This window comes from Telopea speciosissima, chromosome 3 (assembly GCF_018873765.1).
Source record: "Telopea speciosissima isolate NSW1024214 ecotype Mountain lineage chromosome 3, Tspe_v1, whole genome shotgun sequence".
NCBI lineage: Eukaryota > Viridiplantae > Streptophyta > Magnoliopsida > Proteales > Proteaceae > Telopea > Telopea speciosissima.
Window position 1 is genome coordinate 64,898,355 of NC_057918.1, and position 144,179 is coordinate 65,042,533.

General features: G+C 38.2%; 4 protein-coding genes and 1 long non-coding RNA gene across 6 annotated transcripts; 1 reads left to right on the top strand and 4 right to left on the bottom strand.

Moving 5' to 3' along the window:
* Nucleotides 1-16,225: 16,225 nt before the first annotated feature.
* LOC122656950 (glutathione gamma-glutamylcysteinyltransferase 1-like) lies at nt 16,226-25,897 on the top strand. Of its 2 annotated transcripts, none has more exons than XM_043851655.1 (8): nt 16,226-16,388; nt 17,574-17,730; nt 20,007-20,245; nt 21,988-22,151; nt 23,492-23,543; nt 24,359-24,586; nt 24,719-25,219; nt 25,782-25,897. In XM_043851655.1, exons 1-8 carry the CDS (start codon nt 16,314-16,316, stop codon nt 25,863-25,865), a joined length of 1,500 nt encoding a protein of 499 aa, XP_043707590.1. In that variant the 5' UTR covers nt 16,226-16,313; the 3' UTR covers nt 25,866-25,897. The 2 variants fall into 2 exon arrangements, with proteins under 2 accessions (XP_043707590.1, XP_043707591.1); XM_043851656.1 differs by lacking the exons at nt 16,226-16,388; nt 17,574-17,730 and adding exons at nt 17,212-17,223; nt 19,830-19,831.
* A 2,705-nt stretch (nt 25,898-28,602) lies between these two features.
* On the bottom strand, nt 28,603-112,887 carry LOC122654634 (homogentisate geranylgeranyltransferase-like). Its single transcript, XM_043848820.1, has 11 exons — nt 112,611-112,887; nt 74,916-74,999; nt 74,704-74,778; nt 74,497-74,580; nt 73,550-73,639; nt 65,460-65,561; nt 65,262-65,357; nt 63,561-63,632; nt 62,772-62,870; nt 28,952-29,056; nt 28,603-28,650 (listed from the first exon to the last, which is right to left on the bottom strand). The coding sequence occupies exons 3-11, from the start codon at nt 74,761-74,763 to the stop codon at nt 28,609-28,611; spliced, it is 750 nt and encodes a 249-aa protein (XP_043704755.1). The 5' UTR covers nt 74,764-74,778; nt 74,916-74,999; nt 112,611-112,887; the 3' UTR covers nt 28,603-28,608.
* LOC122654636 lies at nt 75,157-81,427 on the bottom strand. The gene is made up of 2 exons (XR_006331942.1): nt 81,272-81,427; nt 75,157-75,376 (listed from the first exon to the last, which is right to left on the bottom strand). It is a non-coding gene; the product is annotated as an uncharacterized LOC122654636 (long non-coding RNA).
* Nucleotides 106,183-108,618, bottom strand: LOC122654635 (homogentisate geranylgeranyltransferase-like). The gene is made up of 6 exons (XM_043848821.1): nt 108,523-108,618; nt 108,330-108,425; nt 106,970-107,041; nt 106,618-106,716; nt 106,390-106,494; nt 106,183-106,239 (listed from the first exon to the last, which is right to left on the bottom strand). The coding sequence occupies exons 1-6, from the start codon at nt 108,571-108,573 to the stop codon at nt 106,198-106,200; spliced, it is 465 nt and encodes a 154-aa protein (XP_043704756.1). The 5' UTR covers nt 108,574-108,618; the 3' UTR covers nt 106,183-106,197.
* Nucleotides 112,888-135,288: 22,401 nt separating the features above from the next.
* On the bottom strand, nt 135,289-137,231 carry LOC122655416 (coumarin 8-geranyltransferase 1b, chloroplastic-like). The gene is made up of 5 exons (XM_043849610.1): nt 137,127-137,231; nt 136,172-136,243; nt 135,770-135,868; nt 135,535-135,639; nt 135,289-135,402 (listed from the first exon to the last, which is right to left on the bottom strand). The coding sequence occupies exons 1-5, from the start codon at nt 137,229-137,231 to the stop codon at nt 135,361-135,363; spliced, it is 423 nt and encodes a 140-aa protein (XP_043705545.1). The 3' UTR covers nt 135,289-135,360.
* Between the last annotated feature and the right edge of the window lie 6,948 nt (nt 137,232-144,179).

Sequence of the window (144,179 nt, forward strand, 5' to 3'; positions counted from 1 at the left end):
TCAGTCCTAAAAATCTTAAACTTGTCAAGAGATTCAGACTTTTCTTTAATTAAGTACAGATATCCATATCGGGAATAGTCGTCTGTAAAAGTGATGAAATAAAATTTTTTACACAATGTGGCTGAATAGGGACCACTGATGTTAGTGTGAATGACCTCTAACAGGTCAGAACTACGGACTGCAGTTTTCTTCTTTATTTTGGTCATCTTTCCCTTACAACAGTCTACACAAGTTTCTAGATCACTTTCGAGAGTAGGCAGGATGTCAGACTTTATCAGCCTTTCCACTCTTACCTTAGAAATATGACCTAGCCTCTTATGTCACAATGCGAAAGACCGTTCTTTAGGTAAGGGTCTTTTAGAAACAACACTTTCAACATTACAGGAGACGTAGATATCAGTGGGAGACAAACACAATCTGTACAATCCGTTGGACATAAAGCAGGAACCAACTTTAGTTGAATTAAAAAATAAATTAACCATAGTATTCTTTATTTCAAAATAGAAACCACTAATGTCCAAAACTGAAACCGAAATTAAATTCCGCCTAAAGGACGGTACATAAAAAGTGTTCTTTAAAGTCAATTTAAAACCAGAATCTAATAATAAAATGACATCTCCCACGAACTCTACGTCAGAATGTCCATCATTTCCTACGACCAGCCTTGATTCATCCTTGTTTGGCCTCCTCCGGTTTATGAACCCCTGTATGGTAAAAGCAACATGGTTAGTTACACCGCTATCTAGCCACCAAGAACTGGATGGGGCTTCTGATAGATTGGATTCACAAACAAAAGCCAAAGAATCATTACCTGATGGCTGCTTGGGCTTGATAACCAAGCCTTGTATTTGTCGCAGTCCTTCTCCATGTGACCCTTCTTCTTGCAAAAGAAGCAGCAATCACTCTCTTTCTTCAAAGAGTCTTTCTTGGGTCCCAAATTGTTAGTCTGATCGGACTGTTTATTGGCAGACTTATGAGTATGGTTTTTAGACTTTTTACTCTTACGGGCTTTGGAAGTAAACAGGTTAGTAGGCTTTTTCTCTTTCTTCAGTTTCTCTTCCTCAGACACAACCCTAGAAATTAGGTCATTAATGCTCCAGACTCCATCTTGGGAAATGTAGTTGGTTTTTATGATGCCAAATTCAGAAGGTAGGGTATTTAAGGCTTGATGGACAATTAGGGCATCTGGAAGAGGAATGTCTAAGGCTTTGAGTTTAGTTTGGTAATCAACCATCCTAATAATGTAATCCCTAACACCCCCAGAACCATCATACTCCATATTAAATAACCCTTGCAGAAGTGTCCCAATCTCAGCATTCGATGAAACTTTGTATCTCTTGAAAATTGCATCTAGCAATTCCCTGGCAGTACATTTCTCAGGCAGACCACTTTTTAGGTGTTCCGGTATCGACCTCTTTATGGGCAGTATACTGAGTCGATTACTCTTTTGCCATGCAGCATGCACAGACTTTTCATCCTCAGTACTATCAGCAGTTAGTTCCATTGGTGTATCCATAACAAGAGACGTGTGCACATCTGCCATTTCCATAGCAAACATAATGTCCTCTTTCCACTTCTTAAAGTTTGACCCAGTGAGGAGCTCAATAGTAATCATGTTATTATTGACAGAGAAGATGACTGAAAATTTAAACAATGAACAGTATAATAATTAAAATGATGCAAGTACAACTTGAAAACTTTATAAGCTAATGAGAATTTTACACACATCATTGTGAAAACACCTTTGGGCTGAATTCTCAATATGCAATTGTAAAAATCCCTATATACCAGTGGCCATGGGAATACAGCTCAACTTTCAAAATCCACCACCTTTGGGTGTGCAGAATTCTAGGGTCAACCTATTCACATGCATACTGTATATGTACCCCTTCAAGTACCAATACATGACCACCACCTTTGGGTGTATGACCACACATTAGAGTTGAAGGACACCCCACAACTGTATGAGACCGGTGTTTCACAAATCCAACAAGGAAGGTCGCTTTGGCGGCTGCATCCTGTCGAACCCATGGAACCCTCTCTTGGGATATTCCAAAATTACTTACATCCTTAAACAAATTGTGTTATTTTATACTTTATGACAAGGGGCTTTAAATGTCTTAAAATTAACACAAAAATAATAATAATACTGTTCATCAAGGTAGGTATTCCAGCAATTCAGAAATTGGTTCGGTTCCCAATAGAACGAACCGATAAATTACATAAAGGGCATGCATCAAAAGAATACCAAAAATATTTAAAATATTCATATCTGATCAAAACAGAGGGCACCACTGTGTAAAGCACAGAAAAACAGAGCCAACGCAAAAAACGGGATCCCAAATAGAGTCCCGTAGCCCGGTCAAAGTTCAGGCCCAAATTCGGTTGACTGTACTGGTCAAACCGGTCCGAAAAGTCAAACCAAATCAATTTGGTTCAGCCCCGGTTCGAGTGAACCGGTTCAGACCCGGTCCAACCGTGTTCGGGTCAACCCAAAACGGGACAGTAACCGGGTTAGCGGGTCGGGTTTCCTGATCAGAACCCGGGTCGACCCGACCCGAGAGGCGCACGTTAGCATCGCCTATAAATAGCATCAGGCGCACGATAGCAAAACCCAGATTCTTTTTTTTTTTTTTTTTTTTTTCACGACGAGTGAAGATCACCGCGGTGTCGCGTGGACTCGTCGCCGCGGTGATCCACCCACCGAAAATCGATTTTTCGAGTTCTACGCCCCATGTGATCGATTCTGTTTCGCCGGCTAAAAAAAATCGACAGAATGCCAGTGTCCGTACGGATTTTTGGAAAACTGGAAAAAACCCTAAAAACCTTGATTCGAATCGAAAAATTTTCGATTCCCTTATTATGTTCTATTATTTTGAATCCATATAGGTTCAAGAACGGATCTATGGAGGCTCTGATACCACATGTTAGATTAAATTGATCCGAATAGGGACAAAACCCAAAAGCCAGGATCTCCATAGGGCGTTCAAGAACACAATCAAATAAATAATAGAAAATAGGGATAGAACCACTGACCTTGTTTCGCATCCATAGTGATGATGATTGAACCGAAAAATAAAGAACAAAGATCTAGGTGCTTCCCCTCTATTCCCAAAGTAACTGGCCTGATGAGAATACCGAATGCGCAGGGACGACGAACACTGAATATCTCCCTCTCTTTCAAGAATGCACTCCTCAATAGTAATTGAGAATAATAAGTTGTAATGGGTAGAGGGGGGACCTAGCTCTCCTTATATAGTAATCCCTATAAGGTCTGACTCATCACAGTCCCAATAGGAATCTATCTGGCCCACACTAAGCCAGTCCACATTAGACTTCTAATATAACTTAATGACCCCACTTTATTAGACCAAAACCCTAATTAGCCTGATTTAGGGATTTAATTATGTCCATATAGAGTTTTATTAGAACTAAAATTCTAACAACTACATCATCGACGATATAGAAGTGTGACACATTATCCAAAATTAGAAGCTTTATGTGGAGGGTTTGTGCAGACGGGATAGCTTCAACTTCGACTTTACATCAGAGGCAAATCCCAGTGGACAAGGCGTGCCAACGGGTGTAGACTGTGTACAGAGACGAGTGCCTATATCTTGTTAACTTGTCCTTTTGCAAGGAGAGTATGGTTCGGTTGTTGTCTATTACATAGAATACCTGCAAGTGATTGCCGGAGGAGGTCATAACATCTGCTGAGAAGGCATGTGCGGAGTATCTTGATGCTTGTAGAACCTGGTCACTTCCACCTACTGGTTACTCTAAGCTTAACTATGATGCTTCTTACCATAAAGATGAGAACCGTAGTGGGGTTGGTTTTCTATTGCGAGATCATCTTGGCCAGTGCCAATTAGCAATCTCTGGTAAACAGCATTTTACTAATGTTATGGTGGGAGAGGCACTAGCAATTCGACAAGGCTAGTTTGAGGCTATATCAAAAGGAGCACTTAAACTTAAGAGGGGAGAGTGACAGCCAAGAAGTGATCACTGTCATACAGAATCCAGCAAAGAACTCAGCCCTTTTTGTTCGTCCAATCATTTTTACATCTTATTTCATACTTTGATGGTTGCCAATTTCAATACATTTTAAGGGTTGCAAATGTAGTTGCAGATACCTTTACCAGAGGGCTCAATCCATTACAAATAGAATTGTGTGGCCCAATTCCGATCCTTGTCTAGCTGCTCCTCTTGTGACAGAGCAATCTGTATTTCTCGATAGATGTTATTTCTACCAAAAAAAAAGATATTTTGAGTTTTTTTTTTTTACCTTCCTGGAATTGAATTTATAGGGTTTTGATTTTGGGGTTGGGGTTCACGATGCTATTACCAACCCTTTCCTTTTGTTTGAAGAACCTTTAAAGACGATGAAGACCTGCAACAGGACCTGCAAACACCATCTTCTCCTCCACCGGCGGCCTGAGTGAGTAATGGTACTGTACAAATATTAAAGAATTACAGACGGGGTCCGTCATTGATAGCGATAGAATTCAATCCAGGAACTGTATAACTCTCAGCACAAATGCGCAAAAACCGCAGCCTTGATAGCTTCCTTCTTGACCCTCAAGCGCTGCAACTCCATATCCTTAACAGTTTGTTGCAACCGATGATACAAAGATGAAAAACCCTGACGCATAAAAGAATCCAAAACAGCAGGCTTATCGAGTAAGGGAACACTGGAGATGTCACGGAAGGAGGCGAGAGCGAGACGACGATTGTAAGGAGACATTGCAATCGTAATTTCATCCAAGAGCTTGTTTAAGTTCTCTTCTTCTCGGATCTGGAAGCCAAATCAAACTCAATAATCACTCTTCGGTGTACACACGATCAGATTGCAACAGGGGAGCCGCAGGTATTTAGAGCAGTGAACTATGAACCTTATAATCTATGAAATTGATCCCAATAATATACCCCAAATCTGAGAATGAAATCTAAAAAGATTCATAATATAAAACTATGGACAGAAAACTAATCGATGGTTATTAAACAATACCTTGATGGCTGGAAAAACCAGAACAATGCTCTGTTCTGGCAGCAATGTAACCTTCGCCTCATCGCACCCCTATTGAATCAAGAGAACCCTGCCATCTTGAAATCACTTTTAGGGCTACCAGAGTAGGGAATTCAACTAGAATTTCAGCCTTATCTGAGTCTTGGTTTTTGAGTTATTGAAATTGAGGAGCAGGGGGGAATAAAAGTGAGATTGGTGAGGCGTAGAAAGAGAGCGAAACGAGCAAATGCAGATTCCAGTGACCGGTTACTTAAGATTACAAGGGAAAAGGGGGTTTTGAATCCCAACAGAGAACGCAATGTTATTGTTACTGGTTACGTAGGAGAGGGGTTTGACAAGCTCCGCGCAGCAGATCAACAATTGCCGCATGTTCTGGGTCGTTGGCCGAGAGGTGAAGTAGCCGCGTGGTGACACTAGAGGATGATGATGTTTTATTTGATAAAGGGTAAAACAATAAATTTATCCTCCTCTCAAGGTATGTAGGCATTTAGAAAAAATAACCTAATGACCACTTTTTTATTTTTTGGGTTTTCTCCTATTTCCAGCCCATTTTTATTGCAGCTGAAAAACTCCAAAGAGAACTGCATAATTAAAGAGTAAGTGATCAAACCTAAATTTTTTTCAAATCGATTTTCAATTTCAAACCCTAAATAATTTGGGGAAGATGAGGGTAATTTGATCACTTTATTCTTTAATTTTGGTGGGTTTTTATCATAAGGGCATTTTGATCATTAGATTCTTTGAAACTAACGTCTAACATCCCAAACTAACGTATTAGACTAAAGTGTTACAATATATGGAAAGTAGGGATGAGTTTGGAAATAATAAAGTTTCAGGGATGCATTTGTATAAATTGGTAATTTGAGGGGGCATTTGAAAAAAAAAAACCCTATTTCTGTTACTGATGAGCATTGGCTCTTATGTATTAGAATGTAAATTTACTATTTTAACCTCATTTATAAGCACATGCTCATTAATGTTGAGACCGGGTGTGCTTAGAGCTTGATTTCTAAGGTAGTGTTTGTAAATCAACCTCTAGTCGGGATGACGCAGTCAATGGAATGTGAGATCGGATCAATTTCCACTCTTTGATTTTGGATATCATATATCCATACTTTGTGTTTATCATGCTATCTATCATCATTATGTCTATTGTTCTTCTTTGTTTGGCGTTGGGCATGCATGAATGAATAGATTTTTCTCTATAAAAAAAAAAAAAAATTGAGCTCACTAAAAGTGTTTTTGCTCATAATTCATAATAGATTCTTGAGTCTATTATGATTTTTGAGGTTTTTCTATTTATTTTAAATAAAAATAAATTTAAAAAATGATATCAAACACATGAAAAAAAGAAAAATTATGAAGAAAATAAAAAATGATAAAAAAAAGAATAATTTAAAAATTATTAAAAATATATATGCTTTATTTAAAGAACTTATGCAATAAGCATTGGGTATAACAAAGTGCACTCTTATTTCTACTAAGAAAAGGATGGAAGTGGGATAAAAGAGAGAGGCAATTTGGGAACTCCGTTCTTTGTAATCTATCGATTGAAATTTGAAAGGGGTTTTTTTTTATTTTGGTAAAGATTTGAAAGGAATAATGGTGTGGAAAATGGCAGGCAAAATGACCAGAGGATTATATGCCGGGATGATCCCAGAAAGAGACAAGCAGGGTTAAAGGTCGAGCATATCGGGAATCACGTCAGGAAATAAATGAACGGTTGGATTTCACTTTTCTCAGTATATACGGATGGAAGCGGTAGCGTGTGCCATGTGGGTTAGGAAGAACTTAAGACTGGCTTACCCCACTACTACTTTTGGAATGAGACGGTGACAGTGGAAGAGATTATAGTCTGGGCATACCGGGTAACCGGTCAGACCGGGAAAGAGAGAGAGAGTAGGGTTGAAGGCCAAAAGGGTTGGCAGGCTTGAAGCCGGCGGAGCAGACCCGCGTTATGTGCTGCAAAGCGGCAGCCCAGAGATACGGCACTGACTGGGCTAGAGGCTAAGAAAAAGTACTGTCAGGCGGTTAGGGTCAGGACTGATTAGTGCGGGACCAGTGGACCCCAACCACCACCACCACCATAACCCACTACCAAATAACCAACCCACCCACCCAAAACTACAAGGAAGTACGATTAGGGTCCCACCCTACGTCGTCAGTACTTACTGTTATGCTGCTGCTCTGTGTGTGTTTCACCCTGTGGAACTCTGCGGAACCTGTCTTTGTTTTGTTGTTGTCTGTTGGGTTTCTCCACTGTTTTTTCTCTAATCTGCACATACTAGGAGGGAATTCTTGACCGTCAGATCTCGATTAGAGATGATTATGTTTGTTGGTAAAGGCGGAGGAGAAGGAGATCCATTTGGCCAGTGACACACTGGATAAATCGACCTGGCTTGTAATGATGACAAACTTGTCTGCATCGAGAAATTTTTTTTTTTGGGTAGAATCGAGATGGTATTAGTTAGAAATTATGAGTTATTTAACAAAAGAAATTACGAGTTATGAGTTACGACTCATCCCTAATAAATTTAGGGCAGTCTTTCCGTTTTCCTTCCCCAGATACGAGGGTAGGGTAGGGTCAAGTGATAACGATGAACTTAAGGATGGGTCATATCGCATAGACGTGGTGGGGATAGATAGATAGTCTTGTTCATGATTAATGATGATGGGGCTAGCAGATGGGACTGTTCAAGCCTTCAATTAAGGGGAGGAGTACCGTAGCCACGATTAGGGATGTAAACGGATCGGATTCGGATCGGATACGGATCGGATGTGATCGGGCCGGATATTCCCTGGTCGAATACGGATACCTCTAAACGGATTCGGATGCGGATCGGATTCGGATTTTCGACCATCCGTTTACATATCCGCCTTGTGTAACCGGACCTTCCTCCCGTAGCGGATACAATTCTCTCTCAATCCATATCTCTTAGATCATGATTCTCTTTTCATCATATTCTAGAACTTGTTTAATCTTCAAAAACCCTAAAAATCATTATTTACTTAATTTTTTATTATTAAGTATTCGGATTATTTTTCGGATATCTCTAAACGAATACGGATGCCCCTAAACGAATACGGATGCGAATTCGGATTCGGATTTCGATTATCCATTTACATCCCTAGCCACGATACGAAATGGGAGAGAAACTATAGAGAGAGAGAGAGAGAGATGAATTATGGTTTGGCTTGGGAATATGGAAGATACAAGTCTCAGGAAGGCCCAGCCCAAGCCTGGATTGAATCTGACCGCGGCCTTGATACCCAACAGATTTAAATAGGAGTATCAATTTGGCCCGGTGATCCCGAACCTGCTCTAACCCGCCATGAGCACAAACCGTGTCTCGGTCCAGCTTGCAAGGCGGGATTGGGTTTAATATTTTCCTAGTCCTAGTAGGGCCAGGCTTGGGTTGAGCCGGCCCTGGCCAGTCCTTTATTAATTACAATGCATATAATTACAATTACAATTAGAATTTATATATAATTATATCTTTTAACAATTACAATCAATCAGGGCCACCACGGTCAGGCCCTACCTAATCAGGGTCAATCAGGGCTAGGCTGTGCTGGGCTTGGGCAGATTTTAATGGGCAGACTTTAAGACCTCTAGGGTTGGGCTGGGGTTTTAACATGGTCGACCCAGCCCAGTCTGTTGATATCCCTACCCAACTCTAGTCCAGTTCAAATACTGAAATTTTTATGGGCTTTTTGTAATCTTGGGCTTGCTGTGCCAAACCTGCAGTCCCTAAAATATTTGGAACATGGCCATGGGGATCCAATGCACATGTGTAGATAGTTTGGCTAATATGGTCATTAAGGCTGTATGGCAATGCTAAAAAAATACTTTTGTTATTTTTGTGTTTTTTTTTTTTTTGGAATAGATTTGGAGCAGATTGAGAAGTAATTTGAAGAAGCTTAAAAAAATAAAAAAAAAATAAAAAAAACGAAACACAAAACTAGTAACAAAAATGCATGATATTACCAACTCTAGACCTTGCACCTCCACCGTCACCACCATCACAAAAATAGTGTTCTCAAACATATGAGTAATGAAAATATGACTAGGATGATATTTTATGTAATTTGGTATAATAGAAAAAAATACTTATGTAATATGCATTTCATATGTGTTTTCGTGTTTTTTTAGTAACAGAAATATTTTTTCCAATTTCACCATACAATATTTTTTGTATAGAAATATTCGAAATTAATAGAAACACAAAAAAATACTTCTAACTCATAAATACAAATTTGAAATAAAAACATTGTCATACAATCCATTATTTTTAATTTGGAATAGAAACTTATCTAAGTATTCAAATTTCAAAACTATGAACATCCATGACATTACTATTCAATAATATACATCGATAAAGGTTAGTCGCATCCACTATTATTTTTCACAATCTTTAGGCAAATATTTGATCAATATAGCATGACAAGTTTTGTGTTAAAATAAATGAGATAGATATAAGGTCCTCCATGCATAGACCCACTCATGTTTTCTATATATAGTGACATCCTTGATAATGATGGCAATTCATGCCTTTGTTCTTGGGGATCAAATATATGATAATATCATTATTTTCCAGGAAATATTTCATTATCTTCGCCATAAGAAAGGGAAGTGTGGTTATGTCGCCATCAAACTTGATATGGCCAAAGCCTACAATAGGCTGCAATGGGAATTTGTTAAGGCCATACTTAATTTTTTTGGTTTTGGCTTGAGTGGCTTAATCTTTTGAGTACGGTTATATCATTTGTTTCCTACTCTGTTAAGATTGTTGGAAGTTCTTTTGAGCTTATTGAACCATCACGTGGAATTCGACAAGGGTTCCCTTTGAGTCCCTATATTTTCATAGCAGCGATGGAGGTCCTCTCTCGTCTTTTATTTACATGTAGGGATTTGGGTCTTTTCAGGGGTGTTAAAGTAGCTTGGCATGCTCCCGAAATCTCTCATTTATTATTTTTTGTTGGCTACTACTGAGACCTGTTAACTTTTCGATCTATTATAGATTTTTTTTTGACTTATCTAGTTAGTTTTTATATTTTGGGAAAAATGGTCTTTATTTTATTAAAAATGTTCCCCCTCTTAAGAAACAACAACTTTGTGCCCTATTTGGGAAGAAAGTTTTTCTATCCTCATTCTCAGATTGTTGGACTTAAGCACATTGTCTCGAGAGTATAATCTCGTTTATTTGTGGGGAAAGTTGATTTACTTTCTTAGTTAGGTAGCCAAGTATTGATCTAATTTGTTATTGCGTCTATTCCAGTCTATTTGAGGTCTTGTTTTGTTTTTCCTAAAAAAGTTTGTAGTAAATTGGATTCTATTTGTTTGAATTTTTGGATGGGTGAAAGGGAGTAGGCTAGATCTCTTCATTTGATTTATTGGTCCAAATTATGTTCTCCTAAAATGTTTGTGGGTTTGGGGTTTCGAGATGTTGCTACTCAAAATAAATCATTACTGCTAAAGTTAGGATGTTGCTTACTTTCAAAAAGTTTGACCTTGTGGGCCTAAACTCTGAGAGCCAAGTACTTTTATAATAAATCTCGTTTCGATACAAAGGTGTTGTCTAAAAGGGGGTCTTGGTCTGGAATTGTATTGCTAGTATTTTACCTATTCTTAAAGATATGGTGATTAGAACTTGGAAGAGTGGGAAATGGTAGGTCTATTTATTTCTGGTTTGATCCTTGGATTCCATCATTACCTTGTTCTTGTCTTCCTTCTAAATTGTGTGTTGTGAACCTTTTCGACAGGCAAGCGATTTTGGGCTTGTTATCTTCGTGTCTTCCTTCTGATTTAGTGGGGAAAGTTCTTTTGCTCCCATTATCTTCAGAAGAGGATTGGAGGTGTTTTAAATTGAGTCGAACTGGAGGGTTTAAAACTAAACTAGCTGCTTAGTCAATATGCTTATCTCGGGGTGTTATTTCTAATCCTAACATTTTTAAATGGTGGTGTTTCTTTTGGAAACTCAAATTGCATCCTAAATTCAAAAGTGTTTTTTGGGGAGTTTTAAATAATGGTGTTCCTATTTGATATATTTTAGGTATATGGGTCCCTATTGAGACATCTTGTCGTCTTTGTAATTTACTAATCAATGGATTACTAATCTTCATCTTTATTAGTTTGTCTTGTCTAATTGTAATAATATTTCTATCTATCCCTGATGAAGTTCTCCACGATACCAGGTCTTTACTTTATTTTCCCACTTAGAGTTATCCAATCTTGATTTGCGCAGGAATTGATAGTCATCTCTTGAATGCTTCAGGATGAGCTTATAGTCTTTTGTTTCAAGGTCATTGTATTTTGATTGGTTGTGATTATTTGAGGACAAATTAGCACTTGGCAACAAAAGTTTAGGGTATCTTTCAAGGATTGAAAGAGGCTATGGGATTGGGACTTCATGTTTCAGAAAATTGGATAGAGATGGAGGATTTGTTGAGGCTTCTTCCTGAACCTACTAAGAGTTCCTGGCCATGGAATCTAATTCAGGGATGTCAATGGGCTGGCTGGGCCGGGCTTGGCCTTAACCCTAACCCAACCCTAGGAGCCTTAACCTAAATCCAAGCCCAAACCGACCCTGCCAGGGCCAAAGTATACCCTCAATCCAGCCCAACCTTGGCAGGGTTTTCCCAAGCCTGGCCCGACCCTAATTGGCCCATTGAATAGTGAAATTAACAAAGTTCATCATGGTATCATAGCCCACTTAACAAGGCCCTAGCCCACTTTTTATGTACTATGTAATATATTATGTATTATATTAATATATATATAATATATTATATATTATATTATTCATTACTACTGGGTCGGGCTGGCCTTGCCAGGGCGGAGGCCTCAACTCAGGCCCTGCCAGAGCCTAGCAATTGTGAAACCTAGCCCGATCCTTTCTTAACCAAATGGCTGGCCCAGCCTTGTCCGGGCTCAGGGCGGGTTATGGTCGGGTTTTTTTGACACCCTTAATCTAATTTTTAATCTTTCATATTTTACCCAAATTCTATATTTTTTGTGTTAAGAACAATGATAGGATATTTCAAATTTTGAAGTATGGCTTGTAGGCTATGATCTGTAAACTATTTTTTATATAACAGGAGGACAATGTAAATATTACTTCTCTGTTTCAATGCTATTTATTCTCTTTGGTTATCCCAAAAAGAATATGATGACAATTCACAAACCATGGTGAACTTTAAACCCTCAAATTAAAAATGTCGTTCTTCCATTCACAACGTTAGCACTTAGTTTTTTTTTTTTTTTTTTGGTCAAAAGAACAAAATTTCATTAGATAAAAGCTTCTTGGGAGAAACTCCTGGAAGAGACAAGGGAAGTATTTACAAGGAAAGGTGATGATTGTGACCACCAAACTTTTGACAGCTTGAGCCTAGAAGAGCCAGAAGTTAGGAAATCTGCAAAGACATTTTGGATCCTGCGAATGAAACGAAAGTGGATCAATGTGAATTGATCCACCAGTCTGAGGATCTCTAAAATAATCTCCCTTGCTGCCCAATCGATTGAGGAGGGAAGACCATTTAAAGTTGCTATAACTAGGGAGCAATCAGAAGATGATTATTCGGTGGATGTTGAGGGAGAGGCCCAGAAGAAGCCCATCTCTGATCGTTTCCACTTCCGTCAAAGTGGCTGAGTATCCAAAACCTGTCGCACATTTTGCAGCAACGAACAATTCACCAGGGTCCCAGATAATTATGCTTTTTCCCCCATAGTGAGACGAATCGCACTAGGCTCTGTCGGTAAAGATGGAAAAGTGGTGATGTTGTTGAGGAATTTGGCATGAAATGGGAGGGAAGGCATCCATCTATTCAAGAGGATTTGCTCGGATAGTAAGGTGCTTCTCAGCTATGCTGTCACGGAAGCTGACATTGTAGAATCTATGCTAGTTGAAATCATGTCAAAATATGCCTTGTTCTTCTTTTTCCAAAGTAGCCATAGAAGAGATGTCCATATGGAGTCTATGTCCCTTTGGCTTCCTGCTGATTTAAAGCGTGAATGGATGAAGGTCATCTAGTCTTTAATGTCTAGGCCTTGGAATTCCGAGACATCAAGGCGGAATGGGAATGCCTTTTAGCACGCGGAAGCATGATGACATTTTAAAAGTACATGATAAATTGATTCATCTTCCTCGTGCAAACAGGGCAAAGGGGAGATGAGCTGATCTGCATCTCAAAAGATTCTTATTCACCGCCAGAGCAGTTTGTCCACATCACCAAAGGAAGATTTATATTTCTAGGGCTACTTCCAATTTTCAGATGGAGCTCTAGAACGAGTTTCCAATTGAAGAGGAGGGAATGGATGACCAAGTGCAGTCTGAATTGAGACTGGTGAAGTATGCCGATCGGACATCAAATTATCCCATTTTGGAGGGGCCCCAAAGCCATTTGTCTTCTGTATCAAGAGAGAGGATGGGCAATATGAGAATTGCATTGACCTCAGTTGGGGCCTTGGGGGTAAGAAGATCTATTTTCCAAAAAGTCGAACCTCCAGTCGATCAGTTGATTGATTTGAAGGATAGGTGGTTGGGAAGGTATTGTAGTAATTCGACTGTGGGGCAATATAGTTACCCATGGATCATGAAAGAAGTTGGTTGATAGTCCATTACCCACTCTATGCCGCAGCCCTTGAAGCAAAAGATCTCGTCCTGATAATATGCTTTTCCAACCCCACGAGGCTCAATTGGAAGTAGGGGCCTCAATAAAGCATGAGTTCAGGAAGTGCTTGGATTTGAGAACCTAAGCACATAAACTTTGAGGATGGTTTAATAATCTCCAGCTTTGTCTGGAGAGTAGAGCTTGGTTAAAATGGGTGAAGTCCCTGAAGCTCAGTCCTCCATCTTTCTTCTTTGTGCAAACCTTTGACCATTTTACTCATGTGACTCCCTGAATGGAGTTATTCTTCCACTAGAAGTGGCGGATGAGGCTGTTCAGCTTTTTGCATAGGCTTCTAAGCAACAAGAAGAATTTTCATGCCATGATCAATATTTCTTCACCTGCACTGGACAGAAGTTTTTCACGCCATACAGTCAACTTGGATTGAACTCTCTCAAGGATGTATGAGAAGACTTGCCGCTTTAGTCGTCCAAAAGAAGAGGGCAGACCCAAATAGACTCCATGGGAAGTAACTTCTTTGAGGTGTGAGATGGCTGATATGGTATTACAGACATGAGCTAGAGTCCCAGAGCTGAATAGGATGTTGGTCTTCTCCATGTTCAGTTCTTGGCCTGACATTGTTCCATATTCATTGAGGATGTTGAGATTTGAGAATGGTCAAAAATTCATTTTAGCTTGCTCTTGAGAAGATCATACAATCATCGACAAACATGAGATGATGAATGAGAGGACCTCCTCTATTGATTGTGATGCCCGATAATAATCTGGAATTGATTGCATGGCTGAGGCGGCAGGAGAGGACTTCTTTGCAAAAGATAAATAAATATGGGCTCAATGGGAAGCCTTGGCAGAGACCCCTTTGGGGGGGGTTAATTTTGCCGTTAATGGATCCGTTGACTTTGATATGATATTCCACTGTTGAGCTGCATTACATTATCCATCACACCCATTGACCTGCAAAACCCAACTTTAGTAGTATCTTTTCAAGAAAGTACCATTCAATTCTGTCATATGCTTTGCTAAGGTCAAGTTTTATTGCCAAATGCCCCTTCTTACCCTTGGATTTCTACATATGATTGAGAATTGGTTAGCACTTATTTAGAACCATGGAATGTTACAGTAGATCCTTATATAATTTATAATCTATAATATCTCTTAATTTTTTTTAAAGTCTTCAAATTATTTAAAAGAAGGCCTATATTTTGAATTAGAGTTTTGTTTATCTCACACGATATGAGAGGTAAATCATTCTGAAGCCAATTGGAACATGCCACATGGAATCAATTATCTTTTTGTTTTTGAGTAAAGTTACAATTTTTTCATATAAATAGAGGGATACAAAATTATGGAAAATGTTGTCTATGCCATAGTTCAATTCCTTCTCATGTCTCTCTCCTCCATTCTTTGTATCCCTATTATAAAAATTGTGCTCCTGTCCCATATTCGTGTGCTTGAGAAGCATAGATTACATAATTTTTCTAACAACTGATTAGGTTGTGATGTTTATGCTTTTCTTTTTTGGGTAAATCATGCATGAGCTTTAGAGTTAGTGTTTGTTAAGGCATGGATTGTAAAAAAAAAAGAAAAAAGAAAGGCAAAAGTTTTCATGCAAATGTGTGCACAATTAGCATTATATGTAGTTAAATTAACATCAACGCTCATCTGAAATGATAAAAACACCCCTCGCTCTCTATTTGACGAAATTGATGCGAGAATTAAAAAAAAATAAGAAGAAAAGAAAAGTTGTTCTTTGTTTTAGTTGTCAGAAGAAAAAGTTTTTTTTTTTTTCTTTCATTTTTAAGTTTGATTGAGAAAGGAGGAAAAGATTAATAATTGGAACATTAGATTTTCTGACTTGACTCAATCTTTTAGAAAAACCTGGTGACTCGGTCTTGTCAAACCCGATCAAGACAAGTAATGTTTTTTAATTTTTAATACAATAAATATGTATAAATTAAAATAAAGTCAAAAAAATATGGAAAAAACAGGTAAAAAAAATAAAAATCAAGGAATCACATATCAATGCATTTTGAGTTTATAACATTGAACAAGAGAAGGAGGTCGAGGAGTTCAGGGTTTCTTGCTGTTTTAGAATACAAATTTAATATTTTGCTCAACTCAGTTAAGTGAACTGGTTTAATGGTTTTTTAAAAAATGACTAAACTCGTTGAGTTTGTCATGACTCGAGTAAAACTGTTGAGTCTTCTTTGACTCGGACGATTTATGACCTAATCTCCTCATTTTTTATTTTACCTAATCTACAGACCTTTGATCAGATTTTTCAAAATTTTGACTTAATGTGACTTTGGGCCATACGTTACAGTCAAAACCTGATTTTTCAACTATGGTACTTGGGAAGGATAAAGCAATCGCTGTTGTTTTTCTCCAATGTGGGACCAATATCCTAGGTTATGTTGGAAACTAAGACAAAAAGGGGAAACAATTCAAAAAAAAATTTGAAATTATGAAGAGAAAAACTTTTGAGAAAAGCCAATTCCCCGATTATATTCTCTTTTGCTTTGAAAAAGTGGAAACTTCACGGTATAAATCACGAATCGATTGAAAACTTTACTAATTTCCTTGCGATTTCGACTGACGGACTGTGGATTGCTGAGGAGGACGAACTTGAAGAACACGGGAGAGAGGTAAAAAATTCAAAATGGCGGTGGCAGGTTTGTACAGGCGACTTCTTCCCTCTCCTCCTGCTATCGAATTCGCTTCATCCGAAGGAAAGGTTTGTTTTCTTTGCTTCAATATTCTCTGTATTTCAATTTCCAACCCATACGTTGCTAATGCAACTTTCTATTAGTTGTTGGCTTCTTTTTTTTTTGTTCTCCATAACAAGAATGAGAGTTCTATGAAATTTTGATCGTAGGGAAACTGCAGTGGACCTCTTGCTATGATTATTGTTTTGTTGTTTGGACAATTGTTTTTCTTTCACAAAATTTTAATCCGTAACTTTATTGTATTTACCCTTTTCTGGGTTTGGGGGGTGGGGGATTGTTTCAGTTTGACATTGTACTTACCTCCTGTTGAGAAGGTTTTTTTGTCTGGAAACCACTAGATCAATCTCAAACAAGTTGGTGCTGTGATTGAGGCTTTCACCTTCGTATTGCTTGCCCAGAACTGTTTTAACTCTATGCACTTCGACATCCCTAACTGTTTAAATTTACGCACTTGAGCAGTTTCTGTGGTGCTTTCTGACATTGTGAATGGAATTTATGCAAGACCCAAGAAGATCGTTTTCCATATTTTCATGTTTGGGAGTTGGGACCCCTTTGCAAATGGTCCTGGTCATTAAAACATGCATGTGACATGTGTTAAGTGATCTTGCTTGCCCCATCTGCAGCTTTTTTGTGACTAACAACACATATTTACAAAGTTTTGTATGTATTGTGAGAGGGAAGGGGAGGGGAAATGTTCACTAAAAACATTAAATGATTTTACAAGTGACAAGTGTAGGGAAGATATTTATCAAGTTAAAGAAAAAGAAAAAAAAAATACCCAATTGCTTTCTTTTGCTTCAGTCACAGAATATCAAATGAATCTGACATGTAAAACTGAGGGAAGTGAGTGAATCAATCATGTAAGAATCTCGATTTCCTTTCTAATGAAGTTTGTTATCTAAAAAAATAAATAGATCATTAGATTTAAGATTTAAACCTCGGGGCTTAGTTCTTGTGCATTTGGTGGTCTTAATGCATTGCCCTTCATAAAACATATTACAATTGTGCAGCAAAGATGCACCCCTTTGTATAAAAGATAATTCTTTCCCCCATAAATCTGGGAATTTTTATGCAATTTCAGGATGGTACATTCATATGGACTTCTGTAGATATTTTTGTTTTAGGGTACCTTGGGATCCCTTGTTTTGATTTCTTTTATCCACACTCCTCTTGTCATGTCTCCAAAATTGCAGCAACTCTTCATTGAAGCCCTTCAAGGTGGACACATGGAAGGATTCTACAAGTTGATTTCATACTTCCAAACACAATCAGAACCTGCATATTGTGGACTGGCCAGCCTCTCCATGGTATTGAATGCTCTTGCCATTGATCCTGGAAGAAAATGGAAAGGTAACACTCCAAAACTATTACGTCTTTTGAATTTGGTGGTTGTATGAATTTGTTTTAAGAGGCCCTGTCTATGAAGAATGAGAATTTGAAAGATCTCTATTGTAAGCGTGTAACTTCTTTGCATGACCGTCAAATGAATATTCAGTTCACCATGTTCTTTAATTTCTTATTCACTCCATTTCATTATTTCCGTGGTTGTAGCCTTTTTCCAATTATTTTTATTGTACTTCTCTAACTGTATTATTTTATTGCCACAAAGACGAATGATTATTTTCACATTCCCTTGCATTTTCCTTATGTTAGTGATTATATATTAAAAGAGCTGATTGGAGGGCAACGATCCATGTAGCCGACTTCATTTAGGTGGGATATTCCTGAGTTTCTGTCGATGTTGTTGTGCTATTGTCTTTTTACTATTATTTTTAATTTATCATCTTTGCAAGGGTCCATATAGCTGACCTCATTTATTGGGATAAGGCTGAGTTGTTGTTGTAGTAGTAGTAGTGACTATATATTAATGTATGAAAAGTTTGAAAAACTTGAAACCTTGCAGACCTGCTCCCCAGGAAGGTAAACCCTAAATAATGTGGGTGGTGGAGTGATGCTAGGGGAGAGGGGAAATCTGAGAAGAACTCAGAGTTGTAGGGGAGAGAGGAACGCATAAAAAGGGGGGGGGGGAAGCTCGCACACGTCACACAGGCTACAGCCACACAAATTCAACTTCAATTCATTCTCAATCTAACCTTGCTAGTTACAACCATGTATTTAAAGACTCAAACAACCCATAATCCTAATCGAAATCTAGAACATATAAATCCAAATAATAAATAAAACCAAAAAAGACTCGTACGGAAACTTCTACAAGACACCCAAGGTAAATAAACTATGAATATCCTACTAGATCCAAAAACTCAAAGTGGGCCCGGTTCATCTCCACTTGGATACCGGGTTGGTCCAACAAAAAAAAGAGAGGTGGGATTCATCTTTGGTCTCCTATCAACAGCTGGATGACTTACCACCAAGCCAAGGGTGGGACCCAACTATAATCTAATTAAAAGTCATTACTACTGATAATAATTGATATGAAGAGTTGGACCAAATTCAAGTTGAAAGAATCTGATTCAAAAAACACTATTCTAATAGGAGTAGCCGCAGATTGAAAGTTCATTGATGCGTGAAATTGATTGAAGAATCAATGAGTAATTGAACTAAACATCAACGAACTCATCAGTTCAGTGAAGCAGTTGACAACTTATGAAAGAACTAAGCTGAGATTTGGTTAGAATTCATAGACAGCAGGAGCAGCGACCAGTAATAAATTTAGCAGATGAAGATAACAATAATAACCCAGAAAAGCCTAGCCACAGTCTAGGAATACCAATATACTTGCAGGGTCTCAAGAATAAATTTCATAAATCCTAAAAAACCTGTTTAACCCTATCTTTCCTAATTGACCTGTTTGCCATGGAATGGGTGCATGTGGTGGATATATTGTCTGGTGACTGTTTCAGCTGAGTTTTTTCTTTTCTGCTGGCATGGGTGCTGGGAGGAAGCTGATTAGTGATTACATTGAAGGGCAGACCATTGAACTAAAGGAAGTTTTGTGTAAGGCCTGTCTTGCCTTTTGTATGATTGTGAGCAGATGAAGATTCCAGTAATAGGGTGGATCCCAGATGCCTTTGCTGAGGCTGATTGGAGAAATAAATTTGAAAGACTGTTCTTAATGACTTACAAAAGAATCGATAGAATGGTTTTTGACAGAAAGGGAGAGGGATTTTTGCTTCTGCTGTTGTCAAATCTAGGACAGGTAGAAGCTGTTTGTTCTGATCCCTTGGAAGTGACCAAACTGGTCCTTCTTGTCCTGTTTCTAATGATTTAGGTTTCTTATGACCGTTTACTGATTCAAGGGACTATATGACCCAACCTCATCCTACAGGTGTCCCTGGTTACCTAGGAAAATTTGTTAGGTGTCTTCCATGCTTAATGGGTTGGGGCCAAATTGGGTGTACCAATATCTAATACGTTTTGAGTGTGGTATATGCTTCAAATTTGACTCATTTCAATTCTAAATTCTTGGAGGAATTGGGAAATGATCAAAGTGGTCGGTTGGGTTATTTATTTATTTATTTTTTGTAGGGGGGGGGGTGTGTAGGGTGCAATTCCTTAAACGGTCTTCTACTTACAACTCAGCATGCTGGTTCTTCTCCAGAATTACTGTGTTATTGTTTTCATTCATGGGCAGTATTTACATTTTATTTTAATGATTTATCTAACAGGACCTTGGAGATGGTTTGATGAATCTATGCTAGACTGTTGTGAGCCCTTAGAAAAGATTAAATCTGAAGGCATCACATTTGGGAAGGTTGCATGTTTGGCCCAATGTGCTGGCGCTAAAGTTGAAGCTTTTCGCACAAACCATACCACCATCGGTGATTTTCGTAAATATGTAATGTCATGTACTTCTTCTGAAGATTGTCATGTGATCACTTCATACCATCGAGCACCTTTCAAACAGGTATGGAGCACAATTTATTCAGCAGTGAATCCAGTTGTATTTTTATTTAGCATAAACTTTTCATAGTTTCTGGGAAGGAGTTATTTGTGGCAATAACTTAAATTGATTATCCAAGGGAAGGATGACGGACTAGGGCTATGAGGATCACCAATGTTTTCTTGATCCTGTGTTTTGTTGCTACTGTACCTTTGTCTGTTACATATTGGTTTAGTGGTTGGAAAAATCTAATTGTGTTCATCCACTGGTATCTTAGCTGAAGGAAATATACTTCATTAAAATTCATCTACAACCCTTTTGTTCACTAAAATCTATGACTGGTTTATGTGGCGACTTTAAGAAATGTCATAGCCGTTGCTCATTCCTTTAGAATTGTGAGTATTAAAGTTCAATGTATTGTGTAATTTGGTTGTTATAAGCAACTATTAGCTTTGGTAATACGTGAATGCAGCTAGCTTTGTAAAAATAAAGGTTTTATCTTTATTAACATGTTAATCTTGGATACATTTGGTCTTTTGGTGCGTCTGCTTCTGGTTTACCAAGTTTTCAAACTCATCAGTTTCTGATATTTCTTTTCTTTTCATCTGATAATGATTAAATCTTTTATGTTTAGCAGCTATAAAGTTTTTGATAGGTTAAATTCAACATGACCAGTTGGCCATCAAATTGATTTCTCCGTGATTACTCTTTTTGAGAACCTTGATAAAGTTTACATTTACTGCAGAGATCTAGATAATCAGTATCGTCATCCATCTCCATTCCCTCCCCCTTTTATTTTCTCCAAAGGACACCTTCATTCCTAATGTCCCTTTTAAATTAATGTTAAATAACAAATCCGTGTCCTAGAAATGATTGCCAATCGTGCGCTTAAAGCTCAGCAGGAAAGGGATGATCACTAGACTGATTTACCCTTTCATATGTCTCCCATCCAGTTAAAATATGTATATGTTGATGTATACATTGATGCTGCCCCTTCCATAATAGTTCGAGCTTTTAGGTGAAACGGTAGCGAACATGGTATCAGAGCAGGAAGGTCAAGTGTTAGACTCCTAGGAAGTGCATCGGGAGAGTTACACCACGTGAGCTCCATGTGCAACGACCATGGGATCTTGGCCTGCATGTGCGGGGGACTGTTGATGTAGACATTGACACTGCCCTTCCCTAATAGTTTGAGCTTTTAGGTGAAATGGTAGCGAACAGTATATAGTTCTGTGGTTAGACGAGTGTAAAAATGATTTCCCAACCTTTGAGCTTATTGACATGAACATCACTTGTGGACGTGGGTCTTTACATTAGTGATGGTAATTTCCCTGGCTTGCTCTGGTTTGTTAAAAGAAGTCATAACTATCCTTTTCCTTTTCTTTTAACTTCCTGTATTTTGTTTGAGTACTGTGGAACCATTTAATGTTATTCACTAGAAAGGGTACACTATTCTGGATGATATTGTCATCTCAGGTCCGATATTCAATTTAAGCTCCCATTTATGAATTGAAAGGCTACATTTGAATTATATCTTTCATTTTGATGTCTTGGCTTTTGTAGATATGGTCAGTGACTAAGTGTTAACTGTGGAGGTTTATTATGAGTTGTTGCATCATATGATTTGGGTAATTGTGATTTTTAGGAGACTATCCTTTGATCTATGAATTAAACTTTTGTCTTTGGTATATTTCTAGACTCTCATATATGGTTCTCATCTTCTCTTCATACCTTTTCGCAAGTTTAATTGTAAGAGAGTTCTCTAGACAGGGACTGGTCATTTTTCACCTATTGGTGGTTATCATGCTGGAACGGACATGGCACTGATTTTGGATGTGGCACGCTTTAAGTATCCTCCTCACTGGGTTCCACTTACACTTCTTTGGGAAGCCATGGATATTGTTGATGAAGCAACGGGACAGCGTAGAGGGTATGAGTTTCTTTTTGTTTCTAAATTTAATATTTTTCCCAAATAGATTGATGGGGCTTTGGTCCATTGTGATATACTTTCCAGATGAATAGTATATATAATACAGCTAGTTCAGAGATGCTTTTTTCCTGCCTTCCTATCTCCTTTTTCCCTCTTTGTCAATGGTGAATTATAATATTTTTGATGAAAAACCCCTACATGACAATACGAATTAGGAGAAGTTGGTCTATCAGTAGTAGATCTTCAAAATTAGTACCTTGAGAAGTCCATATAAGATGTTCTAAATCACCAATTGAACCGGAAAATTGTATCATATTTTGCCAGGAATTATTTTTTCTTCACAAGTCGAGGTCAGAAATAAATAAAGGCCCACTATACTATACAAGCCCAAAGACCACTATACAAGAGAATGGAAAAATTATATTATACAAAAGATGTCCTCCATTTACAACTAATGTCGCATCCTTTTTTGTCCACAATTCCTGTGTAATTGAAACCCAAAATAGCAATCGTCTCCTTTCCTTGCTAACCACCAATATACAGGTTCTTCTGTTCAGTTATTATTTATTTTAACCAAATTGTTCAGGCTACCACAAACTGGGATAAACTTCTATTGTTTCTTCCTTGTTTACCAAAATAAGAGTTTCTTAAGTTCCAGAATAAAGTGGACAGATCAGCTGGAAATATTGTAGAAGTAAAAAAAAATAGGAAGCGGGGGATTGCACACCCTCACCCAGTAGTAGAACAGAATGCTCTCCAATCACTGCCATGTGGCAGTTCAAGTGAGGCTGAAATTCTGTGTAAAGGTGCACTCCAAGGTCCTCTATTCACATGTCAAGTTTCAGCCCAATCTGAGTTTGCCATGTGTCAAAACAAGGTAATGAAAAAATCAGAGACTGCCTCAGGGTGCATGACATACCTGGGAGGGTATGCCTACATATGAGAGGTTATATTGAATCTCGGCCTGAACTTTGATATGTGGCCAATCCACATAATTTCCTACCATTTAACAGTCAGAATTGCGATATGACTCTTCCATGTGGCAAAAAACAGACGTTGTGCTGATATACTTCTGGGTGAGGGCATGCTGGAATATTTTCTCATCCAAAAAAAAATAAAAATCCATATAGTAAAAAGAGTCGCAAACTATGGAATATTTTTGTTTGTTTGCTGCTATTTCTCTGTGTCTATTTCTACAGGATTGTATTGTAATAGTTGTATATATTTGGTCCAGGGCAGCTTTGCATGGAAATGACCCTCGTTTTTATTCTAGTTTGTGGTCTTGTCTTGTTGCTTGAAATCAGTCTCATTACGTTCGATTTCCATTTTTTTTTTTTCAGGTTTATGCTAATTTCAAGGGTTCACAGAGCATCATCATTGCTTTATACCCTGGTAAGGTCTCCCCAGGTAGTTTGCAATGTTGGAATGAGATGCAATTAATGCAGATATGATCAACTATGTGGTTTTGTGTTTTGTTTCGCTAATTGTGTTGTAATCAAGTTGCATTTCTTTTATTTTCTTATTTCTTGTACACCAATTTAGAAAGAACTTATAGCTATGTAAGGTGATTGAATACACAGAAATGTTGTAGAAGAAGAGCAGCATTCTTTTTTATCTTCTATTTTGTGGCAGGTTTTCTTCCTTTGTTTTAATCCACTTGGTCCCGTTATTGGAAAAATGAGAATTTTTTTATTATTCCCTGTAGTACATTTATTTCAGCTATTATACGCCCAACCACAATAGTGTCATATTAAAAATTACAGTTGTTGGTAAACAGAGAAGTTTTACATATGTTTTTTCTTAATTGCAATTTTGTCTATGGTCCCAAAATCCAAACAGGGGAAAGGCTATTTTGCCTGGATCCTTGACACTTATGCTCTTGGTAACTCTTGGTTAGGAATCAAAGTAAAATGCACCAAATTGTGGTGGACAGTTTCTGGAAGAAATGAGCAAAGAGGGATGAAAATCAAAATATTATAAATGGAAATTATTTGCCCATATCATCTTTCTCTTGGAAGCACCATAGTATGCATCCATATGTGCATACATGATACATGCTTTATGCTTACCATCACGCTTTGTAATAAACATATGACAATATCTGCAGTAAAATACTATCCTTACTTTTATGAGTGGATGCTTTAAATTGTCTTGAATGTTGCACTGTGGTGTTGTAACAATTAATCCTAACCATGAAACATTGGCAGAGCTGTAAACATGATAGTTGGATTGGCATGTCGAAGTACCTAATTGATGATGTATCTGTCCTCCTGAAGTCGAAAGATATAAAAGATGTTCAGAAGCTTCTTTCTGTTGTATTCACATCACTTCCTGCCAATTTTGGAGAGTTCATCAAGTGGGTTGCAGAGGTTCGGAGACAAGAGGATGGGGGTTCGAGTTTAAGCACAGAGGAGAAAGAAAGGCTTGCTGTAAAGGTCGTGTATAGCTTTTAAAGTTAATTCACTTAATAAATGAGGGAATTTCTTCATTTTTCGTTTCTTGTTTCAAACAATCTATTTCTCAATCATTTTCAGATCCAGTATTGATGAAAACATTTTGGGTTTCAGGAAGAAATACTGAAACAAGTACATGAAACTGAACTCTTCAAACATGTGACAGAATGGCTGTCTTCTGCAAACTTGTGTTGCCAAAACCTGCAAGCTTTTATAAAAAATGACACGTTGCCTGAAATTGCGGCAAATGTCTGTTGCCAAGGGGCAGAGCTTTTGACAGGGAAGTCTGGCTCAGACAGATTCTGCTGTCGAGCCACATGTGTGAAATGGTTGAAGGCTGAGGGTGACATGCCCGTTACGGTGGTTTGTGGTACAGTGGAGACAGGTAGTGGAGAACAAAGTGTGGATGTGCTGGTTCCTTCATCACCAGAAAAGCAGAGGATTTGCTGCGGTTCTAGTCCTGGCAGTCACATTCCAACAAACAATGATCTTCTAACAGTATTGTTACTGGCCTTGCCTCCACAGACATGGTCTAATATCAAAGAAGAGAAGTTGTTGCAGGAAATTAATGGCCTTGTTTCAACGGACAATCTCCCCCTTTTGCTGCAAGAAGAGGTAGTTTATTTCCATGTTTTTATCTTTTAAGTGCAATTTGAACATTGAGAATCCAGATGGTCGCGTACCATTTTAGTTTTTACATTGAATCAGTTGAATGGATAAATATCATCGTAGTTTCAGGTTTATCTCAGCTTGGCTTGTGTCAATCTCTTTGGTTCTAATTAGTAACTGCATGACGTTCTCGTACCATGATATGCATGTGGGGATTCTCTGTTCACTGTTGACATTATACTCAAAGAGCTGATTCACTTTACATGGTGTGATTGACTTTACTTAGTGCTAGGAATAATTCCTGTGAAGTTGAGGGCTCCTGGAGCACCCATCCAGTGGCTTGTGCTGAGCTTGCTGTAGTCCTGGCTCAAGCCCATAGTACTTTTAGTGGGTTCGGAAGGTTTCTTCTCTTTCAGCCCTCTCGAGTGCATTTTCTAGGTGTTAAGAATTTCTGCAAGCAAATCATGATCTCATTGATTCTTGGAGCCTGATGAATTCAGCTGCGGGATTTTTATTGGAGAAATTGATACAGATAGCTGTGATCTCATTGTTTCCGATGCCATTGCAGGTGCTGCATCTGAGAAGACAACTCTATTTCCTCAAGAGATGTCAAGATAAAAGGGTAGATGAAGATCTTGGAACACTCTCCTAATATCCTTCTTATTGCTTCCACAACCCTCTCCCCGGGGGGGGGGGGGGGAGCTCTCTTTTCTCATCACCATTTCTTTTCTCAATATGGAGCATGACAAATGTGTAATAGTTTAAGGAATTTTTGCTAGAAGCAATGCCAGGATTTCTCCAAAATAGATATCATCATTAATTTTGGACTACTGGTATTTGTGTTTCCACTGTCTTTAACCTAAAATTCTGTGAAATGTACTGATGATTATGCCTTCTCTGAATGGTCTGCCATGTATTGAACCTTCTTACTAAATCTTGCCCAAAGTTAACCTGTTGAATGCATGGTTTAAAAAATCGGAATTGAATCAGTCGAAACAGCCGAATAGTATCAGAGTCCGACTGATTCCTGTCAGTTCCCGGCCGATTCTGACTGATTCGAACTGGAATTGATTACCGAGTTTTGAAACCCTGGTTGAGTGTGACATATAGTTTAATTGCTTTGGGCTAAAACTTAAAACACAATTTAAGGACTACATTTTGAGATTAAGCTGGATTTGGATCCTTTCCAGCACGGGGTGGGTGGGGATCTTTCAATGAGGTCTCTCAATTTGACACGTGTGCTGGAGAGATCCAAGGGCTGCTGTATCTCGTGCTTTCCAGTCTCTCTCTCCAATCCCTCCCAAATTTTTATTCGAAAGCTATTAATATTGTTCTGTTTTTATTAATTCTTAATTTGTTTTTGGGTATCGGCAAAAAACCAATCGGAAGGGCAGCCCTCTCATGTGCTCTCCCAATTAATCTCTCCCCAGTTTCTCTTATTTTTAATTCTAAAGCTATCAATTTTGTTGTCTTTTTTATTATTTAATAATTATTATTATTATTATTAGAGTAACTATCATCCCCCTTCCCTCTAAGTATCCATAACATCAAACCCTTCTCTCGGGTTTTGACTAATGATAATGCCCTCCCCTACTTTTGAAAGATTCTATCACACGTACCTTAACCGTTAAAAAACACCATTAAGTGATGATGTGGCATTTACAAATTTTCTAAAATCCCATAATACCCTTAAACCCCTTTTGACACTACTCATCCATAATTATTATTTTTTTTTCAAAATATAAAACCTAGTAGGACCCACATCATCGTCCCTTCCTCTTCTTCTTCTTCTTCCTCTGCAACCCCACCGGCCTCTAGCGCTCCCCGCCCCACTTGCAACCCAACCCCATGGCCACACCCGAATGACCTTCTCTGAGATATTCACAGCCCCTGGAATAAACGCTAAGAACTGCATAGTTTTACTCCCACAAAAAGGCATAGAAAACCAGTACAAGAGTTTCTCTTAAGATGGATGGCATTGGGCACACAGCACTGACATATTGGAATCACATAGGTAACCATGAATTGACTCCCTCTAGGGTGTTCTCTAAGAGGTCATACCTAAATGATATGTTGTCTTAGAAAACTTAAACAAGCATTGTTATAGTTGGTATATAATAGAGGGACCTGGCTCTCCTCCAGTCGTGGCGAGAGCTAGAGGATCCAACCCAGCAAAAACAGGGCGGAGGGGGGGGGGGTTGGTCATTTCATAGGGGACCCACATGTGAAATGACCCAAACACTCTTTGTTTTGTTGGGCTGGATACTCCAGCTCCCACCACGGCTGAGGGCCGAATTGATAATAGAGCAGTGCCTAGTAAGATCTCTTATTTTCTTTGTATAGGTGTTAATTTTGGTTGCTAGTTATAGGGACTCCTATGATTTGTACCAAGCTTACTGATGAATGTCCTTAACACCTGTTTGGTGCCAATAAGGGTTTTGTCTAAATATGGAGTTTCTTTGGTCATGTCTTTGAATTAAGTCCCAAATCTTGGGTAATCAACTGGTTGGAGCTAGATAGAGCCTTTGGTTTAATCTTGTAGGTAAAACTATGCAAGTTGCTTGCTGTGTAAGGTTATTCTTCTTTCTTTTATTACTTGGAGAATTTGACAAGAATGGAACTATTGAAGATTGGAGGGTAACATTAATTCACAAGAATTTTGCATCTTTCATGGTAACAAAATGGAAAAAGAAATTTGTTTCTTGAAGCCAAGTAGGATCCATATTCCTATAAAATTACAAAATTTGAACACTCTAGGTCTTTCCCCTATAATTGTTCAGAAGAGTTTTAATAACACTTGTTGGCTCAAACCAGAGATGCTGTTTTTCAAAGTCAATGCACATAACATGCTAGAGGGGAAAGGGGGGATGAGACAAATAGTTCTAGCATACTCAATATAGATATTAGCTCCATTTTCCGTTTTAATATTTTTAAGGGTGAAGCAATCATTTTTCTTTTATTAGTGTGGGATGATGAATTATCTTTTATGAATGATTTGAGATAAAGTTAAATAATGCCAAATATGTAGTTTGTATTCCTTTTTTTAAGTTCTTCATAGACCCCAAGAGTACATCAAATTTTTCCAAAGGAAAATACGAAAATAAAAAGAAAATATGAACTACTTCTTTATATACTCGATTACTTCTTTATTGCGCTTCTCTACTTCTTTTGTTTCGATTTCGTTTCAATGTATTCCATAGGCTCTAAATGTAGTAGCTGATGCTCTGGCTCGAAAGGCCTTGTCTATCATGTGTATGATAGATTGGCCATGTTCCATTCCGTGTCTTCTTTATTTGTTTGTCTAAAGCTATAGGTTGTTCACATGGCTCTTTTATTCTATAAATTCCTATCTTACCAAAAAAAAAAAAAAAAAAAAAAAATATACAAAATTCTTCTCAACGATAAAATAGTAAGAGGACATTCCCAGCATAGTATAACTGCAAAAGAAAAAGCCTCAGTGATCAGCTAAACATAATTGAATTGTCTTACATTTATCATTAAATATAGTAACCATTACATAAATGATTATGTTGGCAAAAAAATTTATTTAGCCATTGTTTATCATTTGTTTATAAGTTATTCATGCATAATACTATCATTAGAAATCTTGTTAGTTGTTCTTATAAATGATAATTTACATTGCATAAAAGATTCAATGCATAGTTCCATGAGGCGACACAAGTTTTACCATGTTAGAAAAAGTAATTAAGATGGTTTCATTAGATCGATGTAACCTACCTGCCAAATGAACATGTAAAAGGAAAATGCTGATGAATTGTTCATAACATCAACAGATCTAGAACGAACCCATAGAGCTAAAGCAAGCAAACCATGTCCTGCTACCTACATGCAATGAAACACCACATTGCATCAATTACAAATAATTAGCTTGGATGCAATATTTTTTAACATGTGTATAGACATGAGTAGAGAAGCGATCCATTAATTAAAGTGGTAGGGGTAAGTTACATACAGAGACAGACTTGCTGAATAAAGTAGATGCAGAAGAAGCTCCTACTATGGTAGCAATTCCATATTCTATTAAAAGGACATTGATGCCAAGAAAAAATGCCTGTTCAAATGAGTAGCAAACTTGTTAGGTCGATTTTATTTTTTATTTCATATTCATTACATAGGAAAAATTTACTTTTACAAAACATAGATGAGCAAAGAAATAAACCAATGAATAAGAGCAGATGATAGAACATTTTATTTTGATTGATATGGTTAGATAAACTAATTAGAAACTTACATTGGTTTAAATTTATTTTGGTAAAGTACACCTCCCCAAATTTAACATAAGCAAGCAAGAGTTGGGTTACAACCAATTTCTCATGTGTTAGACATTAAGCACGAATCTATGCTCGGACACAGATTTACCAACTGCATTTGTGCTCTCAAATAAAATATATTGATACTATTTAAAAAAAGGGAGAGAGAATGCTACTTGGTCGCGTGGCCCCTGGGCAATGGGAGCGCACACCCAAACATTGAATATGGGGGGAGGGGTGGTCATTTCACCATCCATGTGTCTGGGCGTAGGGGGCATGACCAAGCAGTCTTGTTTTTCCCTTAAAAAAAAAATCCAATAACCAATAATAATAATAATAATACGATCTCAAAATACCTATACTAGAGGTTATTGTTTAAGGACATGGGAACTTGTTCAAATAATCTATTTTTCAGTTTTCTTCCCTATCTGTCCTTCTTCCACAACTTATTTGAAATCTCTTAAATGATTGGTGGTAATTTTATTCTCTACTTTAATTAAAAAAATGTACATATATTTCATCATAGTCTTATGGTCATTAATTTTGCAAGAGGTTATTTCATACTTATATATACTTGGAATAGAAGCAAGAGTTTCCACTTACTTTTTTTCTTCCGAGTTCAGTGCTGAAAGTTTGTATGCCATTCACTTTGTCTCCTTCTGTATCTGGTATGTCCTGTTTAATGCAAAAAAATGGTATCATATAAAAAAATGATTTTCAAAATTTAATATCCTAATGATTGAATAATAATATTCTATTGAATATTGTAAGGCATTTTATATATGTAAACATATAAAAGAGATGCATAGGAATAAGACTCTTCTTGCTATTTGCAACACCTAACATGAAAACTTGTTATCTTTTTTTCTAATAATCAAAATTTTTTCATTAATTATTGATCGGCTTCATTTTAAGGTTTTCCTTTTAGTTTGGTTTTAGATATCTTAATCGGGAGGAACTTATATATGAGAGTTTTAAAGGAAGGGAGAAGATTTAAAGTTAAATAAGTCATATTTTCTTTTCATTTATCAATAAAATTGCTTCAAATATATCCTAAGCTTTAAGCTATTCTTGTTGAAAAATTAAAATGAAATAGCACAATATAATCACTAACTAAAGCTCTTAATAAATTTTCAACATATTCATAGTATAATAGGGATTTACCTTTAATATTGTGATAGCAATAGAATGTACACACATTACAATTGTTGTAAGTATCACTGACTTCGGAATCACAATTGACCTTCCAAGTAAGTATCTCTGCAAATTTGTAGGTTAGTATCATTATAGTCCCTCTCCCCCCGACAAGAATCTAAAAATTGTAATGTGATGGCAAGTAAACTTGATACCTGAGCATTTATGAAATTAGGGATATAAACAGAGACACTGTGTATAAAAATAAGGCTGATCGCTGCAAGTATGGGATTGCTTTTCCATCTAAGAAGAGGAAGCTAATTAAAGGAAAAAAAAAAAGAAAAAAAAAGTTAACAATAATATTTTTGGTCACAAAAACATAAACATGCGATTCTTTAAAAAAAAACATAAAGAGAAACTCTAATTTGGAGAAAGGTATGCTTAACAACATTCATGGTTATTAGAAAGAAAACATAGATTTTAAGTGTTATAATCTTAATTTCAAATATAAAATTTATCAAAGATAAAATAATGAAGATTTACTTAATCTTAGTGGAAGTATTGTTTCCTTTAGATGTTTATTTTAAAATTTCATTTGGGAAGGCCTATTTTCGAATATACCAAATTAGGCAGGTCTTGGTAATCTTTAAATCTGTCCAAATCAACTCAAATAAACTTGTAGAAGCCTTATTTTGACTAAATGGATTGACTACAGGGATCCTGTTTCACCATTCAACTTTGTTCAAAGTCATATTGTGGAACTAATGCTTTGACAAATTAGCACCCTCACATCCTCGTTCACGTTGCTAACGACAACTCGTCCTTTGGTGCTAACGAGCATGGTGGTAATGCTATCTTTGGTGAGTAATGGAGAATCAAAAGAATTGAACTCATTCTTAATTTGGTATCCATGTGTGGTGGATTCCTCATCCAGATATTCGTCGAACATCGAGGCTATGCTCTAATTGATGAATGTGGTGAAACGATCGGATGGAATCTTGTCCATCATTTCCTCCAAAGCTCTAATATCAAATGATGCAAGCTTCAAGATAGGTTTTTGAAACCAACGGATCGGGAGAGTGAATTACACAAGTTCAAACACAAGCACAAGATGTGCATTAATTTTAGTTTTGCGAGACCTTAGAAAAATAAGCATATTTTGATCAATATAGGTCAGAATGACTTGCTTCCAAAGTGATGCAGGTCCAATCCACATCATGAAGGACCCATTTCAAAATCATGCCCAAGTGCAAACTCAAATCCTAGCATCACCTCTTTGTCTAAAAGGAACTAAAGCCCAAGGCCAACAAAGTGGCAGCCTAAAGTTGTCACCAGAATTTTACTTGTGCACATATATTGAATTCAAAGACATTTTCAAGTTATCTGAAATATGATTTGGAGAAAATCCAAAGAATGAAAGATGTGTCCCTTTGAGTCTGCTTTCAATTGACTTTTGAATCACGTTAAATAGAGCTATATTAAAGGAGATATGTATTTTTATAGAGCATGTATAGTCCAGTCCGCCTAGTCTTGTGTCAAGTCCACTTCATGGATTGTCTCTTCATTTCTTAGTCTTTGATGGTGTGCAAGTCTCTACTGTCCACTATGAATTCTTTTTGGGTCTTCTCATTGAAACAAGCATCAAGGTATTAAATCAAGAATCAAAACATTTAAACAATAATCAAGAACTTGAAGCTTGCATTAAGGCATTGGAACACGATACAAGACCTTGGAACAAGTATCAATTACCAATAATTTATTAATTGGTTTAGCCCACTATGTAGTGGATTTTCTCTATTATTTTCTTTCTTCTTAAGCTATGTGATGAATTAATCTCAGCCATATGATCAAAAGTTTGAGAATCAACGGTTAAAATGTTGTAGAAAATTTTGGGGTTTGAATTGCCTATAAAAGCCACCCGTGTTTGTGAACTTATATGGCTCAGGGTGTTATTTTGTGATCTAGGGGTGACTGTTGAAGACCCTATGAGACTTTATTATGATAAAAAGATAGCAATCAATATAGCTCATAACCCGGTTCAGCATGATAGGACCAATTACATTGAGATTGATAGACACTTCATCAAAGAGAAGCTCAAGCAAGGCTCAATTTGCATACATTTTGTCATCTTCAAAAATTAGTTAGCTAATGTATTTACAAAGGGTTTGAATTGAAAATGTTTCATCCTATAGTATGCAAGTTGGGCATGAGAGATATATATGCACCAACTTGAGGGGAAGTGTTAATATCTAAATACATTGTGTTTAGGTTCGTTGTATGATTGTTAGGATAAAGACTATGACTCATCATTACCTAACATATCTTATTTGTATTTCCCTCCCCTCATTATAAATAAAATTAGCCTCTGTTCTCATAGACAAGTCCAATCATTCTCCCATATTCTGATTCTCACGGTATTAAGTTTTATTCTTGTAAGAACATACGTCAAATTCACTAGATAAAGTTTGAAATATTTATAAGGTTTAACTGAAAACAATGATAAGAAATAATATTCTATCAAAGAGATATGTGAAATATTTATTAGATAAATGAGTATTTCCACTAATAATCCTAGATCTATGTGTCATATTTTGGGTTGTTGTCACTAATTGATTTTATCCTAAATTAATATTATTCATCGTTGCTAGTCCAAAATAGTAACCAATAAGTTTCTAAGATGGATATCACATCATTGGTTCATTGAAACTCAATTAAAAAGTTTCTACCAAAAAAAATAACTCAAGTACTTATTTTCTCAGTGTATTACTCCCTTAATTGAAATATTTTTATCTCAATTAAACATTTCAATTCATTTTTGTCTTTTTCTAGTATAATATAATAATGAAAAAAGGGGAATGGATTTGGAGAACATACATCAATGGAATATACACTTCCAATTACAAAATGTATCAGTAGGCCACACAAAAGTGCTGTTGAGTGAGACATAAATCCGATACCAAAGCTCTGTAAAATAAACAAAACAACCAAATAAAACATCAATGACAGAGCCTTCAATGGTAAATAGAAAACTTTGCAATATGTAAATGAAATTAACCAAAAGTAATTGCAAATATAAATTAGGAAACATGCCTATCTCTTAATTAAAAAGAATAATTAACTTAACCTCCATACTTTCAAGATAATTAATTTGGCCTTGGCATAGTCCTAAAGCGAGAATAATGGAAAACTTATAGGAATATGAATTAGAATGGCTAATTTGTAATTTCTTTTGTGGAACTAATTTACGAATCGAATAAGCAAATAACAATTTAAACTCACAAATTGTATAATATTGAGGGGATAAAAGATGTAGTCAACTTCTTTTTTAATAGAATCAATAAAAGAGTTTAGAAGTATAGTACAAAACATGACTCATTAGGGTTATAAATCTACTCTCTTCAAGGCACCAATAATTCAACCTAAAAAATGCTAAATACTCTTACTAGTAGCTAGTAAACAGGGTAGAACAATAATTTAAAATATATCTAAAATTGACCTAAAAGAAAAATAAGAAACAAGTTTTACAACAACAAACTGACTAGCAACACCAGCAAGAATCTCTCTCCTCCAATTCAACTTTTGTCTTCTACTATAAAAAATTATTCAAACTTGGCTAATTGGAGCAACCAATTTGGCTAATGTAGTCTTCTTCTTCTATTTCTGTCTTCATGTGCATTGTTTTACTAAAAATAAAATACAGTTCTGATATAAAATCTTCTCTAAAGAGAATCACAAAATTAAAAGGAAAAGTAGTATGTTAATATATATATATTTCTATTTAAAAACACCACTAATCATCTTTTAGTATGGAGATTTAGTCAATTACCTTGAGAGTATTTTTACATCTCAAGGTTCATTGGAAGCTTTACTTGTATGTAAATGAGAAAAACAAATGAAATTAACATTTATACCAGCAAGGCAACTGCACAAGTAATGACCCAAGCAGTTCCAGTTGAATAATCTCCAGAAGCCAATGGAAAATGTTGTTTGTTAATCTGAGCACAGAGGGAATAACAAAGAAGCAAATAGATAAAAATAGAGATTAAATGAGATTTATGTAAATCAAATTGTAGAATATCCTTAAACATAACAAGTCTGATCAGATTTACCTTGTCAATTTCAACATCATACAAGTGGTTTATTCCACTAACATAAGTTTGCATCAACATTGCTGCAACCACAGCCTGAAACAGGAATTATTTTTTTAAAATTTTTTTTTTTTTTTTTGAAAAAACTTAGAGGAATTTATCGATTATAGGAAACTTTAATGCTCACCTGGAGTACTCCCAAAAAAAACTTGGGGGAAAGATCACCAATAGCTTGTATGGGAAAAAGAGAAGCTGTTACTATCCCAACAATCTGATCATTCATGAAAAAAAAAAAAACACAAAGTAAAACATATAAGTTGCATGCATTGAGAATAATTACGCTTTATATAATTTCAACATAAGTCATATTTAGAGTGTAACCAAAACTTACACTGCCAATTGAAGCATAAGGGCGAGTAAACAGTAAAAATGTGTCTATTGCTTTGGAAAGGGCAGTTTGGCTAGTGTTACCATCCTGACTTATCGATGAATTCTCGTACTCTGACTTTTCTGGCTCGTATAGTATCTTTTCTCCACTCTTTTGATCATCAACTATGACTGAAAGTCTTGGTGAATAATGTTGAAAGCTTTGCTTGACAAACCAGTTATTTTTAATTTTATGCGAATAAGGTTTTCTAACTTGAAATGGTACAAAAATACCTACACATATAAAATTTGATACATTAGCTCAAATTATACATAATTTAAGGGAAGAGTTTTTTTTAAGCAGACGGCAACCCAAGAGGAGGTGAATTGAGAAGTGCAGAATAAAATCCCAACTTCAAATTTCTTTTGAACCCTTTTCAATCTGCTATCTCAAATCTCTTATCGATATTAGTTAAACATAATAAAATGAAGAATAGAGATAAAGGGAAAAAATAGAGATAGCACATGCAACATTTATATTGGTTCTACACGACCTATAAAAATCGTCTTACTTCCATGCCCAAAGCTCTCGCCGGCTTGAAATTCCACTAAACTAATTTTCTTTAAACGGTAGGAATAGGGATGGATGTTGAAAGCTTGGCTTACATTCTTGTGAGGTTGACATACCAGGTTTTGAAAAAACAGATCCAATCAGTTGATTTGACCGATCTAGATTGGAATCAGTCCATTCCACTTGATTCGGATCAGACCGATCCAACGTAAAATGTTTAAAACTACCCTTTAGAGGGGCTTTTTTGAGGGGCTCATTTCCATCAATTTTGGGCGATTCTTATTTCAATTGGATCCACGTTGGATTAGGCTAGATCAATCTAGATCCCGATTTTCAAACCCTGAGACAGACTGATCGGGCTCCTTTCCAGCAAGTGCCCAACCTAGGGAATGCCCAATGAGCATCCAACGGCTGGTTTGGCATGATTCGAGCCCAGACACCCATCCTGGCGCGGATCATGCCAACCTAGACCTAGCCACTGGATGCAAGTGCAGAGAGTGGAGCACTGGAGAGGGGCCCAATGCGAGACAGACTATTATTAATCAATTCTGGTCAATTGGGTTGTACTCGGCGAGAGGAAGAAAAACACCCTTGTCCTATATTCATCGCCTTGTGTACTCATGGTTTTAGTGTCAGATCGGGTATCGGCCATCTCAGAAATCAATACGGTATCAGATATCTCAAAAAGGTTTTCCAAGAAAATCATTTTTTATTTATTTATTGATTTACCCTTGATCGTTACCATTTCATCAATATGGTATCGATACAATATTGGATCAGTGGCTAGCGATACTGATATGTATCATTGATATTGGGTGACACCGATACCTCAAACCATGTGTGTACAAGAGCATGGTTTTAGTGCACGGTATGATACTGATACGGTATTGACCTAGATCGGCTATATTGGACAAAATTACCCCTGAATCTCCTTAAAAAGAGTTTTTTGACCATTTTACTCCAAGTCTGTACCGTGCTACTGATATGGTATCAGCACGATATCAATATCAGAAACAGCAAAATCGGTACATATCGCCTGATACGAGTCGATACGATTTTTTATACTTAGAACCATGTACAAGAGAGAGTCGCACAAATTTGAAAAAATTGGCCCCCCATTAAAATTAAGCAATTTCAATGGTGAGTCGAAAAATTAGTAATTAACAAAGAGGAGGGAGTGAGTCACCGTTTTCTTGTCCTCGGCGGCAATGCAACGTCTCCAAACCTGCAGTCGGTATAGGCAGCGAAGAGCCATTAATGCTTGACTGCAACCTTCTCTTTTCCAAAGGAACCACCAAAATAGATGGTGAAAATGATATCTTCTTGTTCTGTTTCAGCTGGTTGAAACCTCCTAATGAAGCAGGAAAGAAAGATGATCGATCCACCAAAGAAGAGCTCAACAATTCTTTGGCCACCGCCATGAATCTCACCGACCTTGAAATCTGAGATTCTTGGTAGAGTAGTAGTGTAGCAAAGAGGAGTAACGTGTGAGGAAAAAAACACAGGGGATGGTTTTTGATGGTGTGCTTGAGTTGGGTATTTATAAGGAAAGTGTGAATCAACTTTTAAAAAGAAAGGAAATCGATCAGGTATTCAGGTGCCACTTATTACCCAGGTGAAGATTCACCTCAATAACCCCCCCCCCCCCAAAATAAGAATTTATTTTCAGCAAATGGGTGTTGCCGCCGTTTTTGAAGAGGTGCCTTTACAAGAATTAAATAATCATAAGAAGAACTCGGAACTGGGTCACCTCCAGCCGTGGCAGGACCTAAAATGTCCAATGCTTAAAAATCACTCAAAAACGAATTTAGCTCATCTCCAGGAAGTCAGGTGCTGTCAATCGTTGGATTGTACCGCATACATCTCTAAGCATGCATTGAAAATATATGCAACACAGTTCAATTGCTAGATGCCCCCTGACAGCATCTTGGAGGCATGCCTCCCTAGAGACAATCCTGATCCCCAAAAACAACGGTTGATCATGAAGCCCCACCTGTAAAATGATCAGCCCATCCCTGTTTCTGCTGTGTGAGGCTGGACTCTCCAGCACTCTCCACGACTGAAGAAAATCCATTTTCAGTCAATTCAAGATAAAAAACAAGATTACGTACGTACTCCATTAGTTGTCTGAAACAACCTACAAGACAAAGTCGTTATGTAATAATTTGCTGTCCAATGATCCAATCATTTCTTTTACTTTATAATATATATATGCTTAGATAAGACAAAAAAAAAAAAAATATTTATTAAAATAAATTTTTGTTTGATTGTATTTGGTGGGTTTGAATTTAAGTTTTGGAGTTATGTTTATAACTATCGATGATTCATTAATTGTATTAAAATTTAGGGAAAGTTTTGGCAGCATATGTCAACCTCTCAACAACCCCTTTGATAAAGACATTTTTGTCTAGCCCATTGATAAAGATCTCTTGTCCTTATTTGTCCAGCCCTGGTGTATGCCGTTAATTTATCGAAAGTTTTTTTTTTTTGCAATTCAAGGGCGCACCAGCCATCAACCTCATATTAACTTAATACATGACATAACATATTTTCTTTCTCCCCAAAACATATTTTGTAAAAGAGAACGTGGCCTTTGCTCGAAGGTAAATGGTAGCACACGAAAGCATCAATAATGCAGGCATTTCGCCTCCTATTTGAATGCGCCAAGCTCCTTCCCACTGAAACCATTCTCCCTCGTAGTAAAATATCTCTGTATGTCTATATAAGCTTCATCTTCTCTCTCTCTCTCTCTCTCTCTCTCTCTCTATTTCAAGAGCCTGGATGGATCGATCAATCCTAATTCGAGTTGATCTAGCAATGGATTTGGCCCATGGTTTTTCATAAAAATCTTTTTTTTTATTATTTAAAATACTATTAAACTATCATTATCCAAATCTAACTATTAAAAGATTAAAATATTATGATTGTATTTTACCCTTCCAATTGAAATATTTTTTTAAGCTATTAAGATTGTGATGGTAAGTCAGATTGCAACACAATACTTGTCATGATTTAAAATATTATTTGAATAGCCATGATCTAAATCAAATGTTGAAATTTGTGAAAATGTAATGTTTAGCCATATATTTCTAAGGAGAAAATTTTCATACACGGCTGTATAAGCCGTATATGTGAGAGGGTGGGAAGGAGGGGGGGGGGGGGTGAGTTTCAAGGCATTAATTAATGGGTGGGGGTTTATGACTTTTCCAACTATTTGTGAGAAGGGACATGACTGTGCGTGCTTACACGACCGTGTATGAAAACTTTTTCCCTGTTTCTAATTAGAATCTTTTTGACAAATATAGAAACTTGGGTCATTTTGGTATTTTCACCATTATCAGATAACATGTACTTAACACCATATGTGTCTAAGGTATCCCATCTTGATCAAACATGATATGGATCATTGATCATGGATCTCAGTTGAATCAACATAATTTAGACCCTTAATAAGAAAGCTTTATAATAAATCAAGATCATAACCTTTGATTAGGATCGATTTTCTTCAAACATTATATGGGACATGGATAATGGATCCCTAGTTTGATCAAAATGATGAGAGATTCTTTCTTGATTTTTTAACTTATCTTCTTCCTCATCTTGTTCGGCTGCTGCATCTCGCAGCCTTGTTCGACCTTGACTTTCCTCCCCTACCTCCTTCATCGTGTAGTACAAATGCCGCGTGCCGATATCGGAGCATACTTTTTGATGGGATGCCACAGGGCTTACCGGTGAGTTAGTATCTCTTGTTTGGTGACTCAATTGAATTCAATGTTGTCCTCCTACTAACCAATGATGGAAAAATAAGAAGGGAGTCACTACCTAGGTTGTGAAGTGCTTAAAACCCTGAAGGTGTAGTCTGAATATCGGTTAAAAGATAGGGTTACGATTAATTCCATATGATTTTGCCAGAGAATGTGTAAGAGGTTAGGTTACAGAAATGAGAAGGTTTTACACACCCCACTCCATTCGGAGGAACCGGTCTTTCGTGTTAGATGCTTGGCTTCTCTCAAAATATAATCTCCTATGACAAAATGCAAGGTTAGCCTATGATTGAATTATCATTGCATCATGATAAATTAAATATGCAAACTAGCATAAAATGATAAAATTGCACAAATACTCCTTGGAGGGTATAAATACAGAAAATGCATATAAAATCACATTTAAATATCACCATTGATAATAATATAACTAAATACATTAATATCATAAATGTAAGGCATTCTAAATGCTTAAATGCAAAAAGTCATGAATGATTATAATTACACAAACACCCCTGGTGGGTATAATTGACATTTCATGTAGTGAAGAAAACCATATTTAATCATCACCATTGACATTAAATAGGACTAACCATATTAACAACATGTATATAAGGTATTCCAAATACCAAAAATACAGACAAACATAAGATGCGGATTATTACACAGACACCCCCTGGTGGGCATAAATGCATAAAATACATTAAAAATCATATTTAATCATCATCATCGACAAAAATATGATTAAATGCATTAATATAATACATGTGAGACATTCCTAATGTCTAAAATGCAATTTAACATAAAATAACTATATTTACCAAAATACCCCTAGAAGGCAAAGTTGATATTTTATATGAATAAAATCATATTTAATTATTACCATTGATTAAAATATGATTTGGTAATAATTAAATATGATTAAAACTATTAATGCATGTATGTAATTTCATTTTGGCCTTGACAAAAAAACAGGTGAACGTATTTTTAAGAAAATGGGTGCCATGACGATACATGGATCAACAGATTTTCTTTTGGGAAAACGTAACGGCATAGGGGCCGAAAAGCTATAATCCCAAAAAGCAATTAATGACCGATGATGGATAGAGCCTCATTTCTTTCGGTCCGGTCGTTAGTGAAATAAGACACGCACACATCACTAAAAACTGCGAAAAGCAATTAATGACTGAGGGTAGGCTTAGCCATATGTCTGGCAGTCAGATCGTTAGTGAAATAACACACGCACACATCACTAAAAACTTCAAAAAATAATACTGGCTGAGGGTAGGCTTAGCCATACGTCCGTTAGTCAAATCGTCAGTAGAAATAATGCACGCACACATCACTTAAAACTTCGAAAAACAATAAAGACTGAGGGTAGGCATAGCCATATGTCCGTCAATAAGATCGTTAGTAAAATTAACGCACACACACATCACTAAAAACTTTGCAAAACAATAAATGACTGAGGGTAGGCATAGCCATACGTCTGTCAGTTAGATCGTTATTTTATGTACAGTTACGAACTTACGATGCATAATGGACATGTATTATGTATGAAACCATATAAAACATCTTAACTAATATTGATACGTACACTAAAACATGTTACTTTAATGGATTACATTATGCCAAATGTATAGTTGGTGAAAATACCTGGATCTGACCTTCGCAAAAGAATTTTGACGGCGCTTCCGCTCTTAACCATCACGATTTGTAATAAACATATGACAATATCTGCAGTAGAAACACTATCCCTGCTCGTGGTGTTGTAACAATTAATCCTAACCATGAAACATTGGGCAGAGCTGTAAACTTGATAGTTGGATTGGCATGTCGAAGTACCTAATTGATGATGTATCTGTCCTTGTGAGGCCATGGCCCACTTAGACAACCCCCCCTCCCTAAACACCATCTTCCAGGGGTGTCAATTCCAGGCCCGGTAGAACTGACTGAGCCCGCCCGACTAAGGCCCGGTCTGGCCCATTTACTGGGCTCAAACCCGACACGTTTACTAACTGGGCGGTCCCGGTGTAGGGTCCTAGCCCGTCGGACATCGACCAGACCGATTGATTCTAGGCCCAACCTAGCTCGACCGGTTACAACCCGACCTAGCCCGACCCTTTAACTTGTAAATTTTGCCATGGGCTTGGGCCCTGTTTGATTTATTGACTCAAATTTGTTTATGACATTAACTTTCTGTTGGGCTGGGCTGATGTAATAGGTATATTTTTATAATATTTTTTAGCTTAAATTTATATCATGGGACATGGGCTAGCACGAGTTGCACTATTTCAGCCTATTTCTAATGAATCGGTCATGTTCGAACAGTTGGAATATTCAATTTAATGGGAAAAAACAGAAAAGAGGTGGCAAGATGGTACACCTCTTTGTAAAATTAAAATAATCAGTTTTAATGGGTTGCACCGTTTAAAGCATGTTTATATTTAAACAGGCCATAGCCCGATTTTATACCGTTTAACGCCCGATTAAAATACCTGATTATAGTCCAAAGCCCAACCGAACTCGACCAGGCCCGGCCCAAATACTTAAACGGGTGATCACGATACAGTCTTTAAGCACCGTGAGACCCAACCAAACCCGACCAAACGTGACGGATTGACACCCCTAATCTTCGTACCCTCGCCGACCGAATGGGCCTTCACAAGTCATAGACAAGGCTAAATATGAATAGTTATGAAGCTTTTTGCAAACCTTTAAACCATTTAAAGGTTAACCTTGAAGGGGTTAACCTCCTCATTGGTTCCGATATTTGATTTGAAGAAAAGTGTGGACTTCCCATTTTGTCGCCACGGAGTTATACACAATAACTGATGAATGGATATGCCCAAAAACGAGAATCTTGAAATCAATTGAATTTTCAAAATGGCAAATTGTAAATCCGTTCAAAACTTCAAATATCATTCTTGATATTATACTCATTGAATGCAAACACTGATTGCCAAAATTAGTTTCTAAGTGATTATTAATGTTGGTTTGCTATTTTTCTTTGTCAGACGGGGTCCTATCATTTTAGTAATGGAAAATCACTTAACTGTTCTAATCTAACGGTAGGGGTACGGTTGTAAAAATATTCTAAAATACAGGAGAGGTTTGGGTGATAGACGTAATTGTTTGAAACCACAGGGGTGGTAAACATAAATTTCCCTTTAATATTTGTTGTAGAATCGAAAAACCTAAAATGATGTAGAAAGAAATTGAACTCATAAACAAACAATCACACCACACAAGGATTTACATGGTTCATCAAGATTGTTTACGTCCACAGTGTGATGAGATCTGCTTCCCTATCATTGGAGAATAAGGTTAGAGTTGCTCCTCCTCACACCTCTCTTAGATTTCAAAGAATGAACCCTTGCTACAAATTTGTAGTGGAACATATATAAGTACATTTTGCCAAAAATGTTAGCCACTCATCTTTTTAATGGCCCTTCGGAATCAGCTTACAAATGCAAGCGACAAAATACAAAATATTGTACCCCCAACGTTTATAACTATTGTTGATTTAAATGAAACCATTTGCTCACTACTGCTTTGTGAATTACTTACTAGATTGTTGAGATCACCTTTTTTTCCTCGTGTTTTATTAGGTGAGGATGAAGGGGATAAGTGAAGGCAAGATTCAATCCTATAGCCGGCTACAAGTTGCTGAGACCCTTTTTGCTTAGAGTGATGGGGGGGCTTATAACAGGATTTGAGGAAGATATAATAGAAGTGAAGACCCCCAAAAAAAAAAAAACAGTGATTGCTTAGTGTTTTGGACAGCAGTTTAAAGTTTTCATTTGAAATTAAGGGTACGTAGGTGTAACTTGAATGCATATGTCTTTTTGAATTTGGATTGTTATATAAGATTTAAATCTGTATTATTATATTTCTCCCCCTCCATGCGGGAGTTACCGAGATTTTTCCACGTCCTGGCTTTTCCCAAGTTTGGCCCTGCTACAACCTTGGCTCTGATACCACTTGTTAGGGACTTGGGTGTAAGTACCGTGGTCCTCGCCTTGACGAGGTTTTCGCAGCCTCGTTAGCGACAAACGATAGTATGGATAATATTGTCAATGTAGGAGAATGACATCGGGGGATTGGGATCATGTATTAAAACATATTAAGAAAAAATGTGAAGTCGCCACCTAGGATTAGGGCCTAGGACCCGTTAAGTGTAGCCCTATCCGTTGTGAATAGAGTCGGGTTAAGTGACTCCATATGATCTGACCGGAGACTTGGGTAAGGGGTTAGGTTACAAGGATGGGAAGGTGTTAGACACCCATCTTGCCCGGCCAAAGCCGGTCTCTCTATTATAGATGCTATTAAATAACGAATATTCTCTCTCCTTTTTATTGCGATGGGACCACACTATATATGCTACATTATATTCACAATATGTACACTAAAACAGTGAAACACTAAATGACTACATTGTAACGACAAAAATGCAGTAATTGTGCCTGTATGAGAGTATTCCCTTGGCTCAGGGGAGGCGGATGAACGGACCGACACCGATTTATTTTGACAGAATAACGATTTTTGAAAGTAGCTTGGCAGCAATCAAATGGACAGAATAACGTCTGTAATGGGGGTTTTCACTTGTTCTCCGTGTACTGACGGGATAACAGACTCTAAGAATGGGGATCGCTCTATTATCGGATGGGTAATCGAAGGATTTACCCACACTTGAAGACCCCACTTACCCGAGCGTTCACGAGAGGGGAAATCAGAGGAAAGAGGGGAAATGGGGTGAAATCTGCAACTAGAGGGTCTCCCTACCCGAAAAAACTTGTTTTAAGGGGAGGGGGACCCTCCTATTTATAGGGGGGGGGTGCCCCCCAGCCTGGGCCAGGGAACACCTCCATGGCACCTCCATGGCGCCGTGGAGGAGTCCTCCACGGCCCCGACGTCATCGTGCTGACGTCGAAAGTGGTCCCGACAGCGTGGTTTTGTACCTTGTTGCCGTGGGAGGCCTCCATAGTGCCGTGGGGCACTGTCCACGGTGCCGTGGTCAGTGTGGTCCCCCTTTTTTTTTCACTTTTTGGGCTAAAAATAGGCTTTTTAGAGTTCAAGGTGTGTCTAGGCCCATGGGCTTGGTGTTTTAGGGTCTGGGAAAGGGAAAAATGCGTCGCCCATCGTCCGTGTCCCTTTGTCATCCTCGGCAAGGGTGGTGACAAAAATCAGTGTCTACAGTTTGCCCCTCTTTGGTCGAGGCCTGTGCCAACAGCCAAAGGCCAAAGATAAAAGACCAACTAATTTTGTCACCAAGAGCATGTACTGCTGACGCTTTGCTCAAAGGCGGCAAAGTTGTCCAAAACCGGCGGTTAATCGCGATGAAACCTTCAAAAGAAAAGCTCGAGAAAAACCAAATATGGTACCATTCAACCAGAGTTGCCAAACAGACGGTTAATCATGATGAAATCTTTTTAAAAGGAAAGGAGAAAACTTGGAACACCTGGGTTACAGGAATCTTTCCCCTTTTACCTCCAGGGTGTCTTTCGGTGTTTCTCCCTATTTCGGGGGTCTTGGGGTTTTTCCCCTTTTGAATTCTAGGGTTTTTCTAGATTTTCGGATGTTTTGGGACCTGTCCCCTCAACTTTTAGGGTTTTATCAGATTTTCAGATGTTTTGGGGTTTGTCTCCTTGACTTTTATGGTTCTTCCAATTTTAGGGTTCTTCCAATTTTCAGGGTGTCTCGGGGTTTGTCCCCTTGACTTTTACAGTTCTTCCAATTTTAGGGTTCTTCATTTTCAGGGTGTCTCGGGGTTTGTGCCCTTGACTTTTACGGTTCTTCCAATTTTCAGGGTGTCTCGGGGTTTGTCCCCTTGACTTTTATGGTTCTTCCAATTTTCAGGGTTTCTCGGGGTTTGTCCCCTTGACTTTTAGGGTTCTTCTAATTTTAGGGTTCTTCCAATTTTAGGGTGTTTTGGGGTTCTTCCCCTCGACTTTTTGGATTATTTCAATTTTCAGGTGTCTTGGGGTTCTTCCCCTCGACTTTTAGGGTTCTTCCAATTTTCAGGTGTCTTGGGGTTCCTCCCCTCGACTTTTAGGGTTCTTCCGATTTTCAGGTGTCTTAGGATTCTTCCCCTCGGCTTTTTAGAGTTTTTCCTGTTTTCAGGATCTTTTCTTGAAAATTTTTCTTTTTTCTGGGGTCTCTTTTTGAAAGCTTTTCCTTTTTCAGGGTCTTTTTTTTTTTTTTTTTTTTAAACTTTTCCCTTTTTCAGGGTCTTTTTTTAGAATTTCCCCTTTTTCAGGGGAAAATTTTCCCTTTTTAGGGTATTTTTTGAATTTTTTTTTTGATGTATATTTATAAAAGATTCTGCATTATTGTATATACATATATTTCTTGTACGCATTATTTTATACATGTAATGCCAAAATGACTCTTTTCTTTCTTCTCTTATCATAGAAGCACAAACTTTATTGATGATAGATTTGATTACAGAAGGAAAATGGGTCAATCGGGTATCACTTGTTTACAACATTTCCTTATCTAGTTTTTCTGAAAGTACAATCACCACTTCTTGGGTCAGAACCTCTGGTGCTTGAATATCCCTTAGCTTAGGTAATTCTTGCCTTGGGGTTGCTAATGAAGGGATGTAGAAGCTAGTGTGGGTCAGACCCATGAGTCTCACATAGTCGTCTCCTGCCATTTTTGCCTTAATCTTCATCCAAGGACAATCCCACTATATTTCTTGAATAGTCCTCTTATCTAGGTATCCCTTCCAATCTTGAACCTTGCAGAATTCTTGCATCTCTCTCCTTAGCTGATAATGCATTGGCCGGAGTTGAGGGCACGGGACCGGGTTTACTAATCTTAACTTCTCCATTAACCACATTTGGAAGATTGCCGGGGATCCGTAGAAGAAATCTATTCCAAACTTCTGGGATTGGCTCATGAGGTCTAACCCCTTGAAAGTTTCTGCCAGAACTGTGGGGACAATATCACATCCTTCTTCTATCTAATTGAAAACTTGTGCAATTATCGGAGGCATCCCTTTCCCTGGAGTTGTTAGAAGGTACCTTCCAATTATACAAAACAGATACGCTCGCTTTCTGCATCAGACTCGTGCTTCTTCTTCGGCTCGGTCGGTACCAAAGATTCTCACTACCTTCAATGCATTGACTTTGTCATAGTTAAGGATATGCTTCAGCCCCTTTTTGTCCATGGTGAAGAAATCTTCCAATGTTCGAAAAAGTTGTTCTTTCTGCATGATCGGGAGGAACAACCTTCCTTGGTGAGGCATTATCATACAAGCTCGGAATTCCTCAATGGTTGGGGTTATCTTGACCTCTCCAAAATGGAAGGTGTGCAACCGAGGATCCCAGCACCTTGAAACTTCCCTGAGTAAATCATGATGAATCTTGAGACATCTGATCCTTCCTAGCACTGTTAGGCGAAGATCGTCCAGAAGCGTAGGACCATCCATATGCATACAAAGAGTCCATTGGCGCAACTGTTCGTCTAACCCTTCTTTCTTTGGTCCTTGCATGCTACCTGCATCAAGGATCCTATTAGTACTTTGGACATGGAATGAATAAGTCTTCCATTAATAGCCAGTTCTGAGCAACCCTATTCCTAGTATTAGTCCAAAAATCGAAGGCCAAATGGCAAGATTTACCCATATTTACGGGGGATGCCGGGTGGCAGGATCACAAAAGGGAACTAACAGGATGCCCTTTTCTTTTTTTTATATTATTTTTTTAAGACTGTACCCGAATATATCGAGTTGCCTACGTATCCCTCGGGAGGAATCAGGTCGAACGTAGTTCAAGTTACTTCAAGAGACTCAGATGAAATATTTCTTTAATTGGTCCATATTGACTAATCCCCAAAGATCTTCTCCGTCAAGATCAACGAGTTGAACCGCCTTGCCCGGCAATATGGTTTTGACTCTGTAAGGACTGCTCTAATTGGGCCGAAACTTTCCTCTTGGATCATGAATTGGGGCCCTTTGCTCTCTCAAGACCAGATCCCCTTCTTCAATGTTTCGAGGGCGTATGCCTTTATTGAATGCCCTAGCCATTCTTTGTTGGTATTTATTGAGATTGTCCATGGCTTTCATTCTTCTCTCATCCAAGAGGTTGAGCTCTTCATATCTAGCCCTCATCCATTCTCCTTCTGGTAAGTGACTATCGAGTAAGACTCGCAGAGAGGGGACTTGAATTTCCACGGGCAGTACAGCCTCTACTCTGTACACAAGAGAGTATGGGGTTGCCCCAGTAGAGGTTCGGATTGATGTTCGATATGCCCCCAAGGCCAATGGGAGCTTCTCCGCCCAATCATTATGTGCATTAGCCATTTTCTGCAGTATGACCTTTACATTCTTATTGGCTACTTCAACCGCCCCATTAGTTTGTGGTTGGTAGGTAGTGGACTTATGCCTTTTAGTGCCAAATTTGGCACAGAGCTCTTCCACCTTTCCCTGGAAATGCGAGCCTTGGTCCGAAATCAATTGTCGAGGCACACCATATCTGCAAATGATGTTTTCTTTTATGAACTTTGCCACCTTGGCAGCAGTCAAAACTGCGTAGGATTGAGCCTCCACCCACTTCGTGAAATAGTCAATGATAACCAGAACAAATTCATACCCGTTGGAGGCTTTGGGAGTTATTTTCCCGATCACATCAATACCCCAAGTAGAGAATGGCCAAGGGGCATTTAGCGAATGCAACTCTATCAGAGGAATATGGATAATATTAGCAAATATCTGACATTGATGACATCGTCTTACAAAGTCGGCACACTCGGCCTCCATTGTTGCCCAGTAATACCCCATTCTGAGGATCTTCTTGGCAAGCATCTTTGCATTCATATGTGGTCCATATATTCCTTGGTGGATTTCTTTCATAATGATTTGAGCTTGCTCCTCATCCACGCATAACAGCTAGATGCCATCATAAGATCTTTTATACATCAGGCTCCCTTGGAGGATGAATTGAGTGGCGTACTTTCGTAGATGCCTTTTCTCTCTTTCCGAAAAGTGCTCGGGGTATCTCCTTTCCCTGATGTAATCAACTACTGGAGTGTACCAAGGTCTTCCATCTTCAGTGAGCGCATTAACTGGCTCTCCATAAGCTGGACTAGTCCTTCTTTCTATCAGAAAAGGTTGGATCCTATCCCGAGAATCGCATTCTACCATGGATGCTAAAGTGGTCAAGGCATCGGCAAACCGATTGCTATCTCTGGGCAGATATTCAAAGGAGACTTCCTTAAAGCATCGGGCCAACTGCTCCAAGTAAACTTGGTAGGGCTTCAACTTTTCGTCCTTAATCCTCCACTTCCCCTGAGTTTGACAGATCACAACGGAAGAATCTCCGTAAACTTTGATTTTTTCCACTCCCACAAACAGGGCCATTTCCTAATGACACAAGCTTCATACTTGGCTATGTTGTTGGTGCAACTGAACTCTAACCATAATGCCATGGGTAGGTAAAAATCCTCTGGAGTTACGAGTAGTACTCCTGCCCCAAACCCTTTTTAATTTGCAGATCCATCAAAATATAACTGCCACTCTCCCTTTTGACTGCTTTCCATAAAATGCAAATCTTCATCCGGGAAGGAATCCTCGGTGGGTTGTGAATCAACCTTTGCGGGAAACATCGCCAAATGGTCCAAGATGGCTCGCCCTTTCACCGACTTTTGATTGACATAAGTTATGTCAAACTCTGATAGTAACAATAACCACCTGGCCATTCTTCCAGTCAATGCAAGCTTCTCGAAGAGATATTTGATCGGATCCATCCTTGAAACCAACTTAACTGAATGTGATACCATGTAATGCCTCAGCCTTTTAGTTACCTAAACCAAGGAAGTGCATGTCTTCTCCACCGGAGTATAGCGAGTTTTGTACTCTAGCAATTTTCTGCTTAAGTAATAAATTGCATGCTCTTCTCCATCCCTTTTGTCAATTTGTGCCATCATCGATCCAATCGATTCTTTCCCCACTAACAGGTATAGGAGTAAAGGCTCACCCAACACGGGAGGGACCAATATAGGGGGACAAAGCAAGTACTCTTTGATTTTCATGAAGGCGTCCTGGCATTCACCATTCCATTCTTTTGGCTCCTTCTTCCTTAGAAGTATGAAGATGGGTTCACACGTTGCGGTTAAATGGGATATGAACCTGCTGATATATTGGATGCGACCTAAGAATCCTCGCACTTCTTTCTCCGTCTTTGGCGGTGGCATTTCTGTGATAGCCTTTATCTTGTCAGGGTCCACCTCTATCCCTCTTTCACTAATAAGGAAACCCAGCAATTTTCCTACTCTTGCCCCAAATACACACTTCTGAGGGTTTAACCTTTGCTTGTATTCTTTCAAAAAACCTTCTTAGAGCTACAAAATGACCTTGTCGATCGATGGATTTGACTATCATATCACCGGCATACACTTCCATTTCTTTGTGTATTATGTCGTGAAATATAGCCGTGGCCGTTCTTTGGTATGTTGCCACAGCATTCTTCAATCCAAAGGGCATCACCTTGTAGCAAAAGGTCCCCCATGGTGTGGTGAATGTCGTCTTTTCTCTATCCTTCGGACACATGCTAATATGATTGTAGGCTGAGAAACCATCCATGAAGGATAGTAGGGTATGGCCTGCAGTATTGTCGACTAGGATGTTGATGTGGGGTAATGGGAAATCACCCTTAAGGCTGACCTTGTTTAGGTTGCGAAAGTCGACACACATTCTGATTTTCCCGTCCTTCTTGGGAACGAGGACAATATTGGACAACCACTGAGGGTATTGAGTCACTTGAAGAAATCATGCATTCCACTGTTTGATGACCTCCTCTCTGATTTTTTCACTCCATTCTGGTCGCATCTTTCTTGGTTTTTGCTTAACCGGGCGGGCATCTGGATATGTAGGTAGCCTGTGTTATACGATCTTTGGGTCAATACCAAGCATGTCCTTATAGGACCAGGCAAAAACTTCCTCGAATTCCCTGAGGAGAGAGACCATTTGAGACATTTCGTTATTATTGAGAGAAGAACCAATTTTGACCATTCGAGGGCATTGGTCAGTTCTCAGATTTATGAGATTTGTGTCCTCTTGGATGGGCTGAGCTCTTCTTTGCTCCAATTGTTCTAACAAGTTACGATTTTCGAGAATGTTATCATCTTTAGAGGAATAAGAAGAAGAAGAAGACGAATCATACTCAGAATCAGCAATTTCATTCATGATAAAAGGAGGAGTACAGACAGACTCAACAACTCAGAAGTTTCCAATTTCTTTTGGGGGCACAGTTACAGACTCAAGAACATACTCAGACAGGACTAAGCTAGAACTGGCTACAACTTCAGACTCATCGATATGGAAATTCTCCATCATCCTTGCCCAATTTGCTATGGATCGTTGAAGAGGTTGTATGAGGAGTTGTGGTGCTGACCCTTCTTCTTCCTCCTTGATGATGACTGCCACTTCAAATAGTCTGTCAATCCCTTGGTCTCCTTGGTTACCATCCTTGCTTGCTTGATCCAGTTCCATGGCTATCCAGTCTACTTTTTCTGCAAAGAATATCTCAAACCCTGACTAAAGCTGGCCTTTCTCTTGATCGAACCATGGCTCATGGTTCCCACAATACGGAAAGTTTTCTCCTTCCTTCACAAAATATCCGTTCAGAGTCTTGAAGTAAGGAACACTCTCTGCTGCATTATTTCTCTATCCCCTGGCTTCCTTCTTTATGTTCCCTCTCGGATTGAAACCCAAATCGTGACGGTTGGCATTGGCTTGTATTTTTGGAAATGTCGGGACTCCTTGCTGATTCTTTCCCAACCCTAGCCCTGGGAAATACTTCATGTTCTTCATGATTTTCAGAGAGGCCTTGTCCCAAGTTATCTGAAGCTTTGTTAGGAATAAATCTTCTTTGCTTGCAAAAGTAATGCAGATGTTGCCAATTTTAAATCCTCCCAATTGCACCTCTGGTAAGGGCGAGCGTCCCACCTCTATGTTAGCCAAAGTATGCACAATTTCTGGGTCTCCAAAAATAGTGATCACTTTCTGGTCATAAATGAACTTTAGCTTCTGATGGAGACTTGATGCTAGGGATCCCATTGAATGCAACCATGGGCTTCCAAGTAGCATATTGAAAGATGCTTGGATGTCGATGACCTAAAAATCTATGGCAAAACAGGCAGACCCTACCTTAATATTGGTGGTGAGAATCCCTATCATTTTCCTCCTGGAATTATCATATGCCTTGATGGTCTGGCTGGATGGCTTCATTTTGTCAAGGGACAAACCCATGCATCTTGTAGCCCTTAGAGGCATCACATTAAGAGCGGATCCATTGTCGATCAGAACTTGAGGGACTTGATTTTTGTTACACTCTACAGTGATGTAAAGTGCCCTATTATGATTCCTCTCTCCTGGGGGTAAATCTTCTTCTGAGAAAAAGAGTGACTAGATGACATAAGTGGCTCCCACTATGTGAGATAATTCCTCTGGCCCCATCTCTATAGGTACTTGCACCTTAGTGAGAGCCATCAAAATAGCTTCTCGGTGAGTTGGTGAGGCCATCAACAATCCCCAGATTGAGATGTTGGCTTGAGCCTTCTTCAATTGGTCCAACACTCGATTTTTTGGTTCAATACTTAGCCTTGGCTGGATAGACTGGTATTTTTCCACCGTTAAATCCTTATTCTTGAAATTCTTGCCACTTCTGATTTCTGCAACTTCAGAGACCCTTCCCTTGATGATTACTTCAACTGGGCACAAATCGTCATCTTCCATATCACTGTCGGTGATGATAATAGGAGCTTTGAGATGATTTTACCTTTTTGATCCTTGGCTATCTCCTTCCTTATTTGTTAAGGCTACTATAGATTTCTGAGCTTAGCCTAGGATCCCTGACAAAGTTTCTTGCTTTTTAGTAACCTATTAGATTATACGGCGCTGATCAGGACTCATTGAATCATCAGGGACTAGCTGGCTTATGGCCTGGAAAGCTTCTAAGGCAGCTCGGTACATTTTCTTTGCTTCTGCCAAGGATTTGTAGAAACGACGGTTCTTCTCTTCCTCTTGTGAATCAGAACTTTTCGAGCTCTCTTCGTGACTTGAAATGACCGGGTGGATGTTCCTTGTCTGATCATGGGCCGCCTTTTCTTCATTGACGTGGCAGAGAAGGAACTCATCGTGTGCCTTTATCCATGCATAATGCTCCCTGCTTCCACGGTTGGGAGAAGGTGGAGGAGTTCCACACAAATCCTGTGTCAAGGCTAGGGTCAATTTTACAGAGTTCTCCAAGTGATGAATTACTTGAGGGAGTGACCACTGTTCCTTGACGGGTTCCAACTGTTGGAGTTCCTCTTGGTATTTGTCATCTATGACTACTATTCTTGCAAGCATATCTTGAATTTTGTCAACATCCCTGTGGATCTTGTTCACTTGAAATGGTAAAGCCCATGGCGCCGGCCCACAAATATTCTCATACTTTTTCGAGATGCGTCCTTGGTTGCCAAGGTTCTTCGTCTTCGGTTTCCTCTTCCCGCTTAGGTTCTTCATCATCTGACTCTCTTGGCCCAAATTTTTGCTTGCTCTCATCTTCTTCAGATGACTCTTCTCCTTCTGAATCCTCCCCATCGTCGACGTTCATAGGATGGATATTATCGGTTGGGTCGATGTGGGATTCTTCGAGGTTGATGTTATTGACCCATGCTTCCCAGGTTTCACTTCTCCTGGGTGGTTCAGGGTAAGAAAAGGTATCTGAATATAGGAGAAGATCTTCTGGAGGGGCTCCGAACAGATCATGGGCCAAAGCATTGGCCAGCTAGGTCATATTTTTCAACTCATAGAGGGTCCGTGCGAGCACATCATTCTCATTAGGCATCACCATCCCTTCACAACGTGCTGCGAAACTGCTACACACCAGATCTGGAAATAGAGAAGTAGCCTTGTAGAGGAGTTCCTGAGTATTAGTGGAGATGTCTAGTATGTCTGCTGCCTGATAGAAGACACTCATGGTCCAACGCTCGAAATCTTCTCTAGACATAGTCCAATCCTCCCTTGGGGCTTTCGGAGATGATATCTCCTCATCATCCCTGCTTTTGCCATCACTTAATCTAATGGGCTGGATGAGATTGGTCGGATCATCATTAACATCATTCCCGATGTTGTTTACCTAATCCATCATACAAAATCCTTCTTCGACTATCGCAAGGTCTTGCTTTTCTTCAATGTATTCCATCCATTCTTCATTGACTTCTAGATCATCCACCTCGTCCGTACTACCATCAGTGTCTCCCCCTATATGGATAAGAGAGATTTCTTTTGATAGAACTTGACCTATGGCTAATGCCGACACTGCTTTGAGAAGCTGGGGCGTGACTCTGGTGAACTCATTTACCTCTTCTTCTTCAAAGATTAGGTGATAGATTTCAACTAGTGAGAAGCCATACTTGCACAGAGGTGCCCTTGTATCGAGGCCTCCCAGCCCAAATTCTAGAAAATCCAACTTTCGAAGTCGATTATTAGAAGCTATGCCCCGGCCACGGTCACATAATTGTCTACCCTTTTAGATGTTTCCATTGCAGTTCGTCCTTGCACAATAGACGCAAACTTGCATCTTTTCAGCCCTTTCTTGGTGCGCCTGCTCATCTTTCCCTAAATAACATAGGATAGGCTGGATTAGTGTTGTCGGATCTATAACCAGAGTTTCATCCTGCAACATGTTTATCGATCTAGTGGAGGATTCTGGAGAATAAGTTCCTTTCAAGAGTGGCTATGGTGCTTTCCATGTCGGTATTGGATATTCTACCCAAGTAGCGTCAAGTGACCTTGGATGATAGAAAGGGGAATCTGGACGTTCCACCTCTTGAGAAACTTCCTTCTGAACTGGATGCCTTTGCTCTCCTTTGTGCTTTTTTGCCAAGATTGCCCTATAAACATGTACCTTCATCAACTTCTTCCTTTTTTCAATTGGTTGGATCATCAATGTGGGATCTACATGCTTAGCATCTTCCTAGAGCATGTTTACCCCGTGAGCAGGCAGGGGATTTGCAGTGACATTTGGTTGCTGCTTCACCTGAAGTTCTAGTTTACCCTCATCGATCAGATCTTGGATCGCATGTTTGAGAAATATGCACCTATCCGTGGGGTGGCCCTTCTGGTCATGATAATGACAGTAGACATTGGACTTATACCACGCAGGTGGGTTATTGAGGTCCACAGGCCTTGGGGGGACCACCTTGATCATCCCTTCCTTCTTGAGCTTTGTGAACAACAAGGTGGGCGTCATCCCTCCGAAGGTGAAGGTCCTCCTAGGAAGTTCGAATTCAGTTTGGATCACGAGAAGTGTGGTTCCTGCAGCCACCACCTGTACCTTGGCTGCCTGGTGACTAGCTCCTGTCGTGTTTCCTCCCTTTGTCCTTGGATTCTTCCTTGGAGAATAACTTCCTGTAGTCTCCCGAGCTACACCTTGAGATTACTTTTCTTTGAAAATCTTGTCCTCGATCTTCTTTCCAATAGTCATGAGGGCATCAAATGTCTTGATATGCTGGTAATATATCTTTTTGCGATATTCTCCATACAGGTTCTCCAGCAGTATCTCGACTTGTTCCTCCTTTATAGGGCGATTCCACATTTTTACGGCCTTTTCCCTAAACCTCATAATGAAGTTTGAAAATTCTTCATTTGGTTCTTGTCTTAAAGTCTCCAACTCTCTTTGGGTGATATCCATCTCAGTATTGTATGAATACTGCTTTGTGAATGCCTTTACCACAAATGCCCAAGATTAGGTTTGAGTATGGTCCAACTGGGTCAACCATCTTAGGGAAGATCCAGCCAAGGAATATAGGAATGCTTATCCCATTTGGTTCTCAGAGAGCCCCCATGATTAGCGATGATGGAAAAAATCTTGTGGTGAGCTCTAGGGTCTCCTGATCCATCAAACTTGTCCAGTTTCCACTTGAAGTCTTCAGGAATTTTTCCCTCAGGAAAGAACACCAAATCCTCTTCATCCTTTTCTTTGACCTTGCCTTTGACTGCTACCTCCAGCTTGGCTACCTTTTCTCTCATTTTCCCTTTCAGTTTTAGGAGCATCCAAAGGACGACTACCATCCCCCTCTTCTACCAATATGGTGATTGGAGTTTTGGGGGTTGCAGGGATGGTCCTCCTGACTTCTTGCTCAGCTGGCCCAGATGTGGATCCTCCCTTAGAAATCTCATTGACTGACTGCACCAATTGTGCCACAAGCTGTTGCATTTCGGCCATGTCTATCTGCAACCTATCGACTTGGTGCTCGATGTGACTTTCAGATAAGTGGTCATCTGTCGGATCCATGTTGTTCTCAAGTGATACCTCAGTTGAAGAATCGAAAGAATGAGAAGAAGACAGGGATCTTGGGAAGGGTGAAGAACTGGCTCAAATCAATCTACCTTCTTGTCGGATCCAGATGGATAGGAATGATCTTTTTGGGTGTGGAATTGTGCTTCTACGAAAAAAAGAAGAAGACCTAGTTTAGATCCTAAGAATGAAGAAAGCTTATTCAAATAACTTTTTTTTGTGTATTTTTTTATTATTATATATTTTTATTTTATCACTTTTTTTTTATTTTTTTGTATTTTCTTTTTATCATTTCTTTTTATTTTTTGTTTGCATTTTATTTATGTCATTTTTTTGTTTCATTATTATTGTTATTTTTTTGTTCATTTTGTTTGGCTCAAGTAATCGAAGCTGTTATCGGAGTTTTCAATAGAAGTTCTCTGAGGCCAAATGGGATATCCGTCATCGCCAAAACATGTTTAAAAAGAAAAAGAAACAAACAAAGAAGAAAACCTAGTTTCCGGTTCTTGATGATTATATCTTGAATCAATACAAGATGCTTTTCTTTTCGAGGGACATATAGGATTCCATCATACGGGAGTGGGCTCCCATCTTTCTTCGAGGGAGTGTCACGGGACTATGGAATTTTCTATTTCGGGCAGCATCTTGTATTAAAGCCAGATTAGTTATCAAGTGACCTTAAACTCGGTCCTTCTTACAGCTAACAAAAGGTTAGTTTGTGTCGTACCCTAATCGTATATGGTCTATTTTCCTATATGATGCATGCAATGGGTAGGCTTGATAGGACAGAAAAAGGTCACCCTTGACAGAACCGATATACCTATCGCTCGTGGTCACGAATCGCGAGTACATGGTTCTTTTAATATACCTAGAGAGTAGGTCACACAATCTCAGAGTAATCGGGCTAGTGCCTTTTTTGAGTGGCTATAGCACCCCACAACGCACTAGTGATTACCCTCGCTGGTGATTCTAAACTCGTATGATAAATATCAAGGGCTGTAGCTTTGCCGTGAATTATCCATGACTACTCATGGGGTCCAACGACTAACTCCGGGGGTAAATGTGTTCCCATATAGTGAGTGTGTGCAAAAAAGTGGTACAAGAAGCGGCTATCATCCGATCTCAGAGTACTTAGTATGACGTGCCTCACCTCCCCGGGGGTAAAGGCATGACAGGGAGTACCCTCGCAGTTTGATTTCGCTTCGAGCACAATGCATGATGCGGTTAGTACACACAAGGGTTAGCCACACAGTTTTTTTTTTTATTTTTTTTTTATACAAAATTCAGAGAGAATATTCTTGCATTTATTGGTAGCATCTATTTTAGAAAGCTTGACCTTGAGTGGACGTTCAGTCACTCATCCCCAATGAAGTCGCCACTGTCAGTACCGTGGTCTTGCCGTGACAAGGTTTCCACAGCCTTGTTGGCTACAAATGATAGTATGGATAATATTGTCAATGTAGGAGAATGACATCGGGGGATTGGGATCATGTATTAAAACATATTAAGAAAAAATGTGAAGTCGCCACCTAGGGTTAGGGCCTAGGACCCGTTAAGTGTAGCCCTGTCAGTTGTGAACAGAGTTGGGCTATGTGACTCTATATGGTCTGACCGGAGACTTGGGTAAGGGGTCAAGTTACAAGGATGGGAAAGTGTTAGGCACCCATCTTGCCCGGCTGAAGCCGGTCTCTCTATTATAGATGCTATTAAATAACGAATATTCTCTCTCCTTTTTATTGCGATGGGACCACACTATATATGCTACATTATATTCACAATATGTACACTAAAACGGTGAAATACTAAATGACTGCATTGTAACGACAAAAATGCAATAATTATACCTGTATGAGAGTATTCCCTTGGCTCAGGGGAGGCGGACGAACGGACCGACGCCGATTTCTTTTGACAGAATAATGGTTTTTTAAAGTAGCTTGGCAGTAATCAAATGGATAGAATAACGTCTGTAATGGGGGTTTTCGCCTGTTATCTGTGTACTGACGGGATAACAGACTCTAAGAACGGGGATCACTCTATTATCGGATGGGTAATCGAAGGATCTACCCACACTTGAATATCCCACTTACTCGAGCATTCATAAGAGGGGAAATCAGAGGAAAGAGGGGAAATGGGTTGAAATATGCACGTAGAGGGTCTCCCTGCCCGAAAAAACTTGTTTTGAGGGGAGGGGGTGCCCCCTAGCCTGGTCCAGGGAACACCTCCACGGCGCCATGGACGACGTCATCAAGCTGACGTCGAAAGTGGTCCCGGCGGCATGGTTTTGTACCTTGTTGCCGTGAGAGGCCTCTATGGTGCCGTAGGGCACTGTCCACGGTGCCGTGGTCAGTGTGGTCCCCCTTTTTCCACTTTTTGGGCTAAAAATGGGATTTTTAGAGTTCAAGGTGTGTCTAGGCCCATGGGCTTTGTGTTTTAGGGTATGGGAAAGGGAAAAATACGTTGCCCATCGTCCGTGTCCCGTTGTCATCCTCGCCAAGAGTGGTGACAAAAATCAATGTCTACACTAGGTAAAACTTATCCTCAAAAGCTAGGCATTAAGGAGAAGGTGCCCAAATACCTATTAACACACCCACATCTCAATTCATATATGATGTGAGACTATTTTTTTCTGCTTACCATGTGGAACTCCAACACATGGGTCATGGACTGATTTTTATTTGTAAAGGGGAAGGTGATATGTAACAAGATGCGATAGTTAAAGAATTTGGGTAATTCCAAATTTGATGAAATTAGATGTAATTGAAGCATCGTGATATTAATTAATCTTTTGACATTGGTGTTTATCAATTTTCGTCATATCTTGAAATTCAAAGAGTTTAGATCTCAAGGCTTGACAAGCCATGTTGCAGAAAATTCCTTAAGCATTTGAAAAGTTGTTTTTGGGGTTTCATGTTGGTGGAGATTAATGGTGCTAAGAAAAGGAAGTGAGTGAATTGGTAGCAAATTACCCTTTCTTTGGAAGAGAGAGAATTAGGAATATATACTATATATTTGTTGATGATCTCTCTAGCTTAGGAACGAAATGAGTGAGAACCTTTTTGCAACCCCTCACCTAGCTTAAGGCAAGGTATTGAGTCGGATTCCAAAAACTTTGATTTCTTATTTGTTTGATTTGCAGGGTTGTTTTGCTATCATTCTCATGATCAAATCAATAATATTATTATTCTGTCTCATGATTAAGGATGTCCTCTCTTAGGATGGAATTGGGCACACAGTACTGACATATTGGAATCACATAGATAACCATGTTTTGACTCCCTCTATGGTGTTCTCTAAGAGGTAATAGCTAAATGATATATTGTCTTAGGAAACTTAAACAAGCATTGCTATAGTTGGTATATAATAGAGCGGTATCTAGTAAGATCTCTTATTTTCTTTGTAAAAAAAAGGGCATATGCAGTGCACGAGGCTCCCGCCACTGTGGGGTCTGGGGAGGGTCATGTGTACACAGCCTTACCCCTGCTTTCACAGAGAGGCTGTTTCTAGTTCTTATTTTCTTTGTATAGGTGTTAATTTGGTTGATTCTAATAGGGATTCCTACAGTTTGTATATTTGTTTGTTGTACCAAGCTTGTTGAATGTCTAAAATACTTGTTTGTTGTCGATAAGGTTGTTGTCTAAATATGGAGTTTCTTTGGTCATGTCTTTGAATTAAGACCCTATCTTGGGCAATCAGCTGGTTGGAGAAAGATTAAGGTTATTCTTCTTTCTTCTATTACATGGGGAATTTGACAAGAATGGAACCATTGAAGATTTGAGGGTAACATTAATTCACAAGAATTTTGCATCTTTCATAGTAACAAAATGGAAAACAAAATTTGTTTCAAGACAAGTAGGATCCATATTCCTCTAAGATTACAAATTTTGAACACTCTAGGTCTTTCTCCTATAATTGGTGAGAGGAATCATATAAAAACTCCCCCCCCCTTCGGCTATTCTTAAAATTGATCTCCACAAGGCGTATGATAGTGTGAGTTGGAGATAAGTGATGGAGACTATGGGCTTTCCAGAGAGATTTATTTTGTAGGTTAAGCAATGTGTGACGACCTCTATGTTTTCTGTTCTTGTGAATGGGAGTCCTGCGGCCTTTTTTTGCAGGAAAGAGGGGAGTTAGACAAGGAGAATTTTTTATCTCCTTATCTCTTTACTCTTGCCATGGAAGGTTTATCTATGATGCTGAATCAAATGGTTGTGGAAAGGAAGATGCAACTTATGCCTAAATGTAAACCCCTTCAACTTTCTCACTTAGTTTTTGTAGATGATCTGATGGTGTTTGTCAAGATTGATTGTGAATCTATTTCAGCTGTGTTTGAGACTCTTAGCTATTTCTTCATGGTCTTAGGTCTTAAAATTAACAACTCTAAGTCCTCTTTTATCATTAGGGGTGTGGATGATCTTATTCGAAACTCTCTGATCCAGATCTCTAGATTCACTGAAGCTCATCTCCCTATCAAGTACCTAGGTGTTCCTTTGATTTCAGGGAAATTAAAATCGAGTGATTGTGCACCCCTTTTTGACTTGGTTAGAAAGAGATTGGAAGGGTGGAAATCTCGTTTCCTCTCATTTGCTAGTCGTCTTCAACTTATTATCTCAGTGCTCTAAGGAAGATATATTTATTGGTCGGGATTATTTGAGTTGCCTGGTCATGTCATCAAGAAGTTGGAGTCAATGTCCGTTAAATTTTTTTGATCGGGGCCTTTGATGGAAAGAAAAACTCATTTCATTTCTTGGTGTAATATTTGTAAGCCTAAAAATGAAGGGGGGCTAGGAGTGAAAAGAATTAAGGATATGAATATTACCGGCATTCTGAAACAAATTTGGTGGGTTGCCTAAAAAAAAGACTCGCTCTGGGTGAAATGGATTCAACATAGATATTTGCGAGTGGATTCCTTATGGACTGTCCAACCAGTCTTTAATTCCTCTTGGGTGTGGCGAAAGATGTTGAAATATAGGGTATTTGTGGAACCTTTTATACACCACAAAATTGGGAATGGCTCAGATACACTTCTTTGGTTGGATCCTTGGCACCCTGAAGGAGTTCTTCTCAATAGATTTGGGGATCACATCAGCTATGACGTTGGTTCAGACAGGATGGCTTTGGTGAAGTCTATTATGATGGATGGAATGTGGAACCATGGTCCTCCTACTTCCTCAAAGCTTTCCTTGGTTTGGGGACGGCTTGCAGAAATCAGTAGACACAGTCATCTACAGGATGATTCTATCTTATGGACGGTCTCCCCGTCAAGGGTCTTTTCTACAAATTTCGCTTGGAGCATAGTGAGAGTTCCTCCCCGAAGGTCAATTGGGCAGGTTCAATATGGTTTGACAATTGTATTCCTAGGCAATCAGTAATAACTTGGAAATGCTTGGTTGATGGGGTACCAACCAAAGACTGAATCCGAAAATGTAAGGTGTTGATTTCACCAAACTGTACTTTTTGTTGGGCGGGAGTAGAGAATAGAGACCACTTGTTTTTTGAGTGCTCTTTTACGAAAAAGATTTGTGGAGATATATTGAGCCTTTGTTCTCCATCCAGAAGGCTTAGAAATGGTATTCTTGTGGAAGCAGAATAGATTGCCAAGACCTTCAAGGGAGATTCAATTGGGTGTATGGTTAAGTTGGCATTCTGTGCAACAGTTTCTCACATTTGGAAGGAGAGAAACTTTCGAATCTTTAAAGATAAAACGAAGACTATGCATTGCCTCATCAGAGACATTAAAGCAGACATCGAGGATAGGTGTAGAGCTAATACCCCCAAGGGAATGAAATCTTCAAGGAATATGTTTTTAGTCTATAACTAGGGAGTGCATCCTATGTGGGTTGAGAGGATTAATGTCTTGGGGAGATGACTGGTGTGGGGGGTCTTTTGGTCTTTGTGTTTCATTTGTGTACATAGGATCCTAAAGGAATTGTTTGGGTGGGCAGTAGGCCTTGGTTATGGCCTCAGTCTGGGAGCCTCTTCAGTCTTGGGGAGCCTAGGCCCAAGGAATATTTTTGTTTTCTTTCCTCGTTTAGCAATAAGATGATCAACTTATCAAAAAAAAATAAAAAACAACACTTGTTGGCTCGAACCAAAGATGTTGTTTTTCAAAGTCAACACATAGCATTCTAGAGGGGCAAGGGGGGGGGGGGGAATGACATAAATAGTTCTAGCATACTCAATATGGATATTAGCTCCATTTTCTGTTTTGATTAATATTATTAAGGGTGAAACAATTATTTTTTTTTTTTTTAGTGTGGGATGATGAATTATCTTTTATGAATGATGATTTGATAATTAAATAACGCCAAACATGTAGTTTGTATTCCTTGCTTTTAGTTCTTCATAGACCCCAATAGTACATCAAATTTGCCCAAAGGAAATAAAAAAAAAATCCAAGGAAAAAATGAACTACAAATATTAAATCCAATGGTAGACTCAGTCACTTCTTTTACCTATCTATTTATGCAATATTTTTCTCAACGATAAAATAGCATAAGGACATTCCCAGCATAGAATAACTGCAAAAGAAAGAGTCTCAGTGGTCAGCTAAATATAAATGAATCGTCTTACATTTATCATTAAATATAATAAACATTACATGAATGATTATGTTGGCAATAAATTTATTCATCCATTAATTTTCTTGCAATTTATTTTGGATTCAATTTTGTAATGTAAAATTACTAAGTTTCTCACATATTGCAAACTCAAAAATCTAAGTCCTTAGCATAATTCTAATTTTCATTGCATAGTTCCATGAGGCGGCACAAGTTTTACTACGTTAGAACAAATAATTAAGATGATTTCATTAGATCGATGTAACATAACCTACCTCCCAAATGAACATGCAAAAGGAAAATGCTGATGAATTGTCCATAACATCAACAGATCTAGAACGAAACCATAGAGCTAATGCAAGCAAACCATGTCCTGCCACCTACATACATACAATGAAACACCAAATTGCATCAATTACAACAAATAATTAGCTTGGATGCAAGTTTTTTTTTACATGTATATAGACATGAGTAGAGAAGTGATCTATTAATTAAAGTGGTAGGAGTGAGTTACATACAGAGACAAACTTGAGGAATAAAGTCGACGCAGAAGAAGCTCCTACTATAATAGCAATTCCATATTCTATTAAAAGAACATTGATGCCAAGAAAGAATGCCTGATCAAATGAGTAGCAAACTTATTAGGTCAATTTTTTTTTTAAACCTCATATTCATTACATAGGAAAATTTGCTTTAACAAAACACAAATGAGCAAAAACAAATATACAATGAATAATACCAGATGATAGAACATTTGGCCCTAGATTTATAGTCCACAATGGATTTTACATTCTTTTTATATTTTTTACAATCTAGAATCTCTAAAAGATTAGTGTTGTTTAACCACTTTTGATCCAAGCAAAAGTATATCTCCCCAAATTTAATGTAAGTAAGGAAGAGTTGAGCCACCTCTAAGTGAAATTTGGGGTCTCAACCAACTTCTCATGTTTTAGCCATTAAGCACCAATCTATGCTCGAGACACAGATTTACAATCTGCATATGACCTCTCAAATAAAACATATTGATGCTATTTAAAAAAAGGGAGAGAGAACACTACTTGGTCGCATAGCTCCTATGAAATGGGAGCCAGCGCCCAAGCATCTAGTATGAGGGGCAGGGTGGTCATTTTGCCACCCATGTGTCTGGGTGTAGGGAGCATGACCAAGCAGCCTTCTTTTACCCTTAAAAAAAATATCAAATATATTTGAAATAACCTCTTGCATCGTAGTCTTATGGTCATTAATTTTGCAAAGAGGTTATTTCATACTTATATATATTTGTAATAGAAGCAAGAATTTCCACTTACTGTTTCTCTTCCAAGTTCAGTGCTGAAAGTTTGTATGCCATTCTGTCTGTCTCCTTCTGTATCTGATATGTCCTGTTTAATGCCAAAAAATGCTATCATTTAAAAAAATAATCTTCTAAATTTAATATCCTAACAATTGAATAATAATATTCTAGTGAATATTTTAAGACATTTTGTGTATGCAAACATATAAAAGAGATGCATAGGAATAAAACTCTTCTTGCTACTTGCAACAACTAACAAGAAAATTTGTTATCTTCTTTTATAATTATTGATAATGTTCTAAGATTAAAATAGTTGGTCTTAAAAGTTGGTTAACCTTTTCAGTATTGGCAAGTGATTTGTGTGTTTACCAATATAAAAAAAAGGATTAAAAATAGTATAATCGGCACAACACATTCACATCTTCAATTGGATTTTCAGTTTTACCTTCTACATTCTTCTTAAATTGTCATATCATTTATTCATAAGAGACCATAAGAAAAGTTTTCTTTTCTAATTTTCATTTTAGTTTTATCACCAAAGAGAAATGAAAATTATAGGCCAATGTACTATTTCAATCAATACCTTAAAAATGATTTAAATGTCACTTTTCCCATAAAACAATTAAATTTTAGGTGTTTCATCAATTCCAACAAAAGAAATTTCTCTTCGTTAGTTTAAATAAATTTCTAAGTAGTAAAAAAAATCTAATCAATTAAAAGTTTCTTTTAAAATTATAAAATGTAATTAGATTTGGTGAATCTTTTTTAAACTATAATAGTTTAAGACCCTATGCTATAGATGCTCAGAAAGTTGATTATATTAAAAAAAAAAATTTAAGCATTTTACTAGCAAAAAATGCCAGTAAAGTTTTAGGATGCATTGCCACTTCACAAGTTCAATATGAAGTGGCAATGCCTCCTAAATCTCCCTGAAGCAATTGTGTTTATGTTTACTTTATTTAGTTATCCATTTTATTGTTGATAGTATAAAGTTTTGACTAAATTTTAAAAAATGGAGGAATAATCAAATTTTTTTTCATTAATTATTAATGCCGGCTTCATTTTAAGGTTTTTCTTTTAATTTTGGATTATTTTGTCGTGGTCTCTTATAATAGATCTCAAATATATGTATCAAATTAATGCAAAGATCATAATAGTTGGCTTATTTTGACAGTGGTGCTTGACCATCTAATTAAGTTATTGGAAGCAACTTCTATGGTGCCTATATCATGAGGGAAAATGTTGTTAATTTCTCTTTTCTTGTTTTGCTAGCTCTGTAATGCATGTATATATAGATTTATTTTCTAATAAATATATTCATTTGTTTTAAAAAAAAGGTCGATGCACAGAGTCTAAATTGATTAGATATTTTAATAATTATTCCCATTAGGTGATTTTGATGACAAAATATGTATGTGAATTGTTTACATTAAGTTTTAAGGTGATCAATAGTGGTGGGAGAAAAAGCATAGATAACTAAGTCAGAAAAGGCTTTAATGTCATCAATTCAATGGAACAAAAGGATTTTTGCAAACAATAGGGAATGGAATGAAAAATAGGTCATATTTTCTTTTTATTTATCACTAAAATTGCTTCAAATATATCCTAAGCTTTAAACTATTCTTGTTTGAAAAACTAAAATGAAATATCACAATATAATCACTAACTAAAGCTCTTAATAAATTTGCAACATATTCATAGTATAACAGGGATTTACCTTGAATATTGTGATAGCAATAGAATGTACACACATTAGAACTGTTGTAAGTATCACTGACTTTGAAATCACAATTGACCTTCCAAGTAAGTATCTCTGCAAATTTGTAGGTTAGTATCATTATAGTCCCCTGTCCTGCCCCCCCCTGTGCGACAAGAATCTAAAAATTGTAATGATGGCAAGTAAACCTGAAGATACCTGGGCATTTATGAAATAAGGGATATAAACACAGACACTGTGTATAAACATAAGACTGACCGCTGCAAGTATGGGATTTCTTTTCCATCTAAGAAAAGGAAGCTAATTAAAGAAAAAAGAAAAAGAAACAAAGTTAATAATAATTTCTATTGTCACAAAAGCATAAACATGTGATTCTTTTAAAACAACATAAGGATAAACTTTAATTTAGGGAAAGGTATGCTTAACAACATTCATGGTTATAAGAAAGAAAACATAGATTTGTAAGTGTTATAATCTTAATTTCAAATATAAAATTTATAAAAAATAAAATAATGAAGATTTACTTAAACTTGGTGGAAGTATTGTTTCCTTTAGATATTTATTTTAAAATTTAATTTGGGAAGGTCTATTTTCGAATATACCAAATTATGCAAGACTTGGTAATCTTCAAATCCCTCTAAATCAACTCAAATCAACTTATAGAAGCCTTATTCTTAATAAATGGATAAGCTACATGGATCCTGTTTCACCATTAACTATGTTCAAAGTCATATTGTGGAATTAATACTTTGAAGAATTAGCATCCTCACATCCTCGTTCACGTTGCTAATGGTAACCTGTCCTTTGGTGCTAAAGAGCAAGGTGGTCATGCCATCTTTGGTTAGTAATGGTGCATAAAAAGAATTGAACTCATTCTTAACTTGGTATCCATGTGTATTGGGTTCATCATCCATTTATTCATTGAACATCGGGGGTGTGCTCCAGTCGACGAATGAGGTGAAATGATCGGATGAAATCTTGTCCATCCTCTGCTCCAAAAGCTCTGATACCAGATGATGCAAACTTCAAGATAGGCTATTGAAACCAACAAATCGGGAGAGTGAATTACACAAGTTCAAGCACAAGCACAAGATGTGCAATAATTTCAGTTCTACACGACCTCAGAAAAATGAGCATATTTTGCTCAATATAGGTCAGAATGACTTGCTTCCAAAGTGATGCATGCCCAATTTGTATAATGAAGGCCCCATTTCAAAATCATGCCCAAGAGCCAACTCAAGTCCCAACATCAAATTTATGTCTGAAAGGAACTAAAGACCAAGGCCAACAAACTGGTAGCCCGAAGTCGTCACTAGAATTTTACCTTTGCATATATATCAAATTCACAGGTATTTTCGGGTTATATAAAATGCGATTTAGAGAAAATCAAAAGAATGAAAGATGTAGCCCTTTGAGTCTATTTTCAAATGGATTTTGAATCACGTTAAACAAAGCTATATTGAAGGAGATATGTTTTTTATAGAGCATGCACAGTCTAGTCCAATCTTGTTTCAAGTCCATTTCTTAGAGTGTATCTTCATTTCTTAGTCTTTGATGATGTGACAAGTCTCTACAAAGTCCAATATGGATTCTTCTTGGGCCATCTCATTGAAACAAACATTAAGATCTTAAATCAAGAATCAAATCATTGAAACAAGAATCAAGAACTTGGAGCTTGCATCAAAGCATTGGAACAAGATACAAGACCTTGGAACAAGTATCAATGACCAAGAATTTATTAATTGGTTTAGCCCACTATGTAGTTGATTTTCTCTACAATTTTCTTTCTTCTTAAGCTATGTAATGGATTAAGCTCAGGCATAGGATTAAAGACTTGAGAATCAACAATTAAAATGTTGTAGAGAATTTTGGGGTTTGAATTGCCTATAAAAGGCCACTTATCTTGTTTGTAAAAAAAAAAAATAAAATTTTGGTGAATGAAAGTTACTATAACCATTCTCTTGAACCTTGGAGAGTTCATTTCCTAAAAGTAGCCTAGAAGAGTTTTTCCATCAATCTAGAAGAATTGATGTTTTTCCTTTTGAAAACCTAAAAGAGTTTTCACTCCATCCTAGAAGAGTTACTGAGTTAGAGTTTTCTTCATTGCATGCTTGAAGAGATTACAATCCCTTAGTGTTACTACACATCCTTGAAGAGAAGTATTTTAGCCCATATTTATCTTTTTTATTTTTTTTTTTATTTTGTTCTTCATTTTATCGTTTTGTCTACATTTGCAAACTTTGTGTTTGTGCAATTCACTCTCCCGGTCCGACCTTTCCACTGCCTGCATCACAAAGCCTATTGGACAAGGACTCATGGCCCTACAACTGTGTTGACAAATATTTTCTTAGAATAATATTGTACAGTACTCGAAAGGGATCATGAAGTTGGTGAACGAGCAAGGATAGAGTTCTGAAAAATAAAAAGAAATGAATGGAGATAGAATATATATGGTCTAAAAATCAACTCTTTTAGGATATGTTTGTAGCAGTAATGGTTTTACAACTCTTCTAGGATGCAAGGATAATGGAAAGATATTCTAGGTTTCATGGATGAACTCTTCAAGGTTAAAAAGAAATGCACTAAACAATTTTCATTCAAAATTCAACTCACTAATACATAGAAATTGGTTAGCCTGTACAGGCTTACAAAAATACCTAAAATCTACTACAACAGCTTAACCATCCATTTACAATGAGCATCAAGGGTTTAGATCAAATTACTACATAGCTCAATAATAAAAATTCAAAACTAAACACATGGGGTCTTCAACAAATTAAGATTCTCATAGTCTCCAAAGTACTCTTGTAGTCTTCAAGGAAGACTTTTAGAAATGGAGTTGAAGTTGTGTAGACAAAGAGAATCTTTCAAGTATGAGCTGCTACTATGCTATACTTAATGCAATCTAGCAGTAGTTGGATTTCTATTACCCTGTTCCCTAGGCTTGTACTACTAATGCTAATACTTTTTAGAATGAGCATGAGATGGAATGGGTCTATGATTTTCTTACTAGATTGAATCGAGAGTATGATCAGATTCAAGTTCAGATTCTTGGCAGACATGAGTTCCCTAAACTTCGTCGGTCAGTCATGATGCCTACTCACTTGACTCTGGTTTCTACTCCTATAAGCATGGACTCTTCTGGTGCTTAACCTGCTTCCACCACAAGAGAGCCGGTCAAATGCGACTATTGTAGTAAACCTCGACACACCTGTGAGACATGCAAGAAACTTCATGGGCATCCTAAAGGCGATTGTGGTAGGAAACACGGTTATACTCTCTACCACGTACATCTCTCTGAGACTATAAATATCTCTCAGCTTGGACTTGCACTTCCTGTGCCTGCCTCTGCATCTATAACACCTTCCTCTTTGGATCAGCTATCAGCTCTTCAGCGCATGATGTATCAACTTGGGACCACTCCTTCTGTGCCCAACCTACCCTTGCTTCTCATCTTACCCAATCAGGTATTTTTTATGTTTCTTTTGGTTCTAGTCCTTCCTAGCTCGTTGATTCTAGAGCTTCAGATCATATGACTAGGGGTGTCACCCGCTCGGGCTCGGTCGGGCCTCACCGTGCTTCATCAATCTCAAGCCTTGCATTATGACCGCCCATTTAGCTAATCGGGCTGGGCCTAGAGGGCTCAGTCGGTCTCTGATTATAATTGGGCTACTAGAATCAAGCCTTAACTGGGCTATGGGTCTGTTTAATTTTAAATGGTCTTTAAACGGGCTCTTAACGTGAAACCCTTACGATGATCAGATAATTTTCCTTGTAATCGATGGTTATCTAAAGATAATAATAGAAAATGGGAGATTTGATAAAAGAACATAAGATCTAAAGAAAGAGAAAAATTACTAAACAAGCTCACCTAATTGAAAAAAAAATCATTAAGACTCGAGACTATGTCTTTTCCTATTTGCTTCTTTGACTTCGTTAAGAGTTGCCGATGGAAGAGAAATGTATGGAAATATGAGAATTTGACAACGAAATTGGATCAGCAGAAAAGGTAAATGTCGATTGGATTCAAACCCATATATAGAGACTTTTTCCAGAATCTAATCCGATTCTGGTTATGATTTACCGCGATTATCTTCCCTCCTTCACTCTCTACAGTTCAACAGCTTCAGCCCAAAACCCACCAAATTACTGAAAAAAACATACCCCCAAGATTTAAATATTTTCCTTATAATTACTAAAGTACGTATAGTCGATAGGATTGTAATTGGGCGGGCTAGGTTGGGCGCTCGATAGGCTAGGACCCCACACTAGGACCGTCCAATTATTAAACGTGTCGGATTGAAGCCCGACATGTTTGAAGCTCGACACATTTAATAATTGGTCCAAGCTGAGCTTTAACTGGGTGGGCTCAGTTGGGCCTGCTGGGCCATGCCTAGAATTGACACCCCTACATATGACTAGTTCCTCAAACTTATTTTTTCATACCTTCTTTGTTTGGGTAAGGACAAAGTTCGAGTAGCTGATGGATCCTTATCAAAAATTTCTGGTAAAGGTTTAGTTAAATGTTCTCCTACTGTATCATTGTCCTTAATATAACAAGGACTGTAGTGCAGAAAAATTTCACTGTGACACTTGTGAGTTGGCTAAACATACCAGTAATTCTTATTTCCAAAATTTGAACAAAAGTGAAACTCTTTTTTTTTTTTTTTTTCCCTGTTATTCACTCAGTTGTGTGGGGACCTTCTCACATTGTAGCTAGGGATGTCTTCAAATGGTTTGTTTTTTTATTGGTAATTGTACTCGCCTAACCTGGATTTATCTTATTCGAAATAAATCCTAGGCTTTTCCTTATTTTTATTCCTTTCACATCATGATCCGGACATAGTTTGATGCCCAAGTTCAGATCCTTCGAACCGATAAAGGTATCAAATATATAGATACTAGCTTTTGTCTATCTTGATGAACATGGTATCATTTACCAAACTTCTTGTGTTCGCAACCTGGAACAAAATGGAATTCCTGAGCGGGAGAACCACCATCTTGATGTTACCTGTTCTCTTTTATTCATCATGAATATTCCCAAATTTTATTGGGGCATGCTGTACTCACTTCAGCCTATCTCATAAATAGGGTTCCATCCAGTGTTTTGGACTTTCAAATCCTAGTTTGCCATCTTCCAAATCCCTCCCTTGCTTCCTATCTTCCTTCTAGGCTGTTTAGGTGTGTCTATTATGCTCTCAACTCCTCTCTCCCATCATCTCTTTATACCATGGACATTACCTTCAATGAATCTGAGCCCTTCTACAACGCTACCAGTCATCTCTTGAGGGGGAGAATGTTATGCCAGAGATTCCTTCAAGCCCTTTTGTTATTGACAATGTTCGTATTGAGGGAGAGAAGCCTATGAAGATAACAGTGGGGGCAGAGTTTTCCAATATCGGAACTACCCAAACCAGACTTGCTCACAAATACTCACAACAGAAGGATCAAACGAAGCAGCCTATGACCGACCTACCATATCAATTAATATTTCTTGATCCACCTCTTCCATCAGGTCATATAGATCCTCCCATTGATACTGATGACACTGATATTCCTATTGTTATTAGAAAAGTGGTTAGAGCATGTACTAAACATCCCATTTCTAACTTTGTTTCTTATGAAACCTTATCTCCATCCTATCGGGCCTTCACTTCCTCTCTTTCCTCTGTTTCTATTCCACAAGGCTGGAAAGATGCTATATCTGATCCTAAGTGGAAGGATGCTATGATAGAGGAAATGCAGGTTCAAAAGAAGAATGATATTTGGGAGCTTGTTCCTGTCCAGAAGGGAAAAAACTAGTGGGATTTAAATGGGTATTCACTATAAAGCATACGATAGATGGAACCATTGAGAGGTATAGAGCAAGATTGGTTGCCTAGGGCTTCACTCAAAACTATGGCATTGACTACCAGGATACCTTCTATCATGTCGCGAAGATGAATTTAGTTCATGCTCTACTATCATGTGCTGTTAATCTTGGATGAAATCTCTAACAGTTAGCTGTAAAAAACGTCTTCTTAAATGGTGACCTAGAAGAAGAAATGTACATTGATATTCCTCCAGGTTTTGCATCATCTATAACTAGGTAGATGTGACGGTTACAAAAGCCTTTTATGGTTTGAAACAATCTCCACGGGCTTGGTTTGGTAGGTTCCCAAAGATTATGCAGAAATTTAGTTACAAACAAGCTACAATGATCACACATTGTTTTTCAAACATGAGGAGAATAAATTTACTGCTCTCATCTTGTATCTTGATGATAATAGTGGCAGGCAGTGATGATGTAGAAATCTCCAAGGTAAAAGCCTAGCTAGCCAAAGAGTTTGAGATTTGTGGCCTCTCAAATACTTCCTAGGAATAAAAGTTGTCCGATCCAGTAGGGGTATCTTTATTTCCCAGAGGAAGTATGTTCTAGACCTTCTTAGTGAGATAGGTATGCACAGATGTAAGCAAGCGGATTCTCCTATTAAGGTTATCACCATCTCAACAGCAAGGGTGGCAATCCGGTAGATAGAGAAAGCTATCAGAGATTTGTTGGAAGACTGATATATCTCTTTTATACTTGACCCAATATTGCATATGCTATGGAGATTGTTAATAGGTTCTTCCATTATCCACAGACGACAGATCTCAAAGCTATATAAAGGAATATGGGATACTAGAAATCAGCCTTGGAAAAGGTATCTTGTTCTCTAACAATGGGAATCTAAAATTGGAAGCCTTTTTTTTTCGGTAGAAAATTGGAAGCCTTTAATGATGCTGATTGGGTTGGTTCTATTGATGATTGGTGTTCTACTTCAGGATAGTGCATATTTCTTGGAGAAAACCTAGTCACCTAAAGGAGCAAAAAACAAAATCTGGAATCTAGATCCAGTGCAAAAGCATAATATCTAGCAATGACACAAGGTGTTGTGAACTTATATGGCTCAGGGTATTATTTTTTGATCTAGGGGTGACTGTTGAAGATCTTATGAGACTTTACTATGACAACAAGGCAACAATCAGTATAGCTCATAACCCGGTTCAGTATGACATGACCAATCACATTGAGATTGATAGACACTTCATCAAGGAGAAGCTCGAGCAAGGCTCAATTTGCATTCCTTTTGTCACCTCCGAAAATTAGTTAGCTGATGTATTCTCAAAGGGTTTGAATTGTAAAATGTTTCATCCTATTGTATGCAAGTTGAGCATGAGAGACATATATGCACCAACTTGAGGGGGAATGTTAATATCTAGATACATTGTGTTTAGTTTCGTTGTATTAGAATAAGGAATATGACTCATCCTTGCCTAACATATTTTATTTGTAATTCCCTTCTCTAGCTATAAATAAAGTTGGCTTTTGTTCTTATAGACAAGCCAAATCATTCTCCCATATTCTGATTCTCAAATATATCTCACAACATTTTCATTGTGTATACGACACATGAAGTGAGAAAGCAATTTCTTGTATCTTTCCAAGCCAACCTAAAAAGCAAAAAGAATCTCTTTTGCATTTAGACTTTGTATTTCTTAATATCGCTATTGCGCGCTACTCGTGTATCCTAGAAAAGATCATTAAAGAACTTCTAAGCATGGTTTTACTGGGTAGAATTGACAATGGTATCGACCTCCATCAATTCCAATTAGCTGATTCAGATAAGCTGGAAGCAGAATACAATTTCCAATTCTAATTTGATCGGGATCAGCGATCTAATTCCAATTCTTTGAACCATGCTTCTATGCACCTCTTATTGAACGCTTTATCACTTCATGAAGCAAGAAAGCAATTATTTTATTCTTGTAAGAACATACATCTTATCCATTTTAGTTTCATCAAATTCACTAGATAAAGATTGGAATATTTAAAAGGTTCAATTGAAAATAGTGATAAGAAATAATATTCTATCAAAGAGATACTTGAAATATTTATGAGATAAATTAGTACTTCCACTAATAATTCTAGATCTATGTCTTGTTTTAATCATATTTTGGTTGTGGTCCCTAATTAATTTTGTTCTAGATTAATATTATTCATAGTTGCCAGTCCAAAATAGTAGCCAATAAATTTCTAAGATGGATATCACATCATTGGTTCATTTAAACTGAATTAAAAAGTGCTTATTTTCTCAGTGTATTACTTCCTTAATTGAAATCTTTTTATCTCAATTAAACATTTCAACTCGTTTCTTTTCTTTCTTTTTTTTTTTTTCAATTTTGTACTGTACTTTTTTTTTTTCAAATGTTATCTTTTTCTAGTATAATATAGTAATCAAAAAAGGGAATGGATGTGGAGAACATACATCAATGGAATATATACTTCCAGTTATAAAATGTATGAGCAGGCCACACAAAAGTGCTTTTGATTGAGACATAAATCCGATACCAAAGCTCTGTAAAATAAACAAAAAAACAAAAAAACAGATATCAGAGACAAAGCCTTCATTGGTAAATGGATACCTTTGCAATATTTTGATAAAGTTAACGAAAAGTAATTACGAGTAACAATTAGGGTAACATGCTTGATCTCTTAATTAAAACTTATACTTAACCTCCATACTTTCAAAATAATTAATTTGGCCTTGGCATAGTCCCAAAGCGAGAACAATGGATAACTAATAGGAATATGGATTAGAACTGCTAATTTGTAATTTTTCTGTCGAACTAATTTACGAATCGAATGAAGCAAATAGCAACTTAAATTCACAAATTGTACAATATCGAGGGGAGAAAAGATGCAAACAACTTTTTTTTTAGTAGATTCAATAAAAGAATATAGACATAGTACAAAGCATGACTTATTAGGGTTGTAGTTCTCTCTTAAAAGCACCAATAATTCAACCTAAAAATTGTTAAATACTCTTACTAGTAGCTATTAAATAGGGCAGAACAATAATTTAAAATGACTAAAACTGACCTAAAAGAAAAATAAGAAACAAGTTTCACAACAACAAACTGACTAGCAATACCAACCAAAATCTCCCTCCTCCAATTCAACTTGTGTCTTCTACTATAAGAAATTATTCAAACTTGTCTAATTAGAGCTACCAATTTGGCTAAGTAACCTATAGAAGGAAAAGTAGTTTGTTAATATTTATTTCCCTTTACAATCTCCATTAATCATCTTTTAGGAGGGAGATTTAGTCAATTACCTTTTTAATCCCACATCAGAGTATTTTTACATCTCAAGGTTCAGTGGAAGCTTTACTTGTATGAAAATGAGAAAAACAAATGAAATTAACATTTATACCAGCAAGGTTACTGCACAATTAATGGCCCAAGCAGTTTCAGTTGAGTAATCTCCAGAAGCCAAAGGGAAATGATCTTTGTTAATCTGAGCACAAAGGAAATAACCAAGAAGCAAATAGATGAAAATAGAGATTAATGAGATTATGCTAATCAAATTGTAGAATATCCTTAAACTACATGAAAAGACTGTAACATGTCTCAGATGTACCTTGTCAATTTCAACATCATACAAGTGGTTTATTCCACTAACATAAGTTTGCATCAACATTGCTGCAACCACAGCCTGAAACAAAAATAATATGAGTAATATATCAGTCTAGAAGATTTTTAAAAAAAAAAATCTTTTAGTAGTCTCAAAAAAACTTTTTTTTTGAAAAAGCTTAGAGGAATTTATTGACCATTGGCAACCTTAATGCTCACCTGGAGTACTCCCAACAAAAATTTGGGGGAAATATCACTAATAGTTTCTATCGGAAAAAGAGAAGCTAATATTATCCCAACAATCTGATCATTGGAAAAAAAAAAAAAGTTAAACATATATGTTGCATTGAGAATAATGTCACTTTATATAATTTCAACATAAGTCATATTTAGAGTGTAATCAAAACTTACAATGCCATTTGCAGCATAAGGGCGAGCAAATAGTAAAAATGTATCTACCGCCTTCGAAAGGCCAGTTTGGCTAGTGTTACCATCCTGACATCTTGATGAACTCTCGTACTCTAACCTTTCTTGCTCGTACAACAACTTTTCCCCACTCTTTTGATCATCAGGTAAGGCTGAAAGTCTTGGTGAATAATGTTGAAAGCTTTGCTTGACAAACCATTTATTTTTAATTTTATGTGAATAAGTTTTTCTAGCTTGAAATGGTACGAAAATACCTACACACGTAAAATTTGATATATCAGCTCAAATTATACTTAATTTAAGGGAAGAGTTTCTTTGAATGGTTGGCAACTCAAGAGGGGGTGAATTGGGAAGTGTGGAATAAAATCCCAACTTCAAAATTTCTTTTGAACCCTCTGGAATTTGCCATATCAAATCTCCAATCGATGTTAGTTAAACATAATAAAATCAACAATGAAGATAAAGGAAAAAAATAGAGATATTAAACACAAGATTCATAGTGGTTTGGCACGGTCTCAAAATCATCCTACGTCCACTCTCAAATCTCTTGCTGGCTTGGAATTCCACTAAATCAATTTTCTTTAGATGGTTGGAATAATACACACTCTCCTTTATATTGTAGGAGAAACAACCACTCTCCTTTACACGACAGGAGAAACATACACTCTCCTTTATTACATGGTAGGAGAAACACCCAACCACAGTCTCCTTACAAGGTAGGAGAAACACCTCATCAAGGTTTAGGGCCTCAAAACCCTTTACTATACAATCATTAAAAAGTGATTCACAATGGTTCATAGGCTAAAACATAAGTTACCTCTTTTACAAGAAGATATGCAAGTTTTAGCACATGTTGAGCCCCTTTTCTCAATGGCTCATGCTAAATGGTTAATTAGATTTGCAAGTTGTAGCTTTTTTTCCTTCTTAGCCTCTTTGTTGAATAACTCATCATATTTTCAAGTTGAAGCACTTTTTAACCCAACAAAGTTTCCATGTATTTGCCCAAAAGTCTCTTTTTGAACTCAAGCTACTCCACTATTAATAGATCATATTCTAATAGTAAAAAACTAGTTGTTATGATTTCAAATGGATATATTTTTTTTAACTTCAGTCGACTGCTATCCAAAGTCAGTCGACCGCCACCATGTAGATTGTGAAGAACACCTCTTAGACATCCTCCGATAGATTGCCAGTCTATCAACCAAACGTATATCTGCATAAGGTGCTAACGGTAACCAGTGGATCATGTACCGGTCGTCCGCTTCACTAAGAGCTGATCAACCATTTGATCAACTGCCAGTGCTATCAATGGTCTTTTTTATAATTTGAAGCACATCATTTGCACATATTTTCTAGTAGATTCTCATGCTATGCCAAGTGAACCAAAATAAGGTCCATTTAGGTTACCAGAGGGCTAAGTCAAGGTTCATGATGGATGTTACTATTTAGGTCCAGTTTGACTAGGTCAGTCTATACTTTGAACCACCTATCTTAGATTTTCCGGATTAAGCCTATAAGTGATTACCTGAGCTTAAGTAGATGGGATCATTACATCCTGGGATTATTTAGATATTACAAGATAAACAAACTAAAATAAATCTTCCAATCTTGGCTCAAATTGCTTGAATTCTCATGGATGGTTTGACTTGATTTTTCAATTTGAGCTCGACCAATCCATATATGACAAAGTCTTTTGAGCAGTTTAATACTTGGGCTCAAGGACACACTTATCAATGCATGAAACTTGTATACTTATTTAAGCACTAGGAAGAGCATAATAGCTTTTTTCATATACAAATTGAATGTTATTATCAAAACATAAAAACCATTAATATCCACATATTATACTTAAGTATCCAAGCATAGAAGAAACAGTGTATGCCAGCAAATATTCAAAAATACATTCCAAAAGCAATTTTCTCACCCATTGAACTTGACAATACACACATATGAGACATTTTCAAAACAAATACTTCCCCTGAGAATATGCATATCAAATGGTTTGGAATCACATTTAAGCAAACAAACTTGACTCTTTCAATAGCCACAAATATATGGCAAATAAATATTTTTTATCTATACATATTCTCACATGCTGTATCTGCTTTTTCAACCACATATTTTTTTCTTCCCCTTTGTCATCGACAAAAAGAAGGGAATCAAGAAGGATATATCATTAAGAACAGAATATGCTCATATGCATGGTCTTATAATGAGTACACATAATAAACCAATTAAAAATTATGAACTCAAAGGCCATAATTGGTCTTAAATAGCAAGTTAATAAAATAAATCTCATATCAAGAACAAGACTGCTAAGGCCAAAATGAACTTATGTACGGAAGAATGCCAACTAAGCACATGATACCATATTGTATCACAAGTAAATATATTCCTACGCAAACCATGGACTTATATAGATATTACATTAATTCCAATCCAAAACAAGATGTCTAAGGCCACAAACATGAACTCAATACAAGAGTTCAAATCAGAATTGATCTTATATGGTAATCAAAGACATAACCATTTAAGCATAAGATTAGTAAAGCCTAAGGTGAACTTATATAAAGAGGCAACATTCCACTCTAATTCCAAAACTAAACTTACATAGGCATCCAAATTTATATATCAATCAAGTTCAATGATACCTATTGCCAAAACAATGGTCTTATATAGACATCACAATAATTTCGATTCAAAATATAAGATGTCTAAAGCCACACATGGACATATAGTAGCACAAGATGATAATTCGATCATATATCAAGCTAATGAGACCAATGGTGTCATGCATAATATCAACTTAATGATGCAACAATCATTCAAAATGATATTCATTCAAGCTTATCAGTAGACACCAATTAAATAGTATATATAATACGATAAATACAAATTGGGAGAAAGAATGCTACCTGGTCGCGTGCGGTGTGGGGTCCCTGCACCTAGACACAAGGCTGTATGCACATAATGACCGCCGTGCCCCCAGGAATTTCCCCCTTTCCATGGGAGAGCGATGGTCATTTCATGCGGCCTTGTGTTTGGGAACTGGGGCTGCGCTCCGCATTCGACCATGTAGTATTCTCTTTCTCATACAAATTATACCAATCAAGCACAGGTAATTCACATAGCATAGCACATGGTCTTACATAGGCCCCAACAAAATATTTTTCAAATTTTTGTAAAGGTGGTTAATGACAAAAGACATGGACTTATGTAAGGAGCAACATTAAATCCATTCACAATATATGCTATTCTAAAGCCACATGGTTGTCCATACAAAGGAAACAAAATCCTCTTAAGGATTGAGTACTCTAACGCCAAAATGGTCTTATTTAGACATAACCAATAATCCTCGTAAGTCTATTAATGTTGTAAGGCTGGTCTTACGAAGGAATAAAATAATCCTCAAATTCAAGGTTACATATATAAGAGACGACATATATAGATATACCAAGTAAGCATGCATAGTCATCTTAATGCCACAAAGGCCACAACTGGATTTACTTTTGAATATCAAGATAAATATGATTCGGTCTTATCTGTGCGTGCCGTGATAGATGATATTAAGCATCTTGCTTCTTATTTTGAAGTTTGCGAATTTGCATGTATTCCAAGGGCTTCTAATGTTTAATGATTAGTTTGCCCAACACTTCATCTAATGCATCTCTCTTCTCAATAATCTTAATTTTCAAAACGAGTCCCTAATATTATCATACTCTTTGTCTTGAAGGTTTGAGTTGAAGGGAGAACTTGAGAGATTTGAGTGGTTAAAAATGGGAATGTGAAGAGGTTCTCAGGGAACCATCATCTTGGAAAGTGAATAGTCACAATAGACTTATATCATAAAGATCAATCCTTAGACCTGACTAACCTGTCCTGGAACCACTTTGATTTCCCATTCACTTCCCATATATGGGGAACCATCCTGAGGTTATGCTCGCCATCCAGGAGACTTGAGAGGAGTGTAGAGCTTGAAGCTCAGTGGGTAGGGACATCATTCAGAGAGATCGAATAGGTTGCATTGCCAAGCTAGCATTCTATTGCACTATTACTATCATTTGGAAGGAAAGGAATTTTCGTCTCTTTTGGATCAAGACTCGCCCCAGTTCAGTCATCATCAAGGACATTCACTTTGATGTGGAGGAAGGGAGTCGTGCTATTGTTCACAAGGGGGTCCAGATCCCATAGGAATCAATATCTTGTGGAGAGTTGGGGAATTTACCCCATTTCGTCTTCTGGTTAGTTCATTGGTTTTGGTGGGGCTTTGAGCCATGGGGTTTTCCTTGAAGTTGTCTAAGGTTTTTATATGATTTGGTGATTCTTTTGTTTCTCATTATAACTTCATTGTTCTCCTTTGATTCAGGGCCCCCCTTGTTCTTATAGTCTTTGATTTGCTGTGGTGGGAAGGCTACCTTATAGTCGTTTGTATAGTCTTTCTTTTTTGGTAATAAATTTGATATTACCTTAGAAAAAAACAAAACCAAAACCTATCCCGGAACCAAATTTTCATTAAGGAAACCTAACCCCTTACATGGCTTATTATTTGATTCAAGTTCTTAAAACCAAAATCAATTATTAATAAGACCCTACACAAAAGGACACTGCTCAACATCTGTCCCACTCATGGTTTGAAGAATCGGTATCAGATCCAGCGATTCATATCAGTAAACAACAATACCGATTCTAGGGTGATCCTATATCAGTGGATCGATATGACTTATGGATAAAAATATAAAAATTCAAACTTTTTTTATTTAAAAAAAAAAAACCAAGGGTAAATTCCTCTAATCCAGCCTGATTTAGGATGAGCTGGATCAATATCGGGTAGAAACGTTCCCATTCCTGATACCGATTACTAGAACAACTCATGGTCTCACTCACTATCATTTAGGCATCCAACTCCTTTTCTTGGAGGCATCCACCCAATGAGTGTCCAATGAGGCATCCAATTACTGGGTTGCTTGGCACACATCTCGGCAACACTTAAGGGACATTTCTGCAAAAAGGGAAGGGTGTTGAAAGCTTGGCGTACATGCTTGCGAGGTTGTCAAACCAGGTTTTGAAAAATCAGATCCAATCAGCTGATTTGGACCGATCTAGACCCACTCATGTTTAATTAGGCCAGACTGATCCAATCCCGATTCTTATTTTCCAAACTCTGAGCCTCTGAGGGTATTAATAATAGATTCCGGACAATCGGGTTGTACTCTCTGAGAGGGAATACCAAAAATACACTTTGTCATATATCATGGTTTGAGGTATCGGTATTGTAGCGCCTGATATAACCCTGACACAGAGTATTATTAATCGAAACACTTGTCTTATATCATGGTTTGAGGTATCGGTATTGTATCAGGCGGTACATAATGGTTTTGTGAGTCACCAATCCCAATGACACAGTACAGGTAAGGGGTAAAACAGTCAAAAATCATATTTTTTAAAAGAGATTAGGGGCAAATTTGTTCGATATGAGATATGACTGATCCATGTAAATACCGTATCGGTATCATATAAGTTAATATGATGTTATGCACTAAAACTAGGGATGTAAACGGATCGGATCCGGCTCGGATAGTGCTATATCCACATCCACATCCGCATCCAATTAGCTTTCGGACTGATTCGGATAGTGCTAAATGGATACAGACATGGATACGGATCGGATATTTTATCTGTTTACATGCAAATATAGCTTGCCGGATAGCTATAGCCTATCTGTATCAGCATCCGTTTAACTTTCAGATGAATTCGGATAGTGCTAAATGGATACGGAAACGGATTTCAACTATTCATTTACTCGCCTAACTAAAACCATATCCTATATTCATCGCCTCATATATCCATGGTTTTAGTGCAGGATTGGGTATCGACTATCCCAGAAACCGATATGATATCACATCTCTCAAACAGGTTTACCCATCCGTACCGTTTCACTGATACAATATCAGCACAGTATATGTGATCAGTGGCAAGAAATACCAATGGGAATCACCAGTATCAGTATCGGGCAATACCGATACCTCAAACAAATCATGTACTACTAGAGTCGCACAAATTTGAAAAAAACTGGCCCCGAACTAAAATTAAGTAAATTTCAATGGTGAATTGAAAAATTAGTAATTAACAGAGAGAAGGGAGTGAGTCACCGTTTTCTTGTCCTTGGCGGCGATGAAACGTCTCCAAACTTGCAGTCGGTAGAGGCAGCGAAGAGCCATTAATGCTTGACTGCAACCTTCTCTTCTCCAAAGGAACCACCAAAAAAGGTTGTGAAAATGATATCTTCTTCTTCTGTTTCAGCTGGTTGAAACCTCCTAATGAAGCAGGAACGAAAGATGATCTCTCTATCAAAGACGAGCTCAACAATTCTTTGGCCACCGCCATGAATCTTAAATTAGCTAGCAGGATCAGTTTCTAAAGCTTTTCCCTGTTTGGTGGTGTGCTTGTGAGCCTTCATGAGTTTGGACCTTTTTATAGGGAAATTAAGTGAGAATGGACTTTTAGGAAGAAGGAATTCTATCAGAGAGCCATTTGTGGACCCAGATGAAGATTCACCTCAATAACCAATACAAAGAAGTTGGAGAATTTATTTTGTGCAAAAAAAATTTTGAATAAGACAGTTTGAGTAAATATAATGCAAGTATAGGAGATGATATAAGGGGCAATTACTACCACTACCCTACATTTAGCCTATATTTATTAAAATTATCCTACCTTAAACTTCTTTTCTGAAACTACCCTGCTTTTAAACTTTTACATCTCCTTCTACCCTCATGTTTTTAAATATCCAGATTGTCCTTTCTTTTTGCCTAGTAACCCTACCATTCTTCTTCTATTTTTTACTATTTTTGTCATTAAAGTAGCAAAAAATGATTCTTTTTTTTTTTTTTTTTGTTTTTTCTTCAATCTCCTAGTTATTTAATTTTTTATTTAACATTTCATCCTCATCGTTCTTCTTCGAACAAACGTATTGCCCGTATCTAGTGATACATACCAATTTTTCTAATCACCGATACCGTATCAATAGCACGATATGGACAAGGGGTAAAATGGTCAGAAAACTCATTTTTAAGGAGATTCAGGGGTAATTTTGTCCGATACAGTCGATCCAAGCCAATACCATATCGCTATCGTATCGATTTTACAGGTTACTGATACCCGTTCTGATACTGTGTACTAAAGCCATGGAACATATCGACTCTCTTCAAAGCACCCCACTTCTTCTCTCTCTTCTTCTTTTTATTCAATTTACCTTTCTATGTTTTTTATTTTTTATTAACCTACATCACGATTCTCGAGTCGTCACTCGTCTTCTCCCTCTTCATATTCGTAGAAGCAGAAGTTAACCCTCCCTCTCCATTACAATTGATCTCTACACGACCATCTTCATCTCTCCTCAACCTCGCAGCCATGGGATAGAATGACACAAGATCAATCATCGGATTGTCTCTACCTTCTTGACGATTTCAGTTGAGAATCCATGAAAGATGGATCGGTTTCAGAGAAGGGAAAGCACTTATAACAAAGACGAAGGAGAAGAATTGGATCATGGTGAGAATCAGGTCAATCTATTCGAAGAACGGTGAGGATGAAATGTTGAATAAAAAATTAATTAAATAAAAAAATTGAAAAAAAAAACCGAATGGAGTAAAAACGGGAGAGATAAGAAGCGGGTGGGTGCTTTTATTTTTTACTATTTTAATGATAAAAATAGTAAAAAATAGAAGAAGAATGGTAAGTTAAATAGATTTGCAGGTTACTAGGTGAAAAAAAGGGTAATCTGGCTATTAAAAAACATGAGGGTAGAAGGAGACGCAAAAGTTTAAAAACAGGGTAGTTTCATAAAAGAAGTTTAAGATATGATAGTTTTAGTAAATATAGGCTAAATATAGGATAATGATAGTAATTGATAAAGTTTTCCATTAAATAATCATAAGAAGAGGCACCCAAGAAAAGAAAGATCGATTTTTTTTTTTGAAAAAAGAAAAACAAACAAAAATGATAGAAGAGTTCAAAAAAAGGTTATCGCTATGTAATAATTTAATAAGTCTTGTTCAGCACGACAACACCTCGTACTGAAAATTATCCTCTCAAATTCCTAAAAGCTCGACAGTATGGCAGTGTTAGGTGGGGTGATACGTGGTAGTTCGAACATCTAACAGTTGATTATGTTGAGTTCGAACCATTGGATATCTGAACTAACACATGTTAGTATTTATGGCCACACTACCGAGCTTTGGAGAGGATAATAATCCATTCCCAATGGGTCCATTCATGACAAAACTCAACTCTTCAAAAGACCAACTCCTCAAAAAGAGGCTATTCTATCCCAATTCCCCTTACAAGCTCTTAATCTAAAAATAATAATAATAATAACCCCACATGGAATCGAGAGGATCTATTCTCATACGAAGAGTTGACCAAGATAAAAATAATAATTTTTTTGTTTCATCGTGCCAGGAAGGTTTGAATTTAAGTTTAGACGCTATGTAATTATTGATCGATGACGTCATTTTTGGTTTTTTAGGATAAAGCTCGTTAATGTCATTGATTGACGAGCTATGGGTGTCAGCAAGTGGGTGTGACTAGGGTTGCAATAGAGTCGGGCTGGGCCGGGCTTTATAAAACCCTAGCCCAACCCTAAGTTCCTTTAGTTTGGTTCAGATTCGACCCGATCTTGACTCAGGGTCTGCAAAATCCAATCTTGATCCGCACTCAGATCGGACTGGGTTGACCCTGATAGGCTCTGATCATGAGGAGGGGGAAGGAAATGCATGGACTGGAATGGATCAGGGAGAAAATAATCAATTTTATAGACAATAACACTATAATCAAATGTATTATATCACATACTATCTTCATATATAATATATTTTATAATAAAATATGGGTGACATTTAAAGTTTATGATATATATATTATATCAATATATATTTCATAATATAACTTAAAACATGGTCGAATTGGGACGGGCCGAGCCAGACTTATCCTGAGACTTCAACCCTGGCCCGACTTGACCCTTACTCAAAGCCAGAAATTTCCAACCCTGACCCACCCTCAGGGCCAAATATCTCAGCCCAAGCCCTATTTGGGCTCAAGGCGGGCCAGGGCAGGTTCAAGCTAACAGGGCCAAACTTGCATCCCTAGGTGTGACCTTAGTAAGTTTGTGTATTATACGCGTTTAATATGCGTATTCAAATGTGTAATTAAAAAATATATTTTATCGTATATTTCTATATATAGCAAAAACTCATTTTTTTAAATATACCTATATTATACACGTATTAAACAGTAATTAAACGTGTTTAATACCTTTTAACTTAAGTTTAGTTTTGTTAAAAAAAAAAAACTCAAAACTCAAAGAAGAAAAAACGCAAAACAAAAGCCTTGTATACTACGATTTTGATCTTCTTCTCTTCGAACCCTAACTGTCGACTATTTCCATTCCATTCATCTTTTTCATCTCTGTTCTCTCTCAGAGACAATGGAAGAAGGCAGCTATGTCAATCCTCCTCCCACTTCGGTTCAGTCAATAAATTGTTTTTGGAGAAAAAAAGGAATATATATATATATATATATATATATATATATATATTTGATAGAAAAAGAAATTTTTATATTAAAAGAATAAAGAATAAGAGAAATTTACATTGTGTAGAAGATTTTCCCATTGGTCTCATCCCTTAGTCAGTAAATTGACTTAATTGCAGACTAAATCAATTAATGAGAAATGCATTGTGTTATTCAAAATAAAAGTAAAATTTGAATATTTAAGTATCAGGAGAAAAAGAGAGATAGAAGTTTGTTTTTTCAAAGAATCAGAAGAAAAAAAAATTTTGAATAAGAGAGTTTGAATAAATATAATGCAAATATAGGAGATGATATAAAGTTTTCCATTAAATAGTCAAAAGAAGAGACACCCAAGGAAAGGAGAGATAGAATTTTTTTTCTTGAAACAAAAAACCAAAAAAGATAGAAGGATTAAAAAAAAACGTATGATTTAATAAATCCTGCACAGCACGACAGCACCTCGTACGAGGACGGTTCCTTGGGAGCCCCCTCCCCCACATGGAATCCAGAGGATTCTTCTCCAACGAGGAGTTCACTAAGATTAAAAAAAAAATTTAATTTTTGTTGTTTGATCGTGCGAGGAAGGTTTGAATTTAAGTTTGCACGTTATATAATTATTGATCGATGATGTCATTTTTGTTTTCTTTTTTATAAAGATCTATGGGTGTAGGGAAGGGGTCATTATCCTTTTAGGTTCGTGTCTGGTACAGTTGTCCGGTTCTCTTGTACGGTTCCTCTCATAAAAGCAAAAATAATGATTTAACTAGCTGCTTGAACACATTGCCTGAGTGTGGTTAAGTTGTTATTTCTACCCTTGTGAGAAGAATCGGACAACGGAACGGTGTAGGAAATCTAACCGAAAAAAAATCGTCAGCAAATAGATGTGACTATGTGAGCATGTGTCAACCTCTCTTCTATCTCTTTGAAAAACAACTCTTATCCTCATGTGTCCAGCCTTTTGATTCATGGTTTTAGTGCACGGTATTGAAATGGGTATCGATCAACCCAAAACCATGGTTCTAGTGCACGGTATCGGATCGGATATCGATCACTTGAAAAATCTATATGCTACAAATACGGTATTGGAACGGATTAGTTGTATCAGACAAAATTATCCCTGAATCTCTTTAAAAAATAAATTTTTTGACCATTTTACCCCAAGTCTGTATCGTGTCACTGATACGGTATCGACATAATATCGGGATCGGCTACATGTAAAATCAGTACGTTCGCCCACGGACAATACGATACTAATACTTAGAACCATGCCCAAAACTGACATGGTATCGGACACCTAGCAATGTTGAATGATTTTTGTTGCTAATTGAATTTTTTATTCAAAGGAAACTGTAGCTACTAGTGGTTATATATTCATTTTGGGTGGTCATGCGATTTCATGGAAATCGGTCAAACAGTCATGTGGAATAAGTTCCACCATAGAAATTGAAATTGTGGCCTTAGAAAAAGCCAGATCAGATGCCGAATGACTAAGAAACTTAGTAGCTAATGCCTAAGCCAGTGCATCCTATCGGTTTATATTATGATAACTTGATAACAATTGCAAATGCTAAGAACAAAGTATATAATGGTAAGAGAAGACATATACATCTAAGACATAACCTGGTGAGGATATATATGGAAAATTGAACCATTGTAGTTGATTTTGTTAAATAGGAGGAAAATGTAGCAGATATGCTAACAAAGTCGCAATCCACCAATGTTATTTATGGTAATCTAAAGGAATAAGCTTACGGCCCTTGATTCATGAGTCAAGATGATAGACACCCAACCTATATATGATAGGAGATCCCTGAAATTAGATTCAAAGAATAAAAATGAAGTCACTGGATGACGTAATTAGTACTATCATTTCAGTGCCTATTTCGGTTATAGATGAAAGATAGTACTCACCATGAGCCCATGAATTGTGTGTATGTTAACCGTGGTTAATACTATGGGCTAATGTAAGTGGATGTAGAGGATGAGGCTGTCTCTGATGAGAATTTTATGGTTGAATTTTCTAAACATTCATGACCCAAGATGGGGACAAGACCAGAATGTCCACTCACAAAAGGATATATAAAGGGTAGAGCAATAGGACATGGTTGGTAGGTCAATCGGCTACTTCAATGAGGAAAGGTTTAAGAAGTTTGACTTCACCTGTACTCTATAGCATGATTTATTAGACCTAGTGCAAATTCAAGTCTGAAAGACATCTGTATCGATGTGTTATATCATTCTAATGTGCTTAGGCTATTATGTGTTTTATTGATTTTTTGAAACTTGTGAAGGATTGTTGTATTTAATACGTTTTAATTGAAGAGTTCCAAAATATCTTTCTTTTGAAAATTTGATTTCCCTCCCATAAGCTTGCTCTTTTGTCTTCTTTTGTTTTTTACTATTTGGGAATGCACTTTAGTGTGAAATGTTTAATCCCACATTGGAAGTGGATAAGAAGTGATAAATAAAAAATAAATAAAATATATATATATATATATATATATATATAAAATATCTGTCTGTGTGTGTGTGTGTGTGTACAACGTGTGCGCGGTGAACACGTTTGCGGGGTGTCAAGGGTGCTTTCAAAAGGGAAGGTAAAAAAGGAGTCGACACCTAGGTTGTTATGGGCCTAGACCCTATGTGGGTAGCCCAAATCCTAGTTAAAGGATAGGGCTACGATTGAGGGGAGGACATACTTGAGTAAGGCCCTCGGTGAGGATTGGAAAGAGAAGATTCCCTTGCTTTTTTAGCGAACTTTTTGTAGAACTTTGACTAATTCAGACGAACTTTGCTAATGAACTTTCGGCAGAACCCCGACTTATTCGGATGAACTTTATTCACAAAATTTCAGTAGAACCCCAACTTATTTGGACGAACTTTGTTGACAAAATTTTGGCATAACCCTGGCTCATGTGGAGGGGGATTGACTATCTCTCTCTCTCTCTCTCTCTCTCTCTCTCTCTCTCTATCTCTCAAGACTATATACCTCATAAAAATGGTTAGACTTTGAAGTGGATCAAACACGTACTTCTAGGCCATATCGAATAGATTCCCTTTCTCATGGATTCAGGACATCAAGGGGCTTATCGAGGGATTATCCACATGGGAAGGGGCCTTTGGGGTGTCGAACTGACTCCGAAAAGGGAGGAAAACCTCAGAAAGGGCTCTGGATCAGAGAAATTAGGTTCTAGAATGAATAAGAGGGGTCCCCTACAAGGGTAGATATTTAGGATCCATGGACCACCATTTAGGTCCCACGGATCTGTGGATCCATAAATGGATACACAGATCAGTTTATGATCCCACAAATGCTCTTGGGGCGGTTTTGGATTTGCATCTGAATATCGGATTTTTCATGCAATATACCATTGGATTCTTCTTTCTGAGCACTATCCAATGGTTCAGGTGGTGGTCCATGTTTTGGTCCAAAAATATTTTAAAATTCAAGACATGTATTGACACCATTTCGGTGTCAGGGGATTTTCGACAGTCTTTTTAATGCTGCTTCTGCACCACTGGGTAACATCAAGTATTTTGCACTCAAAGTCGTTTATCCGAACCTTATCAAGGTCACGAAGGAGTAAGATAGGTGATTGTGGGGATGAGTTCTACTTGAGAGAGGTAAAATATCAATCCACGTCCCATTGTCGTCATCGTCGGGGAGGGGGTGACAAAATTCAGGTCATAAAGGGAAGTATCCCTCCTCCATGAGTCGGGGGTTGGTTCAAGGTGCTTTTTCACACACATACACGCACGTCGAGCCAAGCTGTGGTGTGTTGTGATAGTCTCGAAAGGTGATACCCAACCAGTGCCATTCATTCATAAGTTTAAAACTTGGTGAACAACGACATCAAACTCGGAAGGTGATACTCCTACTTGGATATAAAACATCACTAAGTCCTAGACTTTTGAATTATCAGTTCTACTTTAGTCCAGAACCAAGTTCTTGTCATTCTAATACTGGTAAAAAATTGTTTGACTTCGATATATGGCATCACTAAGTCCAAACCTTTTGAAATACCAGTACTACTTCGGTCCAAAAAAAATTAATGTCATTCTAATCCCGATCAAAAATTGTTTGAGATCAGATGAGGGTATTGTTAGTCGAGTTTCCCTTGATGACAGACTTGCTGGTCAAGGTAAAATGAAGCTTGACTTTGCTAGCAAAGGTGAAAGTGATACGATATGAATACCACTACAAAAATTTAATGGAACTTGGATCTCAATAAATACATAAGAGAAAAAAAAACTCAAAATTGGGTTTGTAGGTTACTTAGAACGCACAAGTGGCATGTTCCTCCAAAGGAATACAACACAAGATCACAAACTTTGTTTGATTGCACCACTTCAATGGCAGAAACCCTTACTTGAGGAAGAAGAAGACTTCATTTTTCTCTCTCTAAGTTCTCTTTTCTTTAAAAGAATAATGTGCAAACAATTTGTGCAATTTGGGTTTGAGTCAGACTTCTTTTAAATAGAAGAAACCTACTTAGGAGATTGCAATCTAACATACGAGGGAACCATATTGCTCTTAGAATCGTATTCTTATTTTTTCAAGGGTGAATGGCTGTTATGGGGAGCCCTACGTAGAAATTTGAACAAGGTTTTCTTCCTTGTCACTATGCTTAGTGAAGTATAATGCTTCACTATTTGCCATATATCAGTACATGGGTTAGTCTATGTGACAAAGAACTAGGCAAGCATCTCATTGGTACAATTTCAACTTAAAATGAGTAGAGAAAGTAGCTAAAATTACAAAAGATGTCATTATGAACTTTATATTTATCTCATGGCATTTAGATAATTTTACTAAAATTTTGTAGCAGGGTTTGAGCAACTTTTCTTACTTACTTTGGACTAAAATTTGGCTTGAGATATATGTGGGGTCCTCGATCTTTCACATGGTCGAACCCATGTATTACCAAGTGGCAAATAGTGAAGCATTATACTTCACTTTGTGCATGAGACTCTTGGTTTAATATGTTCAGCTCAACTCAGCCTTATCCCAACTAAATGAGATGAAACACCCAGACACCACGACGATTCTTTGAAGTAATGGAAAAACCAACTCAATGCACATACATTATTTCAGATGGAAAAATGACCGTAGAGGAATCCCTCAAGCACGAGCTATTGTCAAAATTGGCAATGATCCCCCCTCCCCTTCCCCCAACTCGATTTAGCTTTGTAGAGCTTGTTGGTCATTGTTTAAACCTCCTCTTTTTTTTGCTAAAGGTCAGCAAATTGAATTAAATATGAAACAAAATTTGTACAAAGAATGGCTGAATGGGACCTAAGAGAAGCTGAACCTCAATGAATCCTCCCAGTCCTAGGTGTTTCCTACAGGAATTTGAGTAGACCCGCCTTCAGCAATGGTGAGGATATCCCATTCCCCAACAACCCCAAGGTCAACCACTGTTGGGATAAGAATACCGGCTCGGTCAGTAAGAGCTACAGAGATCGAGAAATCCAGGCCCAGCTCGAGAGTTCGATTGAGAGACAAAGGTGTCATTGCATATGCCAAACGAAAGAGATATCCTATAAAGCTTACGTAGGACACTCCAAGTCTATCATGGATTGACATGGTCCTAGACTTCTGTCCATGTTACGCCTAATTAGGCGCATGGGAAGCGACGGATAAACATTATCTTCGAATTACACTCTCCAACGGTCTCACTCCACTCTGGGATTTCAGCTTTCCAATTCCGGCACAACTCGAACTCTCCACCACCTTAAATAAGGGAGGTAACACACGTCTAAGCCATCTGAATTCTCATTATTCTGACTATTTCTCAGAGATCTGACTTAGCATCGGAGTGAGATCACCGGCGACGCCCGGTACTCCCTGCTAATCCTTGTCTTGCAGGTAGAACTCGCTCCAAGAGGATTTCTGATGCAAAAGTTTGGCGCCGTCTATGGGAACGATACAATCCTCAAAGCCTTAGACTCTCTATCCGACTGAACTTGAGATCATGGCAGGAGAACCCAATGTCGTTCCATCCAATGCTCAAGCGCCATCAGCCGTGGAAAACCCAGTGACTCATCAGACAACGAAGAACACACGCGGCGGTGGGAATGCGGGGAAGAAGACCCAAACGCGGTGGACAGCAACCACGTCCGTCGACCCCCAGCTACCCACGGCAAGAGAAGGGCGAGAACTCAACCCTCCATCGCACTAGAGGTTGATCAAGCGGCGACGCAAAATTAGGGCCAGTCCAGCCGCTGCATTCAGGCTTTGCCACCTCCGTCGCCACTCCCCCAGGGATTTATCCCAGAGACAGATCCCAGTGCACCGACCAACGTCGACCAAATCCAGGACCTACAACTGCAAGTTCCCAATCAGAGTGGGATTCTGAGGGATATAGCTCGTGAGGTACAAGCGTTAAGGACAGCCACTGTGGTGGCTACCGCAGTCGCAGGTCTGCCACCAACACCAATACCACCTCCGATACCTTTGCTGCCTCTGGTTCTCCCAAGGACTACCCCAGGGAACCCGAGGATGACCAGGGACGACATACGAGCGTCAGGAAGTAGAGCCGGGTCATCGCATCCCTCCAGGCGAGAGCTAACTCCCCTGGGAGTGGTGCGTACGGGGAACCTGCCCACCAGGAGTAGACCTTCACGTGTGGATGAGCAGTCAGTATCCACCGATCGAAGAAGTCACAACCGATTCGAAAGGACCCGTTTTAGGGTCTTCGACATACGCACTGATCGGGTAGACCCACCGAGGCCACACCGTCAGGATCTTAGAGACAAGTTGAATGCACGACGCTCCCGAATTGACGTTGACAACAACTAGGCCGTAGAAAGCGAGCTTGACCGTAAGCTCAGAGAGATGAACGTAAAGATTGCGGCCCTGGAAAGGGGAACAGCCCCAGAAGAAAGCTTCAGGCCAGGACAACATCCCTTTACAAGGGAACTTATGAGGGCAGAACTTCCAAAGGGTTTTAAAGCCCCGGCATTCGAGGCCTATGACGGGAAGGGCGATCCCAACGACCACATCAGTTACTTCAACGCCATGATGACGGTCTATGGTGGGTCCGATGTAGTATCCTGCCGATCTTTCCCCACCTCTCTCAAGGGGCCCGCGGCATTGTGGTTTGCCAAATTGAAGCCTAATTTGATCAGAAGCTTCACAGAGTTGGCCAAAGCCTTCGTTAGCCGCTTCAAGAGTAGTGTGAAGTAGAAGAAAATTGTAGCCAATTTGCTGGCTGTCAAGCAGTGCGCTGACGAGTCCATCAAAGATTATATTATCCTCTTTAACGCGGAGAGCCTAGAGATCAAGGACCTGGACGATGCGATGGCCTTCAATGCCCTACACAACGGGGTCACCAACCACAATCTAGTAAAGTCGCTTATGCTAGATCCGGTGACGACCATGCCACAGCTATTGGATAGTTGTTACCAATATGCCAACATGTTCGATATCATGAAGGCGAGAAAAGCAGTGGATGGAAAAGCTCCCATGAAAAAGAGGACGAGTGAAAAAGAAGATAAGAAGAAAGACAGCAAGAGAGCAAGGTCAGAGAGGGATTCAAGTCCCGAGTATACCCCGCTTAATGCCACCAGGACTAAAATCCTGATGGAGGTATCGGATCGAGGGCTGCTGTAGCGACCCCAGCCAATGTTCTCAAAATCGGAGGATCAAAACCCGAACAAGTTTTGCAAGTTCCACCAAGAGGTAGGCCATGACACGGAAGACTGCAGACAGCTGAAGAGGGAAATAGAGGACGTGATCCAGAAGGGCCACTTGAGGCGTTACATCAAGAAGGAGGCAAAAGATAACCCCTGAGGCCGAGAAGCCCTAAGGAATGACTGGAGAAGAGATGATAGAGCCCAAAGAGGGGAAGACCGGGATCGCCAAAGCGACCAATGTGGCGATCATCGGGAGGTTAAGAGAAATTAGGACGAGGCCAACACGTTCACAACCCCGACAATCCTCACCATCTTGGGAGGACTAGGGCAAGAGTCAACTCGCAAAGCTAAGGCGAAAGCGAGATTTGTAGCAGTAGCGGAAGTCTTCGAGAAGAAAGCACGCACGGAGCCCGAGATCACCTTCTTAGATAAAGACATGGAGGGGCTAAGCTGGCCACACGACGATGCCATCGTAGTTCAGACAGTTATAGCCAATCGACCCGTCCACAGGGTCTTAATGGATACAGGAGCATCCGTGGATATGCTATCCTACGATGTATACTTGCAGTTCAGGTTCGAGCCTGGTACACTGAAGCCCGAGACCGCACCATTGTACGGATTCTCGGGAGCGCCAGTACCAATTGAAGGATCTGTAGAGCTCTTGATGACGGTGGGAACAGCCCGGACCAAAAGATCATAAAGGTCAACTTCATGGTCATTCGAGCGGCCACAGCCTACAACGCCATATTGGGCGGACCTAGTCTGAACAAGTTGGGAGCGGTAGTTTCTACCAAGCACCTGAAGGTCAAGTTTTCCACCCCTAATGGCATAGGGGAGTGCCAAACAGAGCAGAAAAAAGCCAAGGAGTGCCACGCAGCGTAGCTGAAGGGCATCAAGGGCAACTGTAGAGGAACAGCCTATCAGGTAGAGGTCGTAGACAACCGCGAAGGAGATAGATGCTATCAGCGGGGCGAACTAGTGGAGGAGCTCGTGGAAGTCCCGGTGGATGAACATAACCCAATCAGGATAGTTAACACCGGGTCCTCGTTAAGTCAGGAAGAAGTGAGGGAGCTCACCCTATTCCTGCAAAAGATAAGAACGTATTCGCCTGGTCAACAGCGGACATGCCAGGCATACCCCGTCACATCGCGGAGCACACCCTGCACGTAGACCCCAACAGGAAGCCAGTACAACAAAAAAGGACGTTCGCGCCAGAGAAGCAGGCCGCGATAAGAGAAGAAATAAAGAAGCTAAAAGCATCCGGCTTTATTAGAGAAGAGCAATTTCGTACCTGGCTCGCGAACGTAGTAATGGTCCCCAAGCCGAACGGGAAATGGAGAATGTGTGTTGACTACACCGACCTCAATAAAGCTTGCCCCAAAGATGAATACCCACTGTCCCGGATCGATCTATTAATAGATGCAACAGCCAGACACGAGAGGCTAAGCTTTATGGACACATACTCTGGATACAACCAGATCCTCATGAAGGAAGGAGATGAGTTATACACGACAATCCGGTCAGACCAGGAGAACTTCTACTGCCTGGTGATGCCATTTGGTCTAAAAAAAGCAGGTGCAAGTTACCAGAGGATGGTAAACAAGATTTTTAAGGCCCAGATAGGCAAAAATATGGAGGTGTACATGGACGATGTGCTGGTAAAAAGCATTAAGGCCCAGGATCACTTAATCGATCTAGATGAGGTGTTCGAAGTATTACGGGTCCACCAAATGAAGCTGAACCCTGCCAAGTGCGCCTTCGGGGTTAGCTCATGCAAATTTCTGGGTTATATGGTATCCCAGAGAGGAATTGAAGCCAACCCAGCAAAAATTAAAGCCATATAGGAGATGAGCCCGCCTAAGACCGTTCACGAAGTGCAGAGGCTGAACGGGAGAATAGCAGCATTTGCACGCTTTGTGTCTCGTTCGGGAGACAAATGCTTGCCATTCTTCTAAACTTTGAAGAATATGAAAGATGTGAGGAGTTTTCAATGGATGGAGGAATGCCAAAAAGCCTTTGAGGACCTCAAAGCATACCTCACCAATCCGCCGCTATTGACGAGACCAGTACTTGAAAAGGAGTTGCTCCTGTACTTGGCAACGTCACCGGTGGCTGTGAGCGCCACCTTAATAAGGGAAGAAGACGGAGTCCAAAGACCGGTGTACTATGTCAGTCACGTCCTGCTAGACGCAGAAACTCGATATCCCCAGATCGAGAAGCTCGCGTTTGCACTGGTGAAAGCAGCCCAGAAGCTGAGGCCGTACTTCCAAGCCTACCCGATAGTGGTCATGACTGACCAACCTTTAAAAAAGGTACTCCACAAGCCTGATGTATCTGGAAGATTGACAGCTTGGGCAATTGAGTTGAGCGAGTACCAGATCGAGTACAGGCCTAGAACGGCCATAAAAGGCCAAGCTCTAGCAGACTTCGTAGCGAAATGCACATAGAGCGAGAACGAACTAGAGGAGGAGATCGTGTTGAAAGAAAAAATCAGCCCAGAGCCATCTTGGACAATATTCGTGGATGGATCAAGTAACGCCAAAGTCAAGGGGGTAGGTTTCATCTTAACAAGCTCGGAAGGCTTCAAAATATAGTTCGCGCTACGACTGCACTTTCCTGCCTCCAATAATGAGGCTGAGTACAAAGCGCTGATTGGGGGGTTGCGAACTGCAAAGGCTGTACAGGTCAAGAATCTAGCCATACAAGCTGACTCACAGCTGGTCATAAACCAAGTCAATGGGGATTATGAGGGCAAGGATCATCGTATGGCAGCATATTTGAAAGAACTGAAACAGTTACTGAGCTCATTCGAGAACTTCGAGATAATCAAGATTTCGCGTTGCGAGAACGAGAAGGCAGACACACATTCGCGTTTGTCTAAAGAAGAACTAGCATAGCTTGACAGCTCAGTATATGTTGAACAACTTTATGGACCCACTCATCTAGCTCAAGAGGTCACGTAGGTCGAGGTCGAGCCCAGCTGGATGGACCCGATCATCGATTATCTGAAAGACGACTCCGACCCCAAGATAAAACAGAGGCACAAAAGGTTTGAGGTCGTGCCGCCCGGTATACTTTAATAGAGGGAGAACTTTACAAAAGGTCAATCACAGGCCCGTTGCTGAAATGTTTGACTCCCGCACATGCCTTGAACGCCTTGACAGAGGTCCATCAAGGCATATGTGGCAGTCTTATGGGGGGACACCACCTGGCCTATAAAGTACTGAGAGCTGGACTCTATTGGCCCAACATGCACAAGGACGCCATCTAGTACGTAAGAAGGTGCAAGCAATGCCAAAAGTTCGCAGACATACCACGGCAGCCCGCTAAGGAGTTGGCTTCTATACTTAGTCCTATCCCCTTCGCCATGTGGGGAATGGACATACTGGGTAACTTCACCCCAGCCTCGGGAGAAGAAAATATCTCGTAGTCGTTGTGGACTATTTCACCAAATGGGTGGAAGCTGAGCCTTTAGCCAAAATCACGCGGCAACAAATGGAGAAATTCTTTAGAGATAAGATTATCTACAAGTTTGGCCTGCCAAAGATTCTGGTGACGGATAACAGGAAACAATTTGACAACCAGCAGTTCAATGCGTTCTGCGCCCAATACGGCATTGAACATCGAACGACCTTCGTCGCATATCCTTAGGCAAATGGTCAAGCAGAAGTCACAAACAGCACCCTGCTCACAGGAGTGCAAAGAAGGCTAACTGAGGCGAAGGGAAAATGGGTTGATGAATTACCCAGCGTACTATGGTCGTACAGGACTACAGTTCGAACGCCCACGGGGGAGAGCCCGTTCAGGCTCGCCTATGGAACCGAAGCATTGGCCCCAGTTGAAGTTGTAGCAGGGTTACTCAAAAGTCTGAACTTCAATGAAAGAACATACCGAGACAGGCTGAGGGCAAACCTAGATTTCTTAGATGAAGTCAGGGAGGACGCGCTAATGAGAAATGTGGCGTATAAATAGAGAACAACTCGTTAGTACAATTCTAAAGTCAAGGAAAGGACATTCAGAGCTGGAGACTTAGTGCTACGAAAAGTTAGCGCTTCCCAACCATAGCACCAAGGCAAGCTGAATGCAAACTGGGAAGGACCCTATGTGATCTCCAAGCAGATCAGGCCAGGGACCTATCGCTTGAAGACCCCGGGGGCAACAAGATACCACGACCATGGAATTCAGAGAATCTAAAAAATTTTTATCAGTAAGTGATCGTTGTAAAGTTATCTTTAGTCAATGAAATATCACTTCGTGATCCAAATACTGTGCAAGCATTCACGAAAGTCTGGCTCGTTGAGTTAGCAAGAAAGTCTGACTCTCGTAGTCAGCACGAAAGCCTAGCTCGCCAGGGCTATCACCAAAGTCTGACTCCCATAGTCAGCATGAAAGTCTAGCTCACCAAGGTTAGCACAAAAGCCTAACTACTGTAGTCAGCATGAAAGTCTAACTCGCAAGGGTGAGCACGAAAGACTGGCCTCCATGGTTAGCACGGAAGCCTGACTCGCAAAGTTAGAAGAAAGCCATGATCTCCTCGGTCAAGAATAGATCTTAAACATCCAAGACGTGATACAAGGCAAGCATAAGTAAAAAATAAAAGAATCTTTTATTAACCTTTTCAGAAGGTACAAGTACAAGCGAAGATCGCAATACACAAAAAAGTTACAGAGATCGCTCTCAGTACAAACACAACAACCTGTAAAGAGAAAACGTGGAAAACTAAGAGCTCCATAGCCTTGCAAGTCCGAAGAAGAACACCTTGGCATACTTGAACAGGAGAAGCTGATGAAGCGCAAGCACTAGGGGTCATCAGGTGTGAAACAGGAGTAGCATTGATAACAGCAGCGTCAGACAGGCTGATACAGAGCCCATCAAAAGTTGCACTCCCTAAGTGACCCCAAAAATCAAGAGAAGACCGCCCTGCTAAATGGGATTCACAATACAAATGCTCTGGGCCCCAAGAGGCTCAGTCATCACCTCCCCCTCTTCGACCGGGAAGAAGGGTTGGGGGAACATAAACGTGAGGAGGCTTAGGGTCCTTCAGCATCTCTGATAGCTCCACTTCACAACCTTCTAGGCACGTTAACCGGGGAGGGTAGCAACAGCGGCCTCCTCAAGATTCTCCACCCCTTTAATGTTACCTTACCACCCCAGAGAGATTGGTATGGAAGGAAACACAAAGGGGATACCCCACGGCCACCCGCCCTAAGGACATGACATGTCGGTCAAGGATTGAAGCCGTGAAGTTCAATGTCGATGGAAGATTGAAGCCGAAAATAGCACCAGGCAAAGTCTCCAAAATTTACAGCCTCGACATCTGAAAAAACAATGGAGCCATGTGCAACAGAGGGAGCGTAAATCCTTGAAGAGAAGACAGAATGGCAACGTAGAAGAGGGAGCCATAACCCCGTGAACGATGCAAGAGTTGAAGCATGCAATCCCTATTTAAAGGAGAAAAACAACGGTTCGATAACCTAAATCGCCCAAGAGACGTATAAATCCTCAAGCCACTTGGACTAATCCCACTGACTCACGTTTTCTATAGACATTGGAAAGGATTTAGGCGCAGAAGGAAGACGGTTCAAAACCCAGAGCAACATAAATGGCAAGTCAGATTGTGGGCCACGTGGCCAGATCCTACTAAATCGCACGCCTCTCATAGGCTAGAAGCGGCGTGAATACAGGAATAGCGATTCAGTTCCCATATATCCAACGGCACGTGGTCAACCCTCATTGGCTCAAGGATTCCCAGAGAAACTTGAAGAGCATCATTATCAAGAAAGCAGTTCAAAGGTTAGTTCCCATAAGTGGTAAAAGAAATCAAAGGTCAATCGAAAAGAAATGGCAATAAAGGCCTACTGGGAAGATTTGCAGAAGATATTTGGGGAAAGACTCAACGTCATAATGACGCTTACATCACGAAGAAGGTGAAACGTCAAAATTTCAGAGGGAAGAAAGAACGACGTGACCTAAGAGTCAGCTAGCCCAAGTGAAAGAATTCTCGGTCAAAGAAAAGAACGTGCTCCGATACTTGAGAAAAGTGTTTCATTAATGACAAAACCAAATTTCTACATTTTAAAAATAAAATAAAAAAAGAGGGGAAGAACGAGAGAAAAAGAGAAACATCCAAGCATTAAATTGCTGGCAGGAGGATCGGAGATGGTGGCTGCATCAGTGGGTGAAGGATCAGCTGGAGAAGGGACCTGCGAAGGATCTGCAAATGCCAAGGCCACATCAGCGGGAGGAGAGTCGGGGAGAGTGGGCTCATCCGCAGGAGGCGCGACAACAGTCGAAGAAGACGCTAAAGTAGGGAGGTTGTCTATAACCATAAGATCTCCCACAACCTCTGGCACGTCCGGAGTCACGGGGACAGGGGGAACATAGTAACCGAAGCTAGAGAAGTCGTAGCCAGGGGTTGACTCGAGGACATACTTCACAGTATCATCAACCCCAGTCGTGTAACCCTTGTGACTCACCTCCTTCATGCGCTCTCTCAATTAATCAGAGGACTTAAAAGCTTCCAACGCCGCCTTGACAGCATCTTCGATCACCTAGGGCAGCTTGTTTTAGAAAGTAACAAAATTCACCGCGATGGAGTCGGTCTTCCTCGACACTATCGCAGCATCATTCTTAGCCTTTTCCAGCTCTACCTCCAGTGCCTCGATGTGCTCTGTAAAACCCTTAAGTGCATCCTCATGACCCTTGGTAGCCTCCTTCATGTTAGAAATGGTGGTCCCAGCAATTTCTGTCTGCTCCTCAGCGGCTTCCCTCATTCTCTTCTCCTCCTCGTAGGAGGACGACAAGGCCGCCATTCGCCATCACAACTCCCTCGCCCCGCGAGTAACCTATAAAAGTAATAACCATATCAGAAAAGACTCAAAGTGAATCACAAGGAGAATAGTTTGGCTCGAGACATACCCTGGCAAAATCCAACGCGAACGAGTTCAGAAGCTCCTCGTCCGATCGGGACCGAAAGTCCTCCACGTCCTCCGAAGGACCATGGTCCATTAACTCGCCTACCACGCGAGGAGAATGAAGGGAGGACTCGCTCTCGTAGACCTCCCACTGAAACTAAAGGCGCTTCTTCCCCTAGGAGGGGGGGGGACGCCGGTTGCACCTTTGCCTGATTTCCCCTTCGGAATGTCCTGGGGGGCTGGCTTGGGGGCCTTTGGGGTTTGGATGGCCTCCCCCGAGGACACGATACCCTGCGCAACTCTTTTTGAGGCAGGGTCGACGCCCACTGCTTCGTCACGCGGCCTCTTCTTGGGAATCTTGGGTGGCAAGACCTTGCTGGGCACCTTCTCTTTGCCCTTGGAGGAACCCTCCTGCCTCCTCTGATTACTGCTGGCAAAAGAAGAATCCCTTATGGAGATACCTGGGAGCGAGGGGCGAGTTGTGCGCTGAGATTGCTTCTCTAGAGCTTTTTTCCTGGCCGATGCAGCCTGCTCGTGAAGATCGTGGGTGTCCGATCGTAGTCCACTGAAAAGAAAGACATAAACTCAGAGGTAGATCATGGTCGTAAAAAGATAAGTTCAAGGCGAAAGGGACTCACCCCGAGCTAAGCTCAGTCCTTGCTCAATCAGCAGACCCTCGTTTGCCAGACCATGCACGTTGCAAGCCGTACCCGTCGCTGCTATCTCGAGAGATCGCTGATCATATGCGCTCAGCATAGGGACTTGATTACCAGTCCATAACCGAGCGGATCCCCAGTCCGCTCTAAAGGGGTTACCCTCAATACGCGCAAAGAAAAAGCGATCTTTCCATTTCTTTGCTGATTCAGGTATATGGGAGACAAAGGACTTGGGTCCGTACGACCCCAGGGGACTATGTCGAGCCACATAGAACCACTCATCGCTGGACGGCTTCAGGTGGTAAAAATATAGGAATAGGGCCCACGAGGCCTTGCGATCGAGTTGGGCAAAGAACAAGTAAAAGCCTAGAAGATGCTTCTAGAAGTTGGCAACCAATCGGCCAGGGGAAATCTCGAAGCGATCCAACACTTCCTGAACGAACTGGTGAACAGGGAAGCGCAGACCGCACTGAAAGGCAACTTCATACAAGCACACAGTATTTAGCCGTGGGGTGTTCGCCCTCTCAGCCTTGGTAGGGACCCAAGTCTATACCGATGCAGGAAATCTGTGCCGAATGCGAAAGGCAACAAAGAATCCTCGGTCATGGTGCTTTCAAAGGCTGCCACACCGGTGGGCCTCACCGAGGCACCCTCTTCCTCCTCAACTCCGGAGGCACTACTGCAGTCTGCAATGCGCTCAACAAAAGTTTCGCATGTTGCTCTCTCACCGCTAGGCTGAGCAACAGTGTCTTGGGTCAAATGACGGACCCGGGCAGAGAATCTCTTTGACCCAAAAAGTATAGACTGTTGCTCTTGGGTCTCCTCAGAGCTCATCTCAGGGTCGGAACCCCCACTCATTTGGGCAACATTGTCGGAATCCCTGTGGGACTCCGCCTGGGAAGTAGAAGAAGAAGACATGATCGAAGAAACTTACTGATAAAGGTCAAGAGTACTGGGCGATCGACGCAAAGCCACAGGAGAAGAACTTTGTCTGAGGGCCCGTAAATGCGATGGCACCGGAGTATGCGACGGCACTGGAGTAAGATGTTATAACAAAAGATAGGAATCACGAGAGGCGCGAAGCTCAGAAATGGAAGGAATCAGTAGAAGATTGCCGTAAAAGTGAAATTTCAATTTATGCACATGAAGAAGAGGAGACATTTCCAAATCCAACGTCCAAGGGACGCGACCCATCGGATGGCTAGGGGTAGTTGGCGTTTGGCGTCTCCCAGAGAAATTAATGTTCATGCCACATGACTGAACCACATTGGAAGACTTGACATGACCAGGATCAATCGACTATAGGCTTAGCCTAGAGATCATAATGCCTACGAACACGTGTTTGTACATTGGAGGAACGTTGAACGTCGCCTCGAGTCGAGACACCTTTAGGGTTTTTCGGCTACGTGGCTTGTGACGGATGAATCAGCAAATCACACTCAACAGCCAACTTGTCAGATCACACGTGCCGAAGAGATACTCGTAGAGCAATCTTAGCTTAACCCCCCCGGATGCACACTTCCAGAGGAGTGGGGGCTCGTGTTGGGATAAGAATACCGGTTCGGTCAGAACAAGCTATAAAGATCGAGAAATCCAGGCCCAGCTCGAGAGTTCGATCAAGGGACAAAGGTGTCATTGCATATGCCAAACGAAAGAGATATCCTATGAAGCTTACGTAGGACACTCCAAGTCTATCATGGATTGACATGGTCCTAGACTTCCGTCCACGTCATGCCTAATCAGGCATGTGGGAAGCGATGGATAAACATTATCTCCGAATTATACTCTCCAACGGCTCCACTTCGGGATTTCAGCTTTCCAATTCCAGCACAACTCGAACTCTCCACCACCTTAAATAAGGGAGGTAACACACATCTAAGCCATCTGAATTCTCATTATTCTGACTATTGCTCAAAGATCTGACTTAAGCATCGGAGTGAGATCACCAGCGACACCCAGTACTCCCTGCTAATCCTTGTCTTGCAGGTAGAACTCGCTCCGAGAGGATTTCTGACGCAACAACCACCAAATCAATTCCCCCAGGAGAGTAGTTCGAAAGATTTCCAATGGAGATGGGCGCACCTCCACCCCAAGCCCAACCGGCAGGCGGCAGCCCAATTGAAGGAGAATTGAGAGAAGGGAGCCCACCGAGGGGCTGATAACCACTACCCATTTCAGATACTCCCTAAGGGTGAGAGGCCATATCATTAATAGGCCCACCGATTGGCCGGGATCACAACCCACAGCAGCACCAACAGAGGAGGGCGCCATGAGGGTAACTAAGTCGCCAGGGGCATTTGAGTCTTCACAAGTGTCCTAATGGGTGTCAATTTAGAACTGAAACCAAAATCGGCCATTTGAAAACGAATAAAACCGAATTAAATTGGTTCTGTTGTGGTTTCAAAATCTAAATTCTTTCAATGGTTCGGTTTTGGTTTCAATTTCATGATTGAAACTGTTAAATCAAATCGAATTACCTATTGATATACAGAATAAGGAACCAAATATATTATGTTTTTTTAATATTTTAATTAATGTTGATGAAAAATTTATTTCATTTTATTGTTTGGAGAAAGTTTAGTAGATCATAGCTCTAATAAAAAAGGTTTTTTTTTTTTTTTGTAAAGATGTAAAAAGTTTACCCAAACACCTAAAATAGGGCCCAAACTAAATACAAACCGGGGTCAAAACCGAATGAAAAACAAATAAAACCAAACCGTATTACTTCAATTCTGGTTTGGAAACACATGCTCCTATTAGATTTCGGTTTTTTCACATGTTGTATCTTGAATCGAACCAATTGACACACCGATGTCCAATTGAGCATCAATAGATGCCAAAGTGGTGTAAGGGTTAGCATGCGAGAAAAGACACGCAAGTAGGTTTTCAAAAATCGGTGAATCGGATGGGGAATCAGACGATTTGTTTCAAAATTGGCTGGGTCCGATTATGATTTTTTTTTTTCATTCTGAATCAGAATATTCACCCTGAGATTCTCTCGATTTCTGTCCTTCCAGGCTGATTCAATTCTTGGGTTAATCAGACTGATTCTGATCCAATCTGAATCGGAATCGACAGAGATCAATTCGGCACCAATTCCTTAAATTAATACCCTGCTTGCAAGGGCAGGAATACAATTACAGAGGGGCAGGACTGAATCATTTTTGGAGTGGGAAGAATTCAAAACACCAGTTCTTCAACAATCAAGGTAACATTGGAGGGGAAAGGGGTAAGGTCAGATCCCTGCAGGGGCCTGATAACATCCTCATGGCACACAGAAGGCCTACCAAGGTTTAGGGGCCTTACTCTCCATCTATGATAAGATTTTGGTTGGATATGAGACTGGGAAATATTGGGCGCAGACACTAGTGATGTTGTTATGTGCCTAATGGAGCCCACTCTAATGTATGGGTGCTAGATTGGGCCAGCCTAATATGGGATAGGTTAAAGGGCTTGATTTAACGCGTCCATCAGCTTTGGAGATTTTGACATATTGATCAAGTACCTCAAATTTGGTATTTGAGCCAGTCACCATGTCACAGGTTTGAGTCACGGAAAGGGTAACCTAGGAGAAGGGCTATCTGTAGAGAGAAAGTCGTTAAGAAAGGGCTACATGCCGCTAGGCAAAAATCCTGGAGCACAGTAGAGCCGCTTTGAAAGGGCTACCTACCGCTAGAGTGAGAACTGCCTAGAATGAGAGCCACTGGGAACGACGGCTATAGAAGCATGGTGGTCTGTTATGTGCCTAATATGGCCCACTCTAGTGTATGGACGCTAGATTGGGCCAGCCTAATATGGTATAGGTTAAAGAGCTTGATTAAATGTGTTCCATCAGCTCTAGAGCTTTTGGCGTATCAGTCAAGTACCTAACAAATGTAGCAAAAAAACTCAACAAGACTTACACCCACTATAAAAACTTTGATGAGAAGCGACCGAAGGCAAGACGGTCTTGCTGTTTTGTTCTCTGATCAGAACATAGAGGTTTCCAAGCACTGAGTCTATTGTGGTTAAGCCATTCTGTCTCCATAGGTGGAAGGGAAGCTCTAGAAGAGAGACCCAAATGGGCAAAGAAGACAGATTAACGATTGCTGATGCGATAATGGATCTAAACGATCTTGCATGTTGTAGGTACAGCAGATGAAAGCCATTCTCGAGTCTACATCCGAGGGAGAGATAAAAAATGAAAAATGGGAGTTGCCACCTAGATTTGAGGTCTAGGACCCATGAATGGTGCCCCTTTTTTCACAGGAAAAGGCACTAAATTAACTACAATTACTCAATGGACGGTCTACCTCAGATCTTTGGGTAAGTGTCAAGTTACAGGCTGGGAAGATGTTAGGCACCCAGCAACTGCCCAATTGACGGTCGGTCTTCCTAGACCAAACTCTGTTGTATACTGTTGTATTATACGTGTTATGCACCTAATTAAACTAATTGAAAGATTTTACCTAAGTTAGAAAAACTAACTCTGTGATAAAACGAGACCAATTACATAAAAATATATATAGAAAAAAAAAAAAAAAAAAAAAACTAAGCCTATGATTATGTCATGAAGGAGAGACACTTATTGAGAAACAAAACAGCTTTGAGACCAACACAACCAACACAAATGCCACTAAAAGGCCAAAATATGTGCAAAGGCATGAAAACATTTTTAAATGCTGTAAATAATACAAATATGATTAAAAAACAACATGCATTTGGAACATCAAGAGCACATAAAATGTTAAGGAAATGCGAAGTGAAAAAAATTACCAAAAAACCCTTATAGGACAAAATGTTCAAAGTATCAAAATAGACATTTGGGTCATATTTTCTCCTAAACCATGGGGAGTCTATGGATGCGACCAGAGGGGCTTGAAAGAAGGCAGAAAGGGCTTTCCAAAGGTAGTTTTTTTTTCCAGGAATTTTCACTCACCAGGGCTTCGTCTAAATGGGTTCAAATTGGGGCTATTTATAGCCCACCAGCTGTTTGCCAAAATGACCAAAAGGACTGTAGGAGGGGACAAAACGGGGGTTGGTAGCATGGGTGCGCAATGAGCAGAGCTTGGGTGGTGCGCACTGTGCATTGTTCATGCACAGTGTATGCAAGTGGGCCTAGTGGCCTACTGATAGTCCAGCTGGCCTGAGTCAAGTCAGGTTGATCCGAATTTTTTTTTTTTAAAAAAGATTTCGTTTTTAAGGTCAACGTTCAAATTAATATTTCCCAAATCGATTGACCAATTTTGATGCATCACAAATCATCGAGAAGCCCTCGACATTTACTTTCCATCTGTATGGATGATGTGGCCATATTTTATTGAAAAGTGGCACAGAAATCAAGGAAAATGAAAAATGCCATTTCATGTCGAGCAAGGCCCAAATGATATTGGATTTACACAAAATTTTGATTGCAAGCAAAATATGACCAAATAAGGTGACCAAATAAGGTCATACAAATGATTTCGGTCAAATCGGACAGTCTGAATACCAAGAAACACACTAGGGACAAAATGATCATTTTGCAATTAGTGAAAATACCAAACGACATCGGATTTGAACAAAATTTTACGTATGCTTAATATGACCAAATAAGGTCATCCAAGCGATTTTGGGTCAAATCAACAAGTCAAGATGTCGAAAAACACATTAGAGGCAAAATAGTCATTTTTCACAAAAGTTACCGGATTTGGTCGAAACTTCACGTGTGAACTTAGAATGGTTAAATAAGGTTATCCTAGGGAGTTTGGCTCTATTTGGGACTGCCTGGTTACAAAAGTAGGGTAGGGATAAAATGGTAATTTTTCACTGTCTAGTCAGTCAATCGGGCTTTACTCATCATCGTCGAGTCACTCTTCCAAGATGTCAAAATTCGGTGTCTACACATGTTTGAGGGTCTGGGAGAATGAGCCAAATAATTCTAGCATACTTCAGTATGGATGTTAGCTCTGTTTCTGTTTTAATATTCTTCACATGAATCATTTTTTTTTTAATTTCGGATGATGAATTATCTTTTATGAATGATTTGCCAATTACATAGTTTTTTATGAAATGCCAAATATGTAGTTTGCATTCCTTTTATTTTAGTTCTTCATACACCCCATTAGTACATTCAATTTTTCCAAAGGGAAATAAAAGATAATAAGAAAATATGAATTACAAATATCAAATCCAATTGTGAATCCAGTCACTTCTTAATCATATCTCTTTCACACTTTATCACACTCCTACTTTGTGATTTTGTCTGGAAATGAGGTCACATGTCCTATTTATAGGTGATCAACGACCCACTACTTTTGTATTTATGCAATGTTTTTCTCAACGATATAATAGCATGAGGACATTCCCAACATAGAATAGCTGCAAAAGAAAAGGTTTTAGTGGTTAGCTAAACATAAATGAATCTTCTTACATTTATCATTAAATTTAGTAAGCATGAAATGAATGATTATGTGGGCAAATATATTAGAACAAATAATTAAATGAATTCGTGAGATCAATGTGACTTACCGTCCAAACGAACATGTAAAAGGATATTGCTGATGAATTGTCTTTAACATCAACAGATTTAGAACGAAACCATAGAGCTAAAGCAAGCGAACAATGACCTGCTACCTACATACAATGAAACATCATATCGCATTAATTACAAATAATACACACACACACACACGTGCGTATACAGGCACGAATAGACAAGTGATCCATTAGTTAAAGTTGTAGGCGTAAGTTACATACAGAGATGAACTTGCTAAATAAAGTAGAAGTAGAAGAAGCCCCTACTACGATAGCAATTCCATATTCTACTAAAAGGACACTGATGCCAAGAAAAAATGCCTGTTCAAATGAGTAGCAAACTTGTTAGGTTGAATTTTTATTCTCATATTCTTTGACAAAATATACACCAGCAAAAAAAAAAAAAAGAGAGAGTGCAGATGATAGGAAATTTTATTTTGATTAATATCGTTATAAAACTGAGGGCCAACATCGATGCAATAGTAAGGTTGCTCCATTGGGACCTAGTGGTCATTAATTGTTCAAGAGGTCTTTTCGTTCAGTGCTTAGAATGGAAGCAAGATTTTTCACTTACCTTTTCTCTTCCAAGTTCAGTGCTGAAGGTTTGTATTCCGTTCTCTTTATCTCCTTCTGTATCTTGTATGTCCTGTTTAATGCCAAAAATTACAATCATATCAAATAATATATATTTTTATCAAATTATGTTATTCCGATATTGGTGCTTGTTAGTCATATAATTTATTCATAATATACCATAATAAAAGCTTTCTATTCCAAGTCCCATTTCAAAATCATAAATGTAATTAGATCTACTGAATCTTTTTTAAATTAGAAATAGTTTTAGACCCTAGTTATAGATGTTCAGAAATTTTGTTAATATAAAATAATCTAATAATTAAGCATTATAATATCCTAAAAATATAAAAATCATTAACTACCAAGATAAATAAACAGCCAATAATGAAAGTTCATCAAAAGTGCAAAGAAAGAAGTCCAATATGACCATCAACTATCATGGACTGATCTACAAAATTAGAAGATGGGTCATCAATTAAACGTTGGCTGGGGTTAGGATGAGGGTTATGAGAAGGGTGAGTTGAATTGCAAGAGATAAGGTTAGAAATGGAAGTGTAAAGGTGTAAATTCCTAGAAATTCAATTGTAACCCTTCAAAATTTTGCAGTGTGTTTGGAATGCATTTTTGGGTGATTTTGCATTCTTAGACGATAAAAACAATTATTTTTATCATCCGAGAATGCAAAATCAACCTAGAATGCTTACCTTACACAGCCTTGAATTAAGACATTGGATTCTTGATAAATAAGGTCCTCAAAAATTAGAGAAGGATATGGGGAAACAAGTTTGGAAGGTCCAACAGGACCATGGATCTGCCCGAGTGGAATTGATGCGGCTTACTTCCGTAAAAAATGCACCATCATGGGTCATTACATCTGCCGGACAACCGGAAGCCTACCAAATGACCCTCTCAGAAGAGGAGAGATTAGATTTCTCAAGCATCTAAATATTGTGCAAATCTGATTCTTTTGTTTGTGAAGTGGTGAAATAATGTTCATTCAGTACCATTACACTTCTTTCCATTTATCAATGAAATTACTTCAAATGTGCTTGTGCTAAGAAAGGGATTCGTGTACTGATTGTTGTCTAGCTCTTTGCTTTACACATTAACATAGCAATCTACGCTTACCTGATTGGCAGGTTGAAGTAATTTTATATATGTCACAGTAAGGGAAGTGAGAAGATTTAAAGTTACGTATAGGTTGTATCTTCTTTCCATTTATTAATAAAATTAGTTCAAATATATTCTAAGCTTTAAACTATTCTTGTTGGAAAATTTTAAATGAAATAGCACAATATAATCACTAACTAAAGTTCTCAATAAATTTCCTATATATTAATAGTATAACAAATTTATACCTTGAATATTCCGAGAGCAATAGAGTGTATACACATTATGACTGTTGTTAGTAGAACCGACTTTGTAATCACAATTGACCTTCCAAGTAAGTATCTCTGCAAATTTGTTGGTCTGTTTCATTAGTCTCCTCCCCCCCCCCCCAGCATGAGAATATAAACTTGTAATATGGGATGGGAAGTAAACTGACGATACCTGAGCATTTATGAAATTAGGGATATAAACAGAGAAACTATGTATAAACATAAGGCTGACTGCTGCAAGTAAGGGGTTTCTTTTCCATCTTAGAAAAGGAAGCTGATTATAACAAAAAAGAAAGAGAAAAAAGTTAAACAATGAATTCTATTGTCACATATGATTCTTTTGAAACATCATAGAGAAATTTAAATTGGGGAAAGGTGTAGTTAACAATATTCTCACTGTTATAAGATGGCCAACATAAATTTGTAAGTATTATAATCTTAGATTCAAATATAAAGGTTTTCATATATGAAATAATGAAGATTTACTTTGCCAAAAATCTTATTGTAACCATGGTTGATTACAATAAATTGTAAACTTACTTTTTAGCCCTTTTAATATAACACATTTTTAATGAGGATACATCCTGTCATTCCACATAAAAAACGCATTAAATAACTTTTAACTTTTTAAAAATTCTTTTTTACACCTACATTAAATGTTATATTAAATAACTTTTGAGAATAAGAGAAGGATCAATTAAAAGAAGTGTAACTTCTTAGTTCACCATTCTAGTGATAGCAAGTTATTCACTATAATATAACTTAGTGGAAGTTTTATTTCTTTCAAGGACAAGAGATCGTTTTTGGTCATGTAGCTCCTGCACCAGTGCGGGGGGCAATGAGAGCACGTACAAGTGCATCAACATAGATGCAAGTTTTTAGCATTCATTGAAACAAAAACTAAATAGCAATAAATGATGAGTTATAAATGTAGCAACAAGAGGGCAGGGAATTAGGGTAAAAACATTTTAATAGCCTACAACATTTTGGTTTTATGTGAGACTCATGAGGCAAGAAATCAATTTTTTTAGCCGCTCCAAACCAATCCAAAATGCAAAAGAAATTCTTTTGCATTTAGACATGGCATTTCTTAATATTACTATTGGTACTTAAATATCCTAGAAAAGATCCTCAAATAACTTCTAAGAATGGTTCTAGTAAGCCGAATCAGCGACATCGACCTGCATTGATTTTGATTCCAATTCAGTCGAAATCGACCTAAACCCTGGAATTTGTACAAAGTAACTGATTTAAATAGCACAGAATTGGAATCGCAGCCAACCAAATCCAATTCATTTGATCAAGATCTGCCATCCAATTCTGATTTCTTGAACCATAAGCACCTCTTATTGAATGCTTTCTCACTTCATCAACCCTTCATGAAGTGAGAAAGCAATTTCTTTATGCATTTTTAGGACAACTTTTATGCATCAATGCCATGTCAATAACTTCGGATAGAATCATGAAGCGAGAAAGCAATTTTCTTGCGCATTTGCAAGACAATTATATCCACAAAAAAAAACAGAATCTCTTTTGCATTTAGACATGATATTTCTTAATATTGCGATTTGTAGTACTCATGTATCCTAGAAAAGACCCTCAAGGAAGTTTTAAACACCTTTTATTGAATGTAAAAGTTGTATGCTTTATAAGTAATTAATCTGAATCTGTGTAACCTACTAATAAAACATTACTACATATGTATTAACAAAATAAAACCAAAACCTTCCTAAATGAGAGGAATAATAGATATAAATTATAAGATCCATTGCATGTTTCAATCAATATTAAAAAATTTAGAGTTCTTGAGATCCTATTAGTAAGTATGTTATCCAAGCTAAATGATGGGACTCAAGTAAAGCATGTCAAAGCATCATGTTTTATTCTTGTAAGAACATACATCTTAGCTATTTTACTTTCATCAAATTCACTAGATATAAGGGTTGGAATATTTTATAGGTTTCAATTCAAAAACAATGATGAGAACCAAAATTATGTAAAAGAGATACTTGAAATATTTGTGAGATAAATTAGTGATTCCATTAATAAATTTTGGTCTAATTTTGTTTTATTCATATTTTGTGGTGTGGTCTTTAATTTATTTGCCCCTAGATTAATATTATTCGCAGTTGCTAGTCCAAAATAGTAAGCAATAAATTTTTTCTAACTTTTCAATTATAAAAAATTAATTTATTCTCTTAGAGTATTACTCCCTTAATTGAAATATTTTTATCTCAATTAAAATTTTCAATTTGTTTCTTTTTGTTTTTTTATTTTGTACTGCACTTTTGTTTGAATTATTTTTCATTTGTTTAGCTTTTTTCAGTATAATATACAATTAAAAAAGGAAAATGGATGTGGGAACGTACATTAATGGAATATACACCTCCAAATGTAAAATGTATGAGCAGGCCACATAAAAGGGCTTTTGATTGAGATAAAAATCCGATACCAAAGCTCTGTAAAATAAAAAATTAAAAAAAACAAAGAAAGAACTGTCAGTGGTACATGGAATCTTTGCAAACATAATTACAAGTAGAAAGTAGGAAAACATACTCTGATCTCATAATTAAAAAGAATAATTAACTAAGGTCATATTTGGTATGATTTCTATTCCAATTCTGATTGATTTCATGAAATAGTCAACAAATAGATTTTTGGTCAATAAATTGAAGTAGTTTTGGTTGCACCAATCTGAAATATTTCAAGAATAAAAAATCCATATGGTAGCTAAATTCCGAGAATTAATTCTTTATTTTTCTCTAAGAAAGAGTGGGAGTGGTGGTGGTGGTGGTGATCGTGACAATGGTGGTGGTGAAGGTTGTGGTTGTAGTGGTGGTGGAGGTGGAGGGATCTCGTTTGAGTTTGGGATCAGTTGAGCGGTATTGGTAGACTTAGTGAGGCGGCTCCTGACTCCATCATTTGGAAAGATAACTCTAATGGCCTATTTACCTCAAAATCGGCCTGAGAGATTTTGAGATGCCCTAACCCTAAGCTACCTTGGTCAGCTTCAATTTGGTTTCATTCTTGCATTCCTCATCAATCCTTCATTGCTTGGAGGCGTATGCTAGATGCCCTACCAACCAAGGACCAACTCTGGAGACGTTCTATTCAGGTAGCTCCCTTTTTTTTGTTTCTGTTGGACAAGATTGGAGAGTTGGGACAATCTATTTTTTGAATGCCCCTTCATCTCTCAAATTTGGTGAGATATCCTAAGGTTATGATCTCTTTCTAGGGGTCTTGGGAGGAATATGGAGTGGGAGGCTCAGTGGATGCAGAGAACCTTCAAGGGAGATCTGATAGAGTGTATTGCCAAGCTAGCGTTCTACTGTTACTATTGGCTCCATTTGGAAGGATAGGAATTTTCAAATCTTTCGGAATAAAAATAGCACCATTCCAATCATTATTAGAAACATTCGTTCTAATGTGGAGGATTGTTGTTGGGGCTTTCATTCCTAAGAGGCCTAATACCTCTAGGAATCAATACCTTGTGGTGAAATATGTTAATATTTTAGTTCTCTCCAATATCTCCACTAATCATCTTTTAGGAGGGAGATTTAGTCAATTAACTTTTAATCCCATATCAGAGTAATTTTTCCCATGGAAGCTTTACTTGTATGTATTTGAGACAAACAATTGAAATTAAAAATTATACCAGCAAGGTAACTGCACATGTAATGGCCCAAGCAGTTTCAATTGAGTAATCTCCAGAAGCCAACGGGAAATGTTGTTTGTTAATCTGAGCACACAAGGAATAACTAAGAAGTTAAATAAGATTATGTTAATCAAATTGTAGAATATCCTTAAACTACATGAAAAGACTGTAACATGTCTCAGATCGATGTACCTTGTCGATTTCAACATCATACAAGTGGTTTATTCCACTAACATATGTTTGCATAAACATTGCTGCAACCACAGCCTGAAACAAAAATAATATGAGTAATATATCAGTCTAGAAGAAAAAAAAAATTTTAAAATATTTTTTGTAGTTTCAAAAAAAATTCTTTTTTTTTTTTGGGAAAAACTTAGAGCAATTTATATTGACCATTGGCAACCTTAATGCTCACCTGGAATACTCCCAAAAGAAATTTGGGGGAAATATCACTAGTAGCTTGTATGGGAAAAAGAGAAGCTGATATTATAGCAACAATCTGATTAAAAAAAAAAAAAAAAGTCAAACAGATATATTGCATTGAGAATAATGTCACTTTATATAATTTCAACATAAGTCATTTATAGAGTGTAACCAAAACTTACAATGCCATATGAAGCATAAGGGCGAGTAAACAGTAAAAATGTATCTACTGCTTTCGAAAGGTCAGTTTGGGTAGTGTTACCATCCTGACATCTCGATGAATTCTCGTACTCTGACCTTTCTTGCTCGTACAACAGTTTTTCCGTACTCTTTTGATCATCAGCTAAGGCTGAAAGTCTTCGTGAATAATGTTGAAATCTTTGCTTGACAAACCATTTATTTTTTATTTTATGTGAATAAATTTTTCTAACGTGAAATGGTATGGAAATACCTACACATGCAAAATTTGATACATTAGCTCAAATTATAATTAATCTAAGCAAAGAGCTTCTCTGAGCGGTGGCATAGTCTATGATTACTCACATGCTTTTTTTTATTTATTTATTAATTCTTTTGAAGAGATAGAAAAAATGTATAGAACCATATAGGCAACCCAAGAGAGGGGTGATTTGGGAAGTGTGGAATAAAATCTCAACTTCAAAATTTCTTTTGAACTCTTTGCAATTTGTTATCTCAAATCTCCAACCGATATTAGTTAAATATAATAAAATGAACAATGGAGATAAAGGAAAACATAGAGACAACACACACAAGATTTATAGTGGTTTAACACGCCACAAAACCGTCCTATGTCCACACTCCCAAAGTCCTTGCCTGTTTGGAATTCCACTAAACCAGTTTCCTTTTTATAGTAGGAAAAACACGTACACACTCTTCTTTACATTGTAAGAGAAACACCCACTCTCCTTAACATGGTAGGACAAACACCCACACAGTGATCTACCGGAGATCAACCACTCTCATTGCACTGTAGGAGAAACACCCAACCGCACTCTCCTTACAAGGTAGGAGAAACACCTCACCAAGGTTTAGAACCTCAAAAGCTTTCATCGCACACTCACTAAAAAGTGATTCACGATGATTTAAAGGCCAAAATACAAGTTACCTATTTTACAAGCAGAAAGGCAAGTTTTAGCACATATGTTGATCTCCTTTGTTCAGTGACTCATGCTCAATGTTGCAAGTTATAGTTCTTTTGCTTCTCAGCCTCTTTGTTCAATAGTTTTCTTTAGATTTACAAGTTGAAGTACATAGGTAGAGGAATTTTTCACATTTTTAAACTGACTATAGATATTCTTAAAACCACATGTCATACCTAGTTATGATATTTTATATGATTTTCAAGTATAATTCTTAAAGGCCATAACATTTCTGTTCTTTTACGTAGAAATGTCAAAATAATCATCTCATTCAAGCGTCATTCCTAAGGCTAAAAATATTACTGGATTTACATAAGATTATAAAATGATTCAAACACATTCAAGCACAAATCCTAATACCAATAAACAATGTGCCACAACAGGACTTATAAATACTGATTTCATCCAATAAACAATATTAGCCCCCATATATAATATGCAATTTTCCTAATTAAGGCCACGTACAAAAGATAAACATGAAATCAGAACATGAAATACTCATTAATTACATCAAAATAAAAATATAGTGATTTCATCCAAAAGGTCTAAAATGTCAGGTAAGAAAATGATCATCCACTATAATTTAATTTCTTTTGATAATAACTTTAAGAAATTGAAGGAAACACTAAAAGTCATTCTTTGAATACAAAGGGACATTTCCTAAACGAAAGGACGGGTGTTGAAAGCTTGGCGTACATACCTGCGAGCATGGTTCTGAATCTTGGATTGGATTGGTATTGATCGAGGTCGATTCTCAGATTAGATCGATACAACTAGGTTTGACTGGATTGTTCTCTGGATCGGCCAACTCGGTTGGATCGGTCGATTCGATCCGATCCGATCCTTGATTGATCCAACTGAATATTTTTTTATTTTTTCAATCTTTTTAAGTTTTTTTGTTTATTTTTTATATTATCTTGATCAATATTGACCGATACCAATCGATATTGATCCGGATAATATCGGCTGATCCGATCCCGAGATCAAAGCATCCACCACCTTTAGCCGATACATGACCAGATCTGTAAAAAAACCTAACACGATGTAGAGAAGAATGGAAGTCGCAAACACAATCACACAATGCGCACAAGAATTTACGTGGTTCGGCAAGGTTGTCTGCGTCCACGGTGAGATGAGATCTGTTTCACTATCAATGGAGACTAGGGTTACAGTCGCTCGTTCCTCACACCTCTCTCAGATTTTTCAATGTAGAGAAAGAACTCTCGCTATAGATTTACAGCGAAAACCCTATATAGAAAATTTACCGAAATACCCATATAGTCCTTAAAAAACCTACTGGAGGCTCCACACAGCAGTTCATCATCAGAAATCAAGACACCGAAACCTCAACACAGATCCATAAAAAAACGATTTTGGGGGGTTTTTTGACCGATCCTGGCCGATTTGTACTGATCCGATCCCAATCCGGAAAGGTTTTGGCAATGACCGATACTAAGTTTGATACCTGGATTTTGAACCTTGCCTACGAGGGTGCCACAAAAACTGCTAGATTCAAATTAGACCGATCCAATATGAAAAGTTGAAAACTAACGTTTAGAGGGTTTTTATTTATTTTTTATTTTTTTATTTCCTTCAATTTTTGACGATTTTATTCTCAATTGGATCCAAGTCATGGTTTTAGTGCACGGTATTGGATTGGGTATCGGTCACCTTCAATACCAATACGATATATACATTGATTGACCATATCGGACAATTTTACCCATAATTTTCTTAAAAAATAGATTTTTTACTATTTTACCCCTTATCCGTATTGTTTCATCAATACAATATCAGCACAATATATGGGATCAGTGGCAAGAAATACCAATGGGCGATACCGATAACTCAAACCAAGCGTGTACTACTAGAGTCGCACAAATTTGAAAAAAACTGGCCCCCCATTAAAATTAAGCAATTTCACTGGTGAGTTGAAAAATTAGTAATTAACAGAGAGAGGAGCGAGTCACCTTTTTCTTGTCCCTGGCGGCGATGCAACGTCTCCAAACTTGCAGTTGGTATAGGCAGTGAAGAGCCATTAATGCTTGACTGCAACCTTCTCTTCTCCAATGGAACCACCATAAAAGGTGGTGAAAATGATATCTTCTTCTTTTGTTTCAGCTGGTTGAAACCTCCTAATGAAACAGGAATAAAAGATGATCTTTCCATCAAAGAAGAGCTTAAGAATTCTTTGGCCACCCCCATGAATCTTAAAATAGCTAGCAGGATCAGTTTCTAAAGCTATTCCTTCCCTGTATAGGATGTATAGTGAGAATGAACTTTTGAGAAGAAGAAAATCTATCAGAGAAGATTCATATGAACTTTTGAGAACATATGAGTTTATGACCCGGATCCATGAATATTCACCTTAATAATAACCAATACAAAGAATTTGTTGAGAATTTATTTTGTGCAAGTGGGTGTCCAATCCAGATATCCTCCTCCAATGATGTTACACGGCCTTTCTAGCTACGGAATGGGCAGTTACATTTGTCTCTTTAGGAATAAAGGAGAGTCAATCTCCCACAATCTATGGGAGGTGGTCCCCACACCCTAGAGTTGGTCTCCACATCTCATGGATGGTGGTGTATGGTGTAAGATCCACTCTTGTGGTTAGATGCCTCTCCGTCAATTTTGGAGAAGTATCTTTATAAGAATTAAGTAACCGAAATTTTTTATCACTCCCTTGCACCGTATCTTATATTTATTTAATTAAACTCCACTACTCAAACTGTTACGTGCAAGAGAATCTGAAAATAAAATTAAATAAAAGGAGAGACAATAAAAAAAAAAAGATGAAGAGAGATAAATTTGAGACTTTACGGAGTAAGCCGCAAATATAACAATTAATAAATATAAAAAAATAATTAATATATAAAATAACTGTATAATTAGTAGGTATGTAACACAAACTTTGTATTATGATTCGTCCAAAAATTCAAATTCCTATCTCCCTGCCTAATAGTTTTTAGAATACCCAAATTACACCTTTATTTTGAATAATCCAACCCACACTTTACATGCAGTCTATTCAATTTAATTGGTTTGGAATCAAACCAATTTATTGATTGAATCGGGGGAATGTATAATAGTCTCCTTTCACTATCTCTCTTAAGCATCAGAGGATCCCTCCTTGGTGTAAATCGACTCGCTGATGTATTCTCTATTCCTCTATGCAGGCTATTATGCAGAGAGACTGGCCGTGGAAATTTCTTAACGTACACAATAAGACTGAACTAGGGAAATCAAGAGAGACCAAATCAAAAAATAGAGAGATGGAACTGTTGGGTAATTGTATTACAATTCCTTACAAATAATTGAAACAACACGAATTGCAATACAATAGATTAAGCAGTAGAAACTAGGCTTGACCTTTGGCTGAAATGAGAAGACCAAAGCTTGAATTTGATGTAGAATCACACCCGCAACAACTTGAACAAGCTTGAGGTTGAGTCACACTTGTGGTGCTGCCTTTAAGGTAATTGATGCCTCCTACTGCCAAGGAGTGTTCTGCACCACTACCCCAAGATAAAACAACCTCCAACTAGAAGATGAAGCAGTCCTTCTAGTCCCTTGAAGGAGCCAAGAGCTTCAACACAGCAACCCTCTAACACACTTAGAAGAAAAGAGAGAGAGAGAGAATAATACTCCTAGTGATTGCTAAGTATGGGCATGAACATGTATCCAAAGATGTCTCTTACAAAGCAATTGGTTGGATTTATATAGGCCCAAGACCAATCCTTGCATTCCCTTGGAATTCTCAAGATTAACCATCCACTTATGACCAAATTGAAGAATAAGATTTATGGGCATGAATATGGACATGAATTGGAGGTTAATTACAAATTCATGGTCATTCCCCACTAAGGGTCATGAATGACCTTAAAATTCATTCATTCTCCACTAAGACCATAAAGGCCTTAAAACCCCATAAAATGGTCATTCTCCACTAAGGACCATAAAGGCCTTAATACCCATAAAGGAAGAGACATCACCTATGGCCATGAATTGAGAAATCAATCTCATTCAATATCCTTGACCCACCTTCCCACTCATGATAGTGACCATGAATAGACTTTAGGGTACCCATAGAATGTTACAACCTTTGGAATTACTTCTTTGATCACATGGGTCCCACACCATAACAAAGCAATCAAAAAATTTTGAAACTTAAAATAAAATAAAATATATTTTAAATCTAACAATCCCCCACAAGTTTCAAAACGACACGAGACACACATCTTGTGATGAATTAGACACTATAGGACACATCGTTGTAGGTGTCTTGGACTTGAACCTACACTAGGTCTAATGAACCGCGCTACGAGTAGAGGTGGAGTCGACTCCTTGAACCTTTTCTCATTGGTGTAGCTGACCGTCCCATCAACCATATCCCATAGGTCGACTCTTGTGCTACCCATCATAAAATCACTTTGGACTTTTGAACCGGCCATATCCCTTATCTTGAACTCGTGAATGTTTTAGAGAACTTGCCTATAAGTTCTCATCGGCGGCGGCCACACCCCCTACATTCACTTAGGTTAGTCCCTAGTGTGCACCACAACTGACACACCCCCACATTTCCTGGGATTAGACTAATTAAGAGCTTTACCGCTCAACCTCTTTCTTTGTGGTAGTACTACTTTCACCATCTACTGACTTAGAATGAATATTTATACAAGTAGTAGTACAAAACCGGTCAACCAGTGATTTCGTTTGTACCCCTTGAACCTAATTCAGGCATTTAGCCTCTTCACATAGGTAGGGTGTCCATCACATGACCTATGGATTAGGCATTAACCCCATTCCTGTAGATGCATTACACAAGTTCTTGACAGACATAGGCTTTGTGAACATGTCAGCTTGGTTACTTTCTGACTTCACATAATCGATAGCTATCATTCCTTCATCTATGTACTGTCTCACAAGGTTGTGTCTGAGGCGTATGTGCCTCCTCTTACCATTGTATATCCGGTTCTTGGCTAGATGTATAGCCGCTTGGTTATCACAATATAGTGATACCGATGGCGCCGGTTTTTGCCACAATGGAATACCCGCCATTAAATTTCTAAGCCATTCGGCTTCCGTTCCTGCCTTTTCCAAGGCTATGAACTCAGCTTCCATGGTAGAGCTTGTCCCACAAGATTGCTTTGTGGACTTCCAGGAGATTGCACCGCCTGTTAGTGTAAACACATATCCACTAGTAGCTAAGGACTCGTTTGTATCCGAAATCCAATTTGCATCACAATACCCTTCCAAAATTGCTGGTTTACCACTATAGTGTAAATTATAGTTTATAGTGCCTTTTAGGTACCTTAATAACCTATCAACTGCGCTCCAATGTTCCTTACTTGGATTGTGAGTATGTTGACTCAACTTTCCTACCGCAAGGGCAATATCTGGACGCGTACAATTCATTAGATATGTGACCGAACCAATAATTTGAGCATATCTTTTTTGATTCACTGGTTCACCTAGATTCCTTTTCAAGTGACACCCCATATCAAAAGGTGTTTTAACCGCTGAAACTTCATGGTACCCATACCTTTCAAGTATATTTTCTGCATATCGGGCTTGGGATAATGAAATATGATTTCCTTGCTTGGTGATTTTGATCCCAAGGATCATATCAGCCTCTCCTAAGTCTTTTGTGTCGAAACTAGACATCAAAAGTTTCTTAGCTTGATTAACCATTTCCAAGTTTGTTCCCATTATGAGCATATCATCTATATATAGTAGTATGAATACACCCCTACCACCATGAAACCTGCTATATAAGCATCTTTCAGCGTCATTTACAACGAATCCATTTGAAATTAGAACCTTGTCCAATTTTTCATGCCATTGCTTCGGTGCTTGCTTCAATCCATATAAGGATTTCCGAAGTTTGCAAACCTTTCGCTCTTGACCAATTACAACACAACCTTCTGGTTGCTTTATGTAAATTTTCTCCTCTAAGTCCCCATTAAGAAATGCCATTTTCACATCCATTTGATGGATGACCAGGTTATATATTGACGTCATTGCCAACATAACCCTTATCGTGGCAATTCTAGACACCGGGGCAAATGTGTCAAAGTAATCAATATTAGGCTTTTGCCTAAAACCTTTGACAACAAGTCTGGCCTTGAAACGATCAAGTGACCCATCACTTTTTAATTTCTTTCGAAATATCCACTTGGTTTCCAAAGTTTTGGAGCCGAATGGTAAATCCACCAATTCTCAAGTGTTATTCGCCAAGATTGAATCTAGTTCACTCTTGATTGCCTCTTTCCAAAAGACGGCATCCAGTGATGTAATAGCCTCTTTGTATGTAAGAGGATCCTTGTCTACTAAATAGACAAGCCACTCATCATTTGTATATTTGGGTCTTTTGAGTCGTTTGCTCATCCTAGGTCGACTTTCGTCATCATTACTCAATTCTTGATTGGTAACCCTTTCATTTGACTCCATTTCCCCATTAGTCAATTGACTATCCTTACTTATAGGTAATATGGACTTAAAGGGAAATAAATTTTCAAAAAACTCAACATCTCTTGATTCTATGATGCTATTTGGTTCAATAACATCATCCATAGCTTTGATCACCATGAACCGGTATGCCGTACTATTTGTAGCATAACCCAAAAACACACAATCACATGTTTTTTGTCCCAATTTTCTTTTCTTGGAATCCGATAACAACACCTTAGCCAAACAACCCCAAACCCGTAGATGTTTTAGACTTGGTTTTCTACCAAACCATTTCTCAAATGGAACCATACCAGTCTTGCTATGTGGGATTCTATTTGATAGATAACATGCCGATAGCATGGCTTCCCCCCACATATCAAGTGGTACACCTGAACTCAAAAACATAGAGTTCATCATCTCTTTAAGAGACCTATTTTTCCTTTCGGCAACCCCATTTGATTCCGGTTGGTATGGAGCGGTTGTTTCATGGATAATTCCATTTTCCTCACAAAACTTATCAAGGTTAAAGTATTCAGCCCCTCTATCAGTTCTAAGTCTCTTAACCTTCTTACCAAGTTGATTTTCAACTTTCATTTTGTAAGATATGAACGCCTTTCCGGCCTCATCCTTTGATTTGAGTAAATACACCATGGTATATCTAGAGTGGTCATCTATGAAAGTTATGACATAGTTGTTTCCTCCCCTAGACTCATATGACTTATAGTCACATAAGTCACTATGGATTAATTCCAAGAGATTACTCTTCCTATCCATAGTCTTGTGAGATTTTTTGGTTAACTTTGCCTCTACACAAGTTATGCACTTGTTTACAGGGGATTCCACCTTATCGGTGATCATGCCTAACTTGCATAGTTTGGTGATATATTTCACACTACTATGACCCAACCTACCATGCCACAAATCAAAAAAGTTAGAAGAGACAATCATGTAAGCAGAAGAAGTACTAGTTTTCTCAATTACAATATTTCCAACACTTAGTACAAACAACCCCTCACTAAGGTATCCCTTCCCCACAAAAATATTATTTTTAGTGATAACCGCCTTATCACTTTCAAAAGCCAATTTCATTCCTACTTTATTAAGCAAAGGAACTGAAATTAAATTGCGCCTAATATCCGGCACATGAAGAACATTGGTGAGAACCATAGTCTTCCCTGAAGTGAGTTTCAAAGTCACTTTTCCTTTTCCCATAATAGGAGCACTTTGGGAATTTCCCATAAATACCTTTTCATCCTCTGTATTCATGGAATAAGAGGAAAACATCTTCAGATCACCACAAATATGTCTTGTGGCACCGGTATCCAATACCCAATCTTTTGATTTTTCAATCAAATTTGCTTCCATGACCATAGCAATAAAGACGTTGTCTTCAACTAGGTTCACCTTTTCAGAATTTTTCTTCCTGAACCGACAATCTTTTTTGAAGTGTCCTAGCTTACCACACACAAAACAAGTAAGTTTCTTCTTCTTGAAAGAAGGCTCATCATTGTCTTGACGATTCTTCCTTTTCTTGTTTTGTTTGTTGGTCTCTACCAAGTTCGCTTTTAGGCATCTTTCCCCAAGGTCTTTTTCACCCTTGTCCTTGTGCCGGTTCTTCTCCTCAATTTTGATCCTTACAATCAATTGGTCTAGAGTCAACTCCGTCTTCTTATGTTTCATAGACGCCTTAAATGCATCCCAAAAAGATGGAAGCTTTTCAATCAAGGCACCGGTCACAAATTCTTCCGGTAGAACTATCTTTTCCTTTGCTAGCTTTCCAACCAAAATTTGAAATTGATCAATTTGGCTTGAGACGGTGTCACTATCTTTCATAGCAAAGTTTAGAAAGTTAGCCACCAAGTACTTCCTTGAACCAGCATCCTCAAGAGAGTACTTTTTTACCAACGCATTCCAAATCGAACATGCATACTCCAAAGAACTATACACATGGTATAGGTCATTTGATAATGCATTCAAAATTCGATTCTTGCACTGGTAATCCGCTTGAATCCAAGCCACCCTTTTGCCCTCCTTTTCAGGATCATTACTTTTTTCTGGCATGGGTTCAGTCAAGGCAAATACCACCCCAATTTGGGCTAACGCAAACAACATCATTTGCCTCCATCGTTTGAAGTTTTGACCTCCAAACTGTTCGATCTTGTCAAATTCAGAGATAATCCTCATCTTACCCAAATCCGGGATAAGCTCTGTCACCAACGGGATAACATTGGTGGGAATTGAGTCAACGGTAGGAAAAAGAGGAATCTCCTTACCATTGTGGCTAACAGGAACTCCGCCTTTTTGGTTGTTGATTGCTCCTTCAATACTTGTATTTGAAGAATTTCCTTCATTGGCAGCTCCATCAGCGGTGTTGTTGTTCGAAGCATCACCCTTGTTGCTTACGTCTCCAAGATCAGCCATGAGATCTTATATTATCAATTACCTTAAACTTGTTGGGTAATTGTATTACAATTCCTTACAAATAATTGAAACAACACGAATTGCAATACAATAGATTAAGCAGTAGAAACTAGGCTTGACCTTTGGCTGAAATGAGAAGACCAAAGCTTGAATTTGATGTAGAATCACACCCGCAACAACTTGAACAAGCTTGAGGTTGAGTCACACTTGTGGTGCTGCCTTTAAGGTAATTGATGCCTCCTACTGCTAAGGAGTGTTCTGCACCACTACCCCAAGATAAAACAACCTCCAACTAGAAGATGAAGCAGTCCTTCTAGTCCCTTGAAGGAGCCAAGAGCTTCAACACAGCAACCCTCTAACACACTTAGAAGAAAAGAGAGAGAGAGAGAATAATACTCCTAGTGATTGCTAAGTATGGGTATGAACATGTATCCAAAGATGTCTCTTACAAAGCAATTGGTTGGATTTATATAGGCCCAAGACCAATCCTTGCATTCCCTTGGAATTCTCAAGATTAACCATCCACTTATGACCAAATTGAAGAATAAGATTTATGGGCATGAATATGGACATGAATTGGAGGTTAATTCCAAATTCATGGTCATTCCCCACTAAGGGTCATGAATGACCTTAAAATTCATTCATTCTCCACTAAGACCATAAAGGCCTTAAAACCCCATAAAATGGTCATTCTCCACTAAGGACCATAAAGGCCTTAATACCCATAAAGGGAGAGACATCACCTATGGCCATGAATTGAGAAATCAATCTCCTTCAATATCCTTGACCCACCTTCCCACTCATGATAGTGACCATGAATAGACTTTAGGGTACCCATAGAATGTTACAACCTTTGGAATTACTTCTTTGATCACATGGGTCCCACACCATAACAAAGCAATCAAAAAATTTTGAAACTTAAAATAAAATAAAATATATTTTAAATCTAACAGGAACAATGGATGAGTGGTTATTTCAGCTCCCATGTGGGAATTGAAGGGTGTTGTTAAGAACTTTCGATTGAGAGAAGGAAAAAACAAATTTTGCCATCAGTATGTAATAATTCAAGTCCCGGTCAGCTCCTCGTACTATACAATAAATTTTTTGTTTGATTGTGTGAGGAAGGTTTGAATTTAATTTTAAACGCTATGCTATTATTGATCTGATGATTTCAATGACTGTATTAAAATTTAGGAAAATGAGTAGGCAAACCACCATGCGTCACCATATGTCAACCTCTCTCCTACTACGCCTTTGAAAAACACCACTTATCCTCATGTCTCCAAGCCCTTTTAATTCATGCTTTTTTATGCACGGTGTCGGGATGGGGATCCGTCAACCCGAAACGGAAATGGTATCGGATAAATATGCTCCTAATTTTTCTTTAAAAATGATTTTTTTTTACCGTTTTATCCCTTATCTGTATCATGTCACTAATATGATATCAGAATCCATCACTTGAAAAACCTATTCGTATCGCCTGATATAGGAGATACGATACCAATACCTCAAACCATGCTTTGATTGATGTATGTCGTTGGCTTATTCGAAAGTTGGCAGCATACCCAACCCTCTCCTCAAAATTTATTTTCTAAGGGGAAGCATGGCCTTTGCACATGCAAGGGCCAATGGAAGCACATGCCAGCATTAAGAAGGCAAACATTTCCACCTTTCATGGGGGCAGGCCGATCATTTCGACCCCTGTCTCGGTGTATAGACCACACTCCCCTACATAAACCATTGAACCGTGTTGCTTCGGTTCTGGTTTGGAAACACATGCACCTATATTAGGAACTGGTTTCCACATGTTGTATCTTTAATCAAACCAATTGACACACTGATGTCCAAGTGAGCATCAAAAGATGCCATAGTGGTGTAAGGGTTAGCATGCGAGAAAAGGCATGCAAGCAGAGCTTCAAAATCGGTGAATCAGATCGGGAATTGACCGATTTGTATCAGAATCGGTTGGATCCAATTCTTTTTTTTTTTTTTTTCCCTTCTGAAGTAGAAGATTCACCCTGAGATTCTCCCGATTTTTATCCTTCTAGGCTGATTCTAGGGTTAAGTGGACCGACTCTGATCCAATCTGAATCAAAATCGGCAAAGACCAATTTATCACCGATTCTTGATATTAAAACCCTGCTTGCAAGGGCACGATACCATTGTAGAGGAACACGACTAAATCGTTCTTGGAGTGGAAAGAGTTCAAAACACCAGGTCTTCAACAATTGAGGAAACATTGGAGGGGAAGGGGTAAGGTTAGATCCCTGCAGGGGCTTGACAACATCCTCAGACACACAGAAGGCCTACCAAGGTTTTATTGGATTTATATGTCCATCAAACTCGGTTTATATTATTTTGAACCATTTATTTTTTTGGGTTTAATTTTATCATATGCGATAAAAACTTTTTGAGCATTATGTGTTCGTAAATTCATACTTAAAATTGGAGTCATGATTAGGGTTTGGGTTGGGCATCCTTATCATTTGGTTGTCGCATTGGATACACCTAGACATATTGATGCCATGGTACGAACGTGAGCACACATAAGAGAGAGAGAGAGAGAGAGAGAGAGAGAGAGTGTGGTATTTTTATTGGCTCCATTTCTTGCCCGCTCCATTTCCCTAAGTTCCTCTAATAGAGAGGTGGATCCCACCTGGGCAGTATGTTCGGGTAGGGGTAGGGTGGTCATTTTCACCCCCTCTATTAGAGGAACTTGGGAAAATGGACATGCCCAGTAAATGGAGCAGATAAAGGTACGTGTGTGTGTGTGTTTATGAAGAATCTATTTGTGTTGATTCCCACATGTATTACTGTCAGTTTTAGGTTTGGGATAGACACGTGTCACCAAGACCCAATACCTGAGAGGGCCTTGTGTCACGCCCCCATCCCAACAAGGAATAAAATACAATACAAGGGGTGATTAGGACGACGCATGTCATCCTACTAATCTGCCAGGATCACTGACACAGTGTCCCAACGCACAGTCATAACCAATATTAAACAATATAATATCAGAGTACAGAAAGAAAAATATTACATTCCAAAATATCAATAGTTTTGCGGAAGCGTATAAAATCAAATAGTTACAAGATGATCAAAGCCTAGATGATAAATACTGTAGTTAATCCATTTTCCATTACCATCTAATAACTATCAACAAGGGTATAACAGTAAATGTTTATACTAGGGGTGTCAATAATACCCGGCTGGCCCGAACCCGCCCGAACCCGCCCTGAGCCCGGCCCGAACCCGACCCTGATCTGATAGCCCGAAGGGCGGGTCAGGGTTGAGATTTTGGCTGACCCTGGCAGGGTCGGGTCGGGTCGGGCTCAAGATGGCGGGCCTAGGCCGGCCCGGCCCTGACCCGACCCTGAATTCTTTATAAGCCTTTATATGGCTGAAAATACCAAAATACCCCTAAGAGTGATAAATAACCCTAATCCCATATGGCCATATTCCCTTTTTGTTTTCACTTTTCACATTTTCAGTCTTCCCGTTCTTCTTCTTCATCCACGAGAAGCTGAGAAAGCCGCCGCTCGACGACTATCAGCCTTCTTCTTCCTCGGTTCCTCCTTCCCAAATTCGCATCAAGGACTCAAGGTATGTTCTAATATTCAGCACTTCATTCTTATTTGGGTCTTTCCCCATCCTCGCAACAGTGCTGCTAGTATGCGTGGATTCAGATCTGAAATGCATCTCTCTTGAGTCTTGATCTGTGTCTGTGTTTGTTGTTTTTTAAATCTTTAAATCTTCCACAACACAAGCATTCTCTTTTTTTGGTATGAGGGTGAGAAGTGTATGATTAACTCTTGGAGGAATGTATGAAGAAGAGAAAAAATGATGCACAAAGTTAAAAATTTCAGGATTAACTATATCCCAACAATGATGATAAAAACCAGCAGATAAAGCATCAACCCCAGGAGATTTAAGGGCTTCAATGCTAAACACTGCTGTTTGTATTTCATCGAGGGTTGGAGTGGAGGATAAGGATAGAAAACCCTGAGAAAATTGGAGTAGTGAAAATAAGCATTCAATGAAGGATGAATCAAGAGGATTGGATGAGATTAAAATTTCCTTGAAATGGGTTGCAAAGAGATGTGAAATTTCTGGGGCTAAGGTAATTGTTTTGCCTTCAAAATTCTTAAGAAAATAAATCCTCCTTGATCGAAGATTTTGTTTAGCAAAGGAGTGGTAATATCGAGTATTTCTATCTCCATCTGAAATATATGATTGTCTGGATTTCTGGAGCCAAAAAGTCTCCTCTACTTCAAGTATGAACTTAAGAGTCTTATAGGCCTCCTGTAAGTGGGAATAAGATTGGTCTATCAAAGTAGAACCTTCCAAGGATCGAATTTTTTCAAAAGCCTCATTTTTTATCTTCTCCAATCTTCCAAATACCTTGACATTCCAATCTTTCAATCTGAGTGAGATTCCATTTAATTTAACCATCAGGTTCTCAGCTTGGATATCTCCCCAAGAAGAAGCAACGTATTTTTGGAATTCCGGGTGATTAACCCAAGCCAATTTGAAATGAAATTTTCCTGAAAGACATCTGAGGGGAATTGGAGTTTAGAAGTAAAGGATTGTGGTCAGATCCCATTGAGGATAGAGTTTGAAGAGAGGCAAAATGCCAAATAGATAGCCACTCTTTAGAGACCAAACATCTATCCAAGTGTTCAAGTACACAGTTAGGTGGTTTCCTACAATTTCTTCAAGTAAACCAGGGTCCTGTAGGATAGATTTCTTCTAAACAGAAATCATAAATGATGGAGTTAAGGGAAGCAGCAAAAGGAGAAGTTAGAATGAAAGGGGTACCCCCGAATTTATCATCTTGGCTTAGGACTTCATTAAAATCACCAATAATCATAAAAGGGTAGGTTAGATTTACAAGAAACTATGATGAGATCACTTTTAATTTTTTTTAAAGGATTTGTTTTGTTATACTCTTAGATGATAGATATAGAGTCAAAGTATCAGACTTTGGCACCACTTTCTAGTGTTTAGTAGTAAATTTACACTAGTAAATTAATTTAACTTAGGAAAAATTACATCCCCTCCCCTGTACTTTGTCTTAATTACAAGTTCTTCCCTTTGATTTTCCCACCTTACATATGATTCCCCTGTAGTTTTCAAAAAATTACTAAGACCTCCCCTACCGTTAGCCTCCATCTGTTAAGTTGTGATGTGGCGTATTTATATTACAGAGTCCAAATGAAGGGGATAGGGGACCAGGAAAGAGGAAAAATCCAATAACAACCCAGTATGATAGAATAAATACACAAAATCTACATATTAACAGCTATCTCGGAAAAGAGATCACTTTACTCTAAATAATGCAATGGGAAAGATCTCCCCTGCTACTTATATTAGATGAACTAGCTTGAGAAGGGAGGGACAGAGAGAGTGGATAAGGGTGTGATAAGATGGTTTTTTGTGGAGAGGGAAGGGTTCTTATAATGGGTGTGAAAGAGTGGTGCTTTGGATCGGATCTACATATAGAGCAAGTCTCCTTCTTCTTCATTAATGTATCAATCTGAGTGGGAGCTCATCACTCACACCATGTATCAATCATATAGAGCAAGTCTCCTTCTTCTTCACTATTTTCTTCAACTTATTGTTTCAAAGATCTTACACATGTCTGGATTTTTGAATTTGTACAGATCTCAATGGAGGAAAACTCAAATCCAAGGCAGCCAAACTCAAGTTCAAATCATCCAAATTCAAATCCAGTTGAATCAAGCTCTAAGGATCCTGTGACAAGCTCTACAAAGGCACAACCAAACTCTAATGCGTCTGAGGTATCTTCTAATCCCCTCACTATAGGGTCATCTAGTGTTTGGAATCACTTCACTAAAGTTATACCTCCTAGTGGTTCAAAAGCTACTAAGTGTACATGCAAGTATTGCCACAAGGAATTTGGTTGTGCAAGTGAACATGGTACTAGTTCACTAAAACGACATTTGGATAGATGTCTTCTATGTCCAAGTAGTGAAAAAAATAAGAAGCAAAAACTTTGGATTTTAAAGTTGACACGAGTGATGGTAAGAGTACAATCACTAGTATCTTAGCTTGGAAATTTGATTATGAATTGTGTAGAAAGGCGCTTGCTCGCATGATTATTATGAATGAATTACCATTTATATTTGTAGAGCGGGACGGGTTTAGAGATTTTTGTAAGGCTTTACAGCCTAGGTTTAATACTTTGACCCGTAATACTGTGGCACAAGATTGCTTGCAATTGTATCTGGGGGAGAAAAAGAAGTTGCAAGATTTGTTTAAGAGAACTGCTCAACGGGTGTCCCTCACCACAGATATGTGGACTTCTATCCAAAATCTTGGTTATTTGTGCCTCACAGCACATTACATTGACCGAAATTGGAAATTGCAAAAGAAAATCATTAACTTTTGCGTAGTCCCATCACCACATACTGGTGAAGCAATTAGTAATGCCCTTGAGCTGTGTTTGATTGATTGGGGGTTGGATAAACTGTGTAGTATTACTGTGGACAATGCAAGCAGTAATGATGTTGCAATTCGAAATTTAAAGAGAAGATTTAATAAGAAAAATGGGTTATTGTTGGGTGGTGAGTTTTTTCATATGAGATGTGCTGCCCATATTTTGAATTTGATTGTCAAGAAAGGTCTTGAGGATTGTGGAGATGTTGTAAGTAGAGTTCGTTCTGTAGTGAAGTATGTAAGGAGTTCACCATCAAGGTCACAACAGTTTAGATTGTGTTGTAAGCAAGAAAATATTGAGTGTAAGAAAGCTTTGAGTTTAGATGTTTCTACTCGTTGGAACTCTACATATCTTATGTTGCAAACTGCTTTGGAGTTTCAAAAAGCTTTTGAATGTGTAGAAGATAGAGACCCAAACTTTACTATGGAGTGTAAGGATGGGGTCCCAACTACTCAAGATTGGGAGAGAGCTAAAGTTTTATGCAAGATGTTGGAGTTTTTTTACAATGCAACTACAAGATTGTCTGGGTCTCTTTTTACTACTTCAAATCTTTACTTCAAAGAGATTAGTGTGATTGAATCACAGTTGAACAAGTGGTCAAGAAGTGAAGATGACATGATTCGGGATATGTCATTGGCAATGAAAGAAAAATTTGACAAATATTGGGGTGGTAGTGGCACTGACAAAATGAATATTATGTTGGTTGTTGCTCGTGTTCTTGATCCACGATTTAAGTTGAGATATGTGAAATATTGCTATTCAAAATTATATTCTCAACATGAGGTGGAAGAGAAAATTGAGAGGATTAAAAATGTCATGGATCGTCTCTTGAGACATTACCAAATGCAGGGGTCGACAAGTAGTACAGTGAGAGTTGATTCATCTACAACCTCTTTTGATGGTTCATCAATAGATGATGATGACAGTGAATTTTCAGAAAGGGGTTTTCATAATGCATTAGAAGAGGAGGAGCGTTTCCATGTGACATCTGACTTAGACAAATATTTGTTGGAAGGTATTGAGAAGGAGGATGAACTCAATTCTTTTGACATCTTGAATTGGTGGAAGGTCAATAGTACACGATTTGTGGTTCTAAATAAGATGGCAAGGGATGTTTTGGCGATTCCTGTCTCAAGTGTTGCTTCAGAGTGTGCTTTTAGCACCGGTGGTAGGATTTTAGACCAGGTCCGTAGCTCTTTGACACCTAAGATGGTAGAGGCATTGGTATGTACACAAGATTGGCTACGACAGACACCGGTTTCAATTGATGTTGAAGAGAACTTAATTGACCTTGAGAAGATCGAATCAGGTAACAACCTTTTAAATTCCCTTATATCATTTAATTACAATAATAATAATAACATTATGAATGATGATTAAGTTTATTGATTTGTTCATTTGTTAAATGTGTTTTTTTTCAGCTACTAACAATGATTGTGGTGATGCAACTATAACTTTGACTTGATGGATGATAATACATACTTATTTGGCGTGAACTGGTAAGGACTTGTATCCAAACAATAGTTCTTATGAGCTAATATTTTCTTTGACATCTGTTTGTATTAATAGAGTTTTTCCCTCATTTTGGGCATTTTTTTTTTCCAGGAATCCCAGATTCAAGCATATCATGGAGATGGATCATGATGATCTGCTGTGATTGATGGTTGATTGTGGCGAGTATTTTTATTCATGGATGATTGTAGCAGTAGTATTTTTATGGATGTTTGTGGCAGTATTTATATGGATATTTGTAGTAGATTATTATGGATGATTGTGGTAGTATTTTTATGATGTTTGTGAAAGTATTTTATTTATGGATGTTTGTGAGAGTATTTTTATTTATGGATATTTATGGCAATATTTTTATTTATGGATTTTTATAGATGTTTGTGAATTATTTTTATTTAAATTTACAAGTCCCTCTCTCCCTCTCTCTCCTTCCCATCTTATTCTTATTATTTACAGAATTTTTCAGGTTTTTTTTAGATATATTCTTTGATATATATCACTCATGGTCAAGACAGGGTTAAAACAGGGTCAAGACAGGGTCAATCAGGGCCGACTCGACCCTGCCCGACCCTATCAGGGTCGGGTCGGGTCGGGCCGGGCCAGAGAAAAACCCTGGCAGGGTCGGGTCAGGGTTGAGGGTTTCTTGGCCCTGCCAGGGTTGGGTCAGGGTCAGGGTCAGGGTTTAGACCTCTAGGGTCAGGGTCAGGGTCAGGGTTTTGGTAGGCCCGGCCCAACCCGACCCATTGACACCCCTAGTTTATACATGGGCCTACGCCCTAAAATAAACAAAAGGGGAACAAGTCCTTAGAATTCTCACGGCCCGTAGGCACAATCGTCACAAGGACACTCGTTGCCATGTTCTTCTAACACAACTTTCGACTCCTCCGTACCTGCATCATAATCTAAAAATTGTGTACACAAGGGGGTTAGCTCTCCACTGAGCCAGTGAGGGGATGGGGATGCACAAACACATTCACATAGTCCAATTATGCATGCATATGTTAAATAAATTTTCCACCTATCACACAACTAAGTCAGAGGTATATGCTACTGTGACAACTCGGGAGACACTGTGGGTCACTTAACTTATCGCCACAATAAAACCTCAATTGTCACCTGGGACCTACGCCGATCGAAGCCTCCAAGACCACTCAGTGGCAGACCCCTGATAACCAATACTACCATGACTGGCCTCTCCCACCTCCACAGAATCCGGTGTACTGATTACCCAATACCTAAACCCCTGTTGGTAAGGGTCGTAGCATAAGGGTGTAAAATCCTAGCCGCAGATATACTACATGCAAGTCCTATCGTCCCGAGAGGTAATCCGGGTGCATCAACTTTTCATCTGGTTTAGTGTCCGGTTACCAGCACGACACGGCGCATACAGTTCAACATGACATTCAACATAATTACTTCATAAATGTATATAGTATCCGGGGTTCCGGCAAGGGCACCGGCACCCACAGGTACCGAGACCCATCAAAGTAAAGCATCTCCAATTAACATCATAACAATCATATATACAAGTATGCAATATGCGCAAGCATGCTTAATAATTTATAATGATGACATAATATACAATGCAATAATAATATCAAGCCCAAACAACTAAACCCACTCACCTATAAGTTATGTTTCGGTGTTATGAGTTGTCGCCGCAATCAAGTAACACGTCACAAGATGAAAACTTTAAACCTAAATAAAGAGTGAAAATAGGGTTAATTAAGTAAAGGGACGGATCCCCAAAAGGTCTCCCATAATCATTTTAAGTACAAGGTTTCAGAAGTAGAGTGGTTGCAGGAGTGGTTTCATGCCTAATTTCTACAACCACAGGTAAATCCTAAGAAACCAGGGGCTCAGGACAGTCTCAGTCCAGTGCGGTTGCAGGAGTGATTTCTCAGGAAATGAAACCGCAGATAAATCCTAGCTTTCCAGGGGCCTTCTTAGGGAGGTAATCTCAGGGTGGTTTCTTGCAGGTCTGAAACCACATGTAAAACCACATACCTGCAGAACCGAAAATTGAAAGGTTTCTCACCTTTCTCAAGGGGTTTAAAGGTAGGGAGGCTTCAAGAAAGCTTCCTCCTAGGTCCATTAGGGTTCTAAGACCTCATTAGGTCCATGTAATCCCAAGGATTTAAGAGGAAAAACAAAGAGAACCTAATTTAGGACATAATAGGGTAGAAACCCTAAATTTCTCAAATGGAAAGAGATTGCTTAGGCTTAGAGCTTGTAATGGAGTGAAATAACTCCACCATAGTCTAGGTTTAGAGGTTCCATCGATTTCTTGGGTTCCAAGAGAACCCTAGGTCGAATCTCTCCCATTTTCCAAACCTCAAAACCCAAAATAGATGAAGAGAGGTGGGTTTTAATAGCTTACCTTCCCCCAATATAGAAAAACTCCACGTAGAGGGCTCTACAAGGTGAGGTTCCAAGCCTTTATCCAAGCTTTTCCATTTTATCTTCCTCCTTTTCTCCTTCCTTCTTTCTTCTTTCCTTCTTTCTTCTTTCTCTCCTCTTTCTCTCCTCCACGATTTAGGCTAGATGGGAGAAGTAAAGAGAAAGAATTCGTCTCCCCCCCCCTTTTGTCTTATTTATAGAAAGTGACTTGGGTCCTTTAAGTTAAATGGATCAAGAGTTAAATGGGTGGATCCAAAATAAATGGGTCATTAGGTCAAATGGGTACTTTAAGTTAAATGGGTCAAGAGGGCTTAATGGGTTGACCCATTAGTTCTATTTGGGTAAGAGAAAGAAATACCCAACCTTGGGTCAAATAGAGTTAGATGGACCCTTAGGTTAAATTGCCACTTAAGCCCAATGGGCCGCTTAAACTAATGGGCCTGCCCACTAGTTATAATTAGGAAAGAACCCAATTAAGAGATGGGCTCACATAATCTGGGTATAACTGCTCTTCACATGTTTCCCCAACGCAAGTGGGACCCACAAATAAAATATTTTCAACTCAACTAAAATAGTCCGGGCCGTCCAAATCTTGACCCGTACTTCGAGGGCATCGAGGAAAAGGATAAATAAATAAAATTAAAGGCTAGAACTTACTTCTCCATTGCTATGATGCGTCACCCATGACCCCGAATAATTTCCTCCACAGGCAAACCCGTATCATGGTCAATAATTTTGTAGCTGGGTTTGACCACCAGTGAGAACAGCTCACCAGCATACGTGGCAGTGATAACTACACGTCACGGAAAAAAAATAATAATTAATTATACTCCCGGGGTGCGGGTATAACACCTTGTCATTGCAAGATATGAACATGAACTTTGGTACATCAATGACCAAAGTCCTATGACTAAAGCCGATGTGCTGGGCACATGTGAATATCTTGTGAGTGAAAGTCTCACTAAACATTGTCTCCACTGTCCGATTAGAGAACATCAAGAGAGAGAGATTGTCTATGGATGGTTGGATGAGAATCAGGATCCTATACCATTTTAGAAATGGTTTACAAAATTAATTTTCACGTAAAGTGTTAATTATATGTATGATTTTTTAACTGTTTACTTCAAATTTTGAAATTTAAATCACGTATACAGACACTTTGATATGAACATGTACTACAGATTGGGATTTAATAATAATTATATACATACCCTAGATTCCATAGTAATAATGTTGATTAGTGGAAGATTGGTACATAATAAAGTGTGATTATGTAAGTTATTTTTGGGAATGATTTGCTAATTAAAATAATTGATTTATTTTATTTAACGGGTATGAATCATTTATATAGTCCATTGAAATATTATTTTTTACTTTCCTTTGGAGATTCTACTTTATCCCTTATTTGATGTATACTAAGAAAAAGTTAGAATTCAACGAGAGAGAGAGAGAGAGAGAGAGGTACACTGTAGCCCCACTATCCACTATAAAAAGGTTGTACAAGAAGGAGCAGAGCTGCGCGCAACTCTGGCTGGCTCCCTTCACCCTTGGCCGAACTCATATTCTCTCTCCTCTCTCTTGCTCTCTTGGTTTGGGATCATGAGATTTTGGGTTTGGTGATACCTTACTTTTGAAGATTGTGGATTTGAAATCCTTGGGAAGATTGGTGATTGAATTGAAGATGTTTCAGTACACACAAACAAATTAACTAGGAATAACTTTCCCTATGTGCTCATTTGAGGAAGAACCATTATCTAGATCGGAGGAGGAGCAATATTTGAGGCTCTTTAGGTTAGCAAATATTTTTAATTTTGTTAATTTTAAATTCTTGACAAGTATTCTTGGCATGCAAAAGAATCCAAATTGATTCTTCCGTTGCGCATTCGAGTATGGGATTTCTTTCTTTCTAGAAAAAATTTGGCTGCAACCAATGTTGCTGCTACCCCCAATAGTAGGCAGTAACTTGGAATAATTTCCTTGCCCTTTGAATTCATAAATAACCCTTCAGGTTTTAATATTTTCCAAAATATCCTTCAAGATTCCAAGTTCACGTCTATGATTGGGGCAACAGGAACTTGGCTGCAACCCAGGCAGCAGCCAAGTTTTGTCCATTCTCTCCCCATAGGTGGAAGGGAAGCTTTGAAAGAGACCCAAATGGGCAAAGGAAGACAGATTAATGAATGTACATGCGATAGCAAATCTAAACAATCTTCAATATGGATATTAGCTCTCACTCAATATGGATATTAGCTTTGTTTTTGTTTTAATATTCTTCAGGTGAGGCTGCAATTATTTATTTATTTATTTATTTTTTAGTTTGGGATGATGAATTATCTTTTATGAAATATCAAAAATGTAATTTGTATTCATTTTATTATAGTTCTTCATAGACCCCATTAGTACATTCAATTTTTCCAAAAAGAGAAATAAAAGGAAAAAAAAGAAAAAAAGAAAATATGAATTACAAATATCAAATCCACTTGTGAACCCAGTCACTTCTTTTACTTAAGTATTTATGCAATGTTCTTCTCAACGATAAAATAGCATGAGAACATTCCCAGCATAGAATAACTGCAAAAGAAAAGGTTTCACTGGTTATTCATCCATTAAAATTTCTTGAAATTTATTTTAGATTCAATTTTGAAATGTAAAATTACTAACAAATAATATTTAAGATCGCTTCATGAGATCAATGTGACTTACCTTCCAAATGAACATGTAAAAGGATATTGCTGATGAATTGTTTTTAACATCAACAGATCTAGAACGAAACCATAGAGCTAAAGCAAGCAAACAATGACCCGCTACCTGCATACAATGAAACATCACATATATCTCATTAATTACAAATAACACACACACAATTCCATTTGTAGAGGTAAGTTACGTACAGAGACAAGTGATCAATTAATTAAAGTTGTAGGGGTAAGTTACGTACAGAAACAAACTTGCTAAATAAAGTCGAAGCAGATGAAGCTCCTACTACGATAGCAATTCCATATTCTACTAAAAGGACTTTGATGCCAAGAATAAATGCCTGTTCATATGAGTAGCAAACTTGTTAGGTTGAATTTTTATTCTCATATTTATTACATATAGGAAAAAACAATTTTGACAAAACATACACAAGAAAAATATAATAATAATAATAATAATAATAAATAATGAATAAGAGTAGATGATAAGAAATTTAATTTTGATTAATATAATTATAAAACTGAGGGCGGACCTCGGTGCAACGATAAGGTTGCTCCATTGCGACCTAATGGTAGTCATTAATTGTGCAAGTGATTATTTCATAATTACATTACTTAGAATGGAAGCAAGATTATCCACTTACTTTTTCTCTTCCAAGTTCTGTGCTGAAGGTATGTATTCTGTTCTCTCTATCTCCTTCTGTATCTTGTATGTCCTGTTTAATGCCAAAAATTGCTATCATATCAAGAAAATTTTTTCTTTACAACTTAATTTTTTAACGATTGATTAATAATCTAGTGAATATTATAAGCCTTTTATGTATAAGAACAAAAAAAATAGAGATGCAAAGGAATAAAACTCTTTTTGCTACTTTTAACACCTAACATGGAAACCTATTATCTTCTTTTCTTGTATTATGGATAATATCCTAAATTAGAAATATATATATATTTTTTTTATCAAATTATGGTGTCAATGTTAGTGGTGAAGCCAAGTTTTGGTCCAAGATCTACAGTATAATTTCCATATACTTTATTAGCAGAACACATTCGCAGCTTCAAATTGCGGTTTCAATTTTTATTTTTTACATATTTCTTAAAAGTGTCATATTATAATGGACCATAAGAAAAGAGTGAGTGAAGGAGTGGGCCATAAATGGTTTCGTGTTACGGTAGGGACTGTACCATGGTTGGGTTCAGAGAAAGATGGGTTTAGGACTTGGGATGGAATAGCCGGGCCAAGGTGGGCCTCAACTGTCATGGGCTGATTTACAAAATTAGAAGATGGGTCATCAATTAAACATGGGCTTGGGTGAGATGGAGGGTTATGAGAAGGGTGAGTTGAATTGCAAGAAAAATGGTTAGAAATGGAAGGGTAAAGGTGTAAATTGGTAGAAATTCAATTGTAACCCTATTGTCAATAAGATCAGAAATGGAATCAGCAAGAGGTGCAAATCTGCACCCTTGCAACCGTTCAGGGATAGATTCAGAATTTTGAAACAGTTAGGGAAGGTCCAACAGGACCATGGATCTGCCTGAGTGGAATTGATGCAGTTTGATTCCGTAAAAAGAAGGTAACATCATCGGTCACACATTCACCGGAGAATCGGGAGACTGCTGAATGACCCTCTCAGAAGGAATCAAGCTCCTTTGCAGCGCGGTAGTGCATTGAAATATGTCCAGTGCTCCCCAACAGCTCGACATGTGGCTGAGTTACTGTTCGGAGGGCTCGGATAGATGCACACCACCAAGCTGGAAATCCTTCTCTTCACCGCATGTGTATCCAGCGGTGCATGATTTGCTGTTTTCTACAATGAGTTACGGTCATTTTGATAAAGTGTGTCAGGGCTAACTGTGTATACATGATTTCATCTTATGAGAAGTTTCTCTAGATCTCCTCTTCTTCCTTAATGCTTGATGATGTAGTAGCACTTCTTCCAATGATATCTTGGTTCATTCTCTTCACATGCACTTCCCAAGAGTCTTCCTTAAATATTACAAAGCTAGAAACATTTTTTCTAGAAAAATCTGTTTTCTTGTTTTGCAAGCTTATGATTTCAACCCTTGGATTTTAAGGGCATGATTGTATTTTTCTATATATGTTTTGTAATGTCTATATAAGGCGTCCAAATTTCTTTAGAAGGAAGTGATCTCGTTGAATGAAATTTGCCCAACTGCAAACCTTTGAACCTAGAAGAGTTTCTCACCATCCTTGAAGAGTTGTTACTTTTGTTGTAACGACACTTTTGGTGCTGCTACACATCTTAGAAGGTGTTTTAATCCTATACTTCACAAAAAGGCCAAAAAAATACTGTTGTTTTTATTCTCCCAATTCGTCCTTACATATATCTTTTCTTCACAAACAGTTTACACCAACCTTCAAGAAGAATCAGAGAACACTTTCTTCACGAAAGTTGTAGCCCTTTGGATTTTGAATCAACTCATTACGAGTTATATCCAGAAAGTTATGTCTATTTTCTCAATATTGCGTAGTTCTGAAAAATCTTGGAACCTAGTTCAAGATTATTAAAGTCTATTTCTATCACTCTCCTAATCCGAGTTTAAGCAATCCTGTGAGGGAGATTACATCACAGCACATTGGCCACGTGTCTAGCTGTCTAGGTGCACCAGACATCTTCTAGTACACCCCCACGCTACAGAGGAGGTGGATCCTCTCAGAAGAGAAGAGAGTAGATTTCTCAAACATCTGAATATTGTGCAAATCTAATTCTTTTGTTTGTGAAGTGGTGAAACAATGGTCATTCAGTACCGTTACATTTCTTTTAAGGCTTAATTCATTATGTTATATTTTTTTATTAATTAATGTTTACTTTTGTTCAAAATTCTCACAGTAGGTTGTGCCAACACACTTTTGCAGTTGTTTAATTAAAAAAAAGAAGATATTGTATGTTCAAAGTTTAACGTTATGTAAACAACATTGATTGTAGATTCATAAACAAAATAGCACAATGTGATATAATGTGTTTTGTTTTAGATTTCTTAAGAGGAAGGAATTTATATATGTCACCAGTAAAGGAAGTGAGAAGATTTAAAGTTACATGACTAAAGTTCTCAATAAATTTCCTATATATTCTTAGTATAACAGGGATTTACCTTGAATATTCCTAGAGCAATAGAATGTATACACATTAAGACTGTTGTAAGTAGCACCGACTTTGTAATAACAATTGACCCTCCGAGTAAGTATCTCTGCAAATTTGTTGGTCAGTTTCATTCGTCCCCCCACCCCCCAACATGAGAATATAAAAGATTGTAATATGTGATGGAAAGTAAACCAGAAGATACCTGAGAATTTATGAAATTAGGGATATAAACAGAGAAACTATGTATAAACATAAGGCTGACTGCTGCCAGTAAGGGATTTCTTTTCCATCTAAGAAAAGGAAGCTGATTATAAGAAAAAAGAAAAAGAAAAAAGTTAAACAATGAATTCTATATATTGTCACAAAAGCATAAACATGTGATTCTTTTGAAAGATCATAAAAAACAAGTAACGAAGATTTACTTTGGAAAAATCTTGTTGTAACCAAGGTTGGTTACCATAAGATTATAACCATACTATTTTGCTATTTTAGTATATATGTTTTTTCCAGTGAGGATACATCTTTTCATTCCACATAAAAATTGCATTAAAGGTTGCATTAAATAATTTTTAACTTTTTAAAAACCCTTTTTTACATTTACATTAAATGTTGCATCAAATAAGTTTTGAGAATAAGACAAGGGGCAATTAAATGAAATCAACACTCTAGTGACAACAAGTTGTTCACTATAATTTAACTTGGTGGAAGTTTTTCTTTTAAGGGCAAGATATTGTTGTCTGGTTGTATAGCTCTTGCACCTGTGCATAGGGCAATGAGAGGGCATGTAGGGGCATCAACATGGATGTAACTTTTTATTTCATGGTGGGCAGGGTTGTACTTTCGCATGCTCTAATGTCTGGGTGCAGGATCCACACGACCAAGTAACGTTCTTCTTCCCTTATTTTAAATGATTGTTTTAAAATTTACATAGCTAGAAAATATCTATTTCCGAATATACCAAATTAGGTGGGACTTGGTAATCTTTAAAATCCCTCTAAATCAACTTGAAGAAGCCTTATTCTAAATAAACGGGATTGGCTACATGGATCATGTTTCACCATTCAACTTTGATCAAAATCATATTTGTTGTCGTACATAATTAAAACACAAGTGATTCTTCATTTTGGTTTTATTTAGAGTTATCACAATTCATAATTCTTTCACTCTTCTCTAAGAATATGGAATTTCTTTTGTTACATTGAAATCTCCCTTCGTTCCTTCTTGAACCATGCTTCTAAGCACCTCTATTGAATGTTTTCTCCCTTCATGAAATGAGAAAGCAGTTTTTTTGTGAATTTCTAGGACAATAGTTATGTATCTATCTCATGCCACTAAATTCGAATAGAACCATGAATCAAGACAGCAATTTTCTTGCACATTTGCAAGACAATCCAAAAAACAAAAAGAATCACTTTTGCATTTCGACATGGGATTTCTTACTATCACTATTGGTACTCGTGTATCCTAGAAAAGACCCTCAAGGAAGTTCTAAGCACATGTTATTGATGCAAAAGTTATATGCTTTACAAGTAATTAGTCTGAAGCTGTAGAACCTACCAATAAAACATTTCTATATATTTAACAAAATGAAACCAATAACATTCCTAAAATGAGAGGTATAATAGATATAAATTATAACATTCATTGCATATTTCTATCAATGTTAAAAAAAAAATTAGAGTTCATGGGATCCTTTTAGTAGGTATGTTATCCAAGCTAAATGATGGGACTCAAGTAAAGAATGTCAAAGCATCATGTTTTATTCTTGTAAGAACATACATCATATCTATTTTACTTTCATCAAATTCACTAGATATGAAGTTCGGAATATTTATAAGTTTCAATTCAAAACAATGATGAGAAACAAAATTTTGGCAAAGAGATACTTGGAATATTTGTGAGGTAAATTAGTGTTTCCATTGATAAATTTCTGTCTATTCTTGTTTTATTCATATTTTGTAGTGTGGTCCTTAATTGATTTTGCCTAGGATTAATATTAATCACAGTTGCTCGTCTAAAATAGTAAGCAATAAATATTTTTTAACTTTTCAATTATAGAAAATAAACTTATTCTCTTGGATCGTTACTTCCTTAATTGAAATATTTTATCTCAATTAAAAAATTCAAATCATTTCTTTTTGTTTTTTATTTTGTACTGCACTTTTGTTTGAATTACTTTTCATTTGTTTAGCTTTTTCAGTATAATATAGTAATTAAAAAAGGAAAATGGATGTGGGGAACGTACATCAATGGAATATACACCTCCAAATGTAAAATGTATCAGCAAGCCACATAAAAGGGCTTTTGATTGAGATAAAATTCCGATGCCAAAGCTCTGTAAAGTAAAAAAAAAAAAAAAAACTGTTAATAGAACATGAAATGTTTGCAATATATTGGTAAAATTAATTAAAAGTAATTACAAGTAGAAAGTAGGAAAACATAGTCTGATCGATCTCTTAATTAAAAAGAATAATTAACTAAGTCCAGATTTGGTATGATTTCATTTCATTTTCTGACTGATTTCATGTAATAGTCAACAAATCAATTTCTAGTCAAGAAATTGAAATCCTATTGATTGCATCAATCTAAAATATTTCAAGAATAAGAAATCTATATAGTAGTTCAATTCTAAGGATTAATTCTCTATTTTTCTCAGAGAGAGAGTGGTGGTAGTGGTCGTGGTGGCAGTGGTGGTCGTGGTGGCCGATGACGATGGTGGTGATGGTGGTTGTGGAGGTGATGGAGGTTGTGGTAGTGGTGGTGGTGGTGGTGGGGAGACCATCAGGAGAAGAAGAAGGGTGGTGTTTTTCTTTTCCCTTTTCCAAATAAATTTGATATTGCCTATCAAAATTTTTTTTGACTAGCAGTACATGTCTGATTAATATCAGATACTATCTAAAAGGAATCATAAAATTCACATACAACCCTCTTTTAGGATGGATATTTGGTCAATTAAATTTTTAATCCCATATCAGAGTAATTTTTCTCTCAAAATTAATTTTACATCTCAAGGCTCAATGGAAGCTGTACTTGTATGTATTTGAGACAAACAAATGAAAGTAACATTTATACCATCAAGGTAACTGCGCAAGTAATGATCCAAGCAGTTTCAGTTGAGTAATCTCCAGAAGCCAATGGAAAAGTTTGTTTGTTAATCTGAGCACATAGGGAAAAACTAAGAATCAAATAGATGAAAATAGAGAATAAAGGCAATTATGTTTATTCAAATGTAGAATGTCCTTAAACTACATGAAAAAGACTTTAAATTATATCCTTAAACTAAATTAATGCACTTAACTACATAACAAATCTCAGATGTACCTTGTCAATTTCAACATCATATAAGTGATTTATTCCACTAACATAAGTTTGCATCAACATTGCTGCAACCACAGCCTGAAAACAATAGTAATTAATATGAGTAAAATACCAGTCTACAAGATTTTTTTTTTTTTTTTCCTTTTCCCATCCTTAATCATCATCACCTGTAGTGATCTCAATTTTTTTTATTTTGAAAAATTCTTAGTGGAATTTATTTACCATTGGCAACCTTAATGCTCACCTGTAGTACTCCCATAAAATATTTGGGGGAAAGATCACCAATAGCTTTTACTGGAAGAAGAGAAGCTGCTATTATCCCAACAATCTGATCATTCAAACAAAAAAAAAAAAAAAAAAAAGTCAAACATATTTGTTGCATTGAGAATAATATCACTTTATATAGTTTCAACATAAGTCATATTTAGAGTGTAACCAAAACTTACAATGCCAAATGAAGCGTAAGGGCGAGTAAACAGTACAAATGTATCTATTGCCTTCGAAAGGCCAAACTGACTACTATAACCATCGCGACTTCTTGATGAACTCTCATATTCTGACCTTTCTTGTTCGTACGACAGATTTTCCACACTCTTTTGATCATCAAGTAAGGCTGAAAGTCTTGGTGAATAATGTTGAAAGCTTTCCTTGGCATACCATTTATTTTGAATTTTATGTGAATAAGTTCTTGGATTTTGAAATGGTCCGGAATTTCCTACACATGTAAAATTTGATACATCAGCCCAAATTATACTTAATCTAAGGGAAAAGTTTCTCTGAGCAAGTGGTGCAGCTTATGCCTATTCACATGCTTTTATTGATTCTTTTGAGGAAAGAGAAAATAAATAGAAAACTTTTGTGAAGGGACGTAGGTTAACTTGCTTGTTGAGAGAATCCTCTCCCTTAATCTAATTTACGTAAAGTGAACCTTCTACCAATAAATAATAAAGAGAGAGGGATGGGTTTGCTAGTGGTATACCGTATGCTAGCACCCTATATGTGTATCTCTCTCTTCCTCCTTTGCAATGACTCCCTTATCTCTCAAAGCTAGGGAGGAAGAGAGAGACAGACACATAGGATGCCAGCGTACGGTATACCGCTAAAATACCCAGTCTTTTCCCATAAATAAAGGTTATTTCCAAGTAGCATCAACCATTAACAAGATGAGCGTAAGTTATCTACTGCTTTATTCACTAGGATGGGAAAATAATTGCATGCTTCAACTTGATCTAGAAAGATTAAGGCCTTAACATATGATAATTTGGGCAAAATCGAAGGAAGAAAGAATATAGGCAAATATTTATATTTCATATATAAACAATACAGTTATCACCTACAACAACTACAATTAACTTAATCCAATTCCTTGCAAAGGCCACCCCAACAAACTAAAAAACGATACCAAAAAAAAAAAAGCACAATGTTCTCTGTGTCGGGGCCGCAGGCTGCGTCCAGACCCACGGGGGTTGGTGAAATGACCACTCTGCCCCTTGAAGACCCAGCCCATGTCTCTGGGTGCAGGCTGCGCTACGGTACAGAGAACATCAAACTTTATTTGCTAAGAATATATATTGAAGGCCATCGTATCACCATTGATTATACATACGTAGCTTGATCTTCAATTTCAGTCAAACCTTTTCACACACCCACAATGTTTTACCTGATCTATGTTCGACTAATCCCTAGTAAGGGTACATAGGCAGCCTCGGCAACAATTATGCCCAGGTTCGGTTCCCCCCATCCCTTTTCTTTTTCCCTTCTAGATATTACTATACATAATTCTTGACCTAACAACATAAATTAGGATTAAATTTACTATTTTATCATACATGTTATTAGTAGGAATAATAAGATTAGGAATGGTCTAAATAGAAAGATACTGGCATTCAGCCAGACGGGGTTGGGTGTGTAAAATCTTCCCAATACATAACTTTGAACATACTCATATATAAATCTAGACAGATCTTTTTCTTATCCATTAGAGTCAACTCTCTCTCCCGAAAAAAGAAGACATTTATGGGTCCTAGACTCTTATCTAGTGGCAACTCTTTATGAACCCTAGCATCATCCCCCTCCCTTCCAAGAGAAAGGACGGAGGAGGTGTATAACTTCCACCACTTATACCTACAAAAGCTTATTGGTTAAGTAATTTCTCTAAGAAGCATAACTTTTTGAAGAAGTTTTTAACTTCTTAGCCAAGCGACTTCATGTATTGAATAAGGATTAAACA

Coding starts and splice junctions, on each gene's coding strand:
- LOC122654635 (XM_043848821.1), bottom strand. CDS start 108,573: ATGTTTATACATAGTTTCTCTGTTTATATCCCTAATTTCATAAATGCT. Junction 108,426..108,522: donor CTAATTTCATAAATGCTCAG/GTATCGTCAGTT, acceptor ACAAATTTGCAG/AGATACTTACTTGGAAGGTC. Junction 106,495..106,617: donor TATTTAGCAAGTTCATCTCT/GTATGTAACTTA, acceptor CATTGTATGTAG/GTAGCAGGTCATTGTTCGCT.
- LOC122656950 (XM_043851655.1), top strand. CDS start 16,314: ATGGCGGTGGCAGGTTTGTACAGGCGACTTCTTCCCTCTCCTCCTGCT. Junction 20,246..21,987: donor ATCGAGCACCTTTCAAACAG/GTATGGAGCACA, acceptor AGAGTTCTCTAG/ACAGGGACTGGTCATTTTTC. Junction 24,587..24,718: donor AAGAAAGGCTTGCTGTAAAG/GTCGTGTATAGC, acceptor TTTGGGTTTCAG/GAAGAAATACTGAAACAAGT.
- LOC122654634 (XM_043848820.1), bottom strand. CDS start 74,763: ATGTTGATGCAAACTTATGTTAGTGGAATAAACCACTTGTATGATGTT. Junction 74,581..74,703: donor ATGATGTTGAAATTGACAAG/GTACATCTGAGA, acceptor CTTTGTGCTCAG/ATTAACAAAGATCATTTCCC. Junction 62,871..63,560: donor CTGAACTTGGAAGAGAAACA/GTAAGTGGAAAT, acceptor TCATTTGATCAG/GCATTCTTTCTTGGCATCAA.
- LOC122655416 (XM_043849610.1), bottom strand. CDS start 137,231: ATGTCGAGCTGTTGGGGAGCACTGGACATATTTCAATGCACTACCGCG. Junction 136,244..137,126: donor AGCAGTCTCCCGATTCTCCG/GTGAATGTGTGA, acceptor GGCATTAAACAG/GACATACAAGATACAGAAGG. Junction 135,869..136,171: donor CAGAACTTGGAAGAGAAAAA/GTAAGTGGATAA, acceptor TCATATGAACAG/GCATTTATTCTTGGCATCAA.